Source organism: Ziziphus jujuba, chromosome 5 (genome assembly GCF_031755915.1).
Source record: "Ziziphus jujuba cultivar Dongzao chromosome 5, ASM3175591v1".
NCBI lineage: Eukaryota > Viridiplantae > Streptophyta > Magnoliopsida > Rosales > Rhamnaceae > Ziziphus > Ziziphus jujuba.
Window position 1 is genome coordinate 4,425,875 of NC_083383.1, and position 121,626 is coordinate 4,547,500.

At 34.2% G+C, this 121,626-nt stretch overlaps 1 protein-coding gene, 2 non-coding genes and 13 pseudogenes across 3 annotated transcripts; 8 read left to right on the top strand and 8 right to left on the bottom strand.

The window, feature by feature from the left end:
• Positions 1 to 2,580: 2,580 nt before the first annotated feature.
• Positions 2,581 to 3,646, bottom strand: LOC125419575 (photosystem II protein D1-like; annotated as a pseudogene).
• Positions 3,647 to 9,371: 5,725 nt separating this feature from the next.
• On the bottom strand, positions 9,372 to 10,784 carry LOC125419958 (ATP synthase subunit alpha, chloroplastic-like; annotated as a pseudogene).
• A 3,203-nt stretch (positions 10,785 to 13,987) lies between these two features.
• Positions 13,988 to 14,869, top strand: LOC125419979 (photosystem II CP47 reaction center protein-like; annotated as a pseudogene).
• A 23,747-nt stretch (positions 14,870 to 38,616) lies between these two features.
• On the bottom strand, positions 38,617 to 39,576 carry LOC132803820 (cytochrome f-like; annotated as a pseudogene).
• A 3,251-nt stretch (positions 39,577 to 42,827) lies between these two features.
• On the bottom strand, positions 42,828 to 63,479 carry LOC125419978 (acetyl-coenzyme A carboxylase carboxyl transferase subunit beta, chloroplastic-like; annotated as a pseudogene).
• A 461-nt stretch (positions 63,480 to 63,940) lies between these two features.
• Positions 63,941 to 65,129, bottom strand: LOC125419960 (ribulose bisphosphate carboxylase large chain-like; annotated as a pseudogene).
• Positions 65,130 to 65,875: 746 nt separating this feature from the next.
• LOC125419955 (ATP synthase subunit beta, chloroplastic-like) lies at positions 65,876 to 73,108 on the top strand (annotated as a pseudogene).
• Positions 73,109 to 76,836: 3,728 nt separating this feature from the next.
• Positions 76,837 to 77,456, top strand: LOC107433957 (small ribosomal subunit protein uS4c-like; annotated as a pseudogene).
• A 273-nt stretch (positions 77,457 to 77,729) lies between these two features.
• TRNAS-GGA (transfer RNA serine (anticodon GGA)) lies at positions 77,730 to 77,816 on the bottom strand. Its single transcript has one exon. It is a non-coding gene; the product is annotated as a tRNA-Ser (tRNA).
• Positions 77,817 to 86,998: 9,182 nt separating this feature from the next.
• LOC132803685 (photosystem I P700 chlorophyll a apoprotein A2-like) lies at positions 86,999 to 88,220 on the top strand (annotated as a pseudogene).
• Positions 88,221 to 91,306: 3,086 nt separating this feature from the next.
• On the bottom strand, positions 91,307 to 92,073 carry LOC132803686 (photosystem II D2 protein-like; annotated as a pseudogene).
• Positions 92,074 to 106,343: 14,270 nt separating this feature from the next.
• TRNAT-GGU (transfer RNA threonine (anticodon GGU)) lies at positions 106,344 to 106,415 on the bottom strand. Its single transcript has one exon. It is a non-coding gene; the product is annotated as a tRNA-Thr (tRNA).
• A 1,689-nt stretch (positions 106,416 to 108,104) lies between these two features.
• Positions 108,105 to 108,817, top strand: LOC125419956 (acetyl-coenzyme A carboxylase carboxyl transferase subunit beta, chloroplastic-like; annotated as a pseudogene).
• Positions 108,818 to 109,090: 273 nt separating this feature from the next.
• Positions 109,091 to 109,744, top strand: LOC132799270 (acetyl-coenzyme A carboxylase carboxyl transferase subunit beta, chloroplastic-like). The gene has a single exon (XM_060817048.1). It carries the CDS (start codon positions 109,091 to 109,093, stop codon positions 109,742 to 109,744), a length of 654 nt encoding a protein of 217 aa, XP_060673031.1.
• A 2,031-nt stretch (positions 109,745 to 111,775) lies between these two features.
• On the top strand, positions 111,776 to 113,322 carry LOC132803897 (cytochrome f-like; annotated as a pseudogene).
• A 4,314-nt stretch (positions 113,323 to 117,636) lies between these two features.
• LOC125419977 (protein Ycf2-like) lies at positions 117,637 to 119,267 on the top strand (annotated as a pseudogene).
• The last annotated feature ends 2,359 nt before the right edge of the window (positions 119,268 to 121,626 follow it).

Sequence of the window (121,626 nt, forward strand, 5' to 3'; positions counted from 1 at the left end):
ATGAACAGTAAGAACTAGCATTCTTATTGAGACTAGAACTTATAGGGAAGAAAATAGATTTATGGATGGAATCAAATATGTAGTATTTACAGACAAAGTTATTTAGTTATTGTTGAAAAATCAATATACTTCTAATGTTGAATCAGGATCAACTAGGACAAAAATAAAGCATTGGGTTGAACTTTTCTTTGGTGTCAAGGTAATAGCTATTAATAGTCATCGACTCCCAGGAAAGGGTAGAAGAATGGGACCTATTATGAGACATACAATGCATTACAGACGTATGATCATTACACTTCAACGGGGTTATTCTATTCCCCCTGTTAGAAAGAAAAGAACTTAAATCAAAATACTTGATAGCATGGTGATACATTTATACAAAAATTCTACGCTGAGCACATGCAAAGAAGCCGTAGACAGTCAAGTGAAATCTAATCCACGAAATAATTTGATCTATAGGGACCATCGTTATCGTAAAGCTTGTAATTCCAGAGGAATCATTACCGCAAGGTATAGAGGGGGAGGTCATAAGCATCTATACTATAAAATCAAATTTCGACGGAATGAAAAAGCCATGTATGGTAGAATCATAACTTCAGAATATTATCCTAATCGAAATGCATACATTTGTCTCATACACTATGGGGATGGTGAGAAAAGATATATTTTACATCTCAGAAGGGCTATAATTGGAGATACCATTGTTTCTGGTACAGAAGTTCCTATAAAAATGGGAAATGCCCTACCTTTGAGTGCGGTTTGAACTATTGATTTATGTAATTGGAAGTAACCAATTAGGTTTACGATGAAGCCTAGAAATCGATCACTAATCCAATTTAAGTACCTCTACAGGATAAACCTCAACAGAAAACTGAAGAGTAACAGCAACAAGTGATTGACTTTAGTAGTTCTTTATATAAAATTATTGACTTTAGAGATTTAGCAATATGGTGAAGATAAAATTGTTTCAAGCACCGACAAAACCAGAAGAGCCCCTTGTTTCAAAGAGAGGATGACGGGTTATTCACATTCATTTGATGGTCAGAGGCAAATTGAAAGCTAAGCAATGGTAATTCTAAGGATTTCCAGGGGAAAAATAGAGATGTCTCCTATGTTACCCGTAATATACGGAAGTATCAACGTAATTTCATAGAGTCATTCAGTCTGAATTCTACATGAAGAACATAAGCCAGATGAAGGAATGGGAAGACCTAGGATGTAGAAGATCATAACATGAGTGATTCGGCAGTTTTTGATTCCTATATATCCACTCATGTGGTACTTCATTATATGACATATATAAGAATTATATGATATATATAAGATCCATCTGTATAGATGTCATCATCTACAACCAGAAAGCTGTATGCTTTGGAAGAAGCTTGTACAGTTTGGGAAGGGGTTTTGACTGATAAAAAAGAAGAATCTACTTCAACCGATATGCCCTTACATACATAACATAGAAATCACACTTGGAATGGGTGGACAATTAGCTAGAGCAGCAGGTGCTATAGCGAAACTGATTGCAAAATAGGGAAATCGACCACATTAAAATTACTTTATGGGGAGGTCCATTTAATACCAAAAAATTGCTCAACAATAGTCCGACAGGTGGGGAATGTTGGGGTGACCCAAAAAAGTTTGGGTAGAGCCAGATCGAAATGTTGGCTAGGTAAGCATTTTATAGTAAAAGGAATCGTTATGAACCCAGTAGACCATCCCCTTGGGGGTAGTGAAGGGAGGGCCCCAATTGGTAGAAAAAAACACACAACCCCTTGGGGTTCTCCTGCACTTGGAAGGAAAAGTAGAAAAATGGAATAAATATAGTGATAATTTGATTCTTCATCATCGTAGTAAATAGAATTTGTTTCTTCATCTTTACAAAAAAAAAAAAAAAAAAGGAGTAATTAGTTGTGACACGTTCACTAAAAAAAATAAAATCCTAATCACTTATTAAGAAAAATAAATACGCTTAACACAAAAGCAGAAAAAGAAATAATAGTCACTTGGTCCCGTTTAGTTGATACTTCAATTTAAATTTTAAAAATTTTCTTTATTTAGTCTTTATTTAGTTAATATCTAGAGTATATTTAGTTAATATATATAGTATATATAGTTAACTATTTTAATATTTTTTTGTTTTTAATTTAAATATATATATATATATATATGGGCGAATGATGGGAATTGAACTCGCACATGGTGGATTCACAATCCACTGCCTTTATCTACTTGGCTACATCCGCCCCTATTACAAATTACAAACTTCCAAATTACAAACAAATAGGTCAATTTACACCATTTACTATTTTTTTTTCCATTCTTCAAACTAAAAGAAAAAAAAATGGAATTGAAACATTTAAATTTAAATGTACACTAAAAAAAATTGAAAAGAGGATATCAAAAATAAAAATTTCTACATAATGAAAGTATAGGTATGTTGAACTAAAGATGAAGTAAAAAAAAAAAAAATTAAGTAAAAAAACTCCTAAAGGAGCAATACAAAACTTCTTACTAGAACAAGAAATTGATTATTGCTCCTTTATGTTCAATAACTTAGTATACACTAATTCCAAAGTCTTATCCGTTTGTAGATGGAACTTTGACCGCAGCTAGATCTAGAGGGAACTTATGAGCATTACGTTCATGCATAACTTCCATACCCAAGTTAGCATGGTTGATAATATTAGCCCAGATATTAATTACACGACCTTGACTATCAACTATAGATTGGTTGAAATTGAAACCATTTAAGTTAAAAGCCATAGTGCTAATACCTAAAGCAATGAACCAAATACCTACTATAGGCCAAGCAGCTAGGAAGAAGTGTAAGGAATGAGAGTTGTTGAAACTAGCATATTGGAAGATCAATCGTCCAAAATAACCGTGAGCAGCTACGATATTGTAGGTTTCTTCCTCTTGACTGAATTTCTAACCTTCGTTAGCAGATTCATTTTTTGTGGTTTCCTGGATCAAACTAGAAGTTACCAAGGAACCATGCATAGTACTGAATAGGGAGCTGTCGAATACACCAGCTATGCCTAACATGTGAAATGTGTGGATAAGGATGTTATGCTCAGCTTGGAATACAATCATGAAGTTGAAAGTACCAGAGATTCCTAGAGGCATACCATCAGAAACGCTTCCTTTACCAATTGGATAGATCAAGAAAACAACAATAGCAGCTGCAATAGGAGTTGAATGTGCAACAGCAATCTAAGGGCGCATACCCAGACGGAAACTAAGTTCCCACTGATGAGCCATATAACAAGCTACACCAAGTAAAAAGTGTAGAACTATTAGTTCATAAGGACCACCATTGTATAACCATTCATTAACGGAAGCCACTTCCCATATCGGGTAAAAATGCAAGGCTATCGCTGCAGAAGTTGGAATAATGGCACCAAAAATAATATTGTTTCCATAAAGTAAAGATCCAAAAACAGGTTCACAAATACCATCAATATCAACCGAAGGGGCATTAATGAAAGTGATAATGAATACAGAAGTTACAGTAAATAAGGCAGGGATCATCAGACCATCCAATGTAAAGATGGTTTTCAGTGCTAGTTATCCAATTATAGAAGCGACCCCGTAGGCTTTCACTTTCACGTCTCTCTCAAATTGTAGTCATGGTAAAATCTTGGTTTATTTAATTATTAATCATCAGGGACTCCGAAGCACATGAATTTTCTATAAATAGATAATCGAGGGCTTGTTACTCAACATTATAACATGACTTATATACCTATGTCAACCAATACTCAACATCCATAGATATATCAAGGTTTTTATCTATCTAGATTCATCCTTTTTTTTTTTAATAAACTGAATAAATAAATCGAATAAAAATAAATAAGTTACAAAATTTGGATTAAAATTAGATACATATGATTTCGATAGAATAATTAGAATAAGTTGCTTGGGACTCGAACCCAGAACTAATCGGATGGAGTAGACAATTTACTTCGTAGAATTAGAAAATAAAAAATAGGTAAAAATCTCTCCCAAACCATGCTTGCATTTTTCATTACACATAGCTTTCCCTATGTATACATCTAAAATCCAGCTCCTTCCCTAGACAAGCCTCTAAGAAAGTTGAATACTCAGTTGATCAACCCTACTCTTACTACATGATCATTTCATAATAGATGACTAAATAAATTTTTTGTTATCTCTTCAGCATTTAAGGATAACTTCCATTTCCATGGTCGAACAACTAATCATTCATGATTGACTAGATCATTGATGCAAACAATATCCAAATACCAAAAATTTGCCCTCTATATAACCTTCGAAAAGTCGAATAAGTTCTTTGAAAAATCAAAGAAAGAACCCCTTCTTCCTGTGTAAAGAACTCTTCCAATAATTCTGAACCTAATCTTTTCAAAAAAAACCCATATAGTACTTTTGTGTTTACGAGCCAAATTTTAAGATAAGAAAGTCGAAGTATACATTTTATTCGATACAAACTCTTTATTTTTTTTTTTTAAGGATCCGCTGAAATAATGAGAAAGATGTATGCATATATAGGTATATCGGTCAAGAATCTCAAAATCTGACGAATAGACCCAGGTCGACTTACTAACAGGATGTCCTAATGCGTTACATTTCATTTTAGCCAATGATCCAATCATTGGGCTAATTGGAACTAATGTGTCAAGCTTCTTTATAGCATTATCCATTATAAATGAATTTTCTAGCATTTGACTCCATACCATTGAAAGATTTAGTCGCACACTTAAAAGATAGCCTAAAAAGACAGAAGAATGGTTGGCTAATTGGTTTATATGAATCTTTCCTGGTTGAGCCCACACATAAAAATGACATTGCCATAAAAGGACAAGAAAATATTTCCATTTATTCATTAGAAGAGGCGTATCTTTTGAAACCAAAATTGATTTTCCTTGATATCTAACATAACTCGTCAAAGGCTCCATGAAGAACCATAAGACCATCAGAAAATCATTAGAAAAGACTTCTTGTACAGGATGTTTTATTTTTCCATGGAAATATATTCCCTCAAAAAATACCCCAGAAGATGTTAATCCTAAATGAGAAGATCGGTTACAGAGAAAAAGTAAGATGGATTCGTATTCAAAAACATGAGAATTATATAGGAACAAGAAAAATCTTGAATTACTTTTCAAAAAAAAAGAAATAGATTTTTTTGGAGTAATAAAACTATTCCAATTATAATACTCGTGAAGAAAAATTGTAATAAATGCAAAGAAGGGGCATCTTTCACCCAATAGCGAAGGGTTTGAATCAAGATTTCCAGATGAATGGGGTAGGGTATTCGTACATCTTATACATAATTTAAATGTGGGAATTTGTCCTCTAAAAATGGAAATATTGAATGAATTGATCGTAAATTATAATATTTTATGATTTCTAGCCTCGAAGATACTAATCATAGGAATTGTGTTGCTGAGATCTATCTAGTTCGAAATTTCCTTGAAAGTAAGGACCACATTATAGCATCCTAAGAGAAATCCATATTTGTGTTAAACCATCAATGATTAAAAACTAGATAGCTAAAAAATCCAATTTATTTTTTTAGTGAACTAGTGGATAAAGACCAGTATAAGGTAAGGTTGTTGTTTTTTCATACTGATTTCTAAAATTGGAATCAAAAAATTGTTACCGAAAGGAATTATAGATATTTTGTGTTAAATATTTAACATTTAGGGATCATAAATGAATCCAATTATATCTGCGTGTTATTTGAACACGATTCAATTTGTGAAAAAGATATGATTTAGAGAAGAATTATTAAGAATACTAATAAAAATTTTCCAATCCAATATTACACTTTTATTATTATACTCTTAAACAGAAAGGTGTTTTATTTTAAAAGGCAATCTTTTTTCTGATATGTAGCATTATATATATTATAATGCTATAATGGGTTGGGCATGCTCTGGGACGGAAGGATTCGAACCTCTGAATAGCAGGATCAAAACCCATTGCCTTACCACTTGGCCATGCCCCATTTTTATTCGACGTTAATAAATACTAATATTGGTATTGGTTGTTCGTCAACTCCAGTATAAATATCTATAAAATACATAGATTGTTGCTAGAATTTTAATATGTGTCGATACATAATTAAATTGAATTTATTGATCATTACATAGAATTCAATTAAGATATTGTATGAATGTATGATTTATTCTATTCTCTTTTGATTTGAGAATTGAAGGATTTTTGATTGGGGGAGTTCAAATCAAAGAAGGTTTTTGGGGTTTATCATATTTAGTTTTATCAATAACTCAACTTGTTAATAACTCAATCAAAATAATACAATTATCTTCAATAACAAAAATAACAAAATATTTGTTGTGCTTAGTATATTTAGTTTGATCTGGATCTATCTTAATTCTGTCATTTATTCAAACGGTTTTTTCATCGCCAAAGTACCAGAGGCTTACGCTTTTTTTAATCCAATCGTAGATGTTATGCCAGTAATACCTATGCTATTTTTTCTCTTAGCTTTTGCTTGGCAAGCTGCTGTAAGTTTTCGATGAGATTTTTAATAACGTCCTAGCCAAATTCATGATTGATTTGAAAAAAAAAATTTCTAACATAACGCTTGCTAAAATTATATATGTTTTACAGTATGAACTCTCGATTCCAATATTGAAATAAATTTGGATCAACCCATTTCCTTATTATGACCTTTTTGCCATTGGAAGGCCTGTTGGAGTACTCACAATGTCAAATTGTGGGTATGAAGTAAAATTTTTGGTAGTGAAAAACTCCACTTATCCACTTATATTATAAATATTACAAATGCATTTTCTGAAATTTCATTTTCTATTTCTAAAAAAAACTTTATTTATTGGTGTCAAAACACAAAATAAAAAGAGTAGGGTATGCGGTCTAAAATAAAATAGCGAATCTATTCTATATTTTCCTAAAAAAGAATTTTGGAGATTATGTAATGCTTACTCTCATACTATTTGTTTACACAGTAGTAATATTCTTTGTTTTGCTCTTTATCTTCAGCTTTCTATCTAACGACCCAGGGCATAATGCTAGGCAAGAAGAATAAAAAAAAAAAAAAAAAAGGAAATAAGGTTTTTCTTCCTTGATTTTAAAACGTTCTTAGCTTAGTAGGATTTTATCTATTCCACACTGAACTCGCGAGAAATTTGAAGGAAAAGAAAAAGATATCGATGAAAACAGAAAGAGAGGGATTCAAACCCTTGGTACGAAAAACTTGTATAACAGATTACCAATCTGATGCTTTCGTCCACTCATCCATCTCTCCCCCATTTGAAAGGAGGTAATTACTATGTTATATCACAAAAATAAGGCTTGACAAAAGCCCTTCTTCTTTTTTTTTCTTTTTTTCTTTTAGTGTTTTTTATACTTTTTATTATTTTATTATATAACATATATATATACAATAGTTTATATAATAGATACGGAATGATAATGATATAGAATCAAATTCCATTTAGACCATTTACATAAAATAAAAGCATTTATATTATATAATTAGATTATATAAAATGTATATAAAACGTATACATATATGTTATATATAATTCTATAATCATATAACATATATGTATAAAGATATAACATATATGTACGAAGAAAAGACTTGAAAGAGATATCAATAATCCAATCTCCACAATCTACAATAGTCCAACATATAAATCCAATGTAAATGAAATAAATATAAAAAATCCACTATAAATCAAACATAAAAATGGAATCTATATTTGTTAATATTTTTAACATAGATTTTTTAGATTTTTTGAATAGATTTATATAATTAATATATGTTTAATAGATATACTATGTATTTTATATTATATATAAATAGAAAAAATAATATATAAATAGAAAAATGAAAAAAATAGAAATAATGAGAAAAATAATATTTATTATTAATAATAAATAAGAAAACCTCTTTGAGTTCGTCCGAAAGGGTACTTTATTTACACAACTTGGCTTGGTCAGTACCTAGATGGACCGGGCCTCTTTTGTTTTGTTCAATTGCAAAAGGATAAAATGACTTATTTAATTTGAAAATATTTAATTTTAAAAAAAAAAAGCTTGTTATTGAAACAACAAAAGTCATAAAAGGGCTATTTTGATATAGAATCAAATGATATAAAATCAAAGTGAGATTTTTTATCTTTTTCATTTTTATTTTTTTTTCTTCGCTAATATCTTACTGAAATAAAAAATAAGTAAAAATTGTATATAATAAAAAACGGAACTATGGATTTGTGCACAATGCATTTTTTTTTTATCCTATCTTTTGATTATGCCCAAGTTTCTTGTTCGACAAAAAGTCCATTTATATACAATAATCAGATTGGAGCGGGTATAGTTTAGTCGTAAAAGTGCGATTCGTTCTATTAACCCCCGAATAGTTAAGGGGTCTTTCGGTTTGATTAATATTCCATTCTGAGCAAAAACTTTATTTCTTAAAAGGATCAAATCTTTTACCTTTCAATGAAAAATTCGAGGAAGAATATACATTGTCATGATTCATATCCAATAGTCAATTAGTAATTGAAAAATTGGATTATGAAATTACTAAACATATATATATATATATTTTAATTGGATCAATCAATATTTCCAATTGAATGAGGATCCATGGATCAAAATGAATATAATTAAAAAATGAATACAATTAATGTAATGCATAGTTGAATACGCAATTCCCAGAATTCTTTCACATATTCATTTCGTTCGAATAATATATGTGAAAAGAAAATAAATATAAAAAAAATTGAAATGCAAAGTGTCCATTGTCTAATGGATATGACAAAGGTCTTCTAAACCTTTGGTATAGGTTCAAATCCTATTAGATGCAATTTATTTCCATATATTTTTAGATTTCCATGTCAAGAAAGATCTGTTGAATAATTTGAAAAAGAGGCGCTCTTATACACTCAGTACTTGCAGTATAAGTATAATCTAGTTTATATATTATTTCCATATATTTAATATATATTATATATTTAATGTATGTTAATATGTGTATATAATTATTATGTATTTAATATTAATATTATATTTAATATAGAAATGTAATATATTATTATTTCTATATTATTATAGAAAATAATTATTACAAAAAACAAAAACTTTTATATTTTATAATTTTTTATATTTTATTTTAAAATAATTTAATATTTTAAAATAATCTAAAAAATTTTATAATTGTTAATTATATAATAGAAAAAGTATATAATTTAATTATTATTATTAAATTTAGTATTAAATTTTAAAATTATTATTAAATTAAGATTTAATTAATACTAAATTAAGATTAATAAAAATTAAAAGTGATCAATTTCTTTTCTTTATACTTGTTCTTGAAGTAGAAAACGTTCCAGCTATTCCTGAATAGCTTCTTTCAAAAGGGCTTCTACTTCCTCGATAAATGTCTTGGTAGAAGCTATGATTTCTCGGAACTGAGGTTTATTTGTTTTTAAATACGTAACTTGACAAGAAATTTCCTTACTTACCCAATTTCTAATGAATCAAGATAACTATTGGTTCTAGTATAAATAGTCATTATTTGTTCTTCCACCACGAGAGGGGCTGATTGAGATTGTTCGAGCAACTCACGTAATCATTGACCTCTTGCCAATTGATTCTGAATAGCTTTATCGAGATCAGAAGCGAATTGTGCAAAGGCTTCTAATTCTGTAAATGGCACCAAAAATACCCACATTAATAGCAGGTCTGATTCCGGCATTAAATAGATCGGCGAATAAGAATATTTATCCATCTATAATGGAAACTACATTAGTAAGAATATAAGTCGAAACATCCCCCGATTGAGTCTCAACTATTGGTAAAGTAGTCATACTTCCTTCACCTAAATGAGAACTTGATTTAGCGGCTCTTTCCAAAAGACATGAATGCAAAGAAAAAAATCTCTCAGATAAGCTTCTCGACCAGGCGATCTGCATAATAAAAGAGACATTTGACGATAAGCCTGTGCTTGTTTTGAGAGATCGTTATAAATAATTGAAGTGCATTGTTCACGGTTCATAAAATATTCAGCCAGAGCAGCTCCTGCATAAGGAGCGAGGTATTGTAATGTAACCAAAGAATTGGCCATTTCAGCTACCACAATAGTGTAATCCATTGCTCCCCTTTCCTATAAAGTAGTCACCACCTGAGCCACAGAAGATGCTTTTTGACCAATAGCTACATAAATGCATATTACAATTTGCCCTTGTTGATTGAGAATCATATCTGTGGCTACTGTTGTTTTATCGGTTTGTCTGTCCCCAATAATTAATTCTCGCTAACCACGTCCTATAGGAATCAACGAATCAATAGCAACAAGTCCTGTTTGAAGAGGCTCATACCGAATGTCTTGAAATAATACCCGAGGCGGGAGATTCAATTAAATGGGATTCAGAAGCTGAAATTTCACCTCAACCATCAGCAGATTTAGCCAGAGCATATATAACACGGCCCAAAAAAGCCTCATTTACCAGGATCTGAGCAATTCTTCCTGTTGCTTTTATAGAACTTCCCTCTTGTATCATTAAATCGTCACCCATTAATACAACATCGACATTATTTGATTCCAAATTTAGAGCAATGCCTATCGTACCTTCTTCAAATTCTACTAATTCCCTCGCCATTACTTCATCAAGACCATAAATATGAGCAATATCATCGCCTACTTGGAGTACACTACCATCATTTAAAATCTTTACTTCTCTAGTATATTGCTCAAGACGTTCACAAATAATGTTACTAATTTCATCTGCTTGAATAGTTACCATGAGTATTTCTTAATTCTTTATTTTTGTTTGAAAGAAAAATAATGTCTGCAGTAGAAAGACTAGCCCTTTATTTCTTTCATTATTCCAAACATGCCAGTATTAGTATTGATTGTACATAAATGTAACTCGGTGTTCAAGTAGCTATTCAGAGTTCCTAGAGCTTATTTAAGGCTTGTTGGAAAACCCATTGTCAAACTTGATTAATAGTTTTTTGTTGTTCAAAATGAATGGTTTCATTTTTGTGATTTTCTAATTGTTCCAAGGTTTTAATTTTTCTCGTTCTATTTCAGAGTATTCATTCGCTTGAAACTGCTTCGCTTCCATTTTTACTTTCTGCAAGTGGGATCGGGCTTTTTCCAGCCGTTCCATAGCCCCACCGCGTAGTTCTTTCTGAATTTTGAATAGTCTTCAAGATCCGCTGTTTTCGATTATATAATAAATCACTTAATGAAACTAGATTATCTTTCTATTCATTTCAAAACTTCCATGATCCCTTCCCTAAAACAATCATCAATCTTTCGATTCATTTGGCTCTCATGCCCAATTACTTATGTATTGGGGAAGCTCCCTAGCTTTTTATCATGTAATGAGCCTATCCTCTTTTCTCTATTCGTATTTGTGAAAGTATAGAAACTGATCACTAATCCAAGAACATAATATTCGAAGGACTCTTCTTACCAAACAAATAATTGTCAGCAAAATTGTTTTTTTTTTTTCAAATCCATAGAATTCTTTTTACTTTATACACAGGTCATTAATTCAACATTGGATAAAAAAGATAACAAAGGGGGGGGGGGTGAAATATCCATTTTTCTAATTTTTAAAAATCGAATACCAATAACGGGTTCAAATAACATTTTTTTTTATCGACATGAGTGTTTTATATCGAAAAGAAATTCTGACTTGTTGAAACCATTTATGCATTAACATATTCTGTATTAACATAGTAGTAGAAAGAGTGCCACACTGCATCTGGACTTCAAATGATTTAGCTTTAACCCTGTTAACAATCCCACATTATTGGTTGATAGAGAATAAAAGTAGATTTACCAATGAATCATGAAATGCTATGGTTCGTAAATATGATTTCTTAATTTATTCAAAAGTAATTCGCGGAATCGTGCACCTTTTTGAGTTATAACGAAAAAAAGTGCAATTGGTTGGATCCAACCTATTCTTGAAATAAACAACTCGCAAACACTCCCTTTCTAAAAAAAATCAATACACGAAAGACTACACTTAGATTTATTGGATTTGTTGCTAAAATATCGGTATTAAACCCGAAACTCCTGACGAATGGCCAATAACCCAAGGAAAGGAAAGAATCGGTTACATTTTTCATATGATCTCCTCTTTCTTATTCTTAAAGATAGACTAATTATCTATATTTTTTTTTATTCTATTATTTTTCTAAATTAAATAGGAATAGGATAAAATTCAAAATATATGTATACATTGATTTATAGATGTAAATGGATTTTTTTTTTCAATTGGAAATTTCCACTAAATGGAAATTTCCAATAAGAATGATACTTATTAGAATTAGGTACTAGGTCTTATGTCAGTTGCGAAATAAAATTTACTGTTTGTTGCAATACTTCCTAAAAAAAGTTCCATTAGACTAAGAGAAGAAAGCGAGTTAATTGGCTAATTTAATTCCTCATCCTCAAACCAGTCCTTCCAGGGGGTTGTTGTCACAATGAATATGAAATTGTAGGAGTGAAATCTTAATATAATTTGAAAAAGCAAAAGCAACAAATCCAAGGAAATAAAAAAGAAAAACAAAAATATTTTTAGGATTAAACAAAGGAATTCTCAAATAAAAGTGCTAATGCCACAACCAGTCCATAAATTGTCAAAGCTTCCATAAAAGCCATACAAGCAATAAAGTACCTTGTATTTTTCCCTCCGCTTCTGGTTGTGATACGAACCTAGGACAACCTGCTCCTAAACCCGTATTATATTAGCTTGGATCTAATTATGTTCAAGTTCTAATGGTCACCTTGACCCCTAACCAACCTGTGATTAGAAACCTTGGTATATAAGGAAGACGCCACAATAGGTGATGGATATCCTATTGATAAGTCAAAACTAAAACACTCACTCTCTAATGGTGTTTTAGGTATTCAAAAGAACTAAAAGAATTCAATCTCACAAATAATTTTCTGTATAAAATTCAAGCTTCATTCTTATTGAAAAATAAGCCTTTAAATAGGCTACAAAGCCACGAAATAAAACCCTAAAAACAAAGGGAAAACCGGCCATACAAAGTAGTTTCCTATGGTGGCCGAAATTCTCACTCCTTTCCTAATCTAATTTGCATTAATTAATTCCTTTATTTTGAATTAGGAATTAATTAATTTACAATGAAAATAATAAAATAATAACTTTCCTAAACTTATTGATCCAGAAAATAAATAAATAAAAACTAAAAAATAATGAAAATTTCCTAAAACAAAAAGTAGAATCAAATTAGGAAACTAAGATACTAGCTTTTTAGCTAAGTTGATTTTGATCAATCTTTGACCAATTTGAACTCCAAATCAGCTTCAATATGCTTTGTAGGATGCCAAATAAGCTTAATATGAAGTCCCACACGTTGCCCATGCTTGGAAGAGGAAGAAAAAGCCAACTCAATAAAATACAGTAAAGCCAGCATAAAATACAGTAAAAAACAGGCCAAATTTGAAGCTGTCCGTACAACCCCTTTTTGAATGCCTTTGAAGATGCCTTGACTTGATTGCATATCCTCTTAGACATATGTATTGAATCCATAAAGATTTGGAACCATTTCATGCTGCTCGGTGTCCATATTTGCACCAAAATCGCTACCCAGGTCTATATCGGCTTCCACCACTTATATGCCCAAAACAGGTCTTGAATTTTCGGGTATGGACAAGTGTTCTTGATAATGAATTACCCCCTTGATAAAAGTAGAAAATTTTTCCCTAAACATTTTAGCTTGAGCCCTAGTGATTGGCCCGGTCTTCATCCATGTCGAGTCAACACCCAGCGGGTTGTTGGTTGTGCGGGCTCGGGCGGAATCACATCAGGTTGTCTGGCGATCCCCTCCACAGCTTGGCCTACAACAGTACCTTGCCCAAATCCAGATCGAATAAAGGGGTATTTCCATCAGTTTTCCTTGGTATCATGTTCATATCATATTATTAAATGATCCTGGTTGTTTGCTTACTGTCCTTATAATGCATACAGCTTTGGTTGCTGGTTGGGCCAGTTCGATGGCTCTATACGAATTAACGGTTTTTGATCCTTCTAACCCTGTTCTTGATCCAATGTGCTATGGTTCAACAACTACCCCGATTGAATTATTTGGTCCCACTCGTTATCAATGGGATCAAGAATACTTTCAACAAGAAATATATCGACGAGTTGGTGCTAGGCTAGCTGAAAATCAAAGTTTATCTGAAGCTTGGTTTAAAATTCATGAAAAATTAGCTTTTTATGATTACATCACCAATAATCCAGCAAAGGAGGAATTATTCAGAGAGGGCCCAATGGACAATGGGGATGGAATTGCTGTTGGGTGGTTAGGACACCCTATTTTTAGGGCTAAAGAGGGTCGTGAACTTTTTGTACGTCGTATGCCTACTTTTTTTGAAACATTTCCGGTTGTTTTGGTAGATGAAGATGGAATTGTTAGAGCCAATGTTCCTTTTAGAAGGGCAGAATCCAAATACAGTGTCAAACAAGTAGGTGTAACTGTTGAGTTCTACAGCGGCAAACTTAATGGAGTCAGTTATAGTGATCTTGCTACTGTGAAAAAATATCCTAGACCTGCTCAATTGGGTGAAATTTTTGAATTAGATCGTGTTACCTTGAAATCTGACAGTGTTTTTCGTAGAAGTCGAATGGTTGGTTTACTTTTGGAGATGCTTCGTTTGCTTTGCTCTTTTCTTTGGACATATTTGGCATGTTGCTAGAACCTTGTTAAGAGATGTTTTTGCTGGTATTGACCCCGATTTGGATGCTTACGTAGAATTTTGAGCATTCTAAAAACTTGGAGATCCAATTACAAGAAGACAAGTAATCTGATGGAATATTGTTTTATTATTTTTCGTTTTTAGTTTTGTGAGTAGGGTATCAAATAAATCTTGATTTGAATCGCTACCTTTTCTTTGACTTTTGCTCTTTCTTTATCTGGGAGACAATCCCAAATAAATAGGTATGGAAGCTATAATTGTATGTAAACCACGATCAAATCTATGGAAGCATTGGTTTATACATTCCTTTTAGTCTAAACTTTAGGAGTAATTTTTTTCGCTATCTTTTTTCGAGAACCGCCTAAAGTTCTAACTAAAAAAGTGAAATCTCAATTGAAAGTAATGAGCCTCCCAATATTGAAAGGCTCATTACTTCAACTCCAAATACCTGGATTCGTTATAATCCCTCCTGTGATACTCCAACCGCCCCATGAATTGGTTATTCTTAAACGAGTCATGAAGGGTATAACAAACATCCCTTGTCTCCACATTGGATAAAGAACAGGGTTAGAGGGATCAAAAATCGCTAATTCATATAGAGCCATCAAACCAGCCTAACCAGTAACTAGAGCGGTATGCATTATATGGATAGCAAGCAAATGACCGGGATCATTCAATACGATGGTATGAACACGATACCAAGGCAAACCCATGGAAATACCCCTCTATCAATGAAAAATAGACACTATGTAACTTTATTGCACTAGAAAAAAAAAAAAAAACTATACTATAGACCTTCCCTTTTGAGTGGATTATCTCGAGGAAAGGATTAATATTTGTTCTATTCTTTCAGTAATACTGGAAGAATTTTGTTTGTAGCAACAAAAAGAAGCAGATCTATTCTACACCCAATAAGTACCAATACGCAATGGTAAGAGGTTGATACCTTTTATATGAGTGACTACATTTATATTTCTTTTTTTCATCATTCAAAGGACCTATTTGAAAGAAGTTTCCTTTAGTATTCCTGTCTTCCTTTTTTATAAACTTATTCAATCTATGGATAAAATAGGATAAAGAACAACATTATTAAGACAATAAATACATTGTTACGCTTTCACATCAAAGTGAGCTATAGTAATTAATTTTTATTTCATTTAAAGCCTATTGGTGTTCCAAAAGTTCCTTTTCAAAATGTGGAGAGGAAGATGCATGGTGGATTGACGTATAGTGCAACTTGTTAGATATATTTGGTCATATGGTATTTCCCCATTCTCTTACTCGATTGAGATATCCTTTCTTTCGCCCAAGAAAGGTTTATTGAACCATAAACAATTTAGAGCGTGAAATACAATGAAGTGCAATTCAGTCTATTTTTTAAGGGGGTATACAGATTAATATTCTTAATTATAATAATTTATAATTTATGGTTGGCTCGGTTAGACCAAAAAAATGAATTATAATATTAATATACAAGCTCTGTTTAGGAAAAAAAAAACAATTGGTAATATATCTATGATTACCACTTATAACATATTCTATTTATAAAGATTTTCCACGTATAATATATAATAATGATATATAATAACAATCTCAAACTGTTGGAGAAGACCGTTCAGGAATAAGAAAATTACACTGTGATTTGGATTGGATCCCGATGAAACAATACATCAATGAGAAGTTAGTCCGATAAGTTTAGTTAATTGTTTTATTTATAGGTTTTTAATTTATATATGAATTAAAACATGCCAAAACTCATCTTTCTTGAAACATGAGAGAAAAAGCCCCCCTTTGTTACAAGTTAAAAAGAGCTTGCTATGAATATAAAAAAAGGAAAAAAGCTAGAATCTACACATTGATTCGTTTTTTTTTTCTTCGCAATTTATGTTGAACCGTATGCAACAAAAGGCGCATGTACAATTCCTAAGTGATAGAGTTTTATCCTAATCAACCGACTTTATTGAGAAAGATTACTTTTTTTAGGCTAATCAGTTCATAATGAGATCTTGAATCAACTTATTGGTCTTATGGTATACCTCAGTATAGAGGATGATACCAAAGATCTATATTTGTTTATAAACTCTCCTAACAGGTGGCTAATACCTGGAGTAGCTAGTTAAGATACTATACAATTTGTGTGACCAGATATACAGACAGTATGCATGGGATTAGCCACTTCAATGGCATCTTTTATTCTGGCCAGAGGAGAAATTACCAAACGTCTAGCATTCCCTCATGCTTGGCACCAATGAGTTTTTATTGGATTTGAGAGAAAAAATGAAGACTATGCCTTCGCGCTACAAGAAATATGAATATTAAGTAATAATAGCATGGCACTTCGAATTTGATATAAAAAGAAAAAATTTTCAAAATACTTACATTATTTATCGAAAGAGTAGTATAAGACAAAGAGAGGGTATTTCCAATTTTATCTGATCTATCACGAGACCTATTTCAGCAACATAAACTTTTTTGTTTTCACACCGAAGATAACAATATTTATGTTATGAAAGAATACGAAAAAAAAACATAAAGAAAATATAAATAATAAAAAAATCTTATTTATCTGTATTAAAAAAAAGAAGAAACTTTGGGATTGCTAAATAACAGATGAAATAATAAAGCAACGGAGCCATTATAGTATTTTTTAACTACTCCAAAAGGAAGGGTGGTTAGTGGATCATTTACCTATATGAATTTGACAGACTTGTTTTTTTCTATTTCCCCGATGTAAGGTAAAAGAAGGTAAAAGTGAATTCGATTGTAGAGCCGTTTGTGATGGAATTTGGTGTAGGTTTATGTTGTTGTACCCTATAGCACAATCATTCAAGGTGTTAGTCAAGAATGATTGTTGTTGGTTCTTGGTTCTTGATTTTGTTTTTTTTTTTTGGGTTTGTTAAGGTTTTGTTTCTGGTTTTAATGGAGGTTTGAGGTTCTTGAGAAGGTTGTTAGCTTTTGGGAAGAAGAAGAAAACAAATGTAGTAGTTGAGAGAGAGAGAGAGAGAGAGAGAGCTGAAATTGTTGTTTTTCAAAATATTTTTTTTTTTTTGAATATTACTTCAATGTTTTTCATTACAATTTTCAAACTTTTAAATGTATCAAAAAGACAATAAGACATGCTGCCATACTGAGCAATAAATACAAAAGCATTAAAAGTAACCAACCAAGCCAAACTACCTCAACTAACTCTAATCAATGTGCTGCGCAAGCAAGAAACCTTCTTTAATGGGCAGTTCAGCTTGTCTGAGGCATTTGAATATGAAAACCAGCTCCATTTGACTTGAAAATTGGAGGGAAACCTTTTTGAATATTAAACTATGTTCTAGCCAAAAATCAGATAAAAAAAAGTCCATTTACCCATTCACAAATAATCAAACCCGATGCAGTTTTGTCCAGATTTCTGGGCAACAAAACTGCACAAGGGTCAGAGTGTTTAGGGCTTAACTCAGCCTTCCCAGCTCCAAATTGGGCCATTCTTTTTTATGCTGCTTCCTCTACATTTCTAGTTTATTATACCCAAAATTCAGATCCAAACCCCAAACCTTCATCAAACGGCATCCAAGGAAGTGGACTTATGTTGCTGGAAATACAATTCCAGCAACTAGACAAAAAGGCCCTAAGCTATAGTTAATGAGCTTAGGGCATTACAAAAAAAATATTGTTCTTAAACATTACAAGATAAAAGAAAATGCATAAACATAAATAATGTTTGGTCTTTGATGTTGCAAAACAAAGAGTGCAAGTGTAACCGAACTACCTTGCACATTGAGGCAATATCACCACATTTCCACACTCCTCCTTGGTGTTCTTGCTTGAAATATTTAGAAGCTTCCTCAAGGTCTCAAATCTTGCTTTTGGAAGTGGCTTGGTGAAGAAATCTGCAAGGTTATCTTCGGTCTTGATATATTCCAACTTACTTCTCCATTTTCTTCAAACTCCCTCAAAGAGTGATACTTCACCGGTATGTGTTTTGTCCTTCCATGTTGAACGGGGTTCTTGGCTATTGATATGGCTGAAGTGTTGTCACATTTGATGATGGTTGAACCCTCTTGAGGATAACCAAGGTCCTCCAATAATTTCCTAAGCCAAATGCATTAATTTGCACATGAAGAGCAAGCAATGTACTCGGCTTTGGCGGTGCTTTGAGCAGTTGTTGCTTGCTTCTTTGCATTCCATGAGAATGGTCCACTACCAAGTGAGAAAAGATACCCCGAAGTGCTCTTCATATCATCCAAGCATCCAGCCCAATCACTATCCGAGTAGGCCATTAATCTCATCAGATCTTGCCTATCATACTAAACTCCAAAGTCTTGTGTTCCTTTTAAGTATCTAAGAATTCTTTTGACACCTACAAAATGATTTTGGGATGGTGCTTGCTTGCGTATATCTAGACAAAACACATGTGGCATGCATAATATCTGGTCTTGATAAACATACATAGAGCAAACTTCCTACCATGCTTTTATATAGGGTCGGGTTTACCTTTGGTGTGCCATCCTCCTTCTTGTATTTGTCTCCTTGGCTCATTGGTGTTGACATTGGTTTGCATTCATCAAGGTTGAACTTTTTCAAAAGATCTTTGATGTATTTCTCTTGAGATATGAAGATACCCTTAGAGCATTGCATCATTTCCACTCCAAGGAAGTAATTCATTTCACCAAGGCTTGACATGTCAAACTCCTTTTCAAGTTCATTTTTCAAAACTTCCACATTCTTTTCATTTTCAACCGTGACCAACAAATCATCCACATAGAGTGAGATAACAGTCATGCCTTCTTCATTCCTTATGTATAGTATTGGCTCATTTGAACTCCTCCTAAAGCCTTGGTAGATCAAGTAACCATTAATCTTGCCATACCAAGCCCTAGGTGCTTGCTTTAACCCGTAAAGTGCCTTGTGTAGATGGTAGACTTTGTCCTCATGTCCTTGAACAATGAAGCCCTCGGGTTGCTTGTACACCTTCCATGACATTGAGGCCGAGATGGATAGGATGAGCCTTATGGTCTCCATTCTTGCAACCGGTGCAAACGTCTCTCCATAATCTACACCCGCTTGTTGTGCATAGCCTTTTGCCACAAGCCTTGCCTTGTGCTTGCATATTGTTCTATCCGGGTTGAACTTGGTCCTAAAGATCCATTTTACACCAATTGGTTTCTTGTTTTTAGGTTTAGAAACCAAAGACCAAGTTTCATTCTTTTCTATCATATCCATTTCGGTTTGCATGGCCTCCATCCACTCTTTCTTTTGCATAGCTTCTTGAGCATTGGTAGGATCACTCAAGGCAACATTGCACCTTTCATATATTTTGGACAATGGCTTTTCTCCTCTAACACCATCTCCAATCTCCAATTCAGCTCCAATGGTCTCAAGTGCATCCTCCTCATCATCTTCATTTTCTTCATTGTCATTGTCATTGGTTTCTTCTTCTTCATCATCAAACCGAGCATTATCTTCATGGACAAGAAGCTCCTCCTTTGTCCAATCACAAACAACATCTTCATCAATCCTCACATCCCTTGTTACCACAAGTTTTTTGGTTTCCAAGTTGAAAACCCTAAAACCTTTGGTAATCTCACTAAAGCCGACCAAGATGCCCACATTTGCCCTTTTGTCAAGCTTGTCTCTCATGTGTGGATGAACATGGAGAAAACAAACACTTCCAAAGATTTTTATGTTGTCCAAAGATGGTTTTTCTCCATACCATATCTCATAGGGTGTCTTGGACTCAATGGCTTTGGTGTATGCTCGGTTTTGGATGTAGCTAGCAGTGTATATGGCTTCGGCCCAAAACTTCTTTGGCATGTTCTTCTCATGTATCATGCACCTTGCCATTTCCATCAAGGTCCTATTTTTCCTCTCACAAACACCATTTTGTTGTGGTGTGTATGGTGTTGTGAATTGATGCACCATTCCATTTTCTTTGCAAAAATCCTCCATAGCCAAGCTTGTATATTCTCCACCATTGTCGGTTCTCAAGCACTTCATCTTTGCATCGCTTTGGGTTTCCACCATCTTCTTGAATTCTATGAACTTCTCAAGCACTTGTGACTTGGTTGTTAGAAAATATACCCAACACATCCTTGAGTAGTCATCAATGAAGGTTAGGAAGTACTTACAACCTCCAATTGATGAGAAACTCATCGGTCCACACACATCCGAATGGACTAGCTCAAGCTTCTCCTTAGCTCTCCATGAACTGGCTTTAGGGAATGGAAGCCGTGTGGATTTTCCTAGTTGGCATACATCACATAGGCTTCTCATCTCCTCAATCTTTGGCATGTCCTTCACAATGGCATTGGTGTTTTTCATGGCACCATAGCTAGAATGCCCAAGCCTTTTATGCCAAAGTTGAGAAATAGGCTCCACTTTGGTTTTTAGGGCTTGTTCATTCTTAACTAGGTCCAATCTATAGCTTTTGTCCTTCAGTGGTACCTTAAACAGCTCATTACCACAAGCATCATATATAATACATCCATCTTTTACAAAGTTTAAAGCAAAGCCTCTTCCTACCAATTGTGCTACACTAAGCAAGTTTTCACACAAACTAGGAACATATAGCACATCTTTTATAATTTTGGTACCTTCCTTGGTGTTCAAGCACACATCTTCTTTGCCTTCTACTTCCATGAACCGGCCATCACCAATCTTCACTTTGGTTTTGTAGTTTCGGTCAAGCTCCATAAAACCATCCTTTTGGAAGCTCATGTGGTGTGAGCAACCACTATCCATAAGCCAACCGAGACCACTACTTGTGGCCTTAAGGCATGTGGCCACAAATAGGTTCTCGACTTCTTCATTAACCACATTGGCTTGTTGTCTCCTTTGCTTGTATACTTTGGCAATGTGGCCTTTTCCTCCACATCTTTCACAAGATGCATCCGGCCTCCAAAAACACTTGAATGGTGGATGTCCAAGCTTCTTGTAATGAGGGCAAGGTGGATGCCCTCCTCGGTTTTGATGGCTTTGTTGTTGTCATTGTTGATTCCATCCACTTTTGTTGTTGTTGGTTGTAAAACCGGTTTGGTTGGTGTTGTTGCTCTTCCTTCCTTTATTCTTCTTTTTGTTGCCATGGCCACCATAGAATGCACTCTCTATGGTCTCCTCCTTTCTAATGGCTCTCCTTTGTTCGGTTGTTTGAAGAGCATTGATAAGCTCACTCAAAGTTATTTCACTAAGATTTCTAGATTCTTCAAGGGAGGAAATCTTAGCTTCAAACCTTTCGGGTAAGCTCACCAATACTTTCTCTACTACCCTTTGATCGGTCAATTGCTCACCAAGGACCCGAATTTGATTTACCACTTTGAGCATCCTTTTCGTGAAGTCCTTGACAAGCTCATTCTCCTTCATCTTGAAGGTCTCAAACTCTCTTCTTAGGTTTAAAACTTGCATTTGCCGAGTTATAGTATTTCCATGGAACTCCTCTTGAAGCTTTATCCAAACCTCTCTAGCACTTATGCATGACATTATCCTTGTAAAAATGGAATCACTCATGGAGGAGTGCAAGGCAGTGAGGGCCTTGAACCCCTTGGCAACTTCGGCCTCATGTGCATTTCTTTTTGCTTGGGTTGCATTAGCTCTCAACTCTTCCACTACATAACCTTCTTCTATGAATTCCCATAAACCGAAAGCTTGAAGGTAGGCTTTCATTTTTATACTCCAAATGGAATAGTTTTGGCCTTCAAACTTAGGTGGTGTTGGGGTTGCAAAGGATTGTGAGGCCATTTGAAAAAAAATGGTTTTTGAAAAGTTTTGAAAAATGGACACAAGAACAAGCTCTCGGGTGGTGGTGTTTTGGTGAGTTTCAACTAGCCTTTTTGGTTTCGGTCGGAAGGCTTTAGGCGGGGGATCCTCTCACAAATAAAATGGTCTAGGTTGAAAGCTCACAAGGTCCTAAGAAATTACACTATGCTCTTATACCAGCTCCATTTGACTTGAAAATTGGAGGGAAGCCTTTCTGAATATTAAATTGTGTTCTAGCCAAAAATCAGATAAAACAAAGTCCATTTACCCATTCAAAAATAATCAAACCCAAGGCAGTTTTGTCCAGATTTTCGGGCAACAAAACTGCACAAGGGTCAGATTGTTTAGGGCTTAACTCAGCCTTCCCAGCTCCAAATTGGGCCATTCTTTTTGCTGCTGCTTCCTCTGCATTTCTAGTTTATTATCCAAAATTAAGATCCAAAACCCAAACCTTCATCAAACGGCATCCAAGGAAGTGGACTTATGTTGCTAGAAATACAATTCCAGCAACTAGACAAAAAGGCCCTAACCTATAGTTAATGAGCTTAGGGCATTACAAAAAAAATATTGTTCTTAAATATTACAAGATAAAATAAAATGCATAAACATAAATAATATTTGGTATTTGATGTTGCAAAACAAAGAGTGCAAGTGTAACCGAACTACCTTGCACATTGTGGCAAGATCACCACATTTCAACAGTTTGCAATGCACAAAAGATGCCTATATGGTTGTTCAATTCTATCTTCTTTTTTTTGTACTATTTATTTTATTATTCGTTATATCTTCGACTTTCATCATGCAAGATAGAGGAACTATCTATTATCTTATATTATTAGGGAAATGATGCATCAACCTGCTAGTGCTTTTCATGAGGAATAGATGGGAAAATTTGTCCAGGAAGTGGAAGAACTACTGAAGCTGTGCGAAACCATCACAAGGGTTTATGTACAAAGAACAGGCAAACCTTTATGGGTTGTTTATGGAGACATAAAAAGAGATATTTTTATGTCATCAACAGAAGCCCAAGCTCGTGGAATTGCTGATTGTGTAGCAGTTAAAAAAGTAACAAAAACTAAAATTAACAAAATAGGGGTTTCACACAAATCCTTGATTTGCGATTTTATTATCTTACCGGGCTTAATATTCTATTAATTAATAATTAATCTACTAATATATATAAATTAATCCATTAATATATAAATGATTCATAATCATCCGGTTAGGATCGCTCTAAACTAGCTTGTTATGTATATGATCTAACATGCCAACTATTAAACAACTTATCAGAAACACAAGACAATCAGTCAAAAATGTCATGAAATCTCCTGCTCTTCGAGGATGTCCTTAGTGACGAGGAACATGTACTAGGGTGTTTCTGTGATTCGTTCAGATAATGTGCTAAGCTAAAAAGAAAGAAAACAATTGATCCAGTATTAGCGATTAGGACCAATGAATAAGATTGAATGAAGTAAGCCCATTTACTATCTAAAACTAAAAAAGATGTATCATATCTTTCTATTGTGTTATCAAATTTATGGTTTTCATTGGTACCAAACGCAATCATTTCAATTTTTAATTTACGACAAGAAATAATTCCCCATTGGTAGAAAATGGTATGCATTAAGCAGGGAAATCCAAATTAAAAGGCAGAAAGGTTATGCCTTTATTCCTGACTCTTGCAAGAACGGACTAACAGGATCAGCTACTCAGCTAATCGTCATAATTAAATAATTATGGTGGGTTTCATTGTGAAAGACCTATTACTAGATAATTATGGGTAGAGCCAAAGAGTGTGAACTGTACAAGTTAACAATAACATTCATTAAATGAAACAAGGGGCTCCGGTGTATAGAGAGGACCTCACCGTTTACGAAGAAACCATAGAAACAATGGAACCCACTATACCCATTTATATTTACTACTTTTTGATCAACTATGTTTTTTTTTTTTTATACTAGGTATCAAAAAAATTTATTATTTCGAGGCGAAAGCCTATTAAAAAAAATCATGGTCGGGAAGGTTGTTGATCCGAATCCGCCCGAGACCGTTCAACCGACAACCCGCTGGGGTGTTGATCCAATACAGATGAAGGTGGGGCCGATCACTAGAGCCCAAGCCAAGAAGTTCAAGGAAAATCTCGCTTTCTTTATACAAGGAATAAGTCATAATCAAGAGGGGTTGCCCATATCCAAAGAACCAAGACCTGTTTTACTCATACAAGTAATAGAAGCCAAAATGGGCCCGGGTGACGTTTTTAGTGCCAATATGGAGGTCGGGTTGTATGAATTGGATCCCCATTATTATGGGTTCAATTCATATGGTGGATGAGTCATAGAAACCATCCAAAGCAGCTTCAAAGCCAAACAACATGGGGGTTGCACACAAGGGGAAGAAAGGCCGAATTTGCTGTATTCCTTACTGGCTTTAGTGTATTTTACTGTATTAGCCTTTTCTCATATTTCTAAGCAAGGGCAACGTGAGGAACTTCATAATAAGCTTATTTTCCATTCCACAAAGACTATTGAAGCTGATTTGGAGACCAATTAGGTCAAAGAAGGGTCATTATCAACCAAGCCAAAAATTACCATATTTAGTTACCTAATTTGTTTTTACTTTTTGTTTTAGGAAACTATCTTTAATTTTGGATTTGTATTTATTTACTTATTGAACAAATAAGTTTATGAAAGTTTTTATTTTATTATTATTTTTTTGTAAATTAATTAATTCCTAATTGAAAATAAGGGAATTAATTAATTAGATTAGGAAAAGGAAAGATTCGGCCAAGGTAGAACTCTTCATTGTGTGGCCGATTTTTCCTAGGGTTTTTAGGGTTTATTTTGTTTCTTTCAAAGCCTATTTAAAGGATTATTTTTTAATATGAATACAACTTTGATTTTATTTAGAAAATACTTATGAGATCAATTATCTCTTTGTTCTTTGAGAACACCTAAAACACCATAAGAGAATTGGTTGTTTTAGCTTGACTTATCAATAGGTTTTCCATCCCCTATTGTGGCATCTACATTATACCAAGGTTTCTAACCACAGATTGGTTAGGGGTTGAGGTCAATTCCATTAGAACTTGAACTTAATTAAGATCCGGGCTAATATAATACGGGTTTAGGAGCAGGTCGTCCTAGGTTCGTATCATTTGGTATCATAGCCAAATTTTGTTCAGGTTTGATCTATCTTTATTTGCTTTATTTGTTTTTGTATTATTCTGCAATTTTATCATTAGGTTAAGGTTGCATCCATCCCATACACGTTCTGCATCCTAAAAAAAAAAAAAAAAAAAATTCATTCCTAGTTGAGTTAGGATTTCCTAGTTTTACCGTATTTTTTGTTTCCTAGTTTGTTGGTTCTTTCATCATTGTTCTTTTAATTTGGTTATTGTTGATTTTTTTTTTGCTATTTTAGTCTTAAATATTTGCATTCATCTATTAAAAAAAAAAAAAAAGAGTTTGCAGCAACATTTAAAAAAACTGCATATTTGTGTTTAATTGGAGGTTACGGGTTTGGTGAAATTTTGGAGTTAGAATTGCAAAATTGTTGTTTATTCTTGCTACTTCAGCTGTGTATGATATTTAGTGAGTGAAAAAAGAAAGAAAAACAAAAGAAGAAAGCCGAATATAAAAAAATATATATATATCGGTTTGTTGAAAATTGGTGTTGAAATTTGTTGCTGGAAATTTCTTATAACTGCTCCTTTGTTGATTATTTATTCCATATTTGGATTTTCTGGAGAGTTATTTTTGCTGCTAGATATTTGAGTTTGAGTGCTAAATTATTTGGATTAAAATTAGTTAAAGGATTTGATACAAAAACTTGAATTGCAAAGAACAACAACCAACAACTTTTCTATATTTTTGTTCTCTTTGATTCTTGTTCGTATTTGAATTTAATTTTCTAGAATTTTATTCTTGAACTCATAATCTATTACCATCTGCTCCAGTTCTTCAAAATTCCAACGTTATCTCATTAATTTGCTTTTTTTTTTTGTCTAGAAAAACCGAAAATAGGTATTTTCATTCCGTTCAGTATTTGTTTATTTTTGCTTACTGTTTTGTTGATAAGTTTAATTAAAATATACTAGTGATCTAATTGCTGTTTTTTGGGTGTTTTAATTAGAACTTTGAGATAATTCATTGAGTGGAAAAAGGCAAGAGTGTGTGAGCTTAAAAGAGGGTAAAACCCAAAACTAGTGTGCAAACACGAGTGTCGAGACCTTGTTTAAGTGAAACATGTGAGGGAGTGAATATTGTGAGGATTTATTTTATTTTTGCAGTATTTTACTAACATGGCAGATTCTAGAATAAGAAGAGGAGACACACCACTGAGAATTAATGAAGAGGAGTCCGTAGGATTTCATGGTGATCCACGAGCTATCGGGAGTGGTGAGCAAATGGAATTGAAAGCTGTTTTGGAACAATTACAGCGGGTGAGTGCTCAAGTTGAGCACATGAATCAAAGGATGGGAAGGCTAGAAGTTTCCCAAGGATTTCCAAACATAAGAAATAGGCAAGATTTCCATGAAGGTCGAGGTCGAGGACGAGGAGGCCGTGAGAGACCGAGAGAGGAATTTTAGGAGGAGAATTTCGGTGGAGACTTTGAAGAAGGCATGGATGAAACCTTTGCTGTCCAAGAGAGAGCTGGCCAAGGAAGGTATAGGAGGGAAGAAACAGATGACAATCTTAGCAATATCAAGATCAACATCCCACCATCCCACCATTCATGGGAAAAAGTGATCCCGAGGCATATTTGGAGTGGGGAGAAAAGATGGAAATGATATTCGACTGCCATAATTATTCGGAGGGTAAAAAGGTGAAGTTGGCAGCAATGGAGTTTGGCCATTATGCACTCCAATGGTGGACAAATGAGCAAGGCACATGGAGGAGAGTTCGTGATGATTTGATCAAAACATGGCGACAAATGAAAGGAGCCATGAGAAAGTGGTTTATGCCATCACATTACCATAGGTTGCTGCATCAAAGGCTTCAATCTTTGTCTCAAGGGGGTAGGTCCATGGAGGATTATTACAAAGAGATGGAGATGCTCATGATGAGGCTGAATATGAATGAGGATAGGGAGGCAACAATGGCAAGATTTCTCGGTGGTTTGAACCGTGACATTGCCAACCAGCTTGAATTGCAACAATACTTGGAGTTAGAGGAGATGTTGCATGTTGCCATTAAGCTTGAGCACCAATTCAAGAGGAGGGGAGTAGGATCACGGCTTGGAGGTGTTTCCAACAGTGGGAGATTCAATTCAACTAGTGAAATCAAACCAAAACCGAAAGGTGGAGAAGAAAGTACCAACCGGTCAAAAAGGGACGTCAAGACCGAATCTATCCAAGCACTTAGAAGTGAGATAAAATCTGATCCTAAACCTCAAAAATCTAGAGAAATAATTTGTTTTAAGTGCCAAGGGAAAGGACACATAGCCAGCCAATGCCCAAATAGAAGAATCATGGTATTAAAAGGTGATGGTGAGCTGGAATCTGTAAGTGAAGAAAGTGAAGCTGAAACCGAGCAAGAGGAAGATTGCAATGATGATGAAGCCGAACCAGTAGACACATCTAATGCCAAGTTGAGCTTGGTTTCAAGGAGAGTTCTTGCTGTCTACAAATATGAAGAGCAGATACAAAGAGAAAACATCTTCCGCACTCGCTGCGAAATACAAGGTAAAATTTGTAGCACGATTATAGATAGTGGGAGTTGTACCAACGTGATAAGTAATCTTATAGTTGATAAATTAGGCTTGAAAACAATTAAACATCCAGAACCCTATAGGTTACAATGGTTAAATGATAGTGGTGAGATGAGGGTAAATAAGCAAGCCAAAGTTAAATTTAATATAGGTAGGTATGAGGATATTGTCTTGTGTGACATTGTACCAATGCATGCCGGACATATTTTACTAGGTAGACCATGGCAATTTGACAAAGATACTACTCATTTTGGTCGAGAAAATAGTGTTGTTTTCAGGTTTAAAGGGAAGAAAAACAAGCTGGAGCCATTGACTCCCAAGGAGGTCTACAAAGATCAACTATAAATGCAACAAAGGAGGGAGGCCGAAAAACTCAAGGAGAAAACAAGTATGGCACCAACGGCATCACCATCCTTTCAAGAAGGTGAGATTGAGGTTGCTGATCAAGGTAAGCTTTCTAAAACCCAAATTGAGTGGAAAAACCAAAAAAAAAGTCGAGAGAGGGCTGAAAAAGGAGAGCAAACCCGAGAGCACCAACAATCTAGAAATTTCCGCCAATGAGAGCCAAACTGAGGGTAGAAAAAGAAAAGAAAGAAAAGAGAGGAAAAACCAGAATTTTTATTTGAGTCTTGGGGATATTAATAAGGCTATTGAATGTACAAAACCCTTGCTGGTCATGATATATAAAGAAAATTATTTTAATGATCAAACTAACTTTGAAGAACTTGAATTGCCATGTTCAATGATTTCTCTTTTGAAGGAATTTGGAGATGTTTTCCCGAATGAGATTCCAAGTGGACTACCACCTACTCGAGGGATAGAACATCAAATTGACTTTGTCCCAGGGGGCGCCATACCAAATAGACCAGCATATAGAAGCAATCCCGAAGAAACAAAGGAGCTGCAAAAACAGGTAAGTGATTTGCTTGATAAAGGATACATTCGTGAGAGTTTAAGTCCATGTGTTGTTCCTGTTTTGTTGGTACCTAAAAAGGATGGTTCTTGGAGAATGTGTGTTGATTGTAGGGCTATAAATAACATCACCATTAAATATAGGCATCCCATTCCTAGGTTAGATGATATGCTTGATGAGTTGCATGGTGCTTGCATGTTTACTAAAATTGATCTTAGGAGTGGTTATCATCTAATTAGAATGAAAGAAGGTGATGAATGGAAAACCGCATTTAAAACTAAATATGGGCTGTATGAATGGTTAGTTATGCCTTTTGGATATCTAATGCACCTAGTACTTTTATGAGGCTTATGAATCATGTAATGCGTCCATTTATTGGTAAATTTGTGGTTGTTTATTTTGATGATATTTTGGTGTATAGCCGAAACTTGGATGAGCATGTGGATCAACTTAGGCAAGTTTTGCAAGTTCTTAGAAAGGAAAGATTGTTTGCTAACATGAACAAGTGTGATTAGACAAGTTTTGCAAGTTCTAGGATTTGTAGTAAGTGCTGCAAGAATCAAAGTGGATCAAGCTAAAGTGCAAGCAATCAAAGAGTGGCCGGTTCCTACAACAATCAGGCAAGTGAGGTGTTTCCATGGCTTGGTAAGTTTTTATAGAAGACTTGTCAAGGATTTTAGCACCATAGCTGCACCTTTGAATGAAGTTGTCAAGAAGAATGTTGGCTTTAAATGGGGGGAAGTACAAGAAAAATCTTTTAATTTGTTGAAAGAAAAATTGTGTAATGCACCTTTATTAGTTTTGCCAAATTTTTCTAAGACTTTTGAAATTAAGTCTGATGCTTCGGGTGTAGGTATTGGAGCTGTCTTAATGCAAGAAGGAAGACCCATGGCCTAATTTAGTGAAAAATTAAATGGAGCTGCACTAAATTACTCGACATATGACAAGGAGATGTATGCTTTGGTGAGGGCTTTGGAGACGTGGCAGCATTATCTCATGCCAAAGGAGTTTGTGATTCATACAGATCATGAGTCTTTGAAGCATATTAAGGGTCAAGGAAAGCTCAACTTAAGGCATGCCAAGTGGATTGAATTTATTGAAACCTTTCCATATGTGATCCGCTACAAAAAGATAAGGAAAATGTGGTTGCCGATGCATTATCGCGAAGGTATGTACTCTTTTCTACCTTAGATGCTAGATTGCTTGGATTTGAACAATTGAAAGAACTTTATGAGCATGATAGAGACTTTGGAGAAATTTTTAGAACCTGTTTGAAACATGGATTTAATAAATTTTTCATATTTGAGGGGTATTTGTTTAAGGAAAACAAACTTTGTGTGCCTAATTGTAGCATTAGGGAATTATTGGTTCAGGAAGGACATGGGGGTGGTTTAATGGGTCATTTTGGTGTTTTTAAAACTTTATCCTTGCTGCAAGAACATTTTTATTGGCTTAACACGAGGAGAGATGTTGAGAGAATTTGTGAAAGATGTTTGAAGTACCGAAAAACAAAATCAACATTGAAGCCGCATGGATTGTACAAGCCTTTGCCGATTCCTAGCTATCCTTGAGTAGATTTGTGTATGGATTTTATTCTTGGTTTGCCTAGGTCAAGGACAGGTAAGGATTCAATATTTATTGTAGTAGATAGGTTTTCTAGGATCGCACATTTTATTGCACGTAGTAAAACTGATGATGCATCCAATGTTGCTAATTTATTTTTCAAGGAAATTATGAGATTGCATAGAATGCCAAGAACTATTATTTCGGATAGGGATGCTAAGTTCTTAAGCTATTTTTTGAAAACTTTGTGGGCTAAGTTAGGTAGTAAGCTTTTATTTTCAACTACTTTCCACCCACAAACAGATGGGCAAATCGAAGTTGTGAATAGAACCTTGTCCGCTTTGTTACGTGCTTTAATTAGTAGAAATTTAAGAACTTGGGAAGAATGTTTGCCACATGTTGAATTAGCTTATAATAGATCTTTACATTCAGCTACTAAATATACACCATTTGAGATTGTTTATGGTTTTAATCCTTTGACTCCATTAGATCTAACACCTTTACCTTTGAGTGAGCGTGCTAATCTAGATGGAAAACAAAAAGCTGATTTTGTAAAACAAATTCATGAGAAGACAAAGGCAAATATTGAGAGGAGGACCGAGCAATATGCAAAGGTGGCTAATTAAGGCCAAAACCAATGGTTTTTGAACCTAGAGATTGGGTGTGGCTGCATTTGAGGAAAGAAAGATTTTGCGAACAAAGGAAATCAAAACTAATGCCGAGGGGTGATGGACCTTTTCAAGTTTTGGAGAGGATAAACGACAATGCCTACAAACTTGATCTACCGGGTGAGTATAATGTCAGTGCCACCTTCAATGCTGCTGATTTGTCTCCTTTTGCTGCAGGTGATGACTTTGATTTGAGGGTAAATCCTTTTCAAGAGGAGGGGAATGATGTGAATCCACCCGAGACCGTTCAACCTACAACCCGCTGGGGTGCTGATCCAATACGGATGAAGGTGGGGCTGATCACTAGAGCCCAAGCCAAGAAGTTCAAGGACAATCTTGCTGTCTTTATACAAGGAATAAGTCATAATCAAGAGGGGTTGCCCATATCTAAGAACCAATACCTGTTTTACTCATACAAGCAATAGAAGCCAAAATGGGCCCGGGTGACGTTTTTAGTGCCAATATGGAGGTCGGGTTGTATGAATTGGATCCCCATTCTTATGGGTTCAATTCATATGGTGGATGAGTCATAGAAACCAGCCAAAGCAGCTTCAAAGCCGAACAACATGGTGGTTTGCGCACAAGGGGAAGAAAGGCCGAATTTGCTGTATTCCTTGCTGGCTTTAGTGTATTTTACTGTATTAGCCTTTTCTCATATTTCTAAGCAAGGGCAACGTGAGGAACTTCATAATAAGCTTATTTACCATTCCACAAAGACTATTGAAGCTGATTTGGAGTCCAATTAGGTCAAAGAAGGGTCATTATCGACCTAGCCGAAAATTACCATATTTAGATACCTAATTTGTTTTTACTTTTTGTTTTAGGAAACTATCTTTAATTTTGGATTTGTATTTATTTACTTATTGAACAAATAAGTTTAGGAAAGTTTTTATTTTATTATTTTTTTTGTAAATTAATTAATTCCTAATTGAAAATAAGGGAATTAATTAATTAGATTAGGAAAAGGAAAGATTCGGCCAAGGTAGAACTCTTCATTGTGTGGCCAGTTTTTTCTAGGATTTTTAGGGTTTATTTTGTTTCTTTCAAAGCCTATTTAAAGGCTTATTTTTCAATATGAATACAACTTTGATTTGATTAAGAAAATACTTATGAGATTAATTATCTCTTTGTTCTTTGAGAACACCTAAAACACCGTTAGAGAATTAGTTGTTTTAGCTTGACTTATCAATAGGTTTTCCATCCCCTATTGTGGCGTCTACATTATACCAAGGTTTCTAGCCACAGGTTGGTTAGGGGTTTAGGTCAATTCCATTAGAACTTGAACTTAATTAAGATCCAAGCTAAGATAATAAGGGTTTAGGAGCAGGTCGTCCTAGGTTCGTATCAGTTGTAGTAGCAAAAGCCATTGTAATTTTATTTTATACATTGGAAGAATCCATTTTGTTATTAATAGACCAGGAATGGTGAAGAAAATAACTGAAAGAAAAGAAATAAATTAGTTATTCATCAAAATTTCATTTATTCAATGACCAGAATTAAACGAGGATATATAGCTCGAAGACGTAGAACAAAAATTCATTTATTTGCCTCAAGATTTCAAAGGGCTCATTCAAGACTTACTCAGCCAATTACTCAACAGAAAATAAGAGCTTTGGTTTCAGCTCATTAGGATAGAGATAGGCAAAAGAGAGTTTTTTGGTGTTTGTGGATCACTCGGATAAATGCAGTATGTTGACACAATAATGTATACTATAGTTATAGTAGACTAATACACAATCTGTACAAAGGGTAGTTGCTTCTTAATTGTAAAATACTTGCACAAATAGTTATATTAAATAGGAATTGTTTTTATGTGATTTCTAATGAGATCATAAAATAAGGAGATTGGAAGGAATCCATTGGAATGTTTTAAATGGAGTTCCCTGGTGAATGAACTCCGAGAAGGTAGAGTAGAAATTATTATGATAAAACGTCACCCTATGAGAAAGTTGTCAAAATGAATAAACATGTTCAACAAAAAAAGATTTATTCTTCTTTCCCAATTATTTTTTTCTTAAGACACGATAATCAAACTTGGGTTCTCAAAGTTTTTGAAAAAACATAAATTCACATTTGAGGTCGAATTGGAATTTTATTTTGATTCAATTGAAAAGTTATTTATTTTTAGTTCTCAGACCAGAAGTTCAAGTGCTTGACTCGCTTCTTTCAAATTGTTTCTCATTATTAAGAAAAGGTAACAAAGATAAAATATGAGCTTGTTTTATAGCAATGGTAGTTAATCGTTGTTGTTTTAAAGTCAATTTATTCACCCATCTAGAAAATATTTTTCCTTGTTCACTAATAAATCAAGTAATTAAGCCCATGTTTCGATAATCAATTCGATCCCCCGATTGGATCGAGGTCAAATGTCTATGAAAATATCGCTTGGAATTAAGAAAGAATTGCTTGGATTTATCCATGGTTTGTTTATTCCTTATCCAAAAAATCCTACTCCTATTTTGGTTGGATCAAAACAAAAACGATCAAAAATGATTTAGAATTCATTAATAAATAGGATTTGTTTATATTTAATATATGTTATAGAAATGGTTATGTTATATATAATATGTCATTTTTCACCTTCCTTGGATTGGAAGGCAGACATAGAGGCAATCAGTTTGATCTATTTCTTTATTTCACTGTGAATCGTATGTTTGTAACAAAAGGTACATAATTTTCTCAATTCCAATCGATCGAGCGAATTATGTCGATTTTTTTGGGTAGTATATCTAGAAATGCCCATTGATTTTTTATTAACACAGTTTCGAAAACAAGCGGTACATTCCAAAATAACCGTTACTCGTACATCTTTACCCTTGGCCATGAACCTCCTTTAGGTTTTGACTGACTCCATTTTTCTATTTTCCAATACGAAGGGAAGAAGAAAGGAACGAAAAATAAAATAAAATAGAAGTTGCTAACTCAAAATAAAATTATGAAAGATTTCCTTTCAATTCCAAGCAATCAATAATCACTACAATAATAATAAGAAATATAATGATTTCTGACTATACTTAATTTACACTTTATAATAAATACAAATCACTGTACAATATTTCATTTAAGTATCTTGTATGATATTACTGCTACAACCATTACATTTCCATTTAGTTAAAAAAAAAAAAAAAAAAAAGAAAAGAAGAAGGGGGATTAGTCACAGATATTTGATTGTGTCTTTAATCTTCTTCACCCACACCCCCCCCCCCCCATCTCACTAACTAGAATGAAAAAAAAAGGAAATATGAATGCATTTGGAAATAAACGATTGGTCTCTATCAATAAACTCGCTAAAGACACGAACCACATATATGACCCGATATGTATATTTAGTTAACGACTGACCACTTGCATTTGTACGTAGAATCCCTAATTCAAATTGAAATGTACAACTTGACTATGTACAACAATTCAGTATAGTAGTAAATACAGTAGATAGTCGATATTTCTTTTCTTAAAACAAAAAAAAAAGCCCCTTTTTACTTCTACCTGAGAATTCCCGAAAAATATTCATTTTTTTTTTTCTTTATGGCGGATTTTATCTTTATTTAATACGTATATAATATAAGTCTTTTATTATTATATGTTATATGTTATATGAGACAAGAAAGAAGAAATAGCAAGATAGTTTGTGTATATTAATGGAAAAAATAAAGATGTGGAAAACAAGACAGAGATTCTCTACAATGATACTGTAGGCCAATTGAAAGGGATGTAGTGCAACTTGGTAGCGCGTTTGTTTTGGGTACAAAATGTCACGGGTTCAAATCCTATCATCCCTACCTATTACTTATGGGCTATAATGAAGGATCAATTGAAATTCATTAAAATTGGATATACAAAATCAATCTTTAATTTTATTATATTTTTGATGATAGTATATACATGCAAGACAAATTGGGTCACAAAAATATTTTTGTGATAATAAAGCGCTCTTAGTTCAGGTCGGTAGAACGTGGGTTTCCAAAACCCAATGTCATAGGTTCAAATCCTACAGAGTGAGATTCCATTCTTGTTATTTGTTCGGTTGAAAATTACACTGAAATACTTGAACAGCAATCTTAATTTGACCTTCTGTAGATTAAAGAAAAAGAAAGTAGGGGATCAATAAAAAAAAAAAAAAGATGTTAATTAATCAAAGGTCAATTTTTTTACCATGTTTGTATTGTAAATATGCAGTTACGAATAATCCAGCCAAAGTAATAGGAATTAGACCTAAGACAATTCCAAACAGAAAGGCTTCAATCATTTCAATTTCTTTGAATGGAGAAAAGGAGAGGTAATATACCCATGAATCTCAATGACCAAGAATTGGAAATTGACCGGGTAATGAACTATAAAATATATGAACTACCACAGAAGGAGTTTTGTTTTTTTTCAAGGAAAGGTTCATGCAGTTAATTTCAAATAAGTCATATCTTGTTTAGACCGATAAATAGAGCTAAGGTTATAGTCAAAGCTACTAGTAAAAAATCGAAATAACTAGTTATAGTAAGCATGAAGAGGATGCGATGATAAGTAAAAATACCAATTGAAATGTTAAGTTCAATTGAAAGTTTATGATTCAGCAATTATTATAATTATATACGGTACTAAGAAAAATAGAGTAACATAGGTAAGAAATCAATTCATCATCTGGGACATCTACCCCTCCTGAAAGTTGGAATCAAAAGATTCCTTGAGCAACTTTTGAGTCAAGTAAACTAGTAACTAATAGAATGGTAATTAGAATACTAATAACCAATATATATCCATAGTATATAGATATAGAATATTAATTATTATCATTAATATTTTATTATTATAAATATGATTAATATGATTAATATTAAAGTAATAAACTTTGTTTTAAAACTTCATTCAAAAAATGAAACTTTCTTTGAATGACTATGGGAAAAAAAATGAGAAAATAATTTCAAGTTTGATCTTTTTTTATTGTATCGACAGATCCATTATTTTTTTTAGAATGATAAGTGACCTTATCTTATAATGAAAATGCCTTTCATTTATATTTACTTTCTAGATTCAGTAGTAGGTTCATTCACATAATCTCCTGAATAAAAAGAAAAAAAGTCTCGTATGATCATATTGCTAAAAATGGGGTTTTACATTTTGTCTTTCCATGTTACACAGCCCCATCCTTGTAATTAGATCAAGAACAACCCCTTCTTTTGGGTCTAATACAACACCAATGCATATATCATGAGTATTTGTTTTTATTTTTTCTTTGCTCTTTCATTGAATACTATCTACTATTGTTTCTAGTTATTGGACGACTAACCAATTCCTTAAAATAAAAAAAAAAAAATTCCAACAAAAAACATTTTCTCCAACCAAAAAAGTATTTTTTAAAATGGAACATCTAATTGAATCCTGAGAATATGATAATCTCCTTCATAAATTATTGGAAATCAAGAAATCGTCAGATTCACATTTTACCTGATCCTCAATTTTGAGCCCAAAGCCAATAATAGAGAAAACCCTTATATTACAAGTACTACTACGGGTACTACAGGAATTTGAGGTATTTTCTATTGAATAGTACATAATTCTACATGGACAAGCAACAAGAAAAGAAAAAATAAATTATCTAACACTTCATTTCGATGCGGATTTTGAAATTCGTTGCTGTGTCAGAAGAAGGATAGCGATACTGATTCGGTATACTCTAAAGACACCCTTGGTAAAATATTGACGATCTCGCAAAGAAAAGATTCGATTTTAGTAAATGGAAATTTATTGATTTCAACTTTTAAGGAATCTGTCCCCCTTTGACCTTAAAAGAATATGCGGAGCTTAACATGTCTTGAAGCATAGGAGAGCGTTCTTTTGTTGAAATTATTACCAGTATTCGATACTGGGTCATCCATAGCATTACTATACCTTCCCTATTCATTGTGGGTTGGCTATTCGTCAGCACCGGTTTAGCTTACGATGTATTTGGAAGCCCTCATCCAAATGAGTATTTTACAGAGAGCCGACAAGGAATTCCATTAATAACTGCCGTTTTGAGCCTTTGGAACAACTTGATGAATTTAGTAAATCTTTTTTGGAGGCCCCAATGACTATAGATAAAACCTATCCAATTTTTACAGTGTGATGGTTAGCTGTTCATGGACTAGCTGTACCTACCGTTTCGTTTTTAGGGCCAATATCAGTAATGCAGTTCATCCAATAATAAATATAATCTGAATGATAGAGCTACAACACAATCAAACCCGAATGAACAAAATGTTGAATTGAATCATACCAATCTCTACTGGGGGTAATTACTCATTTTTGTACTTGCTGTTTTATTTTCCAATTATTTCTTCAATTAAATGAAGAAAAGAGAAAAGTAGGAATATAGTAGGAATTCTCTTATCTCATTCGTAAGGATATAATCTTATAATTATCTATGGCTGTTTATGTCTCTAGCATGACCCCATGATGAAATGTGGAGGAAGGTAGGAAAACTGGCCGATACTACTAGAAGGATTCCTCTTTGTCTAATAGGTATTGTAACTGGTATTCTTGTGATCAGTTTAATCGGTATTTTCTTTTATGGTTCATATTCTAGATTAGGTTCATCCCTTTAGTAATCGGATGAACTGAGTTGTAGACATGACATGTAAGCATAAGAACTCAATGGTGCCCTCTCGAATTAGACAAAGAAAGAGGAGGTAGGCCTGTATCAAAAAACTCCGTTTCATTTTTTTATGATGTTTTTGGAAAACTCACTTCATTACTTGATTTAGAACATCTGTTTCTCGATAGTATCTGGTGATACTTTCAAAAATGACAAAGGAATCACTCTATTTCCTCTTTTTGGATGACACATTCACAATTATATCTATTTTTTTAATAAGTTTTCTAAATTCATTGAAGAAGTTCTATTTGCTCACTAAAGTTTCCTATATTTTTTGTTTGTCCACTATTACTACTTATGTTCCTCTCATTTCTTCTATGCTTTAATTTCTATTCTACGCTTATTTATCTCTTAATATTTAGTATCCAATCAAATAGAAAACTATTGATTCATTCTATGACATTGAAATCTGACAATATTGACATAATCATATCACTTCAATTTGGATTGACAAAACAAAGAAATAAAAATAAGGGAGTAAACTCAAATAGTCTTCTTCATAGTATACATACTAGGAGTGCAGTCCAAGTAATTCAATTCCCGAACTCTGGTAGAAAAAATATAAAAAACCAAGAAGCTTTTAAGAACTTTTTTGATCATCCATAATTACATAACATAATTGGCGACAAAAGTTGGATTCCTTTTAGAACTTGGTGTGGATAAATCTTCGGATCTAGAAATTCATTTCGGACAATTGAACCTTCTTAAACTGTTTCTTTCTAAGAACCAAAAATATTTATGCCAAAATAACAGATGCCAAGAAGAGAAAAAGTCCTTGGACACATAATGGATCTTGAAGTACTATTTCCCCATCCCCCTTACCAAATCTACTCACATTAGGATTGCTCATTACTGATTGATCCAGTTTGATGGATTCTCCCTCTGAAACTAGAAGTTTTTGTCCTGGATAGATAATATCAACCATTTGATGTCCATCCGATGCATCCATTATGGTTATTTCGTATCCCCCTTTTTCTTTTCTTATGATTTTGCTTACTATACCCGAAGCTGTAGCATTATAAACATTATTGTTACTCTTGATTCCGTCGAGATAAATCTGACCCCATCCCCTATTGCTGCCTACGTATATGGGATATTTTAAGAAGTGCACATCTTTCTTAGTAGTGGGGTCCAGAGAAAGAATAGGAAAGGTGATTTTACTATATTCTTACCAAAAACAGGACCTATCACAAGAATATTTTTTTTAGTGGGCCGATACCTCTGAAAAGATAGATTGCCTATCTTTTCTTTAATCTCGGGCAAAATACAATCGGGAGGGGCTGATTCAAACCCCTCAGGTAAAATAAGAATAGCCCTTACATTCAAAGCTCCTTTTTTACCATTATTGTTTTAGTTGTAGATCATAAGGAATTCGAACAACTGCTTCAAATAGAGTATCAGGAAGTACTGCTTGTGGAACCTTGATATCCATGGGCTTATTGGCTAAATGGCAATTGGCACATACAATACGGCCGGTTGCTTCTCGTGGATTTTCATAAACCTGTTGTGCAAAAATGGGATATGCATTTGAAATGGGTACCCAAGTTATTATATATATACATATCATGAGCAATACGGAAATAGATCGAATAATATCTTCCTTTATACAAGAAAAAGTATTTCTAGTTTGCATGGTCCAATCATTGATCCCGAAATTTTCTACAATAAAATTAGATAAGTCGCTAGTATAGTTCCCTATCTATGATTCTGCTATTTACTGAAATAATTTTACTGGAACATTAAATGAAGCCCCCATATGGGTAGAAAGAATAAGTACAGTTTTGAATGGGTTGCTTATGTACAAAGTAACAAGCATTATAATTGAATCGATCTATCATTTTTCAAGCATTCATTGAATGATAAATGACTACAAGTGACGGAGATACACGATTTAAATAACGAAAGATCCAATATTTAAAAATGGCATCTAAAATGACTGGAAAAGTAGAAACAATACCTAATATAATTTGATCATTATGAGCAAATCCAAAATCTTTGTAGACAGAGCCAGTCATTAGTTCCCAACCGTGTGGAAAATGGAATCCTATACATAAATAAGTTAATAAAAGAATAGAAAACACTTTTATTGTGTCGCTTAAGTTATATAGGAATTCTTGAACCCAAGAGTTAAGAATAACAAGTTCGTCATTACCTAAAACAGAATAACAGCTTAGAATAACGAAAGAGATTATATTTGTCGAGAAATGAAAAAAATGTATTCATATGATTCTCATTGTGCATTTTGATCAATTGGATCGTTTCTTTGTAGATTCCACGGTGAGGCTTTGGTAAATGTGTTTCCGGGTATTCCTTTTCATTTTGTAAGAGGGAGAGTTCTTCTGAAAAAAAATTTGGAGTGTCTAGTATGCCACCAATTAGTAACCCAATATTCCATACTTTTATTAAATGAGAGAGAGATCCACCAAGGCAAAAATACTATAAATGAAAGATATATAAGGGAAATGAATGCTTTCTTTTTTGCCATTTTTTCATTTATGAATTTTTAAATGAACTCACCTCATTTGTCGACTCAATACTACTATTTCTATTTCTATCAAGCATAGGTTCTATTACATTTAAAGTTATAGAGCCCACGAATCTATTTCCTATTTTTTATTTGTGTTTCAGTAAGGTGGTTAGTTTTTGAATTTAGAACGAATATAGAAAAACAGTACCAAAATACAATAAGAAAGAGTGCACTTCAAATTCGGAAAAGAAAAAAAAAAAAAGCAATTTCGTTTTATGATTATTCCTTGTTCGTTTGCGTTTAGCTCGAATGAGCATTCTGAAGAAACTTCAGTTAAGTTGTGCTATTTCAAAACAAGATTCTTGTGTTTTTGTTTTTTTCCCTCTTGCTAAGAAAGCTATCATTCTATAGTTCTTGTTTCAAAATACTTCAATTGGTACACGTAAGAAATAGGCCAATTCGGTAGCTTTTTGCTCAATTGCTCGCAGAGTGAAATTCTCATCAGTACGAGTCAAAGGAATGGACCCCTGGCCTCTAATTTCCATCTAAAGGGCACGATGAGCATAAATACCCTCTTTAACTTCTATTCTGATGGACTGAATTTCTTTCATAAGGAATTAGAGGAAGATGCGATGATTTTTTCCAGTAAATCCCCAATGAAAAATACACACTATTCCTTAATTTATATCAAATCGATCATAACCACTACTTACAATCCACGAAATTTTGCACCACAAATAGGAACTAATAAAAAGACCTATGGTTCCATAGAAAGACATCACCATCCTTTGTGGAAAAAAAAATTATTTGCTGAGAGGGAACTAAAGATATAAAATTCCTACCAAAATAACTGGAAGTTCCAACCAATAAAAATCCTAATGAACCTATAAAAAGGATAAAGGCCCAGCAAAAATTACTTGTTTTTCGAGACCCCGCTATAAGTTCTATCCATATATGGTCTGATTGCTAACTTATACTATGCTAGATCTAGTTGCATTTTATTGGAATTAGGGAATAACCATAAACAAATTTACTTTAATTTTTTTGTTTTCAAAGTAACTCTCATCAACTAGCACTGTTATGATGAGAACTTTTAAGAGTAATTCATCGAAGTGCCTAGATCTAAACTAAAATACGAATATCCCTTTCATATGATATCTTATAGATATCCACATACATATATTGACTTTACATTTTAGAAATTCATCCCGATATCGGTCCATTTGAAAATAGCTCTAATTCAATTACTCATATATCATGTTTACACATTCATATGAGCTTATGCTCGAAAGAAGCCACACGTTATACCATATTATAATTAATAGATATCCGTGCTATGATTCATGTATGTCTTGACAAAAAAAATAGATAAGATTTTGCTCCATCGTAATTAAAAAATTTTGTTTTTTTGAACATGAAGATAGAAAGAAACCATTGCAATTGCCGAAAAAACTAAGCTCACTAAAGGCACAAAAATAAAGGGTAAGGTGTTAAGAATTGTCATAGAATGGGTACCTCAATTTAATATTTGATTTGTGCCTATTATTTATTGTTATGTTGATCTTTTAACTTGTTATAAAGATATCTTATAATTCATATAATAGTTATACTATTATACTAAGTATACCTAAGTGAGTATATACACTAATTAATATTAATTATTAATAAAGGGTCTATAATGTATATATACTAAGATATAATAAAATAAGATAATAAAATAAGGATATAATAAGGAGTCTATAATATAAGAGTCTATAAACTAATATATATTTTTAATATATTTAATATATATTAAATAAAAAAATCATTTTAAGTCTGTAAAGTATATAATAGACTAAAATATACTAAGTACGTATATAATATAATTAATGTAAATCAAAAGTGTAAATATGTAAATAAAATAAGTAAATAAATGGGCTTATCCATCTTTCTACATGCAATATATGTATGATAATTCACTTTTTTATTATGTTCATTATTTATTTTTATTATTCTTCATTTTTGTTTTTCCCTTCGAGAAAAAATTCATTATAGTACGATCCGACAAAAGAGATTCTTAGTAAAATTGGGGATTCTTGAGGGATAGAGAAAGATGCAGGACCCCCTGGCCCAATTTTGTGGACGAGAGAGATAGAATTGGCTCTTTTTATTTCGTTTGATAGAGATTTACTGACCTGATTAGTAATCAGGGCTATCGATAAAAAAAAGTATCCTCATGATTTTTTTTCCAATTTAAGATTATGTTACCAAGGAAAAATACATTCTTGGAATTTTGACTTTGCTTCCTATAAACTAAATAACTACTTGGTTACCACAAAACAAGTAATAAACTTTTGAATTTATTAAATATTAAATTAAGGATAAAATTAAGGATAAAGATATATGGCTCTCCTTAATTTTATTTTTGATTTCACTTTTCGATTCAAAGGAAAGAAAGCATGGAGCTGAAATAACTCACTCAAAATGCCTTTTAAAGGATTACGTAGTATGATTGGATCGAATAAGCCCTTATGGAATAAATATTCAGCCGCTTGTGCACTCTTGGATACTATATTATTCAATGTTTGTTCAATTACTCTTTTACCAGCAAATGCAATGTAGGCATTTGGTTGGGCCATAATGATATCTCTCAATATACCAAAACTAGCTGTCACCCCACCCTAGTAGGAGATGAAAGAATTGATACATAGAATAAATTTTTAGCCATTTGCATCAAGCTCAAACTTCCTTCTTGCATACATGCTCCTCCAGAAGCACACACAAGAATAAGAGGTAAAAATTTATTGGTACCATGTTCAATCAAACGTGTGATTTTCTCGCCCACTACCGATCCCATACTACCCCCCATAAACTAAAAATCCATAACCCCGATTGCTACAGGAATACCATTTAGTCCATCAATTAATTTTGTCGTTCTTTGATTAAAATCATTATGATCTATCATACGAATCTAGACGACCTGTGCCTAAACCCGTATTATATTAGCCCAAATCTAATTATGTTCAAGTTCTAATGGTCACCTCAACCCCTAACCAACCTGTGATTAGAAACCTTGGTATAATAAAGGCGCCACAATAGATGATGGATATCCTATTGATAAGTCAAACTAAAACACTCATTCACTAATGGTGTTTTAGGTGTTCACAGAGAACAAAGAGAATTCACTCTCACAAATACTTTTCCACATGAATATTGTACTGAATATTATTGATGAAAAAAGCCCTTAAATAGGCTAAAAAGTTACAAAATAAAACCCTAATTATCTAGGTAAACCGGCCATCGAAAAATAGGAAACCTAGCTTGGTAGAAATTCACCTCATTTACTAATCTAATTTGGATTAATTAATTCCTTTATTTTGAATTAGAATTAATTCATTTACAATGAAAATAATAAAATAATAACTTTCCTAAGTTGATTTTTTCAGCAAATATATAAATATAAACTAAATAAAAGACTAATTTCCTAAAACAAAAAGTCGAAATCAAGTTAGAAACTAGTTGACTAGTTTAATCAATCTCCAGCTTGTTTGGGCTCCAAATCAGCTTTCATATTCCATTTAGGATGCCAAATATGATTAATAATGATTCACACCTGAACAAAATTTAGCTCTGATACCAAATGATACGAACCTAGGACGACCTGCTCCTAAACCCGTATTATATTAGCCCGGATCTTTAATTAAGTTCAAGTTCTAATGGAATGACCTCAACCCCTAACCAACTTGTGGTTAGAAACCTTGGTATAATGTAGACGCCACAATAGGGGATGGAAAACCTATTGATAAGTCAAGCTAAAACAACCAATTCTCTAATGGTGTTTTAGGTGTTCTCAAAGAACAAAGAGATAATTAATCTCACAAGTATTTTTTTAATCAAATCAAAGTTTAAAAGTTATCTTATTAATGAAAAATAAGCCTTTAAATAGGCTTTGAAAGAAACAAAATAAACCCTAAAAAACCCTAGGAAAAACCGGCCACTCAATGAAGAATTCTACCTTGGTCGAAACTTTCCTTTTCCTAATCTAATTTGGACTAATTAATTCCTTTATTTTGAATTAGGAATTAATTAATTTACAAAGAAAATAATAAAATAATAACTTTCCTAATCTTATTTGTCCAGAAAATAAATAAATAGAAACTAAAAATAATGGTAGTTTCCTAAAACAAAAAGTAGAATAAAATTAGGAAACTAAAATACTAGCTTTTTGACTACATTGACTTTGACCAATTCTTTGACCCAAGTGAGCTCCAAATTAGCTTCAATATGCTTTGTAGGATGCCAAATAAGCTTATTGTAAAGTTCCTCACGTTGCCCTTGCTTGGAAGTAAGAGAAAAGGCTAATACAGTAAAATACAGTAAAGCCCGCGACGAATACAGCAAATCCGGCCTTTCCTTCTCCTTGTGCGCAAACCTCCTTGTTGGTCGGCTTTGAAGCTGCTTTGGCTGGTTTCTATGACTCATCCTCCATATAAATTAAACCCATAAAGATGGGGTTCCAATTCATACAACCCGGCCTCTTTATTGTTACCAAAAACGTCACCCGACCCCGTTTTGGCTTCTATTGCTTGTATGAGTAAAACAGGCCTTTGTTCTTTAGATATGGCCAACCCCTCTTGACTATGACTTATTCCTTGTATGAAGACAGCAAGATTGTCCTTGAACTTCTTGGCTTGGGCCCTAGTGATCGGCCCCACCTTCATTTGTAATGGGTCAGCACCCCAGCGAGTTGTTGGTCGAGCTGTCTCGGGTGGATTCGCATCATTCCCCTCCTCTTGAAAAGGATTTGTCCTCAAATCAAAATCATCACCTGCAGCAAAAGGAGATAAATCAGCAACATTAAAGGAAGCACTAACATTATACTCACCCGGTAGATCAAGCTTGTAAGCATTGTCGTTTATCCTCTCCAAAACTTGAAAAGGTCCATCACCCCTCGGCATGAGTTTTGATTTCCTTTGTTCGGGGAATCTTTCTTTCCTTAAATGCAGCCACACCCAATCTCCAGGTTCAAACACCATTGATTTTCGGCCTTGATTAGCCACCCTTGCATATTGCTCGGTCCTCCTTTCAATGTTTGCTCGGGTTTTCTCATGAATCTGCTTTACAAAATCAGCTTTTTGTTTTCCATCTAGATTAGCACGCTCACTTAAAGGCAAAGGTGTTAAATCTAATGGAGTCAAAGGATTAAAACCATAAACAATTTCAAATGGAGTAAATTTAGTTGCTGAATGTAAAGACCTATTATATGCAAATTCAACATGTGGCAAACATTCTTCCCAAGTCCTTAAATTTCTACTAATTAATGCTCTCAACAATGCAGACAAGGTTCTATTTACTACTTCGGTTTGTCCATCAGTTTGTGGATAACAAGTAGTTGAAAATAAAAGCTTAGTACCTAATTTAGCCCACAATGTTTTCCAAAAATAGCTTAAGAACTTAGCATCCCTATCCGACACAATAGTTTTTGGCATTCCATGCAATCTCACAATTTCCTTGAAAAATAAATTAGCAATGTTGGATGCATCATCAGTTTTATTACATGCAATAAAATGTGCCATCTTAGAAAACCTATCTACTACAACAAATATTGAATCCTTACCTGTCCTTGACCTAGGCAACCCAAGAATAAAATCCATAGACAAATCTATCCAAGGATAGGTAGGAATCGGCAAAGGCTTATACAATCCATGCGGTTTCAATGTTGATTTTGTTTTTCGGCACTTCACACATCTTTCACAAATTCTCTCAACATCTCTCCTCATGTTAGGCCAATAAAAATGTTCTTGCAGCAAGGATAAAGTCTTTAAAATACCAAAATGATCTATTAAACCACCCCCATGTCCTTCCCGAACCAATAATTCCCTTATACTACAATTAGGCACACAAAGTTTGTTTCCCTTAAACAAATATCCCTCAAATATGTAAAATTTATTAAATCCATGTTTCAAATAGGTTCTAAAAATTTCTCCAAAGTCACTATCATGCTCATAAAGTTCTTTCAATTGTTCAAATCCAAGCAATCTAGCATCTAAAGTAGAAAAGAGAACATACCTTCGGGATAATGCATCGGCAACCACATTTTCCTTACCTTTTTTGTAGCGGATCACATATGGAAATGTTTCAATAAACTCAATCCACTTAGCATGCCTTTGGTTGAGCTTTCCTTGTCCCTTGATATGCTTCAAAGACTCATGATCCGTATGAATCACAAACTCCTTTGGCATAAGATAATGGTGCCACGTCTCGAAAGCCCTTACCAAAGCATACATCTCCTTGTCATAAGTCGGGTAGTTTAGGGCAGCTCCATTCAATTTTTCACTAAAGTAGGCTATGGGCCTTCCTTCTTGCATTAAAACAGCTCCAATACCTACACCCGAAGCATCACACTCAATTTCAAAAGTCTTAGAAAAATTTGGCAAAACTAACAAAGGTGCATTACACAATTTTTCTTTCAACAAATTAAAAGATTTTTCTTGTACTTCCCCCCATTTGAAGCCAACATTCTTCTTGACAACTTCATTCAATGGTGCTGCTATGGTACTAAAATCCTTGACAAATCTTCGGTAAAAGCTTGCCAAGTCATGAAAGCTCCTCACTTGGGTAATGGAAGTAGGAACCGGCCACTCTTGGATTGCCTTCACCTTAGCTTGATCAACTTTGATTCCTGCAGCACTTACTACAAAACCTAGAAACACAAGCTCTTCTTTGCAAAAGTCACATTTTTTAATGTTAGCAAATAATCTTTCCTTTCTAAGAACTTGCAAAACTTGCCTAAGTTGATCCACATGGTCATCTAAATTTCGACTATATATTAAAATGTCATCAAAATAAACAACCACAAATTTACCAATAAATGGACGCATTACATGATTCATAAGCCTCATGAAAGTACTAGGTGCATTGGATAATCCAAAAGGCATAACTAACCATTCATACAGTCCATATTTAGTTTTGAATGCGGTTTTCCATTCATCACCTTCTTTCATCCTAATTTGGTGATAACCACTCCTAAGATCAATTTTTGTAAACATGCAAGCACCATGCAATTCATCAAGCATATCATCTAATCTAGGAATGGGATGTCTATATTTGATGGTAATATTATTTATAGCTCTACAATCAACACACATTCTCCAAGAACCATCCTTTTTAGGTACCAACAAAACAGGAACAGCACATGGACTTAAACTCTCACGAATATATCCTTTATCAAGCAAATCACTTACCTGTTTTTGCAGCTCCTTTGTTTCTTCGGGATTGCTCCTATAAGCTGGTCTATTTGGTATTGCAGCCCCTGGAACAAAGTCAATTTGATGTTCTATCCCTCGAATAGGTGGTAGTCCACTTGGAATTTCACTTGGGAAGACATCTCCAAATTCCTTCAAAAGAGAAATCATTGAACTTGGCAATTCAAGTTCTTCAAAATTAGTTTGATCATTAAAATAATTTTCTTTGTAAAGCATGACCAGCAAAGGTTTCTTACACTCAATAACCTTATTAATATCCCCTAAACTCAAATAAAAATTCTGGTTTTTCCTCTCTTTTCTTTCTTTTCTTTTTCCTTCCTTGGTTTGGCTCTCATTGGCGGAAATTTCCAGTTTTTTTATGCTCTCGGGTTTGCTCTCTTTTCTCACCTCTCTCTCGGCTTTTTCTTGGTCTTTCCACTCAATATGAACCTTAGAACCCTTACCTTGGTCAGCAACCTCAATCTTACCTTCTTGAATGGATGGTGAAGCCGTTGGTGCCATGCTTGCTTTTTCCTTGAGCTTTTCGGCTTCTCTCCTTTGTTGCATTTGTAATTGGTCCTTGTAAACCTCTTTAGGAGATAATGGTTCCAGCTTGATCTTCTTCCCTTTAAACCTGAAAACAATACTATTTTCTCGACCAAAATGAGTAGCATCTTTATCAAATTGCCATGGTCTACCTAATAGTATATGTCCAGCAATCATAGGTACAATATCACATAAAACTACATCCTCATATCTACCTATATTAAATTTTACTTTGGCTTGTTTGTTTACTTTCATCTCACCACTATCATTAAGCCATTGTAATCTATAAGGTTCTGGATGTTTAATTGTTTTCAAACCTAATTTATCAACTACAAGATTACTTATCACATTAGTACAACTCCCACTATCTATAATCATGCTACAAATTTTACCTTGTATTTCGCAGCGAGTGTGGAAGATGTTTTCTCTTTGTATCTGCTCTTCATCTTTGTAAACAGCAAGTACTCTCCTTGAAACCAAGCTCAACTCGGCTTTAGATGTATCTACAGGTTCGGTTTCATCTTCATTACATTCCTCCTCTTGCTCGGTTTCAGCGCCACTTTCTTCACTTGCGGATTCCAGCTCACCATCACCCTTTAATACCATGATTCTTCTATTTGGGCATTGGCTGGATATGTGTCCTCTTCCTTGGCACTTAAAACAAATTATTTCTCTAGATTTTTGAGGTTTAGGATCGGATTTTATCTCACCTCTAAGTGCTTGGACAGATTCGGTCTTGACCTCCCTTCTTGGCCGGTTGGTTGATTCTTCTCCTAATTTCGGCCTCAACTTGTTTTCATAAGTGGAATTGTTTTTCCAGCCACTTGAACTTGTCCTTCCACTGCTAGAAACTCCTCCAAACCGTGTACTAACACCCCTCCTCTTGAATTGGTTCTCAAGTTTAATGGCTACATGCAACATCTCCTCCAATTCCAAGTATTGTTGTAATTCAAGTTGGTTGGCAATGTCACGGTTTAACCCACCAAGAAATCTTGCCATTGTTGCCTCCCTATCCTCCCTCATGTTTAACCTCATCATTAACATCTCCATCTCTTTGTAATAATCCTCCACGGACCTACTTCCTTGAGACAAAGATTGAAGCCTTTGATGCAGCAACCTTTGGTAATGGGATGGCACAAACCGCTTCCTCATGACTCCTTTCATTTGTCGCCATGTTGTAATTAAGTCTTCACCAACCCTCCTTCGGGTGCTTTGCTCATTTATCCACCATTGGAGTGCATAATGGCCAAACTCCATTGCTGCCATCTTCACCTTCTTACCTTCCGAATAGTTATGGCAGTCAAAAATCATCTCCATTTTCTCTTCCCACTCCAAATAAGCTTCAGGATCACTTTTACCCATAAAAGGTGGGATATTAACCTTGATATTTCCCAAATCTTCATCTGTATCCTCCCTCCTATATCTCCCACGGCCAGCTCTATCTTGGACAGCAAAGGTTTCGTCCATACCTTCCTCAAAGTCACCGTCCAATGGCTCCTCATCAAATTCCTCTCTCGGCCTCTCTCGACCTCCTCGTCCTCGGCCTCGTCCTCCATGGAATTCTTGCCTATTTCTTGTATTCGGCCTTCCTTGTGAGGCTTCTAATCTTCCCACTCTTTGGTTTACATGCTCAAATTGAGCACTCATCCGCTGTATTGATTCCAAAATAGTTCTCAAGTCCACTTGGTCTCCACTTCTGGTAGCTCGGTCATCGCCATGAAATGCTACGGACTCTTCCTCATTGATCCTCAAGGGTGGATCCCCTCTTCTTATTCTAGAATCTGCCATGTTAGTAAAATACTACAAAAAAATAAAATAAAATAAATCCTCACAATATTCACTCCCTCACGTGTTTCACTCAAACAAGGTCTCGACACTCGTGTTTGCACACTAGTTTCGGCTTTTACCCTCTTTTAAGCTCACACACTCTTGCCTTTTTCCACTCAATGAATTATCTCAAAGTTCTAATTAAAACACCAAAAAAAAAAACAGCAATTAGATCACTAGTATGTTTTAATTAAACTTATCAACAAGACAGTAGAGAAAAAAAAAAAAAAGTAGGCAATACCGAAAGAATCCAACAAATCCTAATTTTTCGGCTTTCTAGACAAGAAAACACAAAATAATGGGAAAACGTTGGAATTTTTGAAAACTGCACCAGATGGTAGTAGATTATGAGTTCAAGAATAAAATTCCAGAAAAAGAAATTCAAATACGAACAAGAATCAAAGAGAACAAAATTATAGAAAAGTGTTGGTTGTTGTTCTTGTAATTCAAGTTTTGTATCAATTCCTTTAACTAATTTTAATCCAAAAAATTTAACACTCAAACTCAAATATCCAGCAGCAAAAATAACTCTCCGGACACTCCAAATATGGAATAAATAATTAGCAAAGCAGCAGTTACAAAAAATTTCCAGCAACAAACTTCAACACCAATTTTCAACAAACCGATATATATATAATTTTTATTTTTTTATTTTTTTATATTCGGCTTTCTTTTTCTTTTTCTCTTTTCTTTTTTTTTTTCTTCACTCACTGAATATCAGACACAACTGCAGTAGCAAGAATAAATAACAAATTTGCAATTCCAACTCCAAAAAATTCACCAAACCCATGACCACCAAATAATCATAAATGTGCAGCTCTTTTTTTTTTTTTTTTTTTTAATGGTGCCGCAAACTTCTTCTTTTTTTTTTTTTTGAATATGTGAATGCAAATATTTAAGACTAAAACAGAAAAGGAAAATCAACAAAAAACAAAAATTAACAAGAACAATGATGAAAGACAACCAACAAACTAGGAAACAAAAAATACGGTAAAACTAGGAAATCCTAATTCAACTAGGAATGAATTTTTTTTTTTTTTTTTTAAGATGCTGAACGTCTATAGGATGGATGCAACCTTAACCTAATGCTAAAATTGCAGAATAACACAAAAACAAATAAAGCAAATAAAGATAGATCAAACCTGAATAAAATTTAGCTCTGATACCAAATGATACGAACCTAGGACGACCTGCTTCTAAACCCGTATTATATTAGCCCGGATCTTTAATTAAGTTCAAGTTCTAATGGAATGACCTCAACCCCTAACCAACCTGTGGTTAGAAACCTTGGTATAATGTAGACGTCACAATAGGGGATGGAAAACCTATTGATAAGTCAAGCTAAAATAACCAATTCTCTAATGGTGTTTTAGGTGTTCTCAAAGAACAAAGAGATAATTAATCTCACAAGTATTTTCTTAATCAAATCAAAGTTTAAAAGTTATCTTATTAATGAAAAATAAGCCTTTAAATAGGCTTTGAAAGAAACAAAATAAACTCTAAAAACCCTAGGAAAAACCGGCCACTCAATGAAGAATTCTACCTTGGCCGAAACTTTCCTTTTCCTAATCTAATTTGGATTAATTAATTCCTTTATTTTGAATTAGGAATTAATTAATTTACAAAGAAAATAATAAAATAATAACTTTCCTAATCTTATTTGTCCAGAAAATAAATAAATAGAAACTAAAAATAATGGTAGTTTCCTAAAACAAAAAGTAGAATAAAATTAGGAAACTAAAATACTAGCTTTTTGACTACATTGACTTTGACCAATTCTTTGACCCAAGTGAGCTCCAAATCAGCTTAAATATGCTTTGTAGGATGCCAAATAAGCTTATTGTGAAGTTCCTCACGTTGCCCTTGCTTGGAAGTAAGAGAAAAGGCTAATACAGTAAAATACAGTAAAGCCCGCGAAGAATACAGCAAATCCGGCCTTTCCTTCTCCTTGTACACAAACCTCCTTGTTGGTCGGCTTTGAAGCTGCTTTGACTGGTTTCTATGACTCATCCTCCATATAAATTAAACCCATAAAGATGGGGTTCCAATTCATACAACCCGGCCTCTTTATTGTTACTAAAAACGTCACCCGACCCCGTTTTGGCTTCTATTGCTTGTATGAGTGAAACAGGCCTTTGTTCTTTAGATATGGCCAACCCCTCTTGACTATGACTTATTCCTTGTATGAAGACAGCAAGATTGTCCTTGAACTTCTTGCCTTGGGCCCTAGTGATCGGCCCCACCTTCATTTGTAATGGGTCAGCACCCCAGCGGGTTATTGGTCGAGCTGTCTCGGGTGGATTCGCATCACCCGGCAAATAAAGTTTGTAGGCATTGTCATTTATCCACTCCAAAACTTGAAAAGGTCCATCCACACGCGGCATAAGCTTTGACTTTCTATGTTTTGGAAACCTCTCTTTTTGTAAGTGCAACCAAGCCAAGTATCCTAGGTAAAACACTATCACAACAAAATCTAGAAATACATGCTCATAATGGAAAAAATTTTACTTTTTCGAATTTTCAAATTTCCACTAAGTAAAGCTCTTAATAATGCAGATAAAGTTCTATACAACAAAAGCATCTTTATATATCATAACCAGCATTGGTTTCTTAGTTGAAATTGCTTTATTAACATCCTCAAAACTCAAATACAATTTTTTATTTGTCTTATCTTTTCTTTCTTTTCCTTTCTCGCTCACAGATTCATTGGTTGTAACATCACTCTCGGTTTTGCAACAAATTTCTTAGTCTAAGGTTTATTAAAATTTTTCCACTCAATCTGGGTTTTAGAGGACTTACCTTGGACTGCAAGCTCAGTTTTTCCCTCTTCAATGGATGGTGAAGTCGTTGGTGCCATACTAGCCTTCTCCTTGAATTTTTCGGCCTCCCTCCTTTGTTGTATTTGTAATTGGTCTTTATACACTTCCTTGGGAGTCACTGGCTCTAGCTTGACCTTCTTACCTTTAAATCTAAAAATAATACAATTCTTTTAACCAAAATGAGTAGCATCTTTATCAAATTTTCATGGTCTACCTAATAGAATATGTCCAGCATGCATAGGTACAACATCACACAAAACAACATCCACTTATTTATCTATGCTAAATTTCACTTTGGCTTGTTTATTCACTTTCATATCACCACTATAATGAAGCCATTGTAATCTATAAGGTTCTGGATGTTTAATAGTTGTTAAGCCTAATTTATCAACCACAATGTTACTAATCACATTTGTACAACTTCCACTATAAATAATCTTACCTTGGATTTCACATCAGGTGTGGAAGATATTTTCCCTTTGAACTTGATCCTCATCCTTGTATACAATAAGTACTCTCCTAGAAACCAAGTTTAATTTGGCTTTGGATGCATGGATTGTCTCGACTTCATCTTCAAGTTCTTCCTCTCCTTGTTTGGTTTCTAGCTCACCATTACCCTTTAACACCATGATTCTTCTATTCGGGCATTGGCTAGCAATGTGTCCTCATCATTGGCACTTAAAACAAATAATTTCTCTAGATCTTGAAGGCTTAGGATAAGATATTACCCATTTTTAGGTGCTTGGATAGATTCGACTCTAGGCTCTTTTTTTGGCCGATTGATGCTTTCTTCCCACACCTTCAGCTTTGGCTTGTTTTCGTAGGTAGGATTGTTTCTCCAGCTACTTGGATTTGATCTTCCATTGTTGGAAACACCTCCAAACTGTGAGCGTACACCGTTCCTCTTAAACTGGTGCTCTAATTTAATAGCCACATGCAACATCTCCTCCAATTCCACATATTGTTGCAATTCTGGTTGATTCTCTATTTCACGATTCAAACCACTAAGAAACCTTGCCATGGTTGCTTCTCTATCTTCATTCATACTTAACCTCATCATAAGCATCTCCATCCCCTTGTAATAATCCTCCACGGACCTAGTTCCTTGAGATAAAGATTGAAGTCTTTGATGCAGCAACTTATGATAGTGTGATAGTAGGAACCGCTTCCTCATGGCTCCTTTCATTTGTTGCCATGTAGTGATTAAGTCATCACCAATTCTCCTTTGGGTGTTTTGCTCATTGGTCCACCATTGGAGTGCATAATGACCAAATTCCATTGCTACCAATTTCACCTTCTTAAACTCCGAATAGTTATGGCAATCAAAGATCATCTCCATATGCTCCTCCCATTCCAAGTAAGCCTTCGGATCACTTTTCCCCATAAAAGGTGGTATGTTTACCTTGATGTTGCCAAGATCATGATCTACGTCCTCTCTCCTATGTCTCCATGGCCTAGCCTCTCTTGGACAGGAAGTGTTTCATCCATTCCTTCCTTGAAATCATCTCCAAAATTTTCCTCTTCAAACTCCTCTCTAGGTCGTCCACGGCCTCCTCGACCTCGACCTCAACCTCCATGGAACTCTTGCCTCAAATTTGGTCCACCATGAGATGTTTCTATTTTGTCCATCCTTTGATTTATGTGGTCGAATTGAGCATTCATCTACTGTAATTATTCCAAGTCAGCCCTCATGTCTGTTTGCTCACCACTCCCCGTAGCTCGGGAATCGCCTTTAAATCCTACGGACTTCTCTTCATTAATTCTCAAAGGTGGATTGTTGAAGTGTGGCAATTTTGCCACTTGATGGTGCATGTCACCGGCCAGCATGCACACCTTGGTATCAAATCCTTTCCTTTTATGAGTTTATATTTTTTTGTATGTTTTTAATTTATGCAAGGTATATTTTGATAATGTTTTGTGCCTAAGTTATGTATGCAAAAGTATAGGCAAAATTATGCACAAAAGAATAGGAATGTTATGCTTGAAATGCCTATGGTGCTGGATTCATAATTTCCAGCAACATAGTTCCACTATTTATCTTATATCTCAGGTTGCAAATGGAGTTTTGGGCTGAAATTTTGAGGGATGTCTACCGACATATATAGAAGACTATGGTTCAAATTTCAGATCCAAATTACATGGGAAAGTCCATTTTCTATTCCAAACAGATTGCTGTATCTGATGGGCCCAGTATGCAGAGTATGGGTCAGCTTTGGAGCTGTTTGGCCCATGATCCGGTTCCAGAAATTTCCTAGCTCTTGGAACAATATTTATTGATGACCAAGGATGCTTCAAACCAAGTTTCATAAGCAGATACAAAGGGGACCTAAGTAGGTGAAGCTAGTTTAGTTGTTTACCCAAACTAGTTAAACAATAGGAACTTAGTTCAAAACCATGTGCCACTTTTTACTATATTTGGAATAGACATGTTGCAGCTGGTTTTTGACTCTTTTGTGTATGAAAAGTTAGGTGTTGACCATTTTACTTTTTTAAATTTCAAATACTTTACTCATTTTGTAAGCTCACATGCTTGGCATGTGTGAACTAGTTGTAATTTCAAGCTTATATTGTAAAATGAATGAAATGGCTAGACATCTAAGCCTCATTTTCAAAACCTAACATGGTCCCCTTCTTCTCATCTCTTCTTCAACACCTTAGAACACTTTAGGAACCCTAAAAACCAGAAAACACCATAACCAAAACCTAAAAACACAACTCACACACAACCATTCCCAAGAGCATCACCAAAAGCTTGCTTGTTGCTAACACTTCAAGCTAGCTTGCACTTGGTCATAACCTTCTCACCCCAACAAAGTGGTATCAGAGCAAGGCATATTTTTTGTGAGATTTGTGAGGTTTTTGGGCTGGTTCGTTCCTTGAGAGTGAAGAGATACTTGAAAGCACAAATATATTTTCATATTCCTTCATACTAGAAAGCAACATTCACATGGCTTCTTCAAGTTTTTCAACTCCTTCTCCTCCTATCTTCAATGGGGAGAACTACAACATTCGGAGTATCAAGATGCAAGCCTACTTGAAGGCTTATGGTCTTTGGGAGGTCACCATAAATCCCCAAGAACCCGAGCCTTTGAGACAAGGGGCAACGGTCAACCAAATCAAGCACCATGAGGAGGAATTGGCTAAAGGTTTCAAGGCTCTCACCGCCATTCATTCTTGTATTAGTGATACCATTTTCACAAGGATAATGGCATGTGAGAGTGCCAAAGAAGCTTGGGACAAACTTCAAGATGAGTTCCAAGGGAGTGCAAGGACAAGGCAAATGCAAATCTTTAACCTAAGGAGGGAGTTTGAGACTATCAAGATGAAAGACAAAGAAACGGTTAAGGAGTTCACCACAAGGCTTCTTAATGTGGTGAATCAAATTAGGGTGCTAGGTGAAAGATTAAGTGACCAAAGGATTGTGGAGAAGGTGTTGGTCTCCTTGCCCGAGAGGTTTGAAGCTAAGATATCTTCATTGGAGGAGTCAAGGAATCTATATGAAATTTCCTTGACTGAGTTGGTGAATGCCTTGCAAGCTACGGAGCAAAGGAGGAGGATTAGACATGAAGAATCAATGGAGGTTGCATTTGTGTCTAAACAACATCAAAGGACACAAAATCAAAAGAAGAACAAGCTTAAGGTCATAAAGGAGAAAGGTGAAACTAGCAAACCCAAGAGGAAGTCCTATGAACCTTGTCACCATTGCAAGAAGAAAGGTCATCATCCAAGAAGGTGTTGGTGGAGGCCGGATGCATTTTGCCATAAATGCCAACAAAAGGGTCATGTGGAGAGAGTATGCAAGGCAAACAAGAAAGATAAGCAACAAGCAAATGTTGCTAAAGATAATGCAAGTGATAGTGAATCCAAAGAGTTGTTTGTTGCTACTTGTTTTAGTAGCATCAAGAATGATGAAGGATGGATCATTGATAGTGGAGCAACACACCATATGTCTCACAAGCATGAGTGGTTCACAAACTTGGATAGGAGCAGCCACAACAAAGTCAAAATTGGAAATGGAGCCTTGATGGAAGTGAAAGGCAAAGGAGATGTGGTGATACACACCACCAAAGGTATCAAAACTATCCATGATGTTCTCTATGTACCTTCTTTATGTGAGAACTTACTTAGTGTAGGTCAAATGCTTGAGAACAAATATGCATTACACTTCTCAAACATGACATGAACTATAGTTGATCCACATGGAAATGAATTAATGTGTGTTGGAATGAAGAACAAGAATTTTAGGTTGAATATGGATGAAAATGGTGCATCGGTTGCATTGAACACCAAAGTTGAGAACACCTCTCAACTTTGGCATAAAAGACTAGGCCATGCTAGCTTTAAGTCATTGGTAGGCACACATGAACTTGTTAGAGACATGCCATTGGTGGAGAAGCAAGAACATGTGTGTGAAGTATGTCAAAAAGGAAAGCATACTAGGCTAGCATTTCAATCTTATTCTTGGAGATCAAAGGAGAAGCTAGGACTTATACATTCGGATATTTGTGGTCCTATGAGTGTTCCATCCTTAAATGGCAGCAAGTATTTCATAACTTTCATTGATGATTACTCAAGAATGTGTTGGGTGTATTTCCTTGAAAGAAAATCACAAGCTTTGGAGAAGTTTGTAGAATTTATGAAGTTAGTGCAAAATCAATCCGGTTGCACTATAAAGGTGTTAAGGACGGAAAATGGTGGGGAATACACAAGTGAGACTTTCAAACAACTTTGTAAGGATCATGGTATAGTTCATCAATTCACTACACCATACACACCACAACAAAATGGTGTATGTGAAAGGAAGAACCGTACCATCATGGAGATGGCTAGATGTTTGTTGTTTGAAAGTGTCTTGCCAAAGAAGTTTTGGGCCAAAGGAGTTAATACATCCATCTACATCCAAAATAGGCTTTACTCCAAGTCTTTGAGGAGTAAAACCCCATTTGAGCTTTGGTTTGGATATAAGCGTTCTCTTGATCATCTAAGGGTATTTGGAAGCATTTGTTACATCCTAGTACCACAAGAGAAGAGAGGAAAGCTTGATGAAAGGTCATAAGTTGGTGTTTTGGTTGGCTATAGTGATGTGACCAAGGGATATAGAGTGTATAACTTGGAAACCAAGAAACTTGTGATAAGTAGAGATGTGAAAGTTGATGAGGAAGCTAAATGGGTTTGTAGTAAGGAGGAGTTGGCTAGTATGGATGAAGACAATCGGCTTGAAGCTCATGATAATGATGAGGAACAAGGAAATGATGAAGGTGCTGCCCATGATGATGAATATGATGAGAATGAGCTAGAAATCTCCATAGGGGCTGATTTGGAGATTGGTGATGGTGTGAGAGGCACAAGACCTCTTAATGAGATTTATGAAAGGTGTAATGTGGCATTGAGTGATCCAATCAATGTCCATGAGGCTATGGCAAGAAAAGAGTGGAGACAAGCCATGCAAGATGAAATCGATGTGATAAACAAGAATGACACTTGGAGCTTGGTAACAAAACCGAAGGGAAAGAATGCTATTGGGGTGAAGTGGATCTTTAGGACCAAGTACAATCCGGATGGGTCCATCAATAAGCACAAGGCAAGGCTTGTTGTCAAAGGATATGCACAACAACTCGGTGTGGATTATGGAGAGACTTTTGCACCGGTTGCAAGGATGGAAACCATAAGACTTCTTCTTACAATTTCGGCATAAAAGTCTTGGAAAGTATATCACCTTGATATGAAGTCAGCCTTCTTGAATGGAATATTGAAGGAGGAGGTCTATGTTATGCAACCCGAAGGTTTTGTGAAGAAAGGAAGTGAAGAGAAGGTATACAAGCTACATAAGGCCTTGTATGGCCTTAAACAAGCTCCTAGGGCATGGTATGCCAAGATAGATGGTTTTTTGACAAAGCATGGTTTTAGGAGGAGTCCTAATGAGCCTACATTGTATATTATGACTCATGGTTGCATGGTGTTGGTGTCTCTTTATGTTGATGACCTCCTAGTGACCGGTGGTAATGAGAAAGAAGTGAGCAACTTCAAAGGTGAGCTAGAATTGAACTTTGAGATGTCTAGCCTTGGAGAGATGAAATACTTTCTTGGAATTGAAGTTGTCCAATCATCCAAGGGCATCTTCATATCTCAAGAAAGCTATGTGAAGGAGTTGCTCAAGAAGTTTGACATGGAGGATTGTAATAGCGTTGCCACACCTATGAATGAAGGCACCAAGTTGGTGAAGGATGATGATTCTCCAAAGGTAAATCCTTCCATCTATAGAAGTTTAATTGGTAGCCTTTTATATGTATGCTCTACTAGACCGGATATCATGTTTAGTGTGGCTGTTTTGTCAAGATTTATGCATAGTCCATCACAAAATCATCTTAGTTGTGGAAAAAGAATCCTAAGGTATTTGAAAGGTACTAGTGATTTTGGTATATGGTACAAGGATGGCATGAATGAAGCTTTGCTTGGTTATAGTGATAGTGATTGGGCTGGTTCTTTGGATGATAGCAAGAGCACATCGGGCTACATTTACACTCTTGGAAATGGTCCTTTCTCATGGAATTCCAAGAAGCAACAAACCGTTGCACAAAGCACCGCGGAAGCCGAGTATGTTGCTTGCTCAAGTTGTGCTAATCAAGGTGTTTGGCTTAGGAAATTATTGGAGGACTTGAGCTTGAAGCAAGAGGAAGCCACGGTAATATTGTGTGACAATACTTCAGCAATAGCAATTGCACAAAATCCAGTCCAACATGGGAGGACCAAGCATATACCGGTCAAGTATCATTCCTTAAGGGAATTTGAAGCAAGTGGTGAAGTGAAGTTGGACTATGTGACTTCCGAGGAGAACTTGGTGGATATCTTCACCAAGCCATTGGGAAAGAAGAGATTTGAGATATTGAGAGGACTTCTCAATGTCTCATACAAAATTGCCAAGGAGGAGTGTTGAAGTGTGGCAATTTTGCCACTTGATGGTACATGTCACCGGCCAGCATGCACACCTTGGTATCAAATCCTTTCCTTTTATGAGTTTATATTTTTTTGTATGTTTTTAATTTATGCAAGGTATATTTTGATAATGTTTTGTGCCTAAGTTATGTATGCAAAAGTATAGGCAAAATTATGCACAAAAGAGTAGGAATGTTATGCTTGAAATGCCTATGGTGCTGGATTCATAATTTCCAGCAACATAGTTCCACTATTTATCTTATATCTCAGGTTGCAAATGGAGTTTTGGGTGGAAATTTTGAGGGATGTCTACCGACATATATAGAAGACTATGGTTCAAATTTCAGATCCAAATGACATGGGAAAGTCCATTTTCTATTCCAAATAGATTGCTGTATCTGATGGGCCCAGTATGCAGAGTATGGGTCAGCTTTGGAGCTGTTTGGCCCATGATCCGGTTCCAGAACTTTCCTAGCTCTTGGAACAATATTTATTGATGACCAAGGATGCTTCAAACCAAGTTTCATAAGCAGATACAAAGGGGAACTAAGTAGGTGAAGCTAGTTTGGTTGTTTACCCAAACTAGTTAAACAATAGGAACTTAGTTCAAAACCATGTGCCACTTTTTACTATATTTGGAATAGACATGTTACAGCTGGTTTTTGACTCTTTTGTGTATGAAAAGTTAGGTGTTGACCATTTTACTTTTTTAAATTTCAAATACTTTACTCATTTTGTAAGCTCACATGCTTGGCATGTGTGAACTAGTTGTAATTTCAAGCTTATATTGTAAAATGAATGAAATGGCTAGACATCTAAGCCTCATTTTCAAAACCTAACGTGGTCCCCTTCTTCTCATCTCTTCTTCAACACCTTAGAACACTTTAGGAACCCTAAAAACCAGAAAACACCATAACCAAAACCTAAAAACACAACTCACACACAACCATTCCCAAGAGCACCACCAAAAGCTTGCTTGTTGCTAACACTTCAAGCTAGCTTGCTCTTGGTCATAACCTTCTCACCCCAACATGGATCTCCTCTTCTCACCCTTGAATCTGCCATGTTAGTATAAATAATGTAAAATAAAATATATTCTCACCAAAAATCACTCCCTCACGTGTTTCACTCAATCTAGGTCTCGACACTTGTGTTTCCACACTAATTTCGGCTTTTACCCTCTTTTAAGCTCTCTCACTCTTGCCTTTTTCCACTAAAATAATTATCTCAAAGTTCTAATTAAAGCACCCACAAAACAATAATTAGATCACAAGTATGTTTTAATTAAACTGATCAACAAAACAGAATGAATTAATAAATAAGGCAAAACCTAGTTTTCGGCTTTTCTAGGCAAAATAAGGCAAACAACAAGGAAATTTTGGAATTGATAAGAACTGGACTAGATGGTAAGAAATTAATAATCCAAGAATAAAATTTTAGAAAAAGAAATTCAAACTCAAACAATAATCAATTTGAACAAAATTACAGAATAGTATTGGTTGTTGTTCTTGTAATTCTAGTTTTGTATCAATTCCTTTAACTAATTTTAATCCAAATAATTTAAGCTCCCAAAATTCAAATATCCAGCAACATAAATAATTCTCCAACAACTCCAAATATTGAATAAATAATCAAGAAAACAAAACAGCAGCTCCAAGAAATTTCCAGCAACAAATTTCAACACCAAATTCAACAAACTTAAATTTTTTTTTTATTCGGCTTTTTTATTTTTTTCACTGAATATCAAACACAAATCCAGTAACAAAAATTAGCAATCAAATTGCAATTCCAATAGCAAAATCTCACCAAACCTGTGGCCTCCAACAACAAAAATATAATGTGCAGTTTTTTTATTTTTTATTTTTTAACTCACAGATCATAAACAATTGCAATAGCAAGTATCAAAACCAAAAATGACAATTCTACAGCCATAAATTCACCAAACCTGAGACCACTCTTAAAACTAAAAAAAAAAAAAAAAAAAGGGCACAAATTTTAGGTTTTTTATGCATTATGCTTTCAAAACTCTCTCTTTTGTTTTTTTTTTTCTTTTGAATATATGAATGCAAATATTTAAGACTAAAACAGCAAAAAAAAATCAACAAAACCAAAATTAACAAGAACAATGATGAAAAACAACCAACAAACTAGGAAACAAAAAAATACGGCAAAACTAGAAAATCCTAATTTAACAAAGAATGAGTTTTTTTTTTTTGTTTTTTTTGTTTTTCAAAGATGTAGAATGTGTTTGACGATAGAAACAACCTTAACCTAATGATAAAAGTGTATATTAACACAAAAATAAATTAAAAAAATAAAGATAGATTAAACCTGAACAAAATTTCGTTCTGATACCAAATGATATGAACCTAGGACGACCTGCGCCTAAACCCATATTATATTAGCCCGGATCTAATTATGTTCAAGTTCTAATGGTCACCTCAACTTTTAACCAACCTGTTATTAGAAACCTTGGTATAATGAAGATGCCATAATAGGTGATGGATATCCTATTGATAAGTCAAACTAAAACACTAAGTTTTAGGTGTTCAAAGAGAACAAAGAGAATTCAATCTCACAAATAATTTTCTAAATGAATAATGTTCTGAATATCATTGATGGAAAAAGCCCTTAAATATGCTAAAAATTTACAAGATAAAACCCTAATTATCTAGGTAAAATAGGCCACTGAAGAATAGGAAACCTAGCTTGGCCAAAATTCACCTCATTTCCTAATCTAATTTGGATTAATTAATTTCTTTATTTTGAATTAGGAATTAATGAATTTACAATGAAAATAATAAAATAATAATTTTCCTAAGTTGATTTTTCCAGAAAATAAATAAATAGAAGCCAAATAAAAGACTAATTTTCTAAAACAAAAAGTCAAAATCAAATTAGGAAACTAGTTAACTAGTTTGACTACTAAGGTATCTTTGACCAATCTCCAGCTTGTTTGGGCTCCAAATCATCTGCCATATGCCATTTAGGATTCCAAATATGATTAATAATGATTCCCACACGTTGCCCCTTGATTGGAATAAGTCAAACAAGAAGAAAAGTCAAAGCCAGTGGCTAAACAACACATTTTCGGCCAAATTGAGATGCTATCCGTACAAGTCCTTTTTGGATGCTTTTGATTCTACGTTGACTTGATTCCATGACCTCTTAAACATATGTATTGAATTCATGAAGCATTGGAACCATTTCATGCTGCTTGGACTCCATAAATGCACCAAACCGCTACCCGGGTCCGTATTGGCTTCCACCACTTGTATGCTCAAAACAGGTCTTGGATCTACGGGTATTGATAAGTTCTCTTGAGAATGAATTAATCCCTGGATAAAGGCAGTAAGGTTTTCCTTAAAACTCTTACCTTGAGCCCTAGTGGTCGGTCCGATCTTCATTCGTATCGGGTCAGCACCCCAGCTGATTGTCGATTGTGCGGGCACGGGTGGATTCACAGCAATCTTTATAAGGTTCCTCCTACAAATGAAATTTTATGGGATCCCTAGAGACCATGTCTTCATACAGAGGCTCCCAAGTACCTGGGTCAACCGAACTTTTGATTCTATCTGAACTAGTCAGTTTCAAATGACGTCCACTATGTTCACAAATATTCATTTGAAATTGAAAAAAATTCTTATAATTTAATCCATAACAATTTTTGCACCCACAAATATTTGTATTTTTTAGTTATCTCTAAATCACTTTTTCTGTCTCTTATTTGTATTTGTATTTGATTTAGAGAAAATGGTAAATCATTTATTCTTTCTCTTATTTCATCTAGAGCTTTCTCTAATTTGTTTTTTTTTTAAATTTTATTTCATTTTAGTTTGTTTTCTTTTAATTGTTAGAGCTCTCTCTAAATCCCTTTTTCTTTTTCTTATTTTAGTTAGAGCTCTCTCGAACTCCCTTTTTCTTAGAGTTTTTGCACTATCATCCATACTGGTTCGTATACTGCAACTCCCGCTTTTACTACTCTTATCGCTTTCGCCACGAATGTAACTATAAATGCAACTATCATTGGAATTGACACCTGTATTCTAACCCCCTCCTAAACAACATCGAATCGAATTGACATTTTTCCATAGAGCTTTTTTGCCGCCATTTACATGAAAATACAATAAATGAATCATCATTTGATAAAAATCATTTGAATATTCCGATTAGAATTTAGAATCAGATAACATCTGGTGGAGAGAACCAATCTTGCGTGAAATAAATACCGTGGCTTCGATCCTTTTAAATAAAATCCTTGCCTAGTAAATCAACAATGTCTTTTTCCCCTTTAAGTTTACCTACTACAGTACCATCATGAATATGATCTCCACCAGACAGACGTAACACTTTAGCTAGTACACGAAAGTGCATACCATGATTTTTGCGTCTATCAATAACTGCATGCATTGCACGGTGGATGTGAAAAGTAGGCCATTATCTCGGCAAGCTAGTATTTGCAGTGAATCCCCCTATTAAGTAATTGTGCATTATAATAAGAACTCCCAATTCTGTAGCAAATACAGCCCTTTTAATCATTTCTTTGTATGTACCTACAGTAGCATTCAAGTAATGCCCTTTGATTTCTCCTATTTCAGCTTGTGCTTTATAAATGGCTTCGGTATAAAATAAGAAATGGTCTCTCCAACACATAAATGGTTGGGAATTCACGTTCCCATCATCTTTGGTAAAATTAAGTCCACCACGAAGACAATCATAAAATACTCTACCGTAATTATTAGCAGATAACCCTAATTTAGGTTTAATAGTACATCCCAATAGGGGGCAGCCATACTTGTTCAATTTATCTCTTTCAACTTGGATGCCATGAGGCGGTCCTTAGAAAGTTTTATTATAAGAAGGGATTCGCAAATCCTCCAAACATAGAGTGCGCGGGGCCTTGAACCCAAAAACATTACTCATAATGGAAGTAAATGTGTTAGTAACAGAACCTTCTTCAAAAAGGTCTAAGGGATAAGCTACATAAGCAACATATTGATTTTGTTCTCCAGCAACGGGCTCAAGGCTATAGCATCGACCTTTGTAACTACCAAGATCGGTAAGCCCGTCAGTCTATACAGTTGACCATGTACCAGTAGAAGATTCAGCAGCTACCGCAGCCCCTGCTTCCTCAGGTAAAACTCCAGGTTGAGGAGTTACTCGAAATGCTGCCAAGATATCAGTATCTTTGGTTTCATAGTCAGGAGTGTAATAAGTCAATTTATAATCTTTAACACTGGCTTTGAATCCAACACTTGCTTTAGTCTCTGTTTGTAGTGACATAAGTCCCTCCCTACAACTCATGAATTAAGAATTCTTGCAATACCAAGGTCTACTCGACATGAATTAGGAGTTAATGAAACTTTTCATAGGACTCTTTCACAAAATTATCAACTAATCAAAATGGTTCGTTATTGGACCGTGGTATTTGATTCACCAAATACATCATTATTGTATACTCTTTCATATGTATGGCACAACCACTCTTTGTTTTTCAAAGTTTCTAATCTCTTACCTTTTTTTAATCGAAATATCTAAGAAATTTGCTATTGACAATAATATATGTTGTATATATAAATCCTAGATGTAAAAATATGCAAAATTTATTCATGAATAGAAAGAAAAGGTATAGGTATAAAAAAGAAAAATAATATTAATATAATAAATAATATAAAATAATATAATAAATATATAATAAATAATAGGCTAGGCGTAAATCAATGTGTTGAAATAGGAAATAGGACATGAAATAAAGGCCGTTGAGATAGAAAAAAGGAATCATAAATATAATAAATTTCAGGTTCGAATTCCATAAATAATATGGTTTGTATTGTCTATAATGAAAGGTAAATGAAAGACTTTCTTAAGATTTCTATTCATCTACTTGATATTTTGAAAATGGATTTTGGTTGAACTTGAAAATTCACTTATTAAAATTAAATAAGTAAACAATTGGATTGCATTCGGTCGGACGACCCCTACAAAGTCAAGTGCTAGTGCCCATTTTTAATTTCTTATTGAAATATTGAATTAATTGATTAACTTAACTTACTATCGAACATTTAATTTTGATTTCAACAATTTTGACGAAAAATTTTGACATCTTTTTATTTTATTATGAGAATCAATCCTACTACTTCTGGTCTTAGGGTTCCGACGCTTGAAAAAAACAACCTGGGGCGTATTGCTCAAATCATTGGTCTGGTATTAGATGTAGCTTTTCCACCGGGCAAGATGCCTAATATTTACAACGCTCTGGCAGTTAAGGGCCAAGATACTATTGGTCAAAAAATTAATGTGACTTGTGAAGTACAACAATTATTAGGAAATAATCGAGTTAGAGCGGTAGCTATAAGTGTTACAGATGGTCTAACAAAGGAATGGAAGTGATTGACACAGGAGTTCCTCTAAGTGTTACAGTCGATGGAGCAACGCTAGGGTGAATTTTCAACGTGCTTGGAGAGCCTGTTGATAATTTAGGTCCTGTAGATACTCGCACAACATCTCCTATTCATAGATCTGTGCCTTCCTTTATACAGTTAAATACAAAATTATCAATTTTTGAAACGGGAATTAAAGTAGATCATCTTTTATGATACGAACCTAGGACAACCTGCTCCTAAACCCATATTATATTAGCCCGGATCTAATTATGTTCAAGTTCTAATGGTCACGTCAACCCCTAACCAACCTGTGATTAGAAACCTTGGTATATCGAAGACGGCACAATAGGTGAAAATAATTTTCTGAATAAAATTCAAGCTTAATTTCTCATTGAAAATAAGCCTTTAAATAGGCTAAGATTACAAAGAAAAAAACCTTAAAAAAATTAATTCAAAACCGGACTCAAAGTGTGGAGAACAAGAAAGTAGAGAAAAGGAAAGTGCCTAATTTTTCCTAGTTTCCTAAACTAATTTGGACTAATTAATTCCTTTATTTTGAATTAGGAATTAATTAGTTTATAATGGAAATAATAAATTAATAAATTTCCTAAAATTATTTGTCCAGCAAATAAATAAATAAAAACTAAAAAGTAATGGAAGTTTCCTAAAACAAAAAGTAAAAACAAATTAGGAAACTAAAATACTAGCTTTTTGACTATGTTGACTTTGACCAATCTTTGACCAATTTGAACTCCAAATCAGCTTCAATATGCTTTTTAGGATGCCAAATAAGCTGAATATGAAGTCCCACACGTTTCCCATGCTTGGAAGAGGAAGAAAAAGCCAACTCAGCAAAATACAGTAAAGCCAGCACAAAATACAGTAAAAAATACGCCAAATTTGAAGCTGTCCGTACAACCCCTTTTTGAATTCCTTGGAAGCTGACTTGACTTGATTCCATATCCTCTTAGACATATGTATTGAATCCATAAAGAGTTGGAACCATTTCATTCCGCCTGTTGTCCAAAACTGCTCCCCGAGTCCGTATCGGCTTCCACCACTTGTATGGTTAGGATAGGTCTTAGCTCTTCAGATATGGAGAAGCCCTTTTGAGTATGAATTATTCCCCAAATAAAATCGGCAATATTATCATTAAACTCTTAACTTGAGCCCCAGTGATTGGCCCGGTCTTCATCCATATTGAGTCAGTACTCCAGCGGATTGTCGGTTGTGCGGGCTTGGGCGGAATCACATCATTCCCCTCCTCTTGAAAAGGATTTGTCCTCAAATCTAGCTCATCACCTGCAGCAAAAGGAAAAAATCAGCATATTTGGATGTAGTACTCACATTATACTCCCCCGGTAAATCAAGCGTGTAGGTGTTTTCATTGATCCTTTCCAAAACTTGAAAAGATCCATCTCCTCGCGGCATAAGCTTGGACTTTCTTTGTTCGGGAAACCTCTCCTTCCTTGGTTGAAACCAAAACCAATCTCCTGGGTCAAACACTATCACAAAAAATACTAGAAATACAAGTTCATCACACTTTTTAATTTTATCAAATAATCTCTCCCAAATTTTCAAATTTCCACTAAGTAAAGCTTTCAATAATGCAGATAAAGTTTTATGCAACAAAAACATCTTTAAATAAGTATCTTTAATATTCATGACCAGCAATGATTTCTTATTCATAATTATTTTATTAAAATCACCAAACCTAAGATAAAAAAATTTATTTTTCCTCTCTTTTCTTTCTTTTCCTTTCTCACTCACGGATTCATTGAATTTTGCATCTCTCTCGGCTTTTGCTCCAATTTTCTTACTCTAAGATTTGTTTAATTTTTTCCACTCAACCTGGGTTTTAGAGGACTTACCTTGGACAGTAAGCTTATCTTTCTCCTTTTGAATGGATGGTGGAACTGTTGGTGCCATAATAGCCTTCTCCTTGAGCCTCTTGGCTTCCCTCATTTGTTGCATTTGAAGTTGATCGCTAAATACTTCCTTTGGAGTTAATGGCTCCAGCTTAAACTTTTTCCCTTCAAATTTAAATACAATGCTATTCTCTCTACCATAATGGATAGCATCTCTATCAAATTACCATGGCCTACCTAACAAAATATGACCCACATGCATAGGAACAACATCACACAATACAACATCCACATATGTATCAATACTGAATTTCACTTTGGCTTGTTTATTTACTTTTATCTCACCACTATCATTTAGCCATTGTAATCTACATGGTTCTAGATGTTTAATAGTTGTTAAGCCTAATTTATCAACTAGCATGCTACTAATTACATTTGAACAACTTCCACTATCTATAATCATACTACATATGTTACCTTGAATTTCGCATCGGGTGTGGAAGATGATTTCTCTTTGAATTTGTTCCTCATCTTTGCATACAGTAAAGACCCTCCTTGCAACCAAGCTCAAGTCATCCCTTGAAGTTTGGAGTGTTTTGGGTTCCTCATGCTCATTATCTCCGACTTCTCCATCTTCAATTTCAGTTTCAGCATCACTTTCTTCACTTTCAGATTCTAGTTCGCCATTACCTTTCAACACCATAATCCTCCTATTCGGGCATTAGCTAGTGAAGTGTCCTTATCCCTGGCACTTAAAACACATAATTTCATGAGTTTTAGAAGGCTTAGGATAATATTTACCTTCACTTTTGTGTGCTTGGACAGATTCGGTTCTAGTCTCTCTCCTTGGCCGATTTGAACTTTCTTCTCCAACTTTCGGCTTTGGCTTGCTGTCATAGGTAGGATTGCTTCTCCAGCCACTTGGAATTGATCTTCTACTGTTGGAAACTTCTCCAAACTGTGAGCTTACACCTCTCCTCTTGAATTGATGCTCCAATTTAATAGCCACATGCAACATGTCCTCTAATTCCACATATTCTTGCAACTCTAGTTGGTTGGCTATCTCACGATTCAAACCACCAAGGAATCTTGCCATGGTTGCTTCTCCAACCTCATTCATGTTTAATCTCATCATAAGCATCTCCATCTCCTTGTAATAATCCTCCACGGACATACTTCCTTGAGATAGGGATTGAAGCCGTTGATGTAGCAACCTATGATAATGTGATGGTACGAACCGCTTCCTCATGGCTACCTTCATTTGGCGCCATGTAGTGATCAAGTCATCACCAACTGTCCTTCGAGTGTTTTGCTCATTGGTCCACCATTGGAGTGCATAATGACCAAACTCCATGGCTGCCAATTTCACCTTCTTGGCCTCCGAATAGTTGTGGCAATCAAAGATCATCTCCATTCTCTCCTCCCATTCCAAATATGCTTCCGGATCACTTTTACCCATGAATGGTGGGATGTTTACCTTGATATTCCCTAGATCATCATCTTTGTTCCTTACTGGTCTCCCATGGATTAGTCTTTTTTGAGGTTCAAAAATTTCATCAAACCCCTCATCCAAGTCATCTCCATAGTCACTTCCCCCGAATTCCTCTCTTGGTCGCCCTCGGCCTCCTCGACCTCGACCTCCATGAGCATCTAATCTTATATTGGGCACTCCTTGGGATGTTTCTAACCTGTACATCTTTTGATTTAAATGGTCAAATCGGGCATTCATCAGCTGTAATTGCTCCAATATAGCCCTCATGTCCATTTGCTCACCACTCCCCATAGCTCAGAAATCACCTTTAAATCCTATGGACTGCTCTTCATTAATTCTGAAAGGTGGATCTCCTTTTCTCACCCTTGAATCTGCCATGTTAATATGAATAATACAAAAATCAAATAAATTCTCACCAGATTCACTTCCTCACGTGTTTCACTCAATATAAGAACTCGACACTCGTGTTTACACACTAATTTCGGCTTTTAACCCTCTTTTGTGCTCACACTCTCTTGCCTTTTTCCTCTCAATGAATTATCTCAAAGTTATAACTAAAACACCCAAAAAATAGCAATTAGATCACAACTATGTTTTAATTAAACTTATCAACAAAACAGTAGCCCAAAAAAAAAAAAAAAAAAGGCAATACCGAAGGAATTCAACAAAACCTAGTTTTCGGTTTTTGTTGACAAAATAAAGCAAATTAATGAGAAAACTTTGGAATTTTGAAGAACTGGACCAGATGGTAATAGATTATGAGTTCAAGAATCAAATTCTAGAAAAATAAATTCAAATACGAACAAGAATCAAATTGAACAAAAATATAAAATAGCATTGGTTGTTGTTCTTGTAATTCAAGTTTTGTATCAAATCCTTTGACTAATTTTAATCCAAGTAATTTAAGCACCTAAAATTCAAATATCCAACAAAATAATTCTCCAGAAACTCAAAATATCACAAATCAAATCTCCAAATCAAACAAGTTCCCAAACTCAAATTTCAACACCAAACTCAACAAACCGAAATTTTTATTTTTATTTTTTTTTATTCGGCTTTTCTTCTTCTTCTTTTTTTTTTTTTTCATTCACAGAACATAAAAAAACTACAGGAGAAAAGATCAACACTAAAAAGTACAATTTCACACCAAAAAGCCACCAAACCCGTGACGTCCAACAAAAACAAAAGTGCAATTTTTTTTTATTTTTTATTTTATATGTTGCCGCAAACCCTTCTTTTTTTTTTTTTTTTCCTTTTTTGAATATATGAATGAAAATATTTAAGACTAAAACAGAAAATAAAAATCAAACAAAACCAAAATTAACAAGAACAATGATGAAAAACAACCAACAGAGTAGGAAACAAAAATGCGATAAAACTAGGAAATCCTAATTCAACTAGGAATAAATATATATATATATATATATTTTTTTAAGATGCAGGGCGTATATGGGATGGATGCAACCTTAACCTAATGCTAAAATTGTAGAATAACACAAAACAAATAAACCAAATAAAGATAGATCAAACCCGAACAAAATTTGGCTCTAATACCAAATGATACGAACCTAGGACGAACTGCTCCTAAACCCGTATTATATTAACCAAGATCTAATTATGTTCAAGTTCTAATGGAATAGACTCAACCCCTAACCAACCTGTGGTTAGAAACCTTGGTATAATGTAGACGCCACAATAGGTGATGGATGTCCTATTGATAAGTCAAAACTAAAACACTCATTCACTAATGGTGTTTTAGGTGTTCAAAGAGAACAAAGAGAATTCAATCTCACAAATAAGTTTCTGTATAAAATTCAAGCTTAATTTCTCATTGAAAATAAGCCTTTAAGTAGGCTAAGATTACAAAGCAAAAATCCTAAAAAAAAGTAATTCAAAACCAGACTCAAAGTGTGGAGAAAAAGAAAGTAGAGAAAAGGAAAGTGCCTAATTTTTCCTAGTTTCCTAAACTAATTTGGATTAATTAATTCCTTTATTTTGAATTAGGAATTAATTAATTTATAATAGAAATAATAAATTAGTAACTTTCCTAAACTTATTTTTCCAGCAAATAAATAAATAAAACTAAAAAGTAATGGACGTTTCCTAAAACAAAAAGTAGAAACAAATTAGGAAACTAAAATACTAGCTTTTTGACTAAGTTGACTTTGACCAATCTTTGACCAATTTGAACTCTAAATCAGCTTCCATATGCTTTTTAGGATGCCAACTAAGCTGAATATGAAGTCACACAGGTTGCCCATGCTTGGAAGAGGAAGAAAAAGCCAACTCAGCTAGCATAAAATATAGTAAAAAAAGGCCAAATTTGAAGTTGTCTGTACAACCCCTTTTTGAATGCCTTGGAAGCTGCCTTTACTTGATTCCATATCCTCTTAGACATATGTATTGAATCCATAAAGAGTTGGAACCATTTGAATATGGACAAGCTCTTTTGAGTATGAATTATTCCCTGGATTATAATCAGCAATATTGTCCTTAAACTTCTTAACTTGAGCCCTAGTGATTGGCCCGGTCTTCATCCGTATTGAGTCAGCACTCCAGCGGGTTGTCGGTTGTGCAGGCTCGGGCGGAATCACATCATTTTAGCCCCTTATCGCCGTGGAGGAAAAATAGGACTATTCGGGAAGCGAGATTGGGAAAAACAATACTCATTATGGAATTAATCAACAACATTGTCAAAGCTCATGGGGGCATATCGGTATTTAGCGGAGTAGGTGAACGTACTAGTGAAGGCAATGATCTTTACATAGAAATGAGAGAATCTATAGTAGTTAATGAAAAAAAATATTTCAAAATCAAAGGTCAGATGAATGAACCATCAGGAGTGCGTATGAGAGTTGGTTTAACGGCCCTAACTATGGCAGAATATTTCTGAGATGCTAATGAACAAGACGTACTTCTATTTATTAACAATATCTTTCATTTTGTCCAAGCGGGATCCGAAGTATCAGCCTTGTTGAGTAGAATGCCCTCTGCTGTGGGATATCAACCCACTATTAGTACCGAAATGGGTTCTTTACAAGAAAGAATTACTTCTACCAAAGAGGGGTCCATAACTTCTATTCAAGCAGTTTATACACCTGTGGACGATTTGACCGATCCAGCTCCGGCCACAACATTTGCATATTTAGATGCTACTACCGTACTATCAAGAGGATTCACTACCAAAGGTATCTATCCAATAGTAGATCCTTTAGATTCAATGCCGACTATGCTCCAACCTCGGATCATTGGTGAAGAACATTATGAAACTATGTAAAGAGTTAAACAAACTTTTCAATGTTACAAAGAACTTCAGGACATTATAGCTATCCTTGGGTTGGACAAATTATCCAAAGAAGATCGCTTAAACGTAGCAAGAGCACAAAAAATTGAGCATTTCCTATCACAACTCTTTTTCATTGCAAAAGTATTTACCGATTCACTAGGGAAATATGTTGGTCTAGCAGAAACAATTAGATGATTTAAATTGATCCTTTATGGCGAATTAGATGGTCTACCTGAATAGGCTTTTTATTTGGAAGGTAACATCGATGAAGCTATTGTGAAGGCTACAAACCTAGAAACGGAGAGCAAACTGAGGAAATGACCTTAAATCTTTGTGTATTGACCCCGAAACTAATTGTTTTGGATTTGAAAGTGAAAGAAATATTTTATCTACTAATAGTGGACAAATCAGCGTATTACCAAACCACATGCCTATTGCCACAGCTGTAGATATCGGTATTTTGAGAATACGCCTTAGTGACCAATGGTTAACGATGGCTTTGATGGGTGGTTTTGCTAGAATAGGAAATAATGAGATCACTATTTTAGTAAATGATACGAAGAAGGGTAGTGACATTGATCCATAAGAAGCTCAACAAACTATTGAGATAGCGGAAGCTAACTTGAGTAAAGCTGAAGGCAATAGACAAACAATTGAAGCAAATCTCACTCTCAAACGAGCTAGGACAAGAGTAAAGGCTATGAATGTGATATCGTAACTAGGTGGTGGGTCCGAATAAGCAAAATAAGGTGTATAAACAGAAGTTCTGTTTATACACCTTATTTTGTTTGTTTCTGCCGATCGAAATTGAATAAGAATAAAATATTATCAAGTAGAACTTCTAGTGGAACAAAAAAATATTTAATTTGAAATTAAATAGATAAATAGATTAGGATGAAAAAGATACAAAATCAATAAAAGAGCATGAGTAGAAAAGCGTATAGATGACTTGATAATTAATCCAATTCGAATCAATTAATTTGGTATATTCTCCACATTATTGATAGGAGTACATTTATGTTTCTGCTTTACGAATATGATATTTTTGGGGCATTTCTAATAATATCAAGCGTTCTTCCTATTTTGGCATTTCTAATTTCCAGAGTTTTAGCCCCGATTAGCAAAGGACCCAAAAAACTTTCGAGTTATGAATCAAGAATAGAACCAATAGGGGATGCTGGGTTACAATTTTGAACCTGTTATTATATGTTTGCTCTCCTTTTTATTGTTTTTGATGTTGAAATGGTTTTTCTTTATCCATGGGCAATGAGTTTTGGTGTATTAGGGGGATCCGTATTTATAGAAGCTTTAATTTTTATGCTTATCCTAATTGTTGGTTCAATTTATGCATGGCAAAAAAGAGCTTTGGAGTGGTCTTAGCTCTTGAATATTCATGAGATAATAAATAAATAAAAATTGAAACAGTTATGAATTCCATTATTGAGTTTCCCTTCCTTGATCAAACAATCCAAAATTCAATTATTTCAACTACATCAAGTGATCTTTCAAATTGGTCAAGACTCTTCAGTTTAAGGCCGCTTTTCTATGGTACCAGCTGTTGCTTTATTGAATTTGCTTCATTAATAGGATCGTGATTTGACTTTGATCGTTATGGATTGGTGCCAAGATCTAGTCCTAGACAAGCAGACCTAATTTTAACAGCGGGTACAGTAACAATGAAAATGGCCTCTTCCTTAGTGAGATTATATGAACAAATGCCTGAACCGAAATATGTTATTGCTATGGGAGCATGTGCAATAACAGGGGGGATGTTTAGTACCGATTCTTATAGTACTATTCGGGGGGTCGATAAGCTAATTCCCACAGATGTCTATTTGCCTGGCTGTCCACCTAAACCAGAGGCCATTATAGATGCTATAACAAAACTTCGGAAGAAAATATCTCAAGAAATCTATGCAGATCGAATTAGATCTCAACAGGCAAATCGATGTTTTACTACCAGCCACAAGTTTCATGTTGGACACAGTACTCATATGGGAAATTGTAATCAAGGATTACTCTATCAACGACCATCTACTTCAGAGATCCCCCCTAAAACATTTTTCAAAAACAAAAGTTCAATATCTTCCCTCGAATTACGAATTAGGCAGGAGCTTTTTTTTTTTTTTTTTTTTTTTGTACAGATACAGGATACCAAATAGCAAGTCAATCTTCATAAATTTCATGGTAATCGTAAATGTCAAATATTTATAATACTTAGACAAATAAACTACTTATACAATATAAATAAAATACAATACAAATAAAAATGCGGGAGTGATAAAAAAGATGCAGGGTCATTTGTCTACTTGGTTAGTCAAACATGGGCTAGTCCATATATATTTGGGCCTCGATTACAAAGGAATAGTGTGAAGTCCCACATCGGTTGGAAAGGGGAACGAAGCATGGATTATAAGCGTGTGGATACCTTTCCCTTATAGACGTATTTTAAACCCTTGAGGGCTGGGTTGTCAGAGGATTCTCCAAGCCCAAAGAGGACAATATCTGCATGCGGGTGGTCTGGGCTGGGCTGTTACAGATGGTATCAGAGCTAGTACCCGAATCGGTGTGCCAGCGAGGACGTTGCGCTCCAAGGGGGGAGGATTGTGAAGTCCCACATCGGTTGAAAAGGGGAATGAAGCATGGCTTATAAGCATGTGGATACCTTTCCCTTGTAGACGCGTTTTAAACCCTTGAGGGCTGGGTTGTAAGAGGATTTCCCAGGCCCAAAGAGGACAATATCTGCATGCAGGTGGTCTGGACTGGGTTGTTACAAATAGAGACTTTACAAATAAAGCTCGAGGATTGGCATTCCATTGCTGTCATTTTATATGTATATGGTTACAATTATCTATGCTCCCAGCATGGCTATGATGTAACATCAGGTGGACTGTTAGCCTATATGTATCATCTTACGCAAATAGAGTATGGTATAGATCAACCGGAAGAAGTATGCATAAAAGTATTTGCCAAGTATGCATAAAAGTATTTGCCCCAAGGAAGAATCATAGAATTCCATCTGTTTTCTAGATTGCACTTTTCTTTTTCTTTTTTTTCTTCCTCTTCCCCTTTTCTTAGGGTAGACCTTCTATAACAATAACATAAATAACATAAAAAAAAAAGAACTAAAAAGGAAATTTTTTATTATAATATTTTTGTAATATTAATTCTTTATTACAATAATTATAATATTTTTAATATTTTTTATATTATAAACATTAATATTATAATATTCAAAAATAATTACAAAGTCTCACAAAAAAAATCCTTACTATCTAATCAAGATATTGATTATTGACAAACATATAGTTGATAAAAAAATATAAATTATATAGCGCTATATTAATTGTTATGTTAATTGCTATGTTATATGATATTCAAATATCCAATATTTCTTTGAACTTCTATTCTAGATTCTTCTCTCCATTATATGAATTATGAACAATTAGTAGCTAAGATCCCAGTAGTTTACTAAATTCCTATGCATGTACAATTTATGTTATGCTAGCCCGCTTAGCTCAGAGGTTAGAGCATCATATTTGTAATGCGATGGTAATCGGTTCGATTCTGATAGCTAGCTTTTCTCCATCTGTTTGATATATATATATATATATATATGTTTTTTACAAAATTGATAATAAGAATATTGAGATAATAAGAATATTGAAAAGGCTTCTTACCCTTTTACGTTACCAAGGGTCATCGATCTATTATCTCTCTATTATCTCATAGAAACTTCCAATTATTTAAAAATAAAACTAGAAGTTCAATCTCTGTAAAACAAACCAATCAAGAAAAGAACCTTTATTATTTATTTACATATTGCTTATTTATATTTTTTTATAAAATATATTATTATATTGTATAAAAATTATACACAATAATAAATAATATTTATATGCACAAATACAATACGGTCCAGATATTGATACAATTCATCTAATTATTCTTTGTAGTCCAAGACTTCAGTAAATTTCACTTCATTTGTCATTTAGATGAGTTTTAATTCCATTTAGGTTTATGAAATTTCAATAAAATAAGGAGTCTTTATGTCACATTACAGAGGACCTTATTTCAAAAAATACGTCATTTGGGGGCTTTACCAGGACTAACTAGTCAAAAACCTCGAGCCAGAAGTGATCTTAGAAACCAATCGCACCCCAGTAAAAAATCCCAATATCATATTCATTTAGAAGAAAGACAAAAATTGCGCTTTCATTATGGTCTTACAGAACAACAATTACTTATATAAGTTCGTATCACTGAAAAAGCCAAAGGGTCAACAAGTCAGGTTTTACTACAATTACTTGAAATTCATTGGGATAACATACTTTCTCGATTGGGTATGGCTTCTACTATTCCCCAAGCCCGGCAATTGGTTAACCATAGACATATTTTAGTTAATGGTCATATAATAGATAGACCAAGTTATCATTGCAAACCCGGAGATATTATTACAGTAAGGGATGAACAAAAATCTAGGGCTCTGGTTCAAAATTATCTTGACTCAACCTCCCCTGAGGAATTGCCAAAACATTTAATGCTTCACCCATTTCAATATAAAGGATTAATCAATCAAAAAATAGATAGTAAATGGTTCGTTTTGAAAATAAATGAATTGCTAGTTGTAGAATATTATTCTCATCAGACTGAAATCGAACTAAAATAACAAGAAAAGGGGTTCAGACACCCCCTACTACGTAAAAAGACCCAAGGTAAAGGGTTTTGATCTGGGGATTTTTCTCCCATTCATGTATCATAGATTAGTACGGTGATTTTCATTCCTTGTCCCTTCTTTATATTATAGTATTTTCCATACCATAGAAATTAGTATTAGGAATAGAGAATCTATATCAAAGAGAGGGCTAACTGTTGGAATAAAGGTATCCCTTGTTATTTGTTACATTGCGATCGGTAACATTGGTTAATTAGGTAAAGGGTACGGAAAGAGAGGGATTTGAACCCTCGGCAAACAAAAGCCTACATAGCAGTTCCAATGCTATGCCTTCAACCACTCGACCATCTCTCCTACATAACGATTATGGTTCAGAAACCAAGTGAATAGTGAGTTATTCATATTCAATTTTTGGATAGGCATGTACACTCTAGTTTTTTTTTAATAGAAAAACTTTTATTAAATTAAAGATAAACCCTTCCTTCAACGCAGAGGAAAAAGATTTTTTTTTTTTTTTTGTGAAAAATAATAGATAAAGATTTTTGTATGCAAAGATGACAATCCCAACCTTTTCTAATATTTATACCAGATTAAATCACTGAATTGGAACGAATACACCGAGCAATCTATTTTTTTAGACTATGTTTAATGGATACTTTTAGATCATTATTATATTTAGTTTAGATTATTCATCCATTTTCATAAAAATTCTAAAATGGCTTTCTAGTTTTAGATCTTTCAACCCCTTATCCCAACTTCAAACCCATATATTTATTCCAAATTTAGGAAACGTCCTGGGGTTTTTATATTTGATTGTATAGCATATACCGGTTATACACACAACACAAAATGGACGGTTAGTCTATTTTCATCCATCATAGAATGATTATTCGCTTCTTTTTCTTTTCTTTTTGGATCATAATTCGATCAAAACTTCTCTAATTATCCTAATCTCAAGGAAAAATTCTTTGATTCTTCAACTTCGATGAAATAGGAATAGTTCCTTTCATTCTTTTACTACTACTATTATGTTACTACTATATTTTTATTAGTATATTTTACTCTATTTACATTTAAATGAAATATAATCGGATTCAAATATTTATTAGTTTTTATTGATTCCTGTCAAAAAGAAAAAGAAAGAATTTGAGTAGAAGGTCTTCTTTTTTAATGAATCTGTTTTTATGTTATTTCGTACTATCCAATTCCCTTTGTTTGGGATTATTTTCTCACAACACGAAGGGTAATTCAAAGAAATTATAAAATGGATTTTTGCCCATGTCTAGATCTGGAATAAGTGGAAATGTTATTGATAAGACTTTTTGATACGAACCTAGGACGACCTGCTCCTAAACCCGTATTATATTAGCCCGGATCTTTAATTAAGTTCAAGTTCTAATGGAATGGACCTCAACCCCTAACCAACCTGTGGTTAGAAACCTTGGTATAATGAAGACGCCACAATAGGGGATGGAAAACCTATTGATAAGTCAAGCTAAAACAACCAATTCTCTAATGGTGTTTTAGGTGTTCTCAAAGAACAAAGAGATAATTAATCTCACAAGTATTTTCTTAATCAAATCAAAGTTTAAAGTTATATTATTAATGAAAAATAAGCCTTTAAATAGGCTTTGAAAGAAACAAAATAAACCCTAAAAACCCTAGGAAAAACCGGCCACTCAATGAAGAATTCTACCTTGGCCAAAACTTTCCTTTTCCTAATCTAATTTGGATTAATTAATTCCTTTATTTTGAATTAGGAATTAATTAATTTACAAAGAAAATAATAAAATAATAAATTTCCTAATCTTATTTGTCCAGAAAATAAATAAATAGAAACTAAAAATAATGGTAGTTTCCTAAAACAAAAAGTAGAATAAAATTAGGAAACTAAAATACTAGCTTTTTGACTACATTGACTTTGACCAATTCTTTGACCAAATTGAGCTCCAAATCAGCTTCTAGATGCTTTGTAGGATGCCAAATAAACTGAATATGAAGGCCCACACGTTGCCCATGCTTGGAAAAATAAGAAAAGGCTAATACAGTAAAATACAGTAAAGCCAGCAAGCAATACAGCAAATTCGGCCAAATTGTTGAAGCTGTCCGTACAAGCCCTTTTTGATTGCATTTGAGGCTGCTTTAACTTGATTCCATGACCTCTTAGGCATATGTATTGAACCCATAAAGCATTGGAACCATTTCATGCTTCTCGGACTCCAAAAATGTACCAAAACCGTCACCCGGGTCCGTATCGGCTTCCACCACTTGGATGCTTAGAATAGGCTTTGTATCTTCAAGTATGGACAAGCTCTGTTGAGATTGATTACCTCCTGTATAAATACTTCCAGGTTGTCCTTAAATCTCTTAATTTGAGCTCTTGTGATTGGCCTAGTCTTCATCTGTGTCGAGTCAGCACCCCAGCGGGTTATCGGTTGAGCGGGCTCGGGCGGAATCACATCACCTTTTCAATTGTATCCAATATCTTATTGCGAATAATTCCAACAACTTCGGGAGAGAAATAGGCATTCACCTATTATTGAGAGGGTGCGATTTGATTTATTTGATTTATTTATTATTATTTTCTTTCTTATTTAGTTATTATATTAGTTATCATATTATAAAATATTATGTTATAATAAATTATAAAAATATATAATAAATTAATTATATTATAAATAAATTAATTACATTATAATAAATTATAATTAATAAATAATATATTTATTTATATATATTTATTATATATTTTTATTATAATTATAAATATTATATAATTATAATAAATTACAATTATCAATTATAAAGTTATAAATCAATTTTATATATTTTTTATATATTTAGTAATTTTTTCTTTTTTATAGTTATACTTTTTTATTTTACCGGTCTCAATCTTAAGAGAAAGACAGTCAGAATAGAAAAAAAAAATTATTGAAATAAATCTACACTTGTTGAAGGTGAAGTTTGTAAATGAAATAAACCCTTCTATCGTGTATCCTCGATTAATGCAACCTCAGATGCTTCAATTGTCGGTTTTAAAGTATTGAGCGAAAGGTTACCTATGGGTTAGGTCAAACCTACTCCACTAGTACCAATAAGGGGGCATAAGGGAAGAGGCACTACTCCTAGTGATATGAACCTAGGACGATCTGCTCCTAAACCCATATTATATTACCCCAGATTTACTTATGTTCAAGTTCTAATGGTCACCTTGACCCCTAACCAACCTGTGATTAGAAATCTTGGTATATAGTGAAGACGCCATAATAGGTGATGGAAGTCCTATTGATAAGTCAAAACTAAAACACTCATTCACTAATGGTGTTTTAGGTGTTCGAAAGAACAAAGAGAATCCAATCTCACAAATAATTTTCTGTATAAAATTCAAGCTTCCCCTTTTTCATTGAAATTAAGCCTTTAAATAGGCTTTTAATGAACAAAATAAAACCCTAAAAGGATTAGGAATTTCGGCCAACATAGAATCCAATTAGGAAATTGCCTAATTTCACATCCTTTCCTAATCTAATTTGGATTAATTAATTCCCTTATTTTGAAGTAGGAATTAATTAATTTACAATGAAAATAATAAAATAATAACTTTCCAAAACTTATTTGTCCAGCAAATAAATAAATAAAAACTCAAAAAAAGTCAAATGCAAATTAGAAAACAAGTTGACTAGTTTGACAACTAAGCTGACTTATATATGATGGGACGTCTATATTTAATGGTGATGTTATTTAAAGCCCTACAATCAACACACATCCTCTAAGAACCATCCTTTTTAGGTACCAGCAAAACAGGGACAGCACATGGACTTAAACTTTCACGAATGTATCCTTTATCAAGCAAATCACTTACCTATTTTTGCAGCTCCTTCGTTTCTTCGGGATTGGTTCTATATGCTGGTCTGTTTGGTACAGCAGCCCCTAGGACAAAGTCAATTTGATGTTCTATCTCTCGAATAGGTGGTAGTCCACTTGGAATCTCATTTGGGAAGACATCTCCAAATTCCTTCAAAAGAGAAATCATTGAACTTGGCAATTCAAGTTCTTCAAAGTTAGTTTGATCATTAAAATAGTTTTCTTTATATATCATGACCAGCAAGGGTTTCATACATTCAATAGCCTTATTAATATCCTCAAAACTCAAATAAAAATTCTGGTTTTTCCTCTCTTTTCTTACTTTTCTTTTTCTTTCCTCGGTTTGGCTCTCATTGGCGAAAATTTCCAGATTGTTGGTGTTCTTGGGTTTGCTCTCTTTTCTCACCTCCCTCTAGGCTTTCTCTTGGTTTTTCCACTCGATCTGAGTTTTAGAAAGCTTGCCTTGATCAGCAACCAAAATCTCACCTTCTTGAAAGGATGGTGAAGCCGTTGGTGCCATACTTGTTTTTTCCTTGAGTTTTTCGGCCTCCCTCCTTTATTGCATTTGTAGTTGATCTTTGTAGACCTCCAGCTTGATTTTCTTCCCTTTAAACCTGAAAACAACACTATTTTCTCGACCAAAATGAGTAGCATCTTTGTCAAATTGCAATGGTATACCTAGTAAAATATGTCCGGCACACACTGGTACAATGTCACACAAGACAACATTCTCATACCTACCTATATTAAATTTAGCTTTGGCTTGCTTATTTACCCTCATCTCACCACTATCATTTAACCATTGTAACCTATAGGGTTCTGGATGTTTAATTGTTTTCAAGCCTAATTTATAAACTACAAGATTACTTATCACGTTGGTACAACTCCCACTATCTATAATCATGCAACAAATTTTACCTTGTATTTCGCAGTGAGTGTGGAAGATGTTTTCTCTTTGTATCTGCTCTTCATCTTTGTAGACAGCAAGTACTCTCCTTGAAACCAAGCTCAACTCGGCATTAGATGTGTCTACTAGTTCAGCTTCATCATCATTCCATTCCTCCTCTTGTTCAGTTTCAGCTCACCATCACCCTTTAATACGATGATTCTTCTATTTGGGCATTGGCTGGCTATGTGTCATCTTCCTTGGCACTTTAAACAAATTATTTCTCTAGATTTTTGAGGTTTAGGAGCAGATTTTATCTCACCTCTAAGTGCTTGGACAGATTCGGTCTTGGCCTCCCTTTTTGACTGGTTGGTACTTTCTTCTCCAGCTTTCGGTTTTTGTTTGATTTCATTAGCTGAATTGTTTCTCCAGCCACTTGAATTGATTCTCCTGCTGCTGGAAGCACCTCCAAGCCGTGATCCTACTCCCCTCCTCTTGAATTGGTGTTCAAGCTTAAGGGCTACATGCAACATCTCCTCTAACTCCAAGTATTGTTGCAATTCAAGCTGGTTGGCAATGTCACGGTTCAAACCACCAAGAAATCTCGCCATTGTTGGCTCCCTATCCTCATTCATATTTAGCCTCATCATGAGCATCTCCATCTCTTTGTAATAATCCTCCACGAACCTACTTCCTTGAGACAAAGATTGAAGCCTTTGATGTAGCAACGTATGATAGTGTGATGGTACAAATCGCTTCCTCATGGCTCCTTTCATTTGTCGCCATGTAGTGATCAAGTCATCACCAACTTTTCTTCAGGTATTTTGCTCATTTGTCCACCATTGGAGTGCATAATGACCAAACTCCATTACTGCCAATTTCACCTTCTTACCCTCTGAATAATTATGGTAGTCGAATATCATCTCCATCTTTTCTTCCGACACCAAATATGCCTCGGGATCACTTTTTCCCATGAATGGTGGGATGTTGATCTTGATATTGCTAAGATTGTCATCTGTTTCTTCCCTCCTATACCTTCCATAGCCAGCTCTCTCTTGGACAGCAAAGATTTCGTCCATGCCTTCCTCAAAGTCTCCACCGAAATTCTCCTCCTCAAATTCCTCTCTCGGTCTGTCACGGCCTCCTCATCCTCGACCTCGAACTCCACCTTCATGGAATTCTTGCCTATTTCTTATGTTCGGAATTCCTTGGGAAACTTCTAGACTTCCCATCCTTTGATTCATGTGCTCAACTTGAGCACTCACACGCTGTAATTGTTCCATAACAGCTTTCAATTCCGTTTGCTCACCACTCCCAGTAGCTCGTGGATCACCATGAAATCCTACAGACTCCTCTTCATTAATTCTCAGTGGTGTGTCTCCTCTTCTTATTCTAGAATCTGCCATGTTAGTAAAATACTGCAAAAATAAAATAAATCCTCACAATATTCACTCCCTCACGTGTTTCACTCAAACAAGGTCTTGACACTCGTGTTTCCGCACTAGTTTCGGCTTTTACCCTCTTTTAAGCTCATACTCTCTTGCCTTTTTTTTTCCACTCAAAGAATTAACTCAATGTTCTAATTAAAACACCCATAAAATAGCAATTAGATTACAAGTATGTTTTAATTAAACTTATCAATAAAACAGTAGCTAAAGGTAGGCAATACCGAAAGAATTCAACAAAACCTAGTTTCGGCTTTTCTAGCCAAAATAAAGCAAATTAATGGGAAAACTTTGGAATTTTGAATAACTGGACCAGAGGGTAATAGATTATGAGTTCAAGAATAAAATTCTAGAAAAATAAATTCAAATACGAACAAGAATCAAAGAGAACAAAAATATAGAAAAGTGTTGGTTGTTGTTCTTGTAATTCAAGTTTTGTATCAAATCCTTTTACTAATTTTAATCCAAATAATTTAGCACTCAAACTCAAATATCCAACAGCAAAAATAATTCTCCAGCAACTCTAAATATGTAACAAATAGTCAACAATGCAGCAGCTCAAAGAAATTTCCAGCAACACCAAATTCAACACACCCGAATTTTTTTTTTTTTCACTCACTGAGTATCAGACACATCTGAAGTAGCAAGAATAAATAACAAATTTGCAATTCCAACTCCAAAAATTCACCAAACCCGTAACCTCCAAATAAACACAAATGTGCAGCTTTTTTTTTTTTTAAATGTTACCGCAAACTCTTTAATTTTTTTTTTAATAGATGAATGCAAATATTTAAGACTAAAACAGCAAAGAAAAATCAACAATAACCAAATTAAAAGAACAATGATGAAAGACAACCAACAAACTAGGAAACAAAAAATACGGTAAAACTAGGAAATCCTAATTCAACTAGGAATGAAATTTTTTTAAATTTTTTAAATTTTTTTTAAGATGCAGAACATGTATGGGATGGATGCAACCTTAACCTAATGCTAAAATTGCAGAATAACACAAAAACAAATAAAGCAAATAAAGATAGATCAAACCTGAACAAAATTTGGCTCTGATACCAAATGATACGAACGTAGGACGACCTGCTCCTAAACCCATATATATTAGCCCGGATCTAATTATGTTCAACTTCTAATGGTCACCTTGACCCCCAACCAACCTGTGATTAGAAACCTTGATATATAGTGAAGACGCCACAATAGGTCATGGAAGTCCTATTGATAAGTCAAAACTAAAACACTCATTCACTAATGGTGTTTTAGGTGTTCAAAAGAACAAAGAGAATTCAATCTCACAAATAATTTTCTATATAAAATTCAAGCTTCCCCTTTTTCATTGAAAATAAGCCTTTAAATATGCTTTGAATGAACAAAATAAAACCCTAAAAGGATTAGGAAATTTCGGCCAACATAAAATCCAATTAGGAAATTGCCTAATTTCACATCCTTTCCTAATCTAATTTGGATTAATTAATTCCTTTATTTTGAAGTAGGAATTAATTAATTTACAATGAAAATAATAAAATAATAACTTTCCTAAACTTATTTGTCCAGCAAATAAATAAATAAAAACCCAAAAAAAGTCGAAAGCAAGTTAGAAAACAAGTTGACTAGTTTGACAACTAAGTTGACTTATGTCTGATGTCCGAGCTAATTTATATCTGTCTGAGCTAACTTATGTCTGTCCAAGCTAACTTAGGTATGCCTGATGTCCGAACTAAGTTATGTCTAATGTCCGAGGTCCGAGGTCAGATGTCTGAGGCATGGGTGTCCAATGTAAAATGTCCGATGTATCAGCCTCAACCACTTGGATGCTTAAAACAGGTCTTTTATCTTTAGGTATGGATAAGCCTTTTTGAGAATGAATTACTTTCTGGATAAAGGCAGTAAGGTTGTCCTTAAACCTGTTAGCTTGAGCCCTAGTGATCGGTCCAGTCTTCATCCATATCGGATCAGTACCCCAGTGAGTTGTCGGTTGTGCGAGCTCGGATGGATTCACATCACCTAGGAATCAACAACGCGAAAACTTTGGTATAAATTATACCTTTTCTTTATCAGGATCGGGACTAACAAGAATGGTTTGGACAACAAACATCCATCTTGTTTGTATTTTGGATACCCATATAACCATCGAAGACTGTTGAAGTGACTAATTCCTGGAAATTAAGAGGCTTTGAAGACAAAGAAATTGTTGGAGTCACCCTTTTTTTATTTTATCAAGTACCAATATGCTTGATGTTAAGGAAAGGTTTTTTACAAGAAGGTTGGCTAGAGATTTCTTGTAAAAACACTAGCCCCCCTCAGTTTATAATGAGACTATTTCATTTTAATCTTTGTGGATTCCATGTATTATTCTCATTATGCACATAAAGGAGGAGCTGTATGAGATGAAAATATCATGTATGGTTTTGAAACAGAGATTCTTTGAATCAAACAACGACCGTAATGGATGTCAGCTTAATCCAAAGGAAATTATGCAGAAGCATTACAGAATTATTATGAAGCTATGCGATTAGAAATCGATCCCTATTATCGAAGTTATATACTCTATAATATAGGGCTTATCCACACAGGGAACGGAGAACATATGAAAGCTTTGGAATATTATTTTCGAGCACTAGAGTGGAACCCATTCTTACCACAAGCTTTTAATAATATGGCTGTGATCTATCATTATGTGCGACTATCTCCATTATAGAAAGGGAAAGAAATAGCAAATCTGTTAATAAATACTAGAAAAAATAGGCTTTCTACATATGTATGATCCCAAACAATGATTTTTTTCAGCTATAGTAAAGAAATGCACTTCATAGAAGTGGAAATATGACTAAATTGGTATGCCTAGATGCTTTATTCTATGGATAAAGGGTCTAATTGAAAAGGAAGCATCGTAAAGATCAATTTGCAAGATTTTAGGCCGATACAATAACAACTGCTTACTTATGTCATGATATGAGATAGAAGTTAGGAATCCACTTATGTAAGAGTTGATCCCCTAAGGTATTAAGCAGTGGTGTAACATCAGATCCCAACAATAGTAAGTCTTTTCCTTCTTATGAAGAAAGTATTTTTCAAAGATTCTACATAAATTTATATATGAAACTGAGATAGTTACCTTTCAAAAAATTCTAATGATAGTGGAAATACTTATGCTTTATGAAGGTGGGAGAAAAGATAAAACTGATTAATCATTAAGCAAAATTAACGTTTAAAACTCATAACCTCTTTTGGTTAACTCGAGAGAAAAAAATGCGATAGATCCATTAGAAATCTTATTCAATTATCTATGGTAGATTAAAAAATGAGATACTAAAATAATTTGATTGCTGTGCCATATGAGGTTGGAAACTCTCAAGCACTGCTCTAAGGGAAGGAATTTACCCATCTATTCCGACCGGGGAGAAGAGGCCATTCGACAAGGAGATTTTGAAATTGCAGAGGCTTGGTTCGACCACACTGCCGAGTATTGGAAACTAGCTATAGCACTTACTCTTGGGAATTATATTGAAGTGTAAAATTGGCTGAAGATCACAGGGCATTTCAAATAAGAACACTATTTTATTCTAACTATTAATCTTGATCAAACCTGTATTTTCCCAATGGATACAATCGGCTCATGGTAAAACTTATATTGGTTCGATGTACTTTTATCTTCAACGAATGGTCCCGCGTTCAATGCAGGTAGAAGCATATGGTTGCCTGGTTGGTTAAATGTTGTTAATGAGAATAACAATTCACTATTCTTAATAATAGGACCTGGAGACTTCTTGGAAGGGGCTTTAGATGCATGTGGTTCTAAGTTAATGCCAGATAAAAAGGATTTTGGTTATAGTTTTCCTTGTGACGGTCTGGGACAAGGTGCTCGGCTTGGGACGCATTTTATTTGGTGGTTTTTTGGATGTTAAGTACCATTGGATGGGTGACTTTTTATTGGCATTGGAAGCACATCACATTATGCTAGGGTAAGGTTTCCCATTTTAATGAGTCTTCCATTTATTGGATGGGATGGTTAAAATATTATTTATGGTTAAACTCTTCACAACTTATCAATGGAAATAACCCTTTTGGTATGAAAAGTTTATTGGTTTGGGCGTGGATGTTTTTATTTGGACATCTTATTTGGGCTATTGGGTTTATGTTCTTAATTTCCTGGCGTGGATATTGGTAGGAATTGATTAAAACTTTAGCATCTCATGAATGAAAAGCTTTGGCTAATTTGATTTAATGGAGAGATAAACCGGTGGCTCTTTCCATTATGCAAGTAAGATTGGTCGGGTTAGCCCACTTTCTACAAGTTATATATTCACTTATGCGGCTTTCTTGATTGCCTCTACATCAGGCAAATTTGGTTAACTCTTTTTTTTTATGTGTTGTATTATCCTCGATAATATCATTTCTTTCGGTGGAGAAGGGGGATTGCCTTCTTATATTTCTACGTCTGAGATCCGACTTGTATCATTGAAACTAAACTAATAGGAATTGAACCATTATGGCAAGAAAAAGTTTGATTCAAAGGGAGAAGAAGAGGCAAAAATTACAACAAAAATATCATTTGATTCGTCGATCCTCAGAAAAAGAAATAAGCAAAGTTCTGTCATTGAGTGAAAAATGGGAAATTCATGGAAAGTTATAATCCCCACCCCGTAACGGTGCACCTACACACCTTCATCAACGTTGTTTTTCAATTGCAAGACTGAGAGCTAACTATCGAGACTTCAGTTTATCTGGACACATACTTCAAGAAATGGTTTATGCATTTCATTGCCCAGAGCAACAAGATCGAGTTGGTAAGGATTAAACTATCTCTTCGTTTTTCTATTCATTTCTATGATCGATGATCATAGAGGGCCCCTTTACCATTTTGTATAAATGGGCTATCCTATTTGTACAGATATGGTCGAGGGGCGCATTCAATCCTTGTTTCACACTTGTCTTTTCATCGCGGGGTAGAGCAGCTTGGTAGCTTGCAAGGCTCATAACCTTGAGGTCACGGGTTCAAATCCCATCTCTACAACATTTTTTTGACAAAAAATTTTAGGTTTCGTTTTGTTAATTTGTTAACTAGGAATTAATTACCGGTTTTCTTTGGGAGCGGGAGAAAAAGAAGGGGGTATAGAACCAATATACTATTCTGATAAACTTTACTTAATCCTTTATTCTATTAACTTAAATACATTAAGTTATTATTCCGGGCGGATAGCGGGAATCGAACCCGCATCTTCTCCCTGGCAAAGAGAAATTTTACCATTCGACTATATCCGCATCTTTTTTTTCGTTCCTGATATGAAATGTATAGATTATATTAGAGCAGAGCTAGACCAAATACTCTCTTTCATTTTTATATTTCATGTTATTTACAGTATATATAATTATATATATAATATAATTTTAAAATTTATTATATTATGATATATGGTGGATAAAAAAATAAATAACCTTTTTTTCGTTTATATATCTTATTATATATTTATATATTATATTTTATTTCGAGATAATATTTGTTTATATAGATTATATATAATTTATAATACATATTTATTTCATATTTATATAAAAAAAATTTACAAAACAAATACATAAATACAATAAGTTTGACCCTTCCCTCTAATTTTTAGAATTTTTTCTTTATTTGTATTTTATTTTTGGGGCTTATATCGAATTTTAATGTGTCTCATAACCTGAAAGAATGCAGGGAGGGGTCAGTTGTAGATCTAAATCGAATAGGTTTAAGAGATGAGAAAATTAAGGATACGCACCAAAAAGACTAATCCAATCCATAATGATGTACCGGAAAATACAACATTTTTGTTACTCGCCCAACCATCAAGAGAAGCAAAAACAACAGGTACACTAATCAGTAAGATTGATGAAGTAGCAATTAATGCAAAAACAGCCAATTGGAAAGCAATAGCCATGTTTCTAATCCTCCAATCTACCAACAGAAGAATTATACTATTTGATATCTTTATCAGCCAAAAAATTATTAAAAAAAAAAATGCATCATAGAAGTATTTTAACATGACTCCATCATTGATTCTATATGACTTATTACCAACTTTTACCATTTTTTTTTTATTAAGGCATAGAATTGAGGGTGGTTATTTTACTTTACAAAAGGGCATGCTGGATCATGCATCTATATATATACAGACAGATAGGCCTATAGATTCATACACGATATCTTTCTATAGATAGTAATGGTATTAACTTATATGTCCATGTTCTACTCAGCAGAAAAAAAATAAAATAGAAATTAGCTTTCAGAGAGATGGCCGAGTGGTTGATAGCTCCGTTCCTGAAAACCAGTATAGTTTGAAACAAAGAACTATCGAGGGTTCGAATGCTTCTCTCTCCTTTCTTGGCTTGGTGAATAGATTTGTTGCTTTTCTTTATTTTATTGGTTTTTCCCTTTCAGTATCATAAAGGGGAATGGCTCGGCTAAGTGGGATAGCCGAACAAGAAAAAAAAAAGATTAGATATAAATGGGTTGAAAAGAAGGGAAAAATGAATACTTTTTAAATCTGACTTGACCCACCCAACCTAATATGCATGGTGGAATCAAATTGATTCCTACTTTAAGCATCAGGCTTCCTGTCTCAATTAAAAGGAGTCATAGAAAGAACAGGTTCAAAATCACGATCAATTCTTTTTTCAAATCCTGCAGCAGCTGCACAAGCCCTTCCCACATGCCATAAATGACCTACGAATACTAGAACAAAATGAGAGGTAGCTAGCCTAATTCTAGGAGAGACATAATTGACTAAATTGATCTCGGTCGTTATGCCCCCCATGGAATTTAAAGAACCTAAAGGAGCATGAGTCATATATTCTGTAGAACACCATTCTTGCCAGGGGTGGATGCCTTTTTTCAGTCTACTCAAGTCCAAACCGTTGGGGCCCCTTAGAGGTTCTAACCAGGGATCACGTAGATCCCAAAAAATTTATAGCTTCTCCTCCAAAAATAACTTCCCCAATGGGGGAGTGCATTAGATATTTACCTAAACCGGTAGGTCCTTAAGCAGATCCCATGTTAGCCCCAAGATGTTGGTCTCTAACTAGAAAAGTAAATGCTTAAGCTTGAGAAGCTTCCGGTCAAGTAGGCCCATAAACTCACTATGATAAGCAATATTATTGAACCAGACAAAGCAACAATCAATAAAACCAAAAACAGATAAAGCACCTAAACTATAAGACAAATAAGCCTCTCCAGATTATATAAGTGCACGGAGAGCCCATGCAAAGGGTTTGGTTAAGATATGCCATATTCCACCAAGTATACAAATGGAACTTAACCATACATGCCCTCCAATTATATCTTCTAAATCTTCCACACTAACAATTCACTCCTTTCACCCAAAAAGGGATTTTAATAAATAACCAAATACAATACTTGGGCTAAGTAAGCATCAAGTTGGTAATTTTTCTTACATCTCCCCCCCCCCCGGCGGAGGAGCCCAGGTATCATATACACATAAAGAGCCTTTAATAGTAGAAGAAAAGCACCTATGCTTAACAAGATTAAGTGAAATCCCAAAATTGTAGTCATTTTATTTCTATCTTTCCATATGTAACCGAAGAATGGAAAAGATTCTTCAAGAGTTTCAGGTCCCAAAGTGCATGATAAATACCGCAAAAGGCCAATACTACAAAGGAAAATGGGTTTCAGTAGCACCATGAATAGCGCATAGTAGAGCAATGCCCAATACCGCAGCAACTCCCATGATATGAAATGGGTTCAATGTCCAATTATGAAACCCTTGGAAAAAGAGGATGAATTGAAATATAGCCGCTACACCAAAACTTGGCGCAAGGAACCAACTAGACTGACCTAGCGGATAAATCTGGAATACAGAAACAAAAATCACAATTGGACCGAAGAATGCAATTGTATTATAAGGTTTGTAACTAAACAGATCGAGCAAGTTCAAATTGACGTAACATGAAACCTATTAGTTCGAAAGCATTGTGAAGAGCAATAAAAGTCAGTAGACTGCCTAATTGACACCAACGAGTAAAATCTCCTTGTGCTTCAGGGCCCCATAGTAACAACAAAAAGTGTGCTAAACTATTAGCAGGAGTAGAAACTACAGCGGTTAAGAAGTTGCAGTCTTCCAAAGAGGAACTTGCTAATTCATGGGTGTACCATGAAGTTACAAAGGTTGTACATGTAAACTAAAACCCTAAGCAGAAATAAGCAAAAGGAAAGAGCAATAGACTGGACCAACCTACAAAAACGAAATGGTTCCTCCATAACCAGTCATCCATAATATCAAATAAATCATTTTTGTCTTTGGTAAATTTACCAAGGGCTATAGTCATAGTTATCCTCCTATTCAACTACTTCAACCATGTTCGAGCACCTCGTAGCATTTTCAGAATGTTGGGGCTTCTATCATTTATGTATGATTTGATTTCTCATCCATTGCCCCTTCTTTCAAATAGGTTTTGAATATAAAAAAATTTATTGGTCTCTAACTCAACCTAGTAAAGTAAAATCCCTGAACTCAATTCGATTATCCTTTCCTATTCTGAATAACCACCTGAACCATGAATTGTCTTATGACTCATCAATCAAATAGATGCATTTTTGATTTGATTTGAAAAGAATTGTTCAAGAAACAAGCGATCCCTTTTCTTGCTACTGATAGATCCCCATATATATTCCTCCAGTTCCATCAACTAATCTTATTCTTGAATCCCATTGGAAAAATTAATAAAAATAAGAATTTGTATGTCTTAAACTAAACTATAGTATCATATATTTTATTACTTTCTATTTTACTCTTTCATTTTCTTTTGATAAACTTCCTATTCTAGTTATTTTACTCTATTATTTATATTTAATTAAATTAATAGGGTATTGAATTTAATAATAGGAGACTATAAATAAAAGTCTCTTTCTTGCATCCATTTTCCATCCGATTATTAGGAAAAAATATTGTATGTATCCATATGGATGGAAATATTTGTTATGTTAAACCTTGATCTGATAGATATCTATCAAAGTATCTAAAATAGATACTTATAAATTATGAAATATATATAATAAAATAGAAAGTGATCTTGTCCTGTGTGCTGGAATCAAAGAAAGGTATTTTTAACGCCTCTTATGTATGTTGTGCTTGGAATAAATCTTTCACTGTAAAGTAAGGGAATGGAATGGAATTCCTATACAACATCTAGAAACAAGAAGACTTAATTGGAAATATTGACAGTGATGCGAATCCGCCCGAGCTTGCATAACCGACAACTCACTGGGGTACTGATCTGATACGGATGAAGACTGGACTGATCACTAGGGCTCAAACTAAAAGGTTTAAGGACAACCTTGCTGCCTTTATCCAAAACATAATTCATTCTCAAAAGGGCTTGTCGATACCTCAAGATAAAAGATCTATTTTAAGCATCCAAGTGGTGAAGGCTGATACATCGGACATTTTGTATCGGACACCCATGCCTCGGACATCTGACCTCAGACTTCGGAGATCAGACATAACTTAGTTTAGACATCGGACAGATATAAGTTAGCTCGGACAGATATAAGTTAGCTCGAACATCAGGCAGACGTAAGTTAGCTCGGACATCAGACATAAGTTAGCTTAGTTGTCAAACTAGTCAACACGTTTTCTAATTTGCGTTTGATTTTTTTTTTGGATTTTTATTTATTTATTTGCTGGACAAATAAGTTTAGGAAAGTTATTATTTTATTATTTTCATTGTAAATTAATTAATTCCTACTTTAAAATAAGGGAATTAATTAATCCAAATTAGATTAGGAAAGGATGTGAAATTAGGCAATTTCCTAATTGGATTCTATGTTGGCCGAAATTTCCTAATCCATTTAGGGTTTTATTTTGTTCATTCAAAGCCTATTTAAAGGCTTATTTTCAATGAGAAAAGAAGCTTGAATTTTATATAGAAAATTATTTGTGAGATTGAATTCTCTTTGTTCTTTTGAATACCTAAAACACCATTACTGAATGAGTGTTTTAGTTTTGACTTATCAATAGGACTTACATCACCTATTGTAGCGTCTTCACTACATTAGAACTTGAACATAATTAGATCCGGGCTAATATAATACGGGTTTAGGAGCAGGTCATCCTAGGTTCGTATCATTTGGTATAGAGACAAATTTTGTTTAGGTTAGATCTATCTTTATTTGCTTTATTTGTTTTGTGTTATTCTGCAATTTTAGCATTAGGTTAAGGTTGCATCCATCCCATACATGTTCTGCATCATAAAAAAAAAAGAAAAAAAAAATTCTTTCATAGTTTTATCGTATTTTTGTTTCCTACGTTGTTGGTTACTTTTCATCATTGTTCTTGTTAATTTTGGTTTTTGTTGATTTTCCTTTGCTGTTTTAGTCTTAAATATTTGCATTCATATATTCAAAAAAAAAAAAAAAGGAAGGGTTTGCAGCAACATATAACAAAAAAAAAAAAAAATCGTACAATTTGAATTTTTGATTGGGAGGTCACAGGTTTGGTGTTTGTTTTGGAGTTGGAATTGAAATTTTGGTAATTATTCTTACTGCTGCAGTTGTTTATGTTCTGTGAGTGAAAAAAGAAAATAAAAAAAAAGAAGAGGTAAAGCCGAATAAAAAAAAAAAATTTGGGTTTGTTGGTGTTGAAATATGAGTTTGGGAACTTGTTTGATTTGGAGATTTGATTTGTGATATTTTGAGTTTCTGGAGAATTATTTTGTTGGATATTTGGATTTTGGGTGCTTAAATTATTTGGATTAAAATTAGTTAAAGGATTTGATACAAAACTTGAATTACAAGAACAACAACCAACACTTTTCTATATTTTTGTTCTCTTTGATTATTGTTCGGATTTGAATTTATTTTTCTAGAATTTTATTCTTGAACTCATAATATATTACTATCTGGTTCAGTTCTTCAAAATTCCAAAGTTTTCTCATTAATTTGCTTTATTTTACCTAGAAAAGCCGAAAACTAGGTTTTGTTGAATTCCTTCAGTATTGCCTAGTTTTTTTGCTACTGTTTTGTTGATAAGTTTAATTAAAACATACTTATGATCTAATTGCTGTTTTTTGGGTGTTTTAATTAGAACTTTGAGATAATTAATTGAGAGAAAAAAGGCAAGAGAGTGTGAGCACAAAAGAGGGTTAAAAGCCGAAACTAGTGTGCAAACACGAGTGTCAAGTTCTTAATTGAGTGAAACACGTGAGGGAGTGATATTTGGTGAGAATTTATTTTATTTTGCATTATTTATACTAACATGGCAGATTCAAGGGTGAGAAGAGGAGATCCACCTTTGAGAATTAATGAAGAAGAGTCCGTAGGATTCCATGGTGGTTCTTGAGCTCCGGGGAGTGGTGAACAAACGGACATGAGGGCTGTCTTAGAGCAACTACAGCAGATGAATACTCAATTTGACCATTTAAATTAGAGGATAAATATGTTAGAAACATCCTAAGGAGTGTCGAATATAAGGATAGATGCTCATGGAAGCCGAGGTCGAGGTCGACGAGGCCATGGCCGGCCAAGAGAGGAGTTTGAGGAGGAAAATGTCGGAGATGCTTTTGAAGAAAGAATGGATGAAACACTTGCTGTCCAAGAGAGGCTAGGCCATGGGAGGCATAGGGGATGATGATCTTGGCAACATCAAGGTAAATATTCCACCATTCATGGGTAAAAGTGATCCGGAAGCATATTTGGAATGGGAGGAGAGAATGGAGATGATCTTTGATTGCCATAACTATTCGGAGGCCAAGAAGGTGAAATTGGCAGCAATGGAGTTCGGTCATTATGCACTTCAATGGTGGACAAATGAGTAAAATACCCGAAGAAGAGTTGGTGATGACTTGATCACTACATGCGACAAATGAAAGGAGCCATGAGGAAGCGATATGTACCATCACACTATCATAGGTTGCTGCATCAAAGGCTTCAATTTTTATCTCAAGGAAGTAGGTCTATGGAGGATTATTACGGGGAGATGGAGATGCTTATGATGAGGCTAAGCATGAATGAGGATAGAGAAGCAACTATGGCAAGGTTCCTTGGTGGTTTGAATGGTGACATAGCCAATCAACTAGAATTGCAACAATATGTGGAATTGGAGGAAATGTTGCATGTGGCTATCAAACTTGAGCATCAATTCAAGAGGAGAGGTGTCAACTCAAGGTTTGGAGGTGTTTCCAACAGCGGAAGATCAATTCCAAGTGGCTGGAGAAGCAATCCTACCTATGAAAGCAAGCCAAAGTTGAAGGTGGGGGAAGAAAGCTCCAATCGGCCAAAGAAAGAGCATAAAACCGAATCTATCCAAGTCCATAAAAATGAGGTAAAATCTGATCCTAAACCTTCAAGATCAAGAGAAATAATTTGTTTTAAGTGCCAGGGATGAGGACACATCAAAAGCCAATGCCCGAATAGAAGGATCATGGTGTTGAAAGGCAATAGTGAACTAGAATCAGAAAGCGAGGAAAGTGAAGCTGAAACCGAGCAAGAGGAGGAATGCAATGATGATGAAGCCGAACCAGTAGACACGTCTAATGCCGAGTTGAGCTTGGTTTCAAGGAGAGTACTTGCTGTCTACAAAGATGAAAAGCAGATACAAAGAGAAAACATCTTCCACACTCGCTGCGACATACAAGGTAAGATTTGTAGCATGATTATAGATAGTGGGAGTTGTACCAACGTGATAAGTAATCTTGTAGTTGATAAATTAGGCTTGAAAACAATTAAACATCCAGAACCCTATAGGTTACAATGGTTAAATGATAGTGGTGAGATGAGGGTAAATAAGCAAGCCAAAGTTAAATTTAATATAGATAGGTATGAGGATGTTGTCTTGTGTGACATTGTACCAATGCATGTCGGACATATTTTACTAGGTAGACCATGGTAATTTGACAAAGATGCTGCTCATTTTGGTCGAGAAAATAGTGTTATTTTCAGGTTTAAAGGAAAGAAAATCAAGCTGGAGCCATTGACTCCCAAGGAGGTCTACAAAGATCAACTACAAATGCAACAAAGGAGGGAGGCCGAAAAGCTCAAGGAGAAAACAAGTATGGCACCAACGGCTTCACCATCCTTTCAAGAAGGTGAGATTGAGGTTGCTGATCAAGGTAAGCTTTCTAAAACCCAAATCGAGTGGAAAAACCAAGAGAAAGCCGAGAGGGGGGTGAGAAAAGAGAGTAAACCCGAGAGCACTAACAATCTGGAAATTTCCGCCAATGAGAGCCAAACTGAGGGAAGAAAAAGAAGAGAAAGAAAAGAGAGGAAAAACCAGAATTTTTATTTGAGTTTTAGGGATATTAATAAGACTATTGAATGTACGAAACCCTTGCTGGTCATGATATATAAATAAAATTATTTTAATGATCAAACTAACTTTGAAGAACTTTAATTGCCAAGTTCAATGATTTCTGTTTTGAAGGAATTTAGAGATGTTTTCCCGCATGAGATTCCAAGTGGACTACCACCTATTTGAGGGATAGAACATCAAATTGACTTTGTCCCAGGGGCTACTGTACCAAATAGACCAGTATATAGAAGCAATCCCGAAGAAACAAAGGAGCTGCAAAAACAGGTAAGTGATTTGCTTGGTAAAGGATACATTCGTTAGAGTTTAAGTCCATGTGCAGTTCCTGTTTTGTTGGTACCTAAAAAGGATGGTTCTTGGAGAATATATGTTAATTGTAGGGCTATAAATAACATCACCATTAAATATAGACATCCCATTCCTAGGTTAGATGATATGCTTGATGAGTTGCATGGTGCTTGCATGTTTATTAAAATTGATCTTAGGAGTGGTTATCATCAAATTAGAATGAAAGAAGGTGATGAATGGAAAACCATATTTGAAACTAAATATAGGCTGTATGAATGGTTAGTTATGCTTTTTGGATTATCTAATGCAGCTAGTACTTTCATGAGGCTTATGAATCATGTAATGCGTCCATTTATTGGTAAATTTGTGGTTGTTTATTTTGATGATATTTTGGTGTATAGCCGAAACTTGGATGAGCATGTGGATCAACTTAGGCAAGTATTGCAAGTTCTTAGAAAGGAAAGATTGTTTGCTAACATGAACAAGTGTGATTTTGCAAAGATGAGCTTGTTTTTCTAGGATTTGTAGTAAGTGCTGCAGGAATCAAAGTGGATCAAGCTAAAGTGCAAGCAACCAAATAGTGGCTGGTTCCTACAACAATCACCCAAGTGAGGAGTTTCCATGGCTTGGCAAGTTTTTATAGAAGATTTGTCAAGGATTTTAGCCCTATAGCTGCACCTTTGAATGAAGTTGTCAAGAAGAATATTGGCTTTAAATGGGGGGAAGTACAAGAAAAATCTTTTAATTTGTTGAAAGAAAAATTGTGTAATGCACTTTTATTAGTTTTGCCAAATTTTTCTAAGACTTTTGAAATTGAGTGTGATGCTTCCAGTGTAGGTATTGAAGCTGTTTTAATGCAAGAAGGAAGACCCATAGCCTACTTTAGTGAAAAATTAAATGGAGCTGCACTAACCTACCCGACATATGACAAGGAGATGTATACTTTGGTGAGGGCTTTAGAGATGTGGCAGCATTATCTCATGCCAAAGGAGTTTGTGATTCACAAGAAATAGGCAAGAATTCCACAGAGGACGAGGCCGAGGACGAGGAGGTCGTGAGAGACCGAGAGAGGAATTTGATGAGGAGCCATTCGGTGGAGACTTTGAGGAAGGTATGGACAAAACTGTTGCTGTCCAAGATAGAGCTGGCCGTGGAAGATATAGGAAGGAAGATACAGATGATGATTTGGTAAATATCAAGGTTAACATCCCATCTTTTATGGGTAAAAGTGATCCCGAAGCTTACTTGGAGTGGGAAGAAAAAATGGAGATGATTTTTTACTGCCACAACTATTCGGAAGGTAAGAAGATGAAGTTGGCAGCAATGGAGTTTGGACATTATGCACTCCAATGGTGGACCAATGAGCAAAATACCCGAAAGAGAGTTGGTGATGATTTAATCTCGACATGGCGTCAAATGAAAGGAGCCATGAGGAAACAGTTTGTGCCATCCCATTACCATAGGTTGCTGCATCAAAGGCTTCAATCTTTATCTCAAGGAACTAGGTCCGTAGAGTATTATTACAAAGAGGTGGAGATGCTCATGATGAGGTTAAGCATGAGGGAGGATAGGGAGGCAACAATGGCAAGATTTCTTGGAGGGTTAAACCGTGACATTGCCAACCAGCTTGAATTACAACAATACTTAGAATTGGAGGAGATATTGCATGTAGCAATTAAGCTTGAGAACCAATTCAAGAGGAGGGGTGTTAGCACACGGTTTGGAAGAGTTTCTAGCAGTGGAAGGACAAGTTCAAGTGGCTGGAAAAACAATTCCACTTATGAAAGCAAGCTGAAGCCGAAACTTGGTGAAAAAGCTACCAACCGACCGAGAAGAGAATTTAAAACCGAATCTGCCCAAGCCATTAAAGGTGAGGTAAAATCTGAACCTAAACCTCAGAATTCAAGAGAAATTATTTGTTTCAAGTGCCAAGGAAGAGGACATATAGCCACCCAATGCCCGAATAGAAGGATAATGGTAATTAGGGGTAATGGAGAGGTGGAATTCGAAAGTGAGGCTAGTGAGGCTGAAATCGAACAAGAAGATGAAGGACTTGATGATGAGGCTGAACCATTAAACACATCAAATGTTGAGCTAAATTTGTCTCAAGAAGGGTACTTGCTGTTTACAAGGATGAAGAACAAATTCAACGAGAGAACATCTTCCACACTCGTAGTGAAATACAAGGTAAAATTTGTAGCATGATTGTAGATTGTGGGAGTTGTACTAATGTAATAAGTAAACTTGTAGTTGATAAATTGGGCTTAAAAACAATAAAACATCCTTATCCATATAGATTACAATGGCTTATGATAGTAGTGAGATGAAAGGAAATAAACAAGCCAAATTAAAATTTAATATAGGTAGATATGAGGATGTAGTTTTATGTGATATTGTACCCATGATTGCTGGACATATACTATTAGGTAGGCCATGGCAATTTGATAAAGATGCTACTCATTTCGGTCGAGAAAATAGTATTGTTTTCAGGTTTAAAGGGAAGAAGGTCAAGCTGGAACCATTATCTCCTAAAGAGGTTTACAAAGACCAATTACAAATGCAACAAAGGAGAGAAGCTCAAGGAAAAAGCAAGTATCACCATCCTTTCAAGAAGGTAAGAATGAGGTTGCTGAGCAAGGTAAGGTTTCTAAGACTCATATTGAGTGGAAAGATCAAGGGAAAACTGAAAGAGAGGGGAAAGAAAGTGGCAAACCCGAGAGCTTGGAGAAGGAAGGGAAATCTGAAGGTTTGCACCAATCATAGAGAGAAAAAGAAAAAGAAAGAAAAGAAAGGTCAAGTAGCAACTTTTATTTGAGTTTAGGGGATATTAATAAGGTTATTGAGTGTAAGAAACCTTTGCTGGTCATGATTTATAAAGAAAATTATTTTAATGATCAAACTAACTTTGAAGAACTTGAATTGCCAAGTTCAATGATTTCTCTTTTGAAGGAATTTGGAGATGTCTTCCCAAATGAAATTCCAAGTGGACTACCACCTATTTGAAGGATAGAACATCAAATTGACTTTATTCCAGGGGTTGCCATACCAAATAGACCAGCTTATAGGAGCAATCCCGAAGAAACAAAGGAGCTGCAAAAACAGGTAAGTGATTTACTTGACAAAGGTTATATTCGTGAGAGTTTAAGTCCATGTGCTGTACATGTTTTGTTAGTGCCAAAAATGGATGTTACAGGGAGAATGTGTGTTGATTGTAGGGCTATAAATAACATTACCATCAAATATAGACATCCCATTCCTAGATTAGATGATATGCTTGATGAGTTGCATGGTGCTTGCATGTTTACAAAAATTGATCTTAGGAGTGGTTATCATCAAATTAGGATGAAAGAAGGTGATGAATGGAAAACCGCATTCAAAACTAAATATGGGCTGTATGAATGGTTAGTTATGCCTTTTGGATTATCTAATGCACCTAGTACTTTCACGAGGCTTATGAATCATGTAATGCGTCCATTTATTGGTAAATTTGTGGTTGTTTATTTTGATGACATTCTAATATATAGCCAAAATTTGGATGACCATGTGGATCAACTTAGTCAAGTTTTGCAAGTTCTTAGAAAGGAAAGATTGTTTGCTAACATTAAAAAATGTGATTTTTGCAAAAATGAGCTTGTGTTTCTAGGATTTGTAGTAAGTGCTGCAGGAATCAAAGTTGACCAAGCTAAGGTGCAAGCAATTCAAGAGTGGCCGGTTCCTACTTCTATCACCCAAGTGAGGAGCTTTCATGGCTTGGCAAGCTTTTATAGAAGATTTGTCAAGGATTTTAGTACCATAGTAGCACCATTGAATGAAGTTGTCAAGAAGAATGTCGGCTTTAAATGGGGGGAAGTACAAGAAAAATCTTTTAATTTGTTGAAAGAAAAATTGTGTAATGCACCTTTATTAGTTTTGCCAAATTTTTCTAAGACTTTTGAAATTGAATGTGATGCTTTGGGTGTAGGTATTGGAGCTGTCTTAATGCAAGAAGGAAGACCCATAGCCTACTTTAGTGAAAAATTAAATGGAGCTGCCCTAAACTACCCGACTTATGACAAGGAGATGTATGCTTTGGTGAGGGCTTTGGAGACGTGGCAGCATTATCTCATGCCAAAGGAGTTTGTGAATCATATGGATCATGAGTCTTTGAAGCATATTAAGGGTCAAGAAAAGCTCAACCAAAGGCATGCCAAGTGGATTGAATTTATTGAAACCTTTCCATATGTGATCCGCTACAAAAAAGCTAAGGAAAATGTGGTTGCTGATGCATTATCCCAAATGTATGTACTCTTTTCTACCTTAGATGCTAGATTGCTTGGATTTAAACAATTGAAAGAACTTTATGAGCATGATAGTGACTTTGGAAAAAATTTTAGAACCTGTTTGAAACATGGATTTAATAAATTTTACATATTTGAGGGATATTTGTTTAAGGAAAACAAACTTTGTGTGCCTAATTGTAGCATGAGAGAATTATTGGTTCGGGAAGGACATGGGGATGGTTTAATGGGTCATTTTGGTGTTTTAAAAACTTTATCCTTACTGTAAGAACATTTTTATTGGCCTAACATGAGGAGAGATGTTGAGAGAATTTGTGAAAGATGTTTGAAGTGCCGAAAAACAAAATCAACATTGAAGCCGCATGGATTGTACAAGCCTTTGCCGATTCCTACCTATCCTTGGGTAGATTTGTCTATGGATTTTATTCTTGGTTTGCCTAGGTCAAGGACAGGTAAGGATTCAATATTTGTTGTAGTAGATAGGTTTTCTAAGATGGCACATTTTATTGCATGTAATAAAACTGATGATGCATCCAATATTGCTAATTTTTTTTTCAAGGAAATTGTGAGATTGCATGGAATGCCAAGAACTATTTTTTCGAATAGGGATGCTAAGTTCTTAAGTTGTTTTTGGAAAACTTTGTGGGCTAATTTAGGTACTAAGCTTTTATTTTCAACTACTTGCCACCCACAAACAGATGGGCAAACCGAAGTTGTGAATAGAACCTTGTCCGCGTTGTTACGTGCTTTAATTAGTAGAAATTTGAGAACTTGGGAAGAATGTTTGCCACATGTTGAATTTGCTTATAATAGGTCTTTACATTCAGCTACTAAATATACACCATTTGAGATTGTTTATGGTTTTAATCCTTTGACTCCATTAGATCTAACACCTTTACCTTTAAGTGAGCGTGCTAATCTAGATGGAAAATAAAAAGCTGATTTTGTAAAACTGATTCATGAGAAGACAAAGGTAAATATCAAGAGGAGGACCGAGCAATATGCAAAGGTGGCTAATCAAGGCCGAAAACCCATGGTCTTTAAACCTGGAGATTGGGTGTGGCTGCATTTGAGAAAAGAAACATTTCCCGAACAAAAGATATCAAAACTCATGCCGAGGGGTGATGGACCTTTTCAAGTTTTGGAGAGGATAAACGACGATGCCTACAAACTTGATCTACCGGGTGAGTATAATGTTAGTGCTACCTTCAATGTTGCTGATTTTTCTCCTTTTGCTGCAGGTGATGACTTTGATTTGAGGGCAAATCCTTTTCAAGAGGAGGGGAATGATGCGAATCCGCTCGAGACCGTTCAACCGACAACCCGTTGGGGTGCTGACCCAATACAGATGAAGGTGGGGCCGATCACTAGAGCCCAAGCCAAGAAGTTCAAGGACAATCTTGTTGTCTTTATACAAGGAATAAGTCATAGTCAAGAGGGGTTGGCCATATCTAAAGAACTAAGGCCTGTTTTATTCATACAAGTAATAGAAGCCAAAATGGACCCGGGTAACGTTTTTAGTGCGAAGATGGAGGTCGGGTTGTATGAATTGGATCCCCATTCTTATGGGTTCAATTAATATGGTGGATGAGTCATAGAAACCAGAAAAATCAGCTTCAAAGCTGAATAACATGGTGGTTTGCGTACAAGGGGAAGAAAAGGCCAAATTTGCTGTATTCCTTGCTGGTTTTGCTGTATTTTACTGTATTAGCCTTTTCTCATACTTCCAACCAAGGGCAACGTGAGAAACTTCACAATAAGCTTATTTGGCATTCCACAAAGACTATTGAAGCTGATTTGGAGTCCAATTAGATCAAAGAAGGGTCATTACCAACATAGCCAAAAATTACCGTATTTAGTTTCCTAATTTGTTTTTACTTTTTGTTTTAGGAAACTATCTTTAATTTTGGATTTGTATTTATTTACTTATTGAACAAATAAGTTTAGGAAAGTTTTTATTTTATTATTTGGGTTGTAAATTAATTAATTCCTAATTGAAAATAAGGGAATTAATTAATTAGATTAGGAAAAGGAAAGGTTCGGCCAAGCTAGAATTCTTCCTTGCGTGGCCGGTTTTTCCTAGGGTTTTTAGGGTTTATTTTGTTTCTTTCAAAGCCTATTTAAAGGCTTATTTTTCAATAAGAATATAACTTTGATTTGATTAAGAAAATACTTGTGAGATTAATTATCTCTTTGTTCTTTGAGAACACCTAAAACACCATTAGAGAATTGGTTGTTTTAGCTTGACTTATCAATAGGTTTTCCATCCCCTATTGTGGCGTCTACATTATACCAAGGTTTCTAACCACAGGTTGGATAGGGGTTGAGGTCCATTCCCTTAGAACTTGAATTTAATTAAGATCCGGGCTAATATAATACGGGTTTAGGAACAGGTCGTCCTAGGTTCGTATCACATATTAAGGGTCAAGGAAAGCTCAACCGAAGGAATGCCAAGTGGATTTAATTTATTGAAACCATTCCATATGTGATCCGCTACAAAAAAGGTAAGGAAAATGTGGTTGTCGATGCCTAGATCAAGGATAGGTAGGGATTCAATATTTCTTGTAGTAGATAGGTTTTCTAAGATGGCACATTTTATTGCATGTAATAAAACTGATGATGCATCCAATATTGCTAATTTATTTTTCAAGGAAATTGTGAGATTGCATGGAATGGCAAGAACTATTGTTTCGGATAGGGATGCTAAGTTCTTAAGTTATTTTTGGAAAAATTTGTGGGCTAAGTTAGGTACTAAGCTTTTATTTTCAACTACTTGTCATCCACAAGTAATGAATAGAACTTTGTCTGCATTGGTGAAAGCATTAATTAGTTGAAATTTGAGAATTTGGGAGGAATGTTTGGCACATGTTGAATCTGCTTATAATAGGTCTTTACATTTAGCTACTAAATATACACCATTTTAAATTGTTTATGGTTTTAATCCTTTGACTCCATTAGGTCTAACACCTTTACCTTTGAGTGAGTGTGCTAATCTAGATGGAAAACAAAAAACTGATTTTGTAAAACTGATTCATGAGAAGACAAAGGCAAATATTGAAAGGAGGACCGAGCAATATGCAAAGGTGACTAATCGAGGCCGAAAACCAATGGTCTTTGAACTTGGAGATTGGGTGTGGCTGCATTTGAGGAAAGAAATATTTTCTGAACAAAGGAAATCAAAACTCATGCCGAGGGGTGATGGACCTTTTCAAGTTTTGGAAAGGATAAACGACAATGCCTACAAACTTGATCTACCGGGTGAGTATAATGTTAGTGCCACCTTCAATGTTGCTGATTTGTCTCCTTTTGCTGCAGGTGATGACTTTGATTTGAGGGCAAGTCCTTTTTAAGAGGAGGGGAATGATGCGAATCCGCCCGAGCTCTCACAATCGACAACTCACTTGGGTACTGATCTAATACGGATGAAGACTGGACCGATCACTAAGGCTCAAGCTAAAAGGTTTAAGGACAATTTTACTGCCTTTATCCAGAACGTAATTCATTCTCAAAAGGGCTTGTCCATACCTGAAGATAAAAGATCTGTTTTAAGCATCCAAGTGGTGAAGGCTGATACATTGGACATTTTACATCGGACACCCATACATCGGACATTTTATATCGGACACCCATACATCGAACATTTTGTATCGGACACCCATGCCTCGGACATCTGACCTCGGACTTCGGACATCAGACATAACTTAGTTAGGACATCGGACAGACATAAGTTAGCTCGGACAGATATAAGTTAGTTGGACATCAGACAGACATAAGTTAGCTCGGACATCAGACATAAGTCAGCTTAGTTGTCAAACTAGTCAACTCGTTTTCTAATTTGCATTTGACTTTTTTTTTTGGGTTTTTATTTATTTATTTGCTGGAAAAATAAGTTTAGGAAAGTTATTATTTTATTATTTTCATTGTAAATTAAATAATTCCTACTTCAAAATAAGAAAATTAATTAATCCAAATTAGATTAGGAAAGGATGTGAAATTAGGCAATTTCCTAATTGGATTCTATGTTGGCCGAAATTTTCTAATCCTTTTAGGGTTTTATTTTGTTCATCCAAAGCCTATTTAAAGGCTTATTTTCAATGAGAAAGGAAGCTTGAATTTTATACAAAAAATTATTTGTGAGATTGAATTCTCTTTATTATTTGGAACATCTAAAACACCATTAGTGAATGAGTGTTTTAGTTTTGACTTATCAATAGGACTTCCATCACCTATTGTGGTGTCTTCACTATATACCAAGGTTTCTAATCACAGGTTAGTTAGGGATCATGGTGACCATTAAAACTTGAACATAATTAGATCCAGGCTAATGTAATATCGGTTTAGGAGTCGTCCTAGGTTCTTATCAGACAAATTCCCGCATAGTCCAAGTAGATATGAAAATGAAAAAAGAAAAAAAAAAGATCCACTATTCCAATTTTATCTTTGATCGAATTTTAATATTAGAATAGTAGATATAGTTATGATTCAATGGGTTAGGTCCACTTACTTTTTCTTTTGTTGATTTCTAATTGATTTGATTGGAATAATAGAATAAAGTAACAGGAATATTTGGAGATTCAAGTAGACAACTTAGCATTATTCATTATAATATTTATAACAATATAATAAACATAATAATAAATGTTAAACTTTATAACTATAACTACTAGAAATTACTACATTTCATTAGTATTTAATAGAATTTCAACATAAAAATTAATTATATTACAATTACATTTCATGGTTTGTTACCTTTTTATTACAAATGGCAAAAATATCTCTATAAATATGAATACTGCCATTGGAGTTTTATGAAAAACCAAAGCCCCTTATCGGATTTGAACCGATGACTTACACCTTACCATGGTGTTACTCTACCACTGAGTTAAAAGGGCCCGTTTACTTCAACTCCCAAATAAGCCACCAGTTACTATGAGTTTAGTGTATATACTTATTATATGTTATATGTCTATAGATTCATCTTATACATTTATATGCTAAGACCCATCCAAAATTCCTCACCGGAACCCTAGACAAGCCCTGATCCTAGGGAAACCATACCAGACCCTCCAATAAAAAATCCGGCAGCATCTCCTCTAAGAGTTGGACTTTCAAAACTCCCTACACATAAAACACACTTCTAAAAATATCTCCTTATTCCTCCCGCCTTACTACAATTTACTTCCACATATTAGCAGCACTTCAAAAAAAAAAAATTGATGGGGAACTAGAAGAAATATTATAAATAAATGTCCAATATAGTATACAGAACATCAAAGTTTACAAATAAATATGGAATTTAATACAACAAAGGATAAAAAGAAATAGTACAAGGTAGGAAGAAAAAGAAAGAAATAACTCCTTAAAATTCGACAGCAAACCAAAACGTCGAGTTTGTCCCGGGTGATCAACGTCTACTAACCTGGGCCTAGGGAAACAGATTTAAAAACGTGAGATGTTAATCATCTCTGTGAGTGATCCAATACTAATAATAACATAATAATAAACTTAATCAATTAATAATAAATAAGTTAATAATTAAATACTAAGCATTTGAAAAGATATTTTCTCTCAAAACTCTCACCATTTCACTCAATTTGAACTGTCCCCCTTTTAAAACACTTCACAAAACCCAATATCTATATACCCCAAAAATCAATAAATAATTAATTAGATAAATTACAAATAAAATACAATAAATTAAAGATCTAAAATATATAATGCAAGTAAAGCAGAAATACAAATAAAAGTAATTTTTGTAACAATTACTAAATGATAATTAAGTTCAATAACAATTATTAAATTGTCACACATTGTCATAAAAGAATAAAACAAATCATAAATAATTTAACCAAGCCAACGTTTAATTCAACATATAATCATGACATATATTAATCAAGCCAAGTGAATAATCAAGGAATATTAATAAATAAAATGCAAATAATACACAGCAAACCAATTTAGTAATAAAGGGATTTAACGTAAAACAAAATTGATTTCAACAAATAATTTATAAAAATTATGCTCAATAATTTAATAAAATAATGGAAGACACTGTAGAAAATCTTTTTGATAAATTTTAAATTTATATAATCCTTGAAAACATGGTAAAATATATAAATAAAATTCATGTTAAAATCTCGATTTAAAAAAATAATAAAATACATAAATAAAATACTTTTAATTACAAATATCACTTCGAAAAACATTTAATTGTTGATAAACAATTGGGACAATATCTTGACGCACCATACCATATACCAGTGATGCCCTACAATACCCAGCGTCCCGAGCACCATCTGGCGGGAGGTTAAAGAGAGAAACTTGCATACGGTCGCTTTGGCGTCTCGACAGTGCCGCTGCTTAAACCATCATCCCGGCCATGGAGGAGGGCAGCTTATGTGCACTATATAAAACTTGCCTGCCCTCAGGTCTATAGCAACTCACAGAAGACATTACAACCTGCGCGCTTATCCACATATACGATACATAACACCTGTACTGTATGAGTGCATCTAAAATCAATTAATAAATGTTTTATTAAATTTATTGTATTTTCATGTAAATAGGGGCAAGAAAGCTCTATGGAAAAATTTCGGTTCAATTCGATGTTATTTAGGAGGGGGTTAGAATACAGGTGTGGGTTAAGTAAATCAATGGATAGTTTTGGTGGTCCTATTGAAAATGAAAATACCAGTGTAAATAAAGATCCAATTATAAATCATATGAATAAAAAAAATCCCTAATGGGATTGAGAGCAACAATTATAGTTACAGTAATGTTGATTATTTACTCGGCGTAAGGAGGTACATTTGAAATTTCATATCTAATCAAACTTTTTTCTTTAGGGATAGTAATAGGGACCATTACTCCATATATTTTGATATTGAAAATTGAATTTTTGAGACTAACACCGATCGTTCTTTTCTAAGTGCGCCAAAAAGTTCCTTTTATAGTTATTAGAATTCTAGTTATCCAAATAATGTATCTAAGAGTGACGATCATCACTATTATCGTTACATGTATGATACTAAATATAGTTGGAATAATCACATTACTAGTCTCATTGATGGTGATCTTCATTCTCAAATCAGTATTGATCGTTATATTTTAAGTAGTGGTGTCAATTCCAATGACAGTTACATTTATAGTTATATTCGTGGCGAAAGCGATAAGAGTAGTAAAAGTGGGAGTTCCAGTATACGAACCAGTACAGATGATAGTGCAAAAACTCTAAGAAAAGAGAGTTCGAGAGAGCTCTAACTAAAATAAGAAAAAGAAAAAGGGATTTAGAGAGAGCTCTAACTCAACTAAAAGAAAACAAATTAAAATTAAATAAAATTTTAAAAGAAAACAAATTAAAGGAAGCTCTAGTTGAAATAAGAGAAAGAAAAAATGATTTAGCATTTTCTCTAACTCAAATACAAATAAGAGACAGAAAAAGTGATTTATAGATAACTAAAAATACAAATATTTATGGGTGCAATGCAAAAAAATTTATGGATTAAATTATAAGAAGTTTTTTAAATTTCAAATGAATATTTGTGAACATTGTAGACGTCATGTGAAAATGACTAGTTCTGATAGAATCAAAAGTTCGGTTGATCTAGGTACTTGGGAGCCTCTGGATGAAGACATGGTCTCTATGGATCCCATGAAATTTCATTTGCAGGAGGAACCTTATAAAGATCGTATTGATTTTAATCAAAGAACAACAAGATTAACTGATGCCGTTCAAACAGGCATAGGTCGATTAAATTGTATTCCTGTAGCAATCGGGGTTATGGATTTTCAGTTTATAGGGGGTAGTATGGGATCGGTAGTGGGCGAGAAAATCACACATTTGATTGAACATGCTACCAATAAATTTTTGCCTCTTATTCTAGTGTGTGCTTCTGGAGGAGCACGTATGCAAGAAGGAAGTTTGAGCTTAATGCAAATGGCTAAAATATCTTTTGCTTTATATTATTATCAATCAAATAATAAGTTATTCTGTGTATCAATCCTTTCATCTCCTACTACGGGTGGGGTGACAGCTAGTTTTGGTATGTTTGGAGATATCATTATTGCTGAATCAAATGCCTATGTTACATTTACGGGTAAAAGAGTAATTGAACAAACATTGAATAAGACAATACCCAGGGTGCACAAGCGGCTGAATATTTATTCCATAAGGGCTTATTTGATCCAATCGTATCACATAATCCTTTATAAGGCGTTCTAAGTGAGTTATTTCAGCTCCATGCTTTCTTTCCTTTGAATCAAAAAATGAAATCAAAAATAAAATTAAGGAGAGCCATATATCCTTATCCTTAATCTTATCCTTAATTTAATATTTAATAAATTATTAAATTTAATAAATTCAAAAATTTATTACTTGTTTTGTGGTAACCAAGTAGTTATTTAGTTTATAGGAAGCAATGTCAAAATTCTAAGAATGGATTTTTCTTTGGTAACATAACATTAAATTGGAAAAAGAATCATGTGGATACTTTTTCTTATCGATAGCCCTAATTACTAATCAGGTCAGGATATCTCTATCAAACAAAATAAAAAGAGCGAATTCTATCTCTTTCGTCCATGAAATTGGGCAAGGGGGTCCTGCATCTTTCTATATCCTTCAAGAACCCCTGATTTTACTAAGAATCTCTTTTGTCGGATCGTATTATAACGAATTTTTTTGCGAAGGGAAAAACAAAAATGAAGAATAATCAAAATAAATAATGAACATAATAAAAAAGTGAATTATCATATATATATTGCATGTAGAAAGATGAATAAGCCCATTTATTTACTTATTTTATTTACATATTTTATTTACATATTTACAGTTTTGATTTACATTAATTATATTATATACATACTTAGTATATTCTAGTCTATTATATACTTTACAGAGTTATAATATTTTTTATATATATATATATTAATATTTTTTTAATAAATATTAAATATATATATATATATTAGTCTATAGACTCTTATATTATAGACTCCTTATTATATCCTTATTTTATTATATCTTAGTATATATACATTATATACCCTTTATTAATAATTAATATTAATTAGTGTATATACTCACTTAGGTATACTCAGTATAATAGTATAATTATTATATGAATTATAAGATATCTTTATAATAGGTTAAAAGATTACTATAATAATAAATAACAGGTACAAATCAAATATTAAATCAAGGTACCCATTCTATGACAATTGTTAACACCTTACCCTCTATTTTTGTGCCTTTAGTGGGCTTAGTTTTTCCGGCAATTGCAATGGTTTCTTTATCTCTTCATGTTCAAAAAAAAAAAAAAAAAAAACTCAAGAATCCTCTTTTTTATATAGCACAACTTAATTGAAGTTTCTTCAGAATGCTTAATCGAGATAAATGCAAACAAACAAGGAATAATCATAAAACGAAATTGCTTTTTTTTTTTTTTTCAAATTTGGAGTGCACTCTTTCTTATTGTATTTCGGTATTGTTTTTCTGTATTCTTTCTAAATTCAAGGACTAACCACTTTACTGAATCACAAATAAAAAATAGCAAATAGATTCATGGGCTCTATAACGTTTAATGTAATAGAACCGATACTTGATAGAAATAGTAGTATTGGGTCGACAAGTAAGGCGAGTTCATTTAAAAATTCCCAAACAAAAAAATGGCAAAAAATAAAGCATTCATTTCCCTTATATATCTTTCATTTATAGTATTTTTGCCTTGGTCGATCTCTCTCTCATTTAATAAAAGTATGGAATCTTAGGTTACTAATTGGTGGCATACTAGACACTCCGATATTCAAGAAAAAAGTATTCTAAAAAAATTCATAGAATTAGAAGAACTCTCCCTCTTGGATGAAATGATAAAGGAATACCTGGAAACACATTTACCAAAGCCTCACCGCAAAATCTACAAAGAAACAATCCAATTGATCAAAATGCACAATGAGAATTGTATGAATACGTTTTTTCATTTCTCGACAAATATAATCTCTTTCGTTATTCTAAGTGGTTATTCTATTCTAGATAATGATGAACTTGTTATTCTTAACTCTCGGGGTTCAAGAATTCTGATATAACTTAAGTGACATAATAAAAGCGTTTTCTATTCTTTTATTAACTGATTTATGTATAGGATTCCATTCGCCACACGGTTGGGAGCTAATGATTGGCTCTATCTACTTTTCCAGTCATTTTAGATACCATTTTTAAATATTGGATCTTTCGTTATTTAAATCGTGTATCTCCGTCACTTTTAGTCATTTATCATTCAATGAATGACTGAAAAATGATAGATCGATTCAATTATAATGCTTGTTACTTTGTACATAAGCAACCCATTCAAAATTCTACTTATTCTTTCTACCCATATGGGGGCTTCCTTCAATGTTCCAGAAAAATTATTTTAGTAAATAGCAGAATCATAGATAGGGAACTATACTAGCGACTTGTCTAATTTTATTGTAGAAATTTTCGGGATCAATGATTGGACCATGCAAACTAGAAATACCTTTTCTTGGATAAAGGAAGAGATTAATCGATTTATTTCCATCTTTCTCATGATATATATAATAACTTGGGCACCCATCTCAAATGCATATCCCATTTTTGCACAGTAGGTTTATGAAAATCCATGAGAAGCGACCGGTCGTATTGTATGTGCCAATTGCCACTTAGCCAATAAGCCTGTGGATATCGAGGTTCCACAACGGTACTTCATGATATTGTATTTGAAGCAGTTGTTCGAATTCCTTATGATCTGCAACTGAAACAAGTTCTTGCTAATGGTAAAAAATGAGCTTTGAATGTAGGGGCTGTTCTTATTTTACTTGTGGGGTTTGAATTAACCCCTCCTGATCGTATTTCACCCGAGATTAAAGAAAAGATAGGCAATCTATATTTTCAGAGATATCATCCCACTAAAAAAAATATTCTTGTGATAGGTTCTGTTCCTGGTCAGAAATATAGTGAAATCACCTTTCCAATTCTTTCTTCGGACCCTGCTACTAAGAAAGATGTGCACCTCTTAAAATATCGCATATACGTAGGTGACAACAGGGGATGGGGTCAGATTTATCTTGATATAAGCAAGAGTAACAATAATGTTTATAATGCTATAGCGTTAGGTATAGTAAGCAAAATCATACGAAAAGAAAAAAGGGGGACACGAAATAACCATAACGGATGCATCGGATGGTGGTCAAGTGGTTGATATTATCCCTCCAGGACCAGAACTTCTTGTTTTAGAGGGAAAATCCATCAAACTTGATCAACCAGTAACAAGCAATCCTAATGTGGGTGGCCTTGGTAAAGGGGATGGGGAAATAGTACTTCAAGATCCATTATGTGTCCAATGACTTTTGCTCTTCTTGGCATCTGTTATTTTGGCACAAATATTTTTGGTTCTTAAAAAGAAACAGTTTGAGAAGGTTCAATTATCCGAAATGAATTCCTAGATCCGAAGATTTATCCACACCAAGCTCTAAAAAGAATCCAACTTTTGTCGCCAATTATGTTATGTAATTATGGATGATCAAAAAAGTTCTGAAAAGCTTCTTGTTCTTTTATATTTTTTCTACACGAGTTCGAGAATTGAATTACTTGGACTGCACTCCTAGTATGTATACTGTGAAGAAGACTATTTGAGTTTACTCCCCTCTTCTTTATTTCTTTGTTTTTTATTTCTTTGTTTTTTCAATCCAAATTGAAGCAGTATGATTATGTCAATATTGTCAGATTTCAATGTCATAGAATGAATCATAGTTTTCTATTCGATTGGATAATAAAAATTAAGAGATAAATAAGCATAGAATAGAAACCAAAGTATAAAAGAAATGAGAGGAACATAAGTAGTGATATTGGACAAACAAAAAATATAGGAAACTTTAGTGAGAAAATAAAACTTCTTCAATGAACATAGAAAACCTATTAAAAAAAATAGATATAATTGTGGTTGTGCCGTCCAAACAGAGGAAATGGAGTGATTCCTTCGTGATTTTTGAAAGTATCATACTATCGAGGAACATATGTTCTGAATCAAGTCAAATTTAGTTTTCCAAAAAAACAACATAAAAAAATGAAGCGGAGTTTTTTGAAACATCGAAAAAAGTGATCCATTTTTTTTACCATTTAAATGAATAAACTATTATGATTATTCAAAACTCAATAGGCCTACTCTTTCATGTCATGTTTACAACTCGGTTCATCCGATTACTAAAGGGATGAACCTAATCAAGAATATGAACCATAAAAGAAAATATCGATTAAACCGATCACAAAAATACCTGTTACAGTACCTATTAGCCAAATAGGAATCCTTCCGGTGGTATCAGCCATTTTTCCTACTTTCCTCCACATTTCATCATGGGGTCATGCTAGAGACATAAATAGCCATAGATAATTATAAGATTATATCCTTCTGAATGAGATAAGAGAATTCTACTATATTTTTACTATTCTCTTTTCTTCTTTTAATTGAAGAAATAATTGGAAAATAAAACAGCAATTACAAAAATGAGTAATAACCCCTAGTAGAGACTGGTACGATTCAATTCAACATTTTGTTCATTCGGGTTTGATTGTGTCGTAGCTCTATGATTCGGATTATATTTATCGTTGGATGAACTGCATTGCTGATATTGACCCCAAAAAAGAAACTGTAGGTACAGCTAGTCCCTGAAAAACTAACCATCACACTGTAAAAATTGGATAGGTTCTATCTATAGTCACTGGGGCCTCCTGAAAAGATTTATTATATTCATCAAGTTGTTCCAAAGGATCAAAACGGCTAGTTATGAATGGAATTCCTTGTTGGCTCTCTGTAAAATACTCATTTGGACGAGGGCTTCCAAATACATCATAAGCTAAATTGGTGCTGACGAATAGCCAACCCGCAATGAATAGGGAAGGTATAGTAATGCTATGAATGATGCAGTATCGAATACTGGTAATAATATTAGCAAAAGAACTTTCTCCTGTGCTTCCAGACATGTTAAGCTCCGCATATTCTTGTACAGTCAAAGGGAGATCGATTCCCTAAAAGTTGAAATCAGTAAATTTCCATTTAGTAAAATTGAATCTTTTCTTTGTGAGATCATCAATATTGTACCAAGGGTGTCTTTAGAGTATACCGAATCAATATAGCTATCCTTCTTCCGACACAGCAACGAAATTTCACTATCCGTATCGAAATGAAATGTTAGATAATTTATTTCTTCTTTTCTTGTTGCTTGTCCATGTAGAATTACGTACTATTCAATAGAAAATACCTCAAATTCCTGTAGTACTCATAGTAGTACTTGTAATATAAGGTTTTCTCTATTATTGGCTTTGGCCTCGAAATTGAGGATCAGGTAAAATGTGAATCTGATGGGTTCTTAGTTTCCAATAATTTATGAAGGAGATTGTCATATTCTCAGGATTCAATTAGATGTTCCATTTTAAAAAATACTTTTCTGGTTGGAGAAAATGTTTTTGTTGGGATTTTTTTTTTCATTTTAAGGAATTGGTTAGTCATCCAGTAACAAGTAACAATAGTAGATAGTATTCAATGAAAGAACAAAGAAAAAATAAAAACAAATACTCACAATATAGGCGTTGGTGTTGTATTAGACCCAAAAGAAAGAAGGGGTCATTCTTGATTTAATTACAAGGATGGGGCTGTGCAATATGGAAAGACAAAATGTAAAACCCCATTTTGAGTGATTTGATCATAGGAGACTTTTTTCTTTTCATTCGAGAGATTATGTGAATGAACCTACTACTAAATCTAATAAGTTCAATTTCAATTTAAAGTAAATATAAATAAAAGGCATTTTCATTATAAGATAAGGTCACTTATCATTCTAAAAAAAGAATTGGATTCGTCGATACAATAAAAAAAAGATCAAACTATAAATTATTTTCTCATTTTTTTTTCCATAATCATTTAAAGAAAGTTTCGTTTTTTGAATGAAGTTCTAAAACAAAGTTTATTACTTTAATATTAATAATATTAATAATATTTATAATATTTATAATAATAATTAATATTCTATATCTATATACTATAGATATATATTGGTAAGTAGTATTCTAATTACTATTCTATTAGTTACTAGTTTACTTGACTCAAGAGTTGCTCAAGGAATCTGTTGATTCCAACTTTCAGGAAGGATAGATGTCCCAGAAGATGAATTGATTTCTTACCTATGTTACTCTATTTTTGTCAGCACCGTCTATAATTGTTGGATCAAAAACTTTCAATTGAACTTATCTTTTCAATTGGTATTTTTGCTTATCCTCGTATCTTTCAAAAATGGAAACTTAGGGAAGTGCTTTATAAACATATGTATAAAAAAAACATATTGTATTTAAATTTATCCTCTTCATGCTTACTATAACTAGTTATTTTGGTTTTCTACTAGCAGCTTTGACTATAACCTCAGCTCTATTTATCTGTCTAAACAAGATATGACTTATTTGAAATTAATTGCCTGAACCATTCCTGAAAAAAACCTTCTGTAGTAGTTCATATATTTTATAGTTACTTACCCGGTCAATTTCCAATTCTTGGTCATTGAGATTCATGGGTAATACAGATTAATATTTAAGGATAGAATAGATATATTACCTATCCTTTTCTCCGTTCAAAGAAATTGAAATGATTGAAGATTTTCTATTTGGAATTGTCTTAGGTCTAATTCCTATTACTTTGGCTAGATCATTCGTAACTGCATATTTACAATACAGACGTGGTGATCAAATGGACCTTTGATTAATTAACATCTTTTTTTTTTTTTGATTGACCTCTTACTTTCTTTTTCTTTAATCTATAGGAGGTCAAATTAAGATTGCTGTTTAAGTATCTCAGTGTAATTTTCAACCGAACAAATAACAAGAATGGAATCACGCTCTATAGGATTTGAACCTATGACATCGGGTTTTGGAGACCCACGTTCTATCGAACAGAACTAAGAGTGCTTTATTATCACAAAATAATTTTGTGACCCAATTTGTCTTGCATGTATATACTCTCATAAAAAAATATAATAAAATTAAAGATTGATTTTGTATATCCAAATTTAATCAATTTCAATTGATCCCTCATTATTGCCCATAAGTAATAGGTAGGGATGACAGGATTTGACCCCATGACATTTTGTGCCCAAAACAAACGTGCTACCAGGTTGCACTACATCCCTTTCAATTGGCCTACAGTGTCATTGTAGAGAATCTCTATCTTGTTTTCCACATCTTTATTTCTTCCATTAATATACACAAACTATCTTTCTATTTCTTCTTTTTTGTCTCATATATCATATAACATATAATAATAAAAGACTTATATTATATACGTATTAAATAAAGATAGAACCCATCGTAAAGTAAAACAAAAAAATGAATATCTTTCGAGAATTCTCAGGTAGAAGTAAAAAGGGACTTATTTTTTTGTTTTAAGAAAAGGAATATCGACTATCTACTGTAATGACTACTGTACTGAATCGTTGTACATTTCAAGTCAAGTTGTACATTTCAATTTGAATTAGGGATTCTACGTACATTTTAGAATAAAATTACAATTATGAATAAAGAAAGAGGATTTTCAATGCGATATCTAAAAACATACCTCTCCGTGGCACCGGTAGTAAGTACTCTATGGTTCAGGTCTTTAGCGGGTTTATTGATAGAGATCAATCTTTTATTTCCGGATGCATTTATATTTCATTTTTTTTCATTCTAGTTAGTGAGATGGGGAGCGGGCGAGGGGGGGGGGGGGTTGAAGAAGATTAGAGATACAATCAAATATCTGTGACTAATCCCTCTCCTTCTCTTCTTTTTTTGTTTTTTTTTAATAAACGAAAATGTGATGGCTTAGCAACAATATCATACAAGATACTTAAAATGAAATACTCTACAGCGATTTGTATATATTATGAAGTGTAAATTAAATATAGTTAGAAATCATTATATTTCTTATTATGATTATTGATTGATTGATATTGAAAGGAAATCTTTCATAATTTTATTTCGAGTTAGTAACTTCTATTTTATTTTATTTTTTCGTTTTGTTCTTCTTCCCTTCGGATTGCACAATAAAAAAATGGAGTCAGTCAAAAATCCAAAGGAGGTTCATGGCCAAGGGTAAAGATGTACGAGTAACAGTTATTTCGGAATGTACCGGTTGTGTTCCAAACCATGTTAATAAAAAATCAATGGGCATTTCCAGACATACTACTCAAAAGAATCGACATAATACACCTGGTCGATTGGAATTGAGAAAATTCTGTACCTTTTATTACAAACATACGATTCACAGTGAAATAAAGAAATAGATTGAACCGATCGCCTTCGTGTCCGCCTTCCAATCCAAGGAAGGTGAAAAATGACGTATTATATATAACATAACCATTTCTATAACATATATTAAATATAAACAAATCCTATTTATTAATTAATTCTAAATTATTTTTTATGACGTTTGTTTTGATCCGATCGAAATACGAGTAGGATTTTCGGGATAAGGAATAAACAAACCATGGATAAATCCAAGCGATATTTTCGTAGGCATTCTCCCTCGATCCAATCGGGGGATCGAATTGATTATTGAAACATGAGTTTAATTAGTCGATTTATTAGTGAACAAGGAAAAATATTATCTAGACGGGTGAATAAATTGACTTTAAAACAACAACAATTAATTACTGTCACTATGAAACAAGCTCGTATTTTATCTTTGTTACCTTTTCTTAATAATGAGAAACAATTTGAAAGAAGTTGAGTTGTTCTGCCAGATCGGTCGCTCAAGACCTTTGGTCTTTACCCGGACTCGATGAAAAAAATTGGATCACTTCTTATGGACTCGTTGAGAATGATTCTGATATAGTTCGTGGCCTATTAGAAGTAGAAGGCACTCTGGTGGGATCCTCATGGACAAAAAAAGATTGCAGCCAGTTTGATAATGATGAGTGACATTGCTCCTTCAGCCCGAACCAAGGAGTCCCTTAGATATGATGCAAAATGGATCTTGTTCTATCGATGATCAGAGATTTCTCTATGAACAATACGAATCAGAATTTGAAGAAAGGGAAGGAGAAGGAGTCCTCGACCCACAACAGATAGAGGAGGATTTATTCAATCACATAGTTTGGGCTCTTATAATATGGCGCCGTTGGGGCTTTCTATTTGAATGTATCGAAAGGCCCAATGAATTGGGATTTCCCTATTGGGCAAGGTCATTTCGGGTAAGCGGATCATTCATAATGAAGGGGATAGGCTTCAAGAGAATGATTCAGACTTCTTGCAGAGTGGAACCATGCAGTACCAGACACGAGAGAGATCTTCCAAAGAACAAGGCTTTTTTTGAATAAGTCGATTCATTTGGGACCCTGTAGATCCACTTTTTTTCCTGTTCAAAGATCAGCCCGTTGTCTCTGTGTTTTCACATCGAGAATTCTTTGCAAATGAAGAGATGTAAAAGGGGCTTCATACTTCCCTAACAGATCTTCCTGCATCTATATATAAGCGATGGTTTATCAAGAATATGCACGAAAAGTACTTCGAATTGTTGATTCATTGCCATAGATGGCTTAGAACCAATAGTTTATTATTTAATGGATTTTTCCGTTCTAATACTCCATCCGAGAGTTATCAATATTTATCAAAGCTATTCCTATCTAACGGAACGCTATTGGATCAAATGACAAATACATTGTTGAGAAAAAGATGGTTTTTCTTAGATGAAATGGAAATTGGATTCATGTAACAAGAGAAAGGTTTCCCATTCCTTAGCCAAAAATATATGTGGCCATGAAATAGGGATTAAGTGGAACAGAATTGATCGGGTGGTAGAGTCGTCGAAATACCCGTTTCTTACATATTTTGGACCTCAACTCCATGGAACAATATACTACTACTGAAACATGGAAGAATTGAAATCTTAAATCAAAACATTAAGGATGGATGGTGACACGAATCCGCCTGAAACCGTTCAACTGACAACCAACTGGGGTGCTGATCCAATACATATGAAGGTAGAGCCGATCACTAGAGCCCAAGACAAGAATTTCAAGGACAATCTTGCTGTCTTTATACAAGGAATAAGTCATACTCAAGAGGGGGTGCCCATATCTAAAGAACCAAGGCCTGTTTTACTCATACAAGCAATAGTAGCCAAAATGGGCCCGGGTGACGTTTTTAGTGCCAATATGGAGGTTGGGTTGTATGAATTGGATTCCCATTCTTATGGGTTCAATTCATATGGTGGATGAGTCAAAGAAACCAGCCAAACCAGCTTCAAAGCCGAACAATATGGTGGTTTGCGCACAAGAGGAAGAAACGCTGAATTTGCTGTATTCCTTGCTGGCTTTACTGTATTTTACTGTATTAGTCTTTTCTCATATTTCTAAGCAAGTACAATGTGAGGAACTTCATAATAAGCTTATTTGGCATTCCACAAAGACTATTGAAGCTGATTTGGAGTCCAATTAGGTCAAAGAAGGGTCATTATCAACCTAGCCGAAAATTACCATATTTAGTTTCCTAATTTGTTTTTACTTTTTGTTTTAGGAAACTATCTTTAATTTTGGATTTGTATTTATATACTTATTGAACAAATAATTTTAGGAAAGTTTTTATTTTATTATTTTGTTTGTAAATTAATTAATTCCTAATTGAAAATAAGGGAAAGATTCATTGTGTGGCCAGTTTTTCCTAGGGTTTTTAGGGTTTATTTTGTTTCTTTCAAAGCCTATTTAAAGGCTTATTTTTCAATATGAATACAACTTTGATTTGATAAAGAAAATACTTATGAGATTAATTATCTCTTTGTTCTTTGAGAACACCTAAAACACCATTAGAGAATTGGTTGTTTTAGCTTGACTTATCAATAGGTTTTCCATCCCCTATTGTGGCGTCTACATTATACCAAGGTTTCTAACCATAGGTTGGTTAGGGGTTGAGATCCATTCCATTAGAACTTGAACTTAATGGAGATCTAGGCTAATATAATACGGGTTTAGAAGCAGGTCGTCCTAGGTTCGTATCAGATGGTATGAACTGCCTACACAAGAATTCTTGAACAGCGAACAACCAGAGCTATTACTCACTACATCAAAAAATTTCCTTTAATGAAAGATGTAAATCCATTGGAAAATAACAAATACGCATGTCGAATGAAATGGTTATGGTTATCTGCTACAATAATGAATCATTGGTTTAACTGAATAACTAAATAAAATAGATAGACATTTCTCTTCATCTCAGTCGATGAATCTTCTCAATTGACCCCTATATGGATAATACACATTCCAGTTGATCGACTAATTCTAATTGTTTCATAGCAATCCATAGGGCGGTTCCTCCTATTCAGATATTCATGACCAAGAAGCACTGGATTCTCTTTCAGATAGGCCTTAAAAGGAGAAGGAAGGCTGGAATGCCAACAAGTGCCTATTATTGAATTCACCCGACTGGATAGCGCCCATTTCGGGAACGTTCAGCGCCAAAGTCACTGAATGGGTAAGTCGCCAATCCCTAAAACAGATTATGTAATGTACTTTATTTGCTGGGTTACAAGGGGCATTTTACCAGAGGTTTCTATTGTATCAATCTACCCTTGTGTGATTCCTGTTGAAGCATATACTTGGGGGGTGGGGTGGGTGCAGGACGAATGATTTCAAAGTGGACTCCACATTCATTAGATAGAGAAGATGACCAAGATTTTGTGATCTGCTGCCAAACTTATTCCAATTTATTGAGCATTCTCAATATTCAATGTTATGCCTTGAAGAGGACACGAACCTCCACGCTTTTTAGCATGAGATTTTGAGTCTCGCATGTCTACCATTTCACCACCAAGGCGTTTTGAAAGTGAATCATATTACATGAATATGATATCTTTCCAGTGTGATGTATGGAATATATGACAAAGGTGGAGTGTTAGAGTATTTCTATTGATCGGTCATGTCATATAGGCCCGAATAGGACATCCAATTGCTTCAATTTTAATTATTCGGAGGGTGCCTTTTCTTATATTTATATATTATATCAAAAAGATGGACGATCAAACCTATTTCCTGATCAATACAAGCCCAAAGAGGTGAGGTGAATAGGGTCCTAAATAA

What these genes read in the sequence shown, in the direction of transcription:
- LOC132799270 (XM_060817048.1), top strand. Translation starts at nt 109,091, where the DNA reads ATGACTAGTTCTGATAGAATCAAAAGTTCGGTTGATCTAGGTACTTGG.